Genomic DNA, 121,859 nt, shown 5'->3' with positions numbered 1-121,859 from the left:
CTACCCCAACAACCTGAGTTTTATCCCAGGACCCACAAAGTAGAAAAAGAACTGATTTTCCCAAGTTGTTTTCTTACCTCCACAAGCATGCTCTGTCCCACATGTGCCTAACACATCACATGCACACGCAGAAAGGAAAGAAAAGAGAGAGAGGGAGACAGAGAGGAAGGGAGGGAGGGAGGGAGGGAGGGAGGGAGGGGGAGAGAGAAGATTTTTAAAGCTTGGCATGACAACACATCAGCAATCTTACTGCTCAGGCTGCAGCGATGGGAGGACCCCTCAGGTTCACAGCCTATCTGGCTGAATTTGTGTGCTTCAGATGCAGTGAGAGACCTTATATCAAAAACAAAAGCAAGATAGCTGGACATGGAGATGCACGCCTTTAACCCCAGCACCCAGAAGGCAGAGACCGATCTCTGCATTCAAGGCTAACCTGGTCTACATAGCTCCAAGTAAGCCTTCTTGCTAGACCTTGTCAAAAGATAGGGAAACAAGCAGAAAGCCAGGCTTGGAGGCACCAACTTTTAATACCAGCGCTTGGCATGCAGAGAGAGGCAGATCCTTATGAGTTTGAAGCCAGTCAGAGCTACATAACTTGTCTCAAATACCCCCCCTGCTCCCCCCCCCCAAAAAATGAAAACAATAAAAATCCCAACAGTGGGTGGGCCAGTGAGATGATTCAATAGCACTGACTGCACAATGCTGAAGATCTGGGTTCAAGCCCTGGAACCCACAAAAGGTAGGAGAAAACCAATTCTATTGTTTCTTCCAACCTCTACACCAGTGTGTGGCACATGCAAGCCTACATGAACGTGTGTGTACATACATTGCAAACACACAGACCATACACAGAATAATAAATCACACTGTGTTGAGGCTACAATGCATACCAAAAGACAACAGAGGACCAACAAGATGCCACCCTAATACACAAAGGGCAGTGCTCAGGTTCAGGCACAGGGAGGCTCCTGGGCACAGGAGCAGGGGTGAGGGCGGGGCTTTCCCTCCACCTCCTGGTGATCCTAGTTTATTCAGAACACATTCTGCTTTCAAGGCTGGGGACTAGACAGCAAACAGATCCATAGGACTCATTTCCCACCAGCTCTGAGCTGCAGCACCTTACAGTTCACATAGTTCATAGATTGTGCCAGAGGGTGCAGCCTACCCAACACCTAGCTGTCCTTCCAAACCCTGTCATCCACTGTAACCACTGCACATGTCTTCCAGAGCCGACACTGAGCAATTGCTCTTCCTCTCGTTTCCTGACCCAGAGCCCCTAAAACCTTGAGACTCTCTGGAAGAACAGGATTGTCTTTTGCTATCTGCAGTGAACCTACTGCTTTGGTTTCATTTGACATGGACTCTCACTACATACAACAGACCAGCCTCCCAATGCTCCTCTTAGCCTCTCTAGTGTTGGGGTTGTGGGTGTGTACACTGCCCATTGGCAACACCCGAGTTTATGGTGTTGAAGGGCCTGATGGGGTGGGATGGGCCAGAAGCAAGGATAAGAGAGTGAGACCCAGCCTTTGGCAAGAGCAGAATTGGTGATTGGGTTCAATGAAAACAGCGATGTGTGTGCATAACACACACACCTACCCCTTTAAAGAGACTGTGTCTGGGAAGGCCCGGGACTCCTTGGTAAGGAAGCTGCCTGCTGGTGCTTCAAAGCCCCTATGATGCCTGGCTGGAGCCACTCCTGAAGAGAGGGGTTGTATTGTGTTTGAGAGGACTGTGCAAGCCAGAATGTGTAAGCAGTCCATAGAAAAGTCTCATGTCTCTTTCACCTGGATGTTTCTGGAAAAAGAAATAGGGTACCTGGAACACTACCCCAGCCTAACACTATAAAGCCAAACCCTGAAGGAAGAGCTGTGGGATTCAGGCAACAGGCTGCCGAGCAGGTGTGTCTGACTAATTGGCTTGGAGGTGAAGGCATTATTTTTTGAATAGCAAATGTTGCCCTGTTTATAGTGTAAAACACAAGCAGCTTTATGCTTTAGATCTTCCATGCCCACTAAAGGCCTATGGATTAAAGGTCTGGATCCCACGGTGGTGGCAGTTATTAGGAGGTGGTAAAACCTTTAGTAGGTGGAGCCTGGCAGGAGGGAGTTAGGTCACTGGGGTTGTGCCCTGGATGGAGGTTGTGTCAGTTTTCTTGTTATTGTGACAGAGTAGAGTACAAAAACAACTTCCAGTGGGAAGAAAATTTTCTTTAGCTCAGGGTTTAAGGGACAAAGTCCATCATGGTGCAGAGTCACAGTGGCAGGAAAGGGAGGTGGCTGGTCACATCGCACCAGGTCAGGAAGCCAAGAGGTAATGCTCAGCTCATTTTCAGTGCTGAGAACCCCAGCTCAAGGCGGGGCCCCCTCCTCACCTGATGAGGAGTGTCTTTTAGGTGATTCCAAATCTTGACCATGAAGGAACAGTCATGGGAGAGGAGAACCCCTCCTTTCATTTTTTTTAGCTTCTCTCTTCTACTCTCATGTTTTCTCCTCAGTTCTGTGAGGGGCGGAACCTCCTCTGCCACAGCTGTCCTGCCTAGTCACAGGCCTGAAGCCATGGGGCTAGTCCTGATGGAAGAAAACCTCAGAAACTGTGCCAAGTGGAACTTTTCTCCTTTTAAATAAGTTTTCTCAAATGCGTTGTCAACAACAACACAAAGCTACTTGTCGGTCCACCCTGACCCACCTGCAGTTACTAACCAGACGTGCAGAACATGAGCCTGTGACCCCTGAACCCTCTTACTGACAGAAGAAGACCCAGGCATGGGAGGGTGGATACAGCCTGTTACAAGCCCTTGCTGCTCTTCCAGAAGACCAGAGCCCAGTTCCCAGCACCCACCCCAGGCAGCTCACAAGCACTTTTAGTCTCCATAGACACACACAGACACACACACACAACCTACTCACATGAGAGCACATATGCACTTTAAGAAAGAAATCTTGGGGGCTGGAGGGATGGCTCAGAGATTGAGAGCCCTTACTGCTCTTCAAGAGGTCCTGAGTTCAATTCCCAGCAACTACACAGTGGTTCATAACCATCTATAATGAGATCTGGTGCCCTCTTCTGGTGTGCAAGCATGTGTGCGGGCAGATAGTATACATAATAAGTAAATAAATCTTTTAAGAAAGATATCTTTGTGTGTGTATGTGTCATATATGTTCCTGTGGGTGTAAGTGGTTGTGCATGTGTGTAGATCAGAGCGCCACTGTATGTCTCTCTCAGTCATTCTCCACCTTAGTTTTTGAGATGGGCTCTCACTGAGGCAAGCTCACTAAGTTGACCAGTCTCAGTGGGCAGCGAGCGAGCGAGCGAGCAAGCCTCAAGAAGAGCAGTTGAATCTCCTGTGAGGGTCCCACCTCCATTCTCTTACAGGAGAACACCACAGGCCCACCTTTTTTTTTTTTTAAGGTTTATCTATTTAGGGACTGGAGAGATGGCTCAGCAGTTAAGAGTACTTACTGTTCTTACAGAAAACCAGGGTTCAGTTCCCAGCACCCACATGGTGTCTCACAACCATCTGTAACTCTGGTTCCTGGAGAGCCAATGCCCTCTTCTGACCTCCACAGACACCAGCCTTGATTGTGGTGCACATAGATACACGGGAATAAATAGTCATACGTATAAGATAAAACTAAATCTAAAATGTTTAAAATACATTTACTTATGTGGGTAAATGTTTCGCCTGCATGTATGCATGTGCATCATGTACGTGCCTGGTGCCCACAGAGGCCAGAAGACAGGTGTCTGATCCCCTGGAACTAGAGTTTTAAGTAGTTCTGAGTCATCAGATGTGGGTGCTCACGACTAAACTCAAGGTCCCTGGAAGAGCAGCCTGTCTTAACTGCTGGACGATCTCTCCAGCTCCAGGCCCACCTTCACTGAGGGTTTCTACCTGGTAGTCAGAACTTCTCTGATTGAAATGGTTCTGGCCTCACTGGTTCAAGGACACTCCCTGCAGCACACTCCCCGGGGTAGAAAATAGCAGTAAGTCCTGCCTCCTGCAAAAAAGACAGACATACATATGATGGCTGTAATTCTTAACCTAAAATAATACCTCATTTTAAATTGTGTGTGTGTGTGTGTGTGTGTGTGTGTGTGTGTGTGTGTGTGTACCATGAGAGGTTCCTGATCTCCTGGAATTGTTTGCTGTCAGACATGGGTGCTGGGAGCCAAACTCAGGTTCTTGGAAAGAGCCACCTCTCCAGTCCCATGGCTGTTTTTACAAATCTTCCTTATATCAGAATTCCAGAGCCCCTCACACCCCTGGCCCTGCTTTCCCTGATGACTTTCTTTGGGCACAGAAGTGAATGAAACCAAATGAAGCCTGGTAGACCAGTGCTGTCTTCCCCGCCACCTGGCCCAGCACAGTGGCCAAGCGTGATGTCCCTTGCATAGGTGGTATAGTTGGGGCCCATGGAAAATGAAGTAGAATCATAGCTCAGGTTGAAGGAATGAAATTTGGCCTGTAAGCAGAGTGTGCATCCTTACATGAAGCCTGTAAGCAGAGTGTCCCCTCGTACGTGAAGACCTTGAATATAACTCAGCACGTAAAGGTACTTGCAACCCAAACTGTTGACTGACTTTGATTCCACATACCCGCATGGTGGAAGGAGACAACTGACACTTGGGAGTGGGCCTCTGACCTCCACGAGTGCATCATGCTATTTGCAAATAAAATCTAATAGTTTTCACAAACAAGGAGCTATGTAGCTCATTCCTGACAGATTCCTCAGAAGGTGAAGGAGGTGTATGGATGGGCCCACAGCTGTCTCTGGAAGCTGGTAAAAGCCAACAGAAGCCTGCAACCCCAGGTGGCCCTCCCAGGAAACTGTGCATTCAATACAGTCATAGACTGGATTCATTATTCATTTTTTGTTTGCTTATTTGCTATAATTGTTTAAAGATTTGTTTATTTATGTGTTTGAGCATTTGTTACCACATGTATGTCTGGTGTCTTTGGAGGTCAAAAGAGGGAGTCAGAGCCCCTGGAACTGGAGTTACAATGTGAACTGCCATGTGGGTGCTGGAAATCGAACCCTGGTACTCTTCCAGAACAAGCGCTCTTAACTGCTGAGCCATCTCTCCAGCTCCACGCTTGCTCTCTGTGAAATAGGATCTCATGTAGCCCTCTGGATCTAAACTCACTACATTAGCTGAGAATGGCCTTGAACTCCTGGTCTTCCTGCCTCCATGTCATATAAGCTCATCCCAGAGGAGAGAGCTAGGAAATCCCTTGGGATTTTTTCAGACACTGATAGGTATACAGATAAATGACAAATTTTTTGTTAATAAGTAGAAAGGTAGATAGACAATGGATAGATGGATAAATGGATAGATTGGTAGACAGATGATATACAGATATATGATGGATGGATGGATGGATGGATGGATGGATGGATGGATAGATGGATGGACGGATGGATGGATACATAGATAGAAGGGTGGAGAGGTAGGTGGATGACAGATAGATGATGAATAGGTAGATGGACAAACAGATGATTAGGTAGACAGATGATAAAAAAGTCAGTGATACCTAATAGATGGTGGAAAGAGAGGGTCAGCTGAGTGAGCAGGTAGTTGATAGGACTAGACATCTAGGTGATGGATGACAGAGTGGTTAAGAGACAATGGGTAGATGGGCAGATAGATTGTAGATATCAGTAGATGAGAGAGAGAGAGAGAGAGATAGATAGATAGATAGATAGATAGATAGATAGATAGATAGATAGACAGATAGACAATCATCACAGCAGATGCTGGATGTATGAGAGATAGCTCATAGGCAGCTAGATAAAGCCTGTATCTGAAGTAAAATCTGCTATCTTAAGCATTTGAAATCTTTCACAGAACCAAAGAGCATCCATTGTTCTGGAGGGTTGACCCAAGGTCATCAAGAAGCAGTGGCTACCTGACCATTTCTCCCTCTGTGCCACCCCAGGCCCAACACATCGAGTCCTGCTTTAGAGAGGATTGAGTCTCCAGGGCTCTGAGAGTGTTGTGGCTCCCAAGAATGCCTGAGTTGAACTTTAAAAATTCCCTTGTGCAGCTTGGACTGTGAGGTGCTTGACTAGAACACATGAAGCCCGGGTTCCATCTCCAATATTGCCTTAGCTCTCAGTGTGTGGTAGCTCACATCTGTCATCCCAGAATGTGAGAGGTGGGGACACAAGGATCAAGAGTTCAAGTTCATCTCAGCTGTACTGGGAGTTTGAAGGCATTGTGGGTGAGATGCTGCCTCAAATAACAAAGTGGTGTGTGTGTGTGTGTGTGTGTGTGTGTACATGTGTGTAAAGGCAACATTCACCTAGGTGGGTGTATGTAGAGACCAGAGGCTTATGTGGGAATTTCATCCTGGATCTAGTCTTCAATGAGCCTCTGAGATCCACCCATCTCTACCCCTCAGGGCTGGGGTCACAGGCACACACTGCCCTGCCCAGCTTTTTCTTGGGTGCAGGGGATCCAAATCCAGGTCCTTATGTTTGTACAGCGTCTGCTCTGCCCACTGAACTGTCTCCCCACACTCCCAATTTGTAAGTGAGTTTCATTATTATTCAAGCTGGCAGGGCTGTGACAAGATGATGAACAAGTTATTAGAGAATATCACAATCAGTGCCAGGGACAGGGATCAAGCAACAGGGAGATGACCCTTCTGAGGATGATGGCAAGCCAGGCAGTCCCCACTACTTAGTAGCAGACAGTAGGGGTGTTGATATCTGGAATGTGACAGGAGATGGGGAGAAATTCCCAGACAGAGGAAACAAGAAGCAGAAAGGTCCTGAGGCTGCAGAGTGGAAAGGGCTCAGTGTTCAAGGTCCTTCTGATGGTAAGGAGGAGGAGACACCTCAAACAAGAACTCCATGGGTTAGACTGTCCCTGTGGTCAGAACCAGCATGGGCTTGGATCTTAATGAGCTGACCAGTATCCAGCTGGTTTCTGTGTCTGGCTCCTGGGTGGAAGTCTCAGTCTTACATTCAACAAGATGCAGCTTGCAGAGCCCAGGAGCATATCAAACAGAGTCTAGAAGTTTCTAGTTCTTGCTGAAGCCAGCACAAAGAGGGCTCTCAGTAAACAGTAGTTGGAAGCCAAGCATGATGAGTGGGTCCTGTAATCTTAGCTCTAAGGAATCTGAGGCAGGAGGATTTGCATGAGTTCAAAACCATCCTGGGCTACACAGAGAAGTCTAACAAGCTTGGGATATGAAGAGAAGCCAAGCCAGCCTGGGCTACAAAGTGAGACCTTGTATCCAAAAAGCAAATAGAAGCTAGAGATAGATGGTGGTACACACCTTTAATCCCAGAGCTCAGGAGGCAAAAACAGGCAGAGTTCTGTGAGTTTGAGGCCAGCCTCTTCTGTACATACAAGCCAGCCATGGTCACATAGAAAAACCTTGCCTCAAAAAAAAAATGTTAAAAACCTCAAGACCTGTACTCAGGTGATAGTTCAGTGGATAAAGTACCTGCTGTATAAACATGAAGACTTCTGATCAGTTCCCTAGCACCTGCCAGTCACAGCAGCACATACTCCTAACCCCTGAGATATAGAGACAGGTAGATCCCTGGGGCTCACTGGCCAACCAGCCTAGCTTACAGCAAGTTCCAAGGGTCTTGAGAGACCCTCCCTGACAAAAGCAAAGTGAATAGCTCCTAAGTAGATAGTCTTCTTCCTCCACATGCACACAAACATGCATGTGCAGCTACTGCAACAAGATACCCACACATGTAAGCATGTACGCAGCTAACCTTGCTCCAGCTGGCCATGGTCGCCACAGATGCCTGTAAAGTTAGCACCTGGGAAACAGACACAAGAGGACAAGTTCATCATCGCTCCCCTAATAGGAAATGGCACTGAGGATCAGAGGCCAGACATGACTGCCACATATTGTGTGACTTCATTTCTATGAAGCCCATTCTATGAAATGTCCAGAATAGACGAGTTCACAGGGACAGAAAACAGACCAATGGTTGTCTGGGGCTGACAGAGGGCAGAGCTTGGGAGTGACTGCTGATGGTAGGAGTTTCCAGTGCAATAGTGACATGTTTCTGAAACAGATGAAGCTGATGGCTGCAGGGCTCTTTCAATATAGTCAACCCCAGCCGCAGATGCATGGGTTGTGTCAGGTGCTGGTCACAGTCAGTGAGGCCAGTTGCTTGTTTGTTTGGCTTGGTTTTGTTCATGCCTTATTCATTTTGTTTTGTGGGTCTTTTGAAACAGAGTTTCCCTATGAAGCTGTGGCTGGCCTCGAACTGGCTATGTGGGCCAGGCTGTCCTGGAACTTGCTGAAATCCTCCCACCTCTGCCTCCTGCCTTCTGGGATTACAAGCATGTAACACCAAAGCCCTACATTTGTTTTATTACTTCTCTTTGTTTGTGTGTTTGTGTGTCACAGCATGCCTGAGGGAGTCTGAGGACAACTTGCAGGAATTGGTTCTCTCTTTTGAAGACAGGGTTTCTTGCTGGCCAGGGGCTCACCAATGAGGCTAAGCTGGCTGGCCAGCAAGCCCAGGGATCTACCTCTTCTTCTCACCAGTGCTGGGCCTATTAGCACACATCACCACACCCACTTTTTAGCTGGGTTTTTGGGCTCTCACAGTGGCACAGCGTGTGCTTTACAGACAGAGCCATTGCCCTGGCCTCCTGACAGCAGACACTAATGGACAGACCTCATCCAGTCACTTGGAGGGACACATGGAACATGGACACTGACCTTTCTTCAGGTGAGAAGTGCCTCCTCTTGCCTAACTGCCTTGACCTTGGAGAATCACTGTCCTTGCCTTTGAACTCACACTGCAAAGTCTCCCTGCCTGGTTCTCAAGCCCGTCGGCCTTCAGAGGTGAATACACTGTCTGAAGCTGCAGAGGGCAGGTCCTGGGGGTTGGCAGCTCTGATGAGTCACAGGCACACACGAGCTGCACACCCATGTGAACCCACACACATGAATACATACCCATTTGCGAGCATGCACACATTGGCACACTTTATAGCCACATCTCTGTTTAGGCCAGCCTCTTCCGACAGCCTAATAAAGAAGACAGCTTGGTAGCAGGCACCAACACGGCTTTCTACACATGGCCTTGACCCAGCAATCAATTCTAATAGTACTCGGTACCCACTGGCCTGAGGTGGAGCAGCTGGCCTTTCCACAGTTATTCGGGGCCCTAGTATCTATAACAGGAAAAGCTTGAAGACCCCTCCTGTTTTGGGAGACAATTGTGGTAAAATAAAGCCATAGGAGGGGACATTTTTTAGCAACCAGTAAGTCAAGCGGGACATCAGGGAAGTTGCATTTGCTAAAGGGAAGTGGCTTGAAGATCTATAAATAAATATTACAAGCTAGTGGGAGCTGGCCATAGGATAAAAGAAATTCCAGTGTAATTCCAGTACTCCAGAGGCAGAGGCAGGCTAATCTCTGAGTTCAAGGCCAGCCTGTTCTACATAGAGAGTTCCAAGATTCTGCCTCAAAAAAATTAATTAATTGAAATGTAAAAGTTAGCCCTTCCGGTCTGGGCCCGAGCACTGAGCAGATCCCGGGTGGCTGCTCTGCACCCAATCTCACAAAACCCAGAGGAAGTGAGCCTCCCAGGAGCTCTAACCCGGGCAGCATCTTAGAATTGTATGTTGCAGAATACACAGCCTTGGTGTATCCACTCATCAAGCAAGCTGAGCAGACCTGCTCGAACCTCTGATGTCCTGGAATCTCAGCTGAATGCAGTGAAGACACAGATGTCAGAGGCTTATCAATTTACTCTTCCCCCCGCTCCTCTTCTAATATCTCAACACCCGTAATCAGCTTGAAGAAGTTTATGAAGAGTCGGCGCCCCTATTCCCTGGGCTTGGGGACTGAGGTGGTAAATATTGGACTGTCTTTCGAGGGAAAAGTAGTGGTTTTGTTGGAACAGGGAGGAATAGCTAGGATTTATTGCATAGCCATAACGTATTGGTAGAAATCTGTATAATTGTTATTAAGCTGAAGTTATAATTTCTTAAATGGTACAAAATTTACTTTGATTTCAAATTTAAGGTTTTCATTGGTACGAGTTTCTTATTGATATAGAAGTGAGATTAATATTGTTACTCTCATAGGCGTTGTGCCTATATAACACATTTAGGAATACAAGGCTTAGGCCCAGTCCTTCTTTAACTTTTTTAACTGATTTGAGATGGTTATCCTGTGAGTGAAAGGCCTATAGCAAATTCATGGCTCTGAGTTTATTGTTAGGGTGTTTTCTATATTTTATTTAGAAATAGCTGAGAGGAGTTAAGAGACAGCAGTCCAGATTGCCTTACATGGATAGTTGGTTTTCAAAACGTCAGAAGTCCACAGAATTGATGTTACAAACATTTCTGCATTAAGATTCATTTTGATTAGAGACCTGTCTGCTCCTGACAGCTTCCTGTCTTGGATTCTAAGAAGAAATTGAGCATCTTTGGAGTTACTACAGTTGTGGCGAGACAGCCACTAGGCAAGAATTGCCTCTTTTCATCTACAGACAAATTACTGTCCTGAAAAGGACACACTTGCAGAATAGTCGACTGATTGTATCTGCCAAGACAGAGTAATCAGCCCTTAATAATTCTGCATCACTAGGTCTGTCAGATGATCCTGGACCAGAAGGCTGAAGATCGGATGCTCCAATGTTTTGTAGTATAGGGACTGTCCAGGTGTTCAGCGGTGTCTATAAATTGGCTAAGTTTTAGAAGCTATGCTTTGTGCTTCCCATAATTTCAGTTAATTCAGTCATTCTGGATTTCTGATGGGTTTGAAGACTTATAGTCTCATAGCCAATCCCGGCTACATATATATATATATATATATATATATATATATATATATATATATATATGCTAACATTCATTCTAAAGCCAAGAAAAAAAGCCAGGTTCAGAACTAAATTTTTTAGTTAAGAGAAATGACAGAGATTCTGCTTAGTCAACAAAATGATGGACTGGGTATTAGGTCTATCTTGAACCTTACTGATACAAATTGGTATAGTTATGCTCTAATTGTATTTTGAGAGAAAAGTTTTATCTTAACAGGAAGAGTGATATGTAGGAGGAGCTATGGTGGGAGGAGTAAGGAGGAGAAGAGGAGGAATAAGGAGAGGAGATGGGGGAGGGGGGAGGGAGGAGGGGAACATGGAGACGGATGTTCGCCTGTCTCTGACAGTCAAAGATAGTTGGTATAGCTAGGTTGGGTATTGGGTTACACTTCTGATTGTATGAACATCTTGTCATTGATCATTACCAAACTTATAAAGCCTGTGATTAACATTTTAAAATAAAAATAAAAATTAAAAGAAAAAGAAATTTAAAGATAAGTAAATTTGTTTGTTTGTTTTTACAGTTCTGTTTTTACAGTTTGGGGATTTTCTCCCCCCACAATGAGTACCTATTTATTTTGCAATTTAAAATTACCATAAATAACTTGGTGACCCACAATTGTGATTCTAAAATTCGGGAGGCAAACTATGGATCAAGTTGAAGGCCAGCCTGTGCTACATATACAGCCAGACAATCTCTAACAAACAGTATAGCCTTGGGGCGGGGTGCAGGCACTGAGGATTACTGTTGCCAACACAGGGTGCAGACCCGATCCAGAGCGGAATCCTAGAGTGCAGCTGCCCTATAGGAAGCTCAACGCGCCTCGGGGTGGGGAACCTACTGCAGTCCCTAACCCACCGCGGGGTTCTGCACAGGGCTAGGGGCGCCTTCTCATTCTCCGCGAGGGGGGTGGAGGGATGCCCAGGTGGCTGGTTCCTCCTGCAGTCTGTCTGACCTTCATCCTAAAAGAATGGCCCATGTCCACCCACTCATCCCCTCAAACCCACCCCCACCCCCGTCCACGCCCCTCTCAGGCACGGACCCTAGATCCTGACCTGGCCACCTTGACTCCCCCTGCCCCAGCACAGGACATCTGGATTCCCCATCAGTAGTTTACAGGTTAAATACACAAGGCAAACGGGCATCTCTAACTTAACCTGGATGGAGTGCACACTCACTCTGACAGGCCACAGGGAACAGTCACTCCAGCTCCCATAGTGCTAGGTCTGGTCTTATATCCCAGGGGAAACAATTAGCTTATCTGGAGGTCAGCTCCCTCTTTTCCATTGCACGGGTTCTGTAAGGTTGGAAGGGGCCCAGGCCTCAGTGAAGTTTCAGATATGAAGTAGTACAGGAAGATGCTGCCAATCCCAAGGAAGGCGGCTCAGAAGCCAGAGACAGGGTTATCAGTCTGTCTGAGGGTCTGAGAGATGAACCAGGTGACCAGAAAGTTGGACCTTGGAGTCTGTTTACATCCCAGATGGGAAAGACTGCAGCAATCCAGTCACAGTTCAAAGTCCTAGTGAGAGGACCTCCTACCAACACACCCTACCTAGGCTGATTAGGAGCCACAGTCACCCCTCAACTGATGAATGGAGAAAATAAACGTGGTATGGCTATATAGATAGAGTATTACTCAGCCATAAATAGGAAATAAGGGCCGGGCAGTGGTGGCATATGCCTTTAATCTCACCACACAGGAGGCAAAGGCAGGACTCTGTCAATTCTAGGCCACCCTGGTCTATAGAGCTAGTTCCAGGGCAGCCAGTGCTATACAGTGAAATCTTGTCTCCAAACAAACAAACAAACAACAACAACAACAAGGGAAAAAGGAAGAGGAGGAAGAGGAAGAGGAGAAACAAAAGATATTTACCACAATATACCAGGTGAGCATTGAGAAGGACATGCTCAGTGAGAGACCAGACACAAATGATCATGTTATAGGGTCCTATTTATATGATATGTCTAAAATAGGCAAATTTTTATTTTTTAACTTGACAGAAAAACAAATTAGTGGCTGCCAGGGATTGGGAGCTGGGGGACAGTGGCTTTTTAGCATCCTGTGGGTACAGCCAAAGCTACCAGATTGTGTATCTCCAAGTAACCCAATATGATACATGAGTCATATCTTTGTAGACTTAAAAACTGAGATCTTCGGGCAGTGGTGGCGCATGCCTTTAGTCCTAGGACTTGGGAGGCAGAGACAGGCGGATTTCTGAGTTCGAGACCAGCCTGGTCTACAGAGTGAGTTCCAGGACAGCCAGGGATACACAGAGAAACCCTGTCTCGAAAAACAAAACAAAACAAAAACCCCCCCCAAAAAAACAAAAAAAAAACAAAACAAAACAAAAAAAAACTGAGATCTTGCTGGACATTGGTGGCCATTCCTTTAATCCCAGCACTTGGAAGGCAGAGGCAGGTGGATTTCTGAGTTCGAGGCCAGCCTAGTCTACAGAGTGAGTTCCAGGACAGCCAGGGCTACATAGAGAAACCCTATCTCGAAAAATCAAAAAAAAAAAAAAAAAGTCTGAAGCTAGCCTGGATCAGGGCAGGAACTGAAGCAGGAACCTGGAGGCAGGAACTGAAGCTGAGCATGGAGGGATGATGCTTACTGGCTTGTTCCTCCTGCTTGCTCAGCTGCCTGTCTCATACAGCCCAAGACCACCATTGGCTCATTGGTTAAGAGGTAGGAAGCATGGCAGTGTGTAAGGAGACATAGAGCTGAAGAAGGAGCGGAGAGTTCTCCGTCTTGATCCTCAGGCAGTAGAAGGATTCTGTGTGCCACACTGGGCATAGCTTGAGCATAGGAGACCTCAAAGCCCTCAGTAACACAGTTCCTCCAACAAGGCCACGCCTACTCCAATAGGCCACACCTCATAATAGTGCCACTTTCTATGGCTAAGCATCAACACATGAGTTTATTGGGGGCATTCCTATTTAAACCACAACAAAGACAAAATCTCTTTATGTAGCCCTGGCCAAAAATTCTGTTTTAAACCAGACTGGCCTCTAATTTATGAGACATGGATTAAAGGAGTGGATCACAACCTCCAATTTGCAAGAATTCCTTTGAGAATGTTTTAGTCTGTGTTCCTCAGAAATCACACATGTCATCCCAACATTCAGCCATTGGGAGACCAGAGGAGCAGGAGTTTAAGATCATCCTTGGTTAGTTACATAGCAATTTCGAGGCCAGCCTGGGCTACAAAAGACTCATTTTCTGCTCTTCTTCTTTTGTTTTGCTTTGCTTTTGAGGCAAGTTTTCTTTATGTATCCCTGTCTGGACTGGAACTCCCTATGTAGACTAGGCTGACCTCAAGCTTGAACTCTTAGAGAACAATCTGTTTCTACCTTTCCAGTGCTGGGATTAAAAGCATGTGCCACCACATGTGGGTCATAAGATTCATCTTCTTTCCTTCTTTCTTTCTTTCTTTTTTTTTTTTTGGTTTTTCGAGACAGGGTTTCTCTGTGTATCCCTGGCTAACCTGGAACTCACTCTGTAGACCAAAAATCCACCTGCTTCTGCCTCCCAAGTGCTGGGATTAAAGGCGTGCACCACCACCACCCGGCCATAAGATTCATTTTCAAAGAACCTCCTCCAAAATTTTTTCTTAAAAAACAATTAATCGTTGGGCTAGATAGTGAGATCCTATCTCAACAAAAACAAATAATTTAAAATGAGTCTAGTTTTTTTTAAGATTTAAAAAACTTTTTATATATGTGTTTATGTCTGTGTGATTATTTACCTGATGGGTGTACCTGGAGCTGAAGTTAGTGTGAGCACCTGACATAGGTGCTGGAAACTGAACCCTGATTCTCTGGAAGAACTGGAAATCTCTCCAGCCCCTGGTTTCTGGGTTTATTCCCCTATAGCCGATAAACAACAGAAGTTTTGACACCCCACTCACTTCCCTGGCAATGGGCAAAGAGTCACCTTGTTGATAGTGTTGTTCTTGTGTCAGTCAAAAGCAGAGCAGATGGCCTTTGTCTATCCTAGCTTGATTCCTGGCTTGGTCGCCAAAGCTCTCTAATGGCTATGGTTCATAAAAATCAAATCAAATCAAACCAAATCAAATCAAATCCAGGCATGACAGTATGGGAGGAGGGAGACAGAGACCTGTGGACTGCTAGGCCACCCATAGAGCTACCCTCCAGCACTTGGCACAAGCAGGCCATAGACACCCACTTGCTGCCATGCAGCACAGGTGTAAGACGTCACCCCGGAGATCACCAGCTTCGTGCTCAGCCTGCTGGAGCCACCACAGTGTGTGCGTGTATGGTGGGAAGGAAGAGAGAGAGAAGTGGGGCAGCCTGTGCATCATAAAGAGAGAGGGAACTGGAGACTCGAGGGTGGAGGGGAGTCACCTATTATGAGAGGCAAATCTTGACAGCTGGGAACATTGGTGAGGTTCCAGCCCAAGCTGCCACTGAGGGCCATGTCTGAGTTCATGGATATGCAGTGCAGTGGCAGGGGTCAGTGTTCACGTCCTTGGCTCACATTACCACTAGAGAACATGGGGAAGTCACTGGTTGGGGCAGCTGCCTGGGACCACATGGATGTCTGCAGGCTGTGTATAACTAACCCTGCCCCTCAGGGGAGGCAGAGTTCTGGAGAGATAGCCCCATCTCTCATCAGGCAGCAGCACTTAGGAGAACAGGCCCTAAACCTCACCCAGGCAGCATAGTGTAGCTGGCTCTGGAGGCCCGGGTGTTGGTAAACCAGCCCTGAAGGCATGAATGTGGGAGAACTGACCTCTCTACTCATCTGCCCTGGGGATAGCATGGATGCAGAGGTGATGTCCTTTCTCCCCTCTCTACTTCCAGCAGTGGGGAAAGCTCCTCACAGCGTCATGAGCTCAGGAGAGCTAACACAGTCCCTCGCCAGCTGCAGCCCTTGGGAGAACAGGCCCTACCCCTCACCTGGACAGCATAGCAAGCTGACCCTGGTTTCAGGGAGCTGGTGAGCAAACTCCCAGGGCACGAGCTTGGGAGCCTGGTCTCATCTCCCATGAGGTGGTATTTGTGTGGGGCTGATGCCTTCCCCCTCCTTGTCCCTCATCACCTATGGCAATCTGGAGAGCTGACTCTGCCCCCTCACTGGCTGTAGAACTTGGGAGAGCAGGCCTTGTACCTTAACTGGCTCTGGAGGCATGGGTGAGTGATCACTTAGGAGAGCAGGCCCTGTGCCTCACCTAGGCAGCAAGTGGAGCTGGCTCTGGTTGGCAGGGGGCTGTGGGTGAGAGCAGGAGAGCTGGCCCTGCCTCCTGCACATGATGGCATTGGGTCACCTAGCCTAAGCAGTGCTGGAGAGCTCACCCTGGTGGTGCAGTTAAAAGAGAGCCAGTGCACTGAGGAGCTCAGTTACTACCCAGATCCAGGGCTATGAATTGGCCCACCCCCAAATCCATATCATCTGCAAACAGCTGGGACATACGAAAGGGCCGTCCTGGTGTTTCAAAGCTGCAGGATCTCCAGGACACAGGGCAACAACAGGATAACTGGAAAGGGGGTGGGTGAGGGTATCTGTGAGGAGTCAATATTGATGATCACAGAACTCAGAGATCTCCAACCAGACCAATGATTCATTGCCATGGACATTTGCTAAGTGTCGATGTGTAGACAGAGAGATGTACTGTGGGACACTCTGGGACACGCTATGAGATTTTTTCCTATGCTTTGTTGTTGTTGTTGTTGTTGTTGTTTGTTTGTTTCTGTTTTATATTTTGGGGGGGAGGTTTCAAGGGTGAAGGACGGATGTGAAGTGACAAGGAATGAGTAGCACTGGGGTGCATGATGCAAAAATCACCAAGAATAGTTTTTTTAAAAGATAATTTTGATATTCTGTATTTGATATGACTTGTTCTGTGGCCTAGAATGTGATCTATTCTAGAGACAATTCTTTGGTCTAGACTCAAACTTGCAACAAGCTGTTTGGCCTAGCCTCCCAATTGTTAGCATTACAGGCTTTAATTCACTATGTGGCAAGACTGACCTTAAACTTCTGATCCTCCTACCTCCAACTCCTGAGTGCTAGGCTGACAAGCTCGCACAATCTTGCCTTGTTTGTATGGAGCTACAGAACAAACCGAGGGCCTTGTGAGTGCTGGACAAGCACTCTACCAACTCTTGCTTCTGAGGGACTACTCAGGGTAGGGACAGAACGCCAGTGTACTTGAGCTTCCTTGCTCCCGTGGGCTCAGGCTGCACAAGGTCATTTGTAAGGAAATAGAAAATATTCAAATGCATTTTAAAGTCTGAGGAGAATAGCATTTGCAAGTGGAATAGGATTAAGCACACTTATAAACACCAGACCTGCAACTCTTAGAACAGCAGCCAGGGCTACAGATAGATCCTATCTCAATAAATAAATAAATAAATAAATAAATAAATAAATAAATAAATAATCCTTTTTAAAAAAAGAATCCCAGCACCTGTTCTCAACACACAGAAGCCAGCTCAGCCCTGTCCACAGTGAGTCCTCTGGTGTCTGTGGAAAGATTCCTCCTGTCAGGAGAGTCTCAGTTCCTAAGTCATAATCATGAGTGTCTTCTTCCATCCTCGGGCCCTTGGTGGTCTGAGACCTTGCACCACCAGACTTCATCTCAAAACCATTTGCCTCTCTCAGGTATGATGACACGTGTCAGATGCGATTGACAGCAAGGCAAAGGTGTGATTCAAGTTTCAAGTGAGCACATGTCAAAGCAAGTCAAAGAAGACTCTGGAAGCTGAGTCCAGCTCTGAAGGACATGAGCTCGAGAAGTTGAAGAAGTAGATGGCTGTGTGGTTACAGCACCTGGCTGTGAAAGTTTGAGGACCCAAATTCTGATTTCCAGAAAAATCACGTAAAGACTGACCAGTGTAATTCCAGCCTTCGAAGGCAAGAGATAGGAGATGTCCAGAACAGACTGGCCAGCAGGACTAGGCATATTAGTGAGCTCTACATTTGAGTAGGAGAGTCTCCCTATCAATCAGTGAGCTCTGGATTTGACTGGGAGAGTCTGCCTCCGTGAATAGGGTGGAAGAGGCATGGAGGATGACTCTTACATCAACCTCAGGCCTCCCCATGCATGTGAACTCACATGTGCAAAAATGTGTGCGCGTGTAGATCAATTTTAACATTTAAAAAGGTTGAAGACTGTATTGAGAGCTGCAGCAAGGTAGCAGAGCAAGTGACAAAAGACTCCAGAGCCCGAGAAGAAAACATGCTGTAGTAGACCAATATCCACAGCAGTTAATACCAAGTAGGGCAGTAAAGCTTAACCTTGAGAAGGTTCTTCTTTGAGACAAAGTGTAGTTAATAAAGCTCAGGCTGGCCTTGAACCCATGACCCTCCAGCCTCAGCTTCCCAAGGACTGGGATTACACGTGCAACCTGCTGCAGCTCTCTTGCTTTGCCTTCCCCTCACTCTTCAGCACACTAAAATCTTATTTCTATCCTTACTATGTCTTCATTTTTTCTCTTTTTAAAAGAAAATTATTTTAAAATAAAAATATTTATGTCTAAAGATGTATTAATTTATTTTTATTTAAGCTATGTGGCAGTGGTTTGTGCTTGCTCTCTCTCTCCTTCCCCCTCTCCATCTATAGGGTCTATATGGGCTTGGTTGTCCTGAAACTCACAAAGATTTGCCTGCCTCTGCCTCTTGAGTTCAGGAATTAAAGAAACCATGCAGCATACCCAGTCTTTTTTTTATTTAATTTTATTTAATAATAATACTATTTATTACTGTATAGCAAGAATTTTGTTTTTTTTTTTTTTTAAAAAACAGTTATGTTATGTGCCTATGTTTTTGTTTGTTTGTCTAATCCCAGAAGTGGGATAAGAGGCTGCTTCACAGCAGGTGATTATGATTTGCCTTGGCACTAGCAGGACAGTGATTTTTGCCAGCTTACAGATATTTTAATTTTGGTGGCTCTGGAGAGGGTATAAATGGGAGATCTCGAAGAGGGCTGTGCACGCTGCTGCTCCTGGTCGCTGTTGTTGCAGTTTGTCAGTGGTCACAAGCAAAGAGGTGAGAAGTTGGAGATACCCTGACAGTGAAGACTGAACTTGCCCCAAGAAACTCAATGCCCCAGTCAGCAGGAAGGAGTCTAAAGAGGTCTACATCCCCTTCCCCCTGTAACCTTCTTTCCTTCCTACCTAATGTTGAAGGATTGGAAGGGATTGGATAGGTTAAGTGTTGGAAGGGTGGTAGATATAAGAACCCAATAAAATAGCTAAATAATTATGCTAACATTATTGTTGTTGTTTTTCTTTTAAAAAGCAATATCTATATATCTGTTTTGCCTGCATAATGTCTGTACACCACTTGTGTGCCTAGTGTCCTCAGAGGCCAGAAGAGAGTGTAAGGTCCCTCATAATTCAAGTTACAGAGGATTGTGAGCCACCACATGGTTTTGGAACAGAACTCAGGAGCTGGATCCTCAGTAAGAGCAGCCTTTGCCCATAACTGCTGAGCCACGTCTTCAGCCAAGAGGAAAGCCCCAGAGCAGCCACGCTGTCAACCTCAGCAGAGGACCAGAGTTCAGTTCCCAGGGCAGCTTGCAACCACCTGTAACTCCAGCTCCTGGGATCTAGTGACCTTTTCTGACCTGAGGGCACTTGCACCCCACAGATAAAAAGTTTAAAAAATATTTTAAGAATAAATAAATAGATATTTTTAAAACAAAACCTCAAATGACAGAGCTTCCTGCCTCACCTGTTTCCTCTATACCCAGAGGCTCTGTCACCTACTTAGGTATCAACTGGACACAGCCTAGACTTATCTGAGGACGTCACATTTGGGAAGTTGCCTCATTCAGTTGGCCTGTGCACATCTGTGGGAGTAGCTCTGTTGGCTGAGTACTCAACATCCCGGCCCTTGTCTCCAGCACCACACAGACTAGGCGTGATGGAACACATCCGCAATCCTAGCACAGAAAAGTAGTGGCAAGCATTCACTACCAGAGACTGTCTCAAAAAATGGTAGGGCAGAAGGGCAGGAGCACTCACTGGCCACTCCTGCAGAGGATCCAAGTTCAAGTATTCCTAGCATCCAGATGGTAGTTCATAATACATGGTACCTTATCTGTGTATGTCCCTGAGTGTGTGTGTGTGTGTGTGTGTGTGTGTGTGTGTATACCTTTTCCTGCTGAGCCATCTCTTTGGTCCTGTCCTTATTTCCTAAACTGAGGAAACAGGCTTACACAGGACAAGGAGGGGCTCACACTGACACTCCTAGCTCTGGTCTTGTGGCTTCGATTATTTCTTCTCTGGGACAGCAAACACTGCCAACCTACCCTTCACTGGGTGCTCAGGGAGGGAGGGCAAAGGAAAACAGTGGAGTATCCCCCAAAGGAGGACGGATAGGGTGTGTTTCACAGAACATTTGCACTCTCTGGTGGGAGCACCTGGTCACAGAAGAAGCTTCATGGACTCCGAGTTCCTTTCCCTACGCCCATTGGCAGCCGTGGATTTGTTATTCTTGTGACAACTCCACTGTCCTCATGGAACCTGGTGACGCTGGCTGAACAAATACTACCTCCGCTATTGACTCAAAACGTGTACTCAAGGGGCTCAAAGTTCAAGTTCAGGGGGACCTGAGGCCTGGAGGAGGAGGGGAAAGCACCGCCTTCTGGGATTACAACATTCTTTATTATGGGGTAGAGTTCCCTCAAAACTAGGTCCCATAGCCAAGTTCCCAAAAGTCTTAAGCACTTTGGATGGATATCTATTGGGTGGTGCCAACAGGAAAGAAGGCTAGAGAGAACCAGTGGAGCAGCCATACTCTTGGCAAAACAGTGGGGGCTTTGAGAATTCCCTGTCATGGATATTAGGTGGGATGGTTAGGGTTGGGATGTGCTTGGAACCAAACTGTGGTCTACGGCAAGAATAGTATTGGTACTTAGTTACTGGGTCACTTCCTCCAGCTCTGTCTTTTTGTTTGTTTGTGTTGTTTTGTTTGGTGACAGACTCATGCTGTAACCCAGGCTGGTCTCCAACTCATATATGATCCTCTTGCCTCGGTCTCCCAAGTAATGAGGTTCCAGATGTAAGCCACTACACAGGGCAAACGTAGCCATCGTGGGCAGCTGGCACAGTCTATGGGATTAAGACCGAGAAAGAATGTGAAAAATAAACAGAAGAGCTTGAGAAAGGTTAGTCTAGCTTTGGTGCCAGTTCCAGGGATATTTTCTGCTCCCAGGGAGTTTAGGTTAATGCCCCAAGTTTCCCCATCCCCACCCCGAGGGGCGAATGGGGGGGGGGAGTTAAGCTCTTTATTAATAGCTGCCACGGCAGCTACAGTCCCTGGGAGCAGGGCCATGGTGAGGGCAGAGGAAGGAAAATGAGGTCTAAACAGCATAAAACCAAGCGCAGGAGGTTCTGGCTCTTTTTGGTACCTCCCCAAGGCACACGAGGGAGGCTCGAGGCGCCTGAGTGCTTCTTCTGATGAAATCTCCGCCCCTGCTCCTGTCCCACTTGGCCTGCAGGTGGCACCAAGGCGGGCGGCTGGGAGGGCCCGAGGTCAAGGCCACGGAGCCTCCGGGACAGACAGGGCACAGGGCCAATCCAGAGGGACGCAAAGCAGGACGCCAAGAAAAGAGGAAGTGTCCTTGGGGAGGGGACCGGTTAGGGCTGGAGTTCTAGGGAGAGGAGGAAGGGCATTTAAGGTGAGCGTAACAGTCCACGACGTAAAAGGAGTCTTAAGTGGCGAGAGGCAAGAGGTGACGGTAGAGCCATCAAAGCCGATGAGGCCGGGTGGACAGCAGAAAGTGTTTCCAGATAGCACCTCTGCAGTGCCAGCCACTTGTCACACTTGTCTCTCTGTTTCCACGCTCAGGAACAGGTGCTCAAACAAGGATGCTTAAGAAGGCCAAAGGCGTTTGGATGTGAGTTAGAACCATGCAGCCAAGTGAGAGATCCCGATTATCTGTGAGTCCCTTCACATAAACTAGGTAAAACAAAACAAAACAAAACAAAACAAAACAAAACAAAACAAAACCCGGCAAAGTTACACCTAACAATCGCCTGGCCTTTTAGACAGTAGAAGTATAGGGGGTGGTGAGAGACAGCAACAGTTAACTACGGTTGGGGGCGGGATCAAGGGGAACTTTCATTTTCTCTCCGAACCCTTCCGCGTTAATACAGGGAAAGATGGAGGCAAACAGAACTCTTCCATGACCAGGCGTGCTTGAGCTCAGAGTGGTGGCTCTTCCTTCTTCAGCGCATTTGTGGAGAGGTTGCTACACCCGGGGCCTGGAGCTGCAGCCTGGGAGGGCGCCCCATCTGGCGGGTAGAGTGCCTGGCCAGGTTTGGCCGGGCTTCTCTGCACTCTATTCACAACTCACCCTGCAACCTTCGTTGCCCGTGTGCTGCCAGTGATCCCTCTCTAGAGGCCACACTGTACCAAGTTCCAATCACTCCCCTACTGGCACCTATTCTCAGCCTCCAGAGTACTTCTGTTCCGTTGCTTTTTGGCGCTGAGACTTGAATCCAAAATCTTACGCAGGGCAGGAATGCATGGCATTATGAGCCACACCCCCACCCTAATTGCTCCGCAGAAGAGTTTTTTTTTTTTTATTGTTGTTGTTTGGTGGTTTTTGCTTTTTGTTCCCCCCCCCCCGGCGATTTTATCCCAGGGAGACTATGACTATGACTGTGTTGGCCTCTGGAGCCAACCTGCCCCAGGATGACAAACATCTGTTACTCAGGCTTGGGACTTCGGCTTACTTCTTCATTCTATGATGTTAGGCAAGCCGTTCGTTTTCCCGCTAAGCGTCCCCGCCCCTCCCTTAAAAATAATCAACCAAATAACCAAACCAAGTCTGGAGCAGAAACAGCATAACCCCGCAGGATTGCCGAGAAGTTTATGTGCCGGTGAGTGTAAACCGCGAGTGTAAACCAGGCATGGTGCAAAGAGCGTTTATGGGCATGGCTTTAACGAGTTGGCCCCTTTTGTGTATGAAGAAGCTGAGGCTCGCAAGGTTAGGAATGTTGTCCTAGGTCTGCTGTTGGCAAACTCAGGGTCCTAGCCTCAGCCTCAGTTTCCTTACTGAACTCCTCCCCGCAGCCCCGCCCCCTCCAGGCCCCGCCCCGGCCTTCCCCGCGCCGCAGCCCGTCTGAGCTCAGCCAATCACCCGCGGCGCGCGTCGGTGCGCCTGGCCTCGCCCGCCCCGGCCCGGACTCCGCTCGCTCATTCCGCCGCCGCCGTCCGCAGACTCGGTAAGGCACCGCGAGGGCAGCGCTGCGGTACCGCCCTGGGCTGGGCGCGCGGGTGTCACCCTTGGGAGCGCAGAGGGAGACCCAGACTGTGCCCGTGGGGTACGCGTGAGCCGCTCTTTGGAGAAGCAGAGGGCACCCCCTCCCCCGCGCAGTGACGGATCTGGGGATCCCGGGACGGGAGGAAAGATGCCTGGTCCCCAGACTGGGCAAGATGCCTCGACTCGGGACGCGTGGGACCTAGGCTCTTGCTGTCCCACCCCACGGTGTATTCTCTCACTGCGTGGGTTTGGGGTCCTCATTGCCCCGTGAAGGATGCTCAGGATTAGGCATGACTCCTTGGTCCCTGACCAGTAGGGGCGTCGACTCCCTTTCCGACCGCATCTCACTCCCCACTCCGCGGGTGGCTTGCAGCCAGTGTGGACGCCGAGCCCTTTCCCAGGCCATTTCCTCTCTCCACTCTGCAGGTGGATTGGTTCTCGGGGTCCGTGAGGGTCGGGCTCGGCAGTAGGAAGGATGCTCCGCCAGGGGACTTGGCAGGTGGCTGGTGCCTTCTCCCCGTGCGGGTTCCTGCAGTACAGCCTTCGGGACACACCCTTGGCGCAGAGACTTAAGTGTTGCGCACCCCTCACCCTCTGTTTGTCTGGAGTTCAAGGGCAGGTGGGTGTCCAGAGACTGACTGCCCAAGGTCGCGCCGGGACCAGAGCCCGGGAGGGTGGGGGCGTCACGTGACCTGGCCTGAGCGAACTTAGCCTGGGACAGCTCGACAGCGCGCGGTCTGCGCAGCCCCGCTGTGCTCTAACAGCCGGTACCCTTCGTTTTTCTTCATCTTCTTATTGTGAATCGGGTTTGGCTTTCGTTGATGTCACAGAACACAGATGAATGCTCACGTTTTTAAGGAGTTAAAAGGTTCCTAGTGTGAACCAGGCCAGATACAATTAAGCTCAGTATTCTCAACTCCTGGCCGAGTCTCGCTCTCGGCTCCTTTCTGTTCTGTGCATTCAAATAGTTGTCCAAGGACAGATTTTAGTCGGAAACTGCTAACTTAGGAAGTTAGCAAATAAAATGAAAGTGAGTTTAGAAGCCTTTTGGAACGCGTATTTAGTTACAGCATTTTGTCGCACAGGCGTCTGGTTTCTGGTCATTCCTGATATTCAAGCGTGTTTATCTCTGTCAAACCCACAAGCCAAATGACTAAAACACAGCTTTGGCCTTTCATTTGTGCCAGCGAGCATACATCACCACCACCCCCTTCCTAGTCGGTCGACTCAGGGCTCAGTGAGGACGTAAACAGAAGACTGTGGTACGCGGAGAACAGTGCTTGCCCCGGGACAGTGCAGAGCGGTAGGCAGTTCTGGGCAGTGTCCGCATTCAGAGTCTATGGCTGGACTACTTTTGCTGCAGCACCACGAGCTCTTTTGTCATGTAAATTATTGTTTTTTTTAACTATGATGCCTCGGCAGACTTAACCTTACACTTGAATTCTCTCTTTTATCTATTTATTTACTTTATAAAGTTTAGATAGGGTCTCATGTAACAAAGGCTGGCCTCCAGCCTGCTATATACTCAAGGTTGGCTTTGAACCCCTGGTCTTCCTGCAACCCCCCCCCCCAAGTGCGGTGATTATGGGAGTGCACCACCACGCCCGGCTTTGAACTCCTTAACCGTCTCTGGAATCAAGCCCGGATCTGGTTTTGTATCAAAAGTGACCGAAGCGGCTTCCTCCACAAGACAAAACCTTTCGAGTTTGAGCTAGAAAGCCACCTGACTGCAGATGAGGGATGGAACGCCTCCCTTCCGCCGCCGCTGCGCTTGGCCCTGACCCAGTGGTCACGGAACGGGCAGGCCTGATTCTCTCGGGAGTTTGGGGCGCTGGCCGGAGCTTACCCAACCCTGATTCCTCTTGCCCATTTTGCCCATTCATAAAAACGCTGTAATTTTTACTTTTTTTCCCTCCTTGGGTTTCGCAGAGAAACCCTTTGAGGCACGGTGCCGGCTGGTGGTTTTGTTGCATGCAACATCTGTCCTTGGACAAAGCGGGTCGGTGGCTCCGGGGCGGCGCACTGGGATGGCAGCGGCGACGCGTCGCTCCGGAAGGCCTGCGTGGGCTCGGCCGGTGGAACAGGATCCCAGCTCCCCGGACGCGCCAGCACGGGGGCGGGGCTCCCGTAACCTTTCCCCTACTTTTCTCAGCCGTCACGTGACCCCGGCCGGGTTTGGGGGGGGAAGGGGCGGGGCGGGAAGCCGCGGTTGCTAGTGCCCTTCCCTTCTCCAGCTCCTGGAACTTGCAGTCTTAATCTGCAGATGGCTAGAGCCGCGGAACTCTCCTGTACTTTGACCGTTTGAAGGTTTTTTTTTTTTGGTTAGAAAATATGTTTAGTCACTCTACATAGATATTTACGGATAGGCCGGAGTTTTACGACCAGTGGAAGTCTGCGTTTGAATTAGTTTAAAATAAAATGGTAGTCCAAGGTGAATAGTTTTAAAGTGTGTTTAGCAGATGTCCAGTCTCCTGAAGAAGGGAGAGTCGCTCGAATCTGGGAGTTAAGGGACAGCCTGGGAACAGGCAAAGATACATCCTCAGCTCAGGAAAGAAAAAAAGGGGGGGGGGTGTTAAGCTGGTGGCACGCCTAGTAGGCTTAAAAAAAGGATTACTGCACATTTGAATTAATGCCAATTTAAGCTATTATTGCAAGAATTTTTGTTGTCAAAATAAGTCTGCTGCCAAGCCTGACGACCTGAGTTCGATCCCTGAACCCAGTGAGTGAACATTATCCCGACTTCCGCACACGTGCTATAGCGTGTACTCAACCCCCAACGTTAATAATAAGATACGTGGTTTTGTTTTAAGTAAAAAGCAATACCAGAATATTGTGCAAAGTTAAAGAAGCGAAAATGAGGTGCCATGCGGTCACCTCCTTACTCGGTAGTTACTGCAGAGGCCACCACTGTGAGCAGTTCATTCAGGACTGTGATGCTGTATACCTGTACCATCTAGCCCTTGGGAAATGGGTAGAGGAAAGGGGGATTAAGACCAGCTACTACTATCAGTGAGCTAGAGTCCTGTGTGGGATACACTGCAACTTGTCTCTAAGCCAAACCTAGACTGCAAAGGTTTTTTTTAATGTCTTACCTAACACAAGGAGTAAGTTTTACTTGTTGATTTCAAATATTTGTTGCCTTTTGTACCCTTCACCTTGAATCCCATGCAAATAGTGAGGTGGACATTGGGTCCCTGCTGGCCCTGACTAAGGACACTTTGCCCTGTTTAGGTAACGTGGTAGCTTGGTTCTGAGAAGTGCCCACCCTTTGCCCTTTTTGTTCTGACCTTCAGAAAAGTTAGTAACAGTGGGCATGCTGCCCACTGAGGGCCCGACACCTGGGTAACTGCCACTTCCAAGGCTGGGAAACAGGGTGGTTGCTGGCACCTTGCCCCTAAGAGTGTCAACCTGTGTTGCACACAGACCCATTTAGGTAAAATGAAAGGAAGCTTAGTGTAGTACAAAACACCTATAATACTAGATTTTGGGGGATGGTGCTGAGGCAGGAGGATTCTGTGGCTCCATAGCAAGACCTTGTCTCAAAAATTAAAATTAAACAAAACAAACCAAAACCAACAAAGCCAGGCTTAGGCTTGGTTGTCCATGCAGGGCTCTTAGTGGTGGCCACCCACCCCCATATATGCAGACCTAGACTGATGGCAAGATGTGGGCATGTCTGCGTGTGAGGAGGTCAGAGGACAGTTTGTGGGACTTGGTTCTCTCCCTCTCCTGTGTGGGTCTCTTGAGGACTGAACTCATGTTGACTTGGCAGCAAGAGCCATCTCCTGCTGAACCATCTTGCTGGTGCCCTTTATTAGTTAGTTAGTTAGTTAGTTAGTTAGTTTGTTTTTTGAGACAAAGCCTTATTTATGCATGCTGAGCTTAAACTCACTATGTAGTTGAGGACAGTCTTGAACTTCTGATCCTCCTGCCTCTACCTCTTAAGTACTGGGATTACAGGTCTGTGCCACCAAGCCTGCTTTCATGGTGTTGGAGATGCAGGATCTTTAGGACTTCCTGCATGCTAGGCAAGCACTCTTGTCAACTAAGCCACATCCCCAGTCCTGGTTATTTCCTTTAGAAGTGTATCCTTTGGTGGTTTCCCCTAAATCTATTTTGCCAAAGTCACATTTCTCTGATTGCCAGTTCATAATGATGTGGTACAGTATACAGCCTAAAGTGGACTTTGCTTTACTTTGAACTCTTACTAAGTAGCTCTGGCTGGCTTGGAACTGGAGATATAGACCAGGCTGGCCCCAAATGTACAGATGTCCTTCTGCCTCTGCCTCCTGGGATTATAGCTGAGCACCACCACACCCAGCTTTTATTTAATTATTATTGTTGTTATTTTAAATGGAGACAGGGTCTCATGGTAGCCTAGGCTGGCTTTGTAGCCACAGCTGCCTTTGAATTTATGATCCTGTTGCCTTCAGCTCCCAAGTTCATGTCCAGCTTGAGTTTTTGCAGTGTGTGGTAGGTGGGAGCTCTGTTGTTATTTTGGGGGGATGTAGACTGAATTGAAAATAGATTGAAATTTTATTTTTACTGTCCAAATACTAACCAGGCCCAACCCTGCTTAGCTTCTTTTAAAACCAGACTGTTTAAAATGGTATGGCCATAGACCAGAATTTGTTTTTTAACCTGATCAGAACTATTGTGTCCAGCCAAACAACACAAATGGCTTATGGTGATGTGCCACACTGTGGGAAAGTTACCTATGGCTGAATTACATAATGCAAATGGAGACTGTTCAGGTATGAGTTCCAGGTACAGCCTTTCACAGTGAGTTCCTGTGAACCCTCCATATATACTAAGTTAACAACAACAACAACAAGCTGTTGAAATCTGGTAGCCAGCATGACAGTTTCCAAGGTGGAGTCATTCAAGCAGGTGGTCTAGTGTCTTGGTCTGGATTAGTTCATGGATTGGATTAGTTCTCATAGGCACAGTGCCTTGGGCCTGCTTCCTCTCCTTCACACACCCACTTCCACTCTTGTCCAGGATCCCACCAGCCTAATGCCTTCTCCCATGCAAGGACATAGCATAAGGCCCTCACCTAGGAGGAGTGATCCTGAACTCTCCAGTCTCTGGAACTATCAGGCACATAAATCTCTTTATAAAGTACCCACCCTCAGCTACTCTGTTATAGCAACTGAAAATGTACCAAGACGTTCCTTCACCTTCCATGTACCTCGAGTCCACGGAAGGCACAAGGTGCAAGTGTCTCATTTCCATCTGGATTTAGCAGTCATACTCAGGTTTTTAAGTCTCTTTTTAATTTTTGATATATATGTGCATTTCACGTGTGTATGTAGTCTGGAGGCCACAGCCAATGTCATCTTCAATTACTCTTTAGCTTTTTTTTTCTTTGAGACAGGTGTGTGTGTGTGTGTAATGGTGTGTGTAATGGTGTGTGTGTGTAATGGCCCTGGCTGACCTGGACCAGAGATCTACCTGCCTCTGGCTCTCGAATGCTAAGACTAAAGGTATGTGCCACCATGCCCAGCCTTTCTAAGTTGGAGCCATTTCTGTTTAGCAGAGCAGGACACTCCCAGAAGTTAGACCCCACCAGCAGCATCTCTGGGGTCTATCCAGGGCCAGGGCCCAAGGTTCATCAGCCTGGTGCTGTCCCTAGTGAGAGATGCTTGCCGCTTGTTCCTGGATGTACTGCCTGGAATTCTGTTAAGGTGCCATTTCCTGTGGGTAACCCTTTCTCTAAGGGTTCTCAGAGGTTGTTTACTGCTAGTCAAGATGGACAGCTGTTGAGGGATTGAAGCTGTCGGCAAGGCCTGCTTCTGCCTGGCAGTGAATTATGCAATTCCGGTGGGCTCCTCGGTCATACTGATAAAGACTTATTAGCCTTGGTCCGCGTTAGTAGTAATCGAGTTTTCCTGCTGGCTGCCATCTATCATTTTGGCTACAGCAGTGACGTAAGCCTATGTGTGTTGCAACTGCAGGAATCTTTTGCTGGCCTTTGCTGTCACACTGAAAGGTGCTACTGCACACTGAAAGGTAAGGACATGCCCGTTAAAGCTTAGCCTGGACCAGACTCCTAGTTGGCTGGCTGTCACCTTACGCAAGCGTTTGACATCTAAGTCTTGTTTTCCTCATGAGTGAATGGGGACAGCCGTGGGTTCATTAATTAGAGGTGTAGTTAGAATTTAATGAGCTGATGGATGTAAAACAAATTAATAATAATAAAAAACATACAGCAGGTGGCTTATGCTTTTAATCTCACTTGGTAAGCAGAAGGATCCATGTGAGTTTTAGGCCAGGCAGGGCCTCCCTGTAAAAAAAAAGGAAAGAAAAAGGCTTGGGCTGAGGAGATGCCACAGTCAGCGAAGTGCTTGCTGAGCAGGCTTGAGGATCTGAGTACAAATCCCAGCACTCACATTTAAAGCCGAGAGCAGTAGTGCCTATCTGTAATCCCAGCACTGGGATTAGAGACAGGAGGATCCCTGGGGCTCGCTGGCTAGCCAGCCTCACCACAACAGTGGTCTCTGGGCTCCCGAGAGAGACCCTTTCTCAAACAATAAGGTAAAGAATGATGGACACCAATTTGGACACATGCATCCATGCACAAAATAGGGAGGGGATTGTTTGGTGTGTGCCAAGCAGTTATTAGGCAAATGCCACATTTTCTTTGCCATGAAAATGAGCCTGTTTGCCATCCATGCTAGTATGTGGTGAATCACCTCCCTGCCTGGTGTCTTGTCTGCCGACCTATCTGGCTCCCCATCTATGGGCTGCAGGGCTGTGTTGCAATACTCCCTGGGGCACAGAACCCATTTGCATAATTCAGTTACTCAGAAGCCTGTCTGTCATCCCTGGGTAGTCTTACTGTTTGATTTATATGGTGGACATGGTTTCCTCATTGCAGTTTCCCTGGCATGTGCCAGTTTCTGGCGGTGTGCTGGGCCTCCCTTGAACTTTCACCTCCTTTTCTAGCTGGCTGCCTGTCTCAACTCTGCAGCCCTAGGGAGCTACAGGAAGAGCAGGGAGGCAGAGAGGGCCTGGTCTGGGAAGGGAAGAGGGTCTTTTCACAGGTTGGCAGCTTGGTGACATGGGTGATGTTAGGGCTCACAGGCTGACCTCAGGGGTGAAATGGTTTTGATGCAGAAGGGTTAACTGTGGAGAAAGCAAGCCCAGTGGGCAAGTCCCATCAGCCAAGCTCAGAGGACTGGCGCTTGACACCAAGCCATGTTATTAAAATGAAGACAGTCTCAAGTCAGCAAGAAGCCTCAGTAGGTAAAGTGCTTTCTGGGCAAGCCTGGTGTCCTGAGATCACCCCTCCCTGCCCCCCCCCATCCCACACACATGTAAGAGAGAAGTGACTCCATAAAGGTGTCCACTGACCTCTGCACATGCTCAGTAGCGTGTCCCCAGTCATGCACACACACTCCCATAATACTAAAGACAAATTTAAAAATGAAGATAGTCTTGACAGAGGCAGTCGAGCCGCAGCCTGCAGGGTTCTCGTGATTTGATCAAGACCACTAAGCTTTGGTGACTTTGAAAAGCTTTCAGCTTATCGGGGAATGATTAGACACAGCCTGGAAGGGGGAGTCCTCTGTTAGAAAGCAGCGCTGAGTGGCTGAGTATGTCTTGCAGCGTCTCTGTGCTTTGGGAATGGGAAGTCAGTAGCTGGCCAAAATCGGCCCGAGGGAGCTAACTGTGATGAAGGGTGAGAACAGGTATGACCCAAGCGGGGCTAAGGAGATGGGTCGGGCAGAAACGTGCTTGCCTTGCAAGCATGAGGACCCAAGAAAGGTTAGGTGTGGCAGTGCACACTTGTAATCCCAGCTCTGGAGAGGTGATCACAGGAGCGTCTCTGAGGCTTGATGCCAGCCAAGCTAGTCTAGCTGAAGTAGCCAGTGAGAGAAGCCTGGCCCCTGGGAACAACACCCAGGATTGATCTCTGTTACACACACACACACCCTAAGAGTCTAGTGCAGGTGGAGGTACAAATTGCAAACAGGTGGCAGTTAACCACCAAACCTAACGTGAGCTTGGTTTTTGGTGCAGGTCTCTTATTCTGCATTGCCAGCCCTCCTTGGGAGTTCCTCCTTGGCAGTGGGGTGTGAAGTTGGTATATAGGCAGGATTGGGCCTGGAAGTGTGGGGGCACCTGCATGTCCCCCGGACAAGGAAGTTGGCAGGTCGGATTTGGGAGTGGGCAGTCACCCACCACACTAACACTGCCACTTGGGGCAGGGCCCTGGTCTCCTTACTTGCTTCTCAGAAATACTTTTGTCTTCTCTCTGACATTAGATACCACAACCTAGTCACACACCTAACAGAAAATTTAACTTTAGGCATTGTGGATGTATCCCTGAATGTCTTCCTGGTACCCGGGATGAGGGCGGACGCTCCTGCCACAGAAACCACCTGCAGTTTTGCCCTGAGCCATTGTGAGGACACAGGCCAAGCAACTTGTTAGGAACCATCCCAGAGGGGCCTTTCCTGTGTACCTGGCCAGACTTGCTTCTGGGGGGGTGAAGTAGTCGATGTGTTTACCCTAGAGGGTGTGTCCTATGTAACCCTTTCCCTCTAGTTTTGATTTCTAGTCCAAAGGCTAAAGCTAGGTGTGTCGTTGTATATACACTACAATCCCAGTATGAGGGCAGCCACCAGGTCAAGGCCAGTCTGGTGTAGACACTGAGTTGCCCTTCCTGAACAGCTTGGGAGGAACAGTGAGTGGCAAAGGGGAGGTCAAAGCCCTTCTCCCTCTATCCATGTGTTTCTTATCACGCTTCTTTCCAGTGTGTGTTCTTGTGGCCCTCTTTGAACTTGGGGCCCAGGTGCATGCCCTGCAGGGCTGTTACTTCCCTGAGGTCCTGGTGTAGACCTGCTGTCTAGGGACTCTTAACTCTTCATCTAGTGACGTGATAGCTCAATCCCTGAGGGAATGAATATACCAAGCAGGGCCTCATAGGGCACCTGGGACATCTCTGTGAGGAGCAGTAGAGGCTGGGGCATCAGGAGGGGCACTGAAAAGCCAGGTCTATGCCCAGGCAAGGAAGGGTGCAGGTTGAGGAGGTGCTGGTGGGCTAACATGCCTCCTGCCTGGGTGAATGAAGCAGAGGTAGGGGAATTAGTTAAGGTAGGTGTGGTTCCTGTGTGCCCCACTGAGGCAAGCCAAGTAGGAGAGGGGTCAGGTAGAGAGGGTGCAGCTTGAGAGATGGGCTGATGTCCAGTCTCTGTAGTTTAGGCCTTGGAAGGTGGGTTTGTAACATCTGGTCACATGCACAGGTTGTAGAGGTCTGATTAGGGACAGGGGAGCCTGGCTAGCTCCCAGGGTACAGAGAGCCAAAGAGGCTCCTATCAGTGCAGACAGAGATCAGGGGCTGGAAGTCATAGCAGACAATGTGGTAGGCCAGGCCTGTGGCACTAGTGAGGCGAGAAGGAGGAGGGCCTGGAAATGAGGACTGGCTCTGGAGAAGCAGTGTTTTTGTGCACCCTGCATGGAGACATGGTGGGGTCTCCTCCAGCCACCATGGAGGTCTGCCATGCCCGCCTTGCAACAGCCTTTGGAAGGGAGGAGTCAGCTGCCCAGTGTCAGTGGCCTGTATCCAGGAACAGCTGACCTGCCAGACCGAATGGCTGGGCCGGTTGGCCCTGAGGGCCTTTCTTTTAGTACGTCAGGTTCCCAGCTTCGTAGACACAAGGACTCAGACTTGTGCCCAGGCTGGGCAGGGTGTGATGACAGGAAGGGCTCTTGGGAAGGGGGAGCTGGAATCAGAGCAGTGAGAGTTCTTACCATCCAGCCTCAGGTGCCAGCTGGGGAATGAGTTGGCTTTCTATTGGCAAAGGAGACACCAAAGAAGAATGGGGAGGGACCTGTGGGTGGGTCAGGCAGGGATAGGTCTGTCCCCAGGCCTTGCTGCTTCTGAGACAGGAATACATTTCTAGAGAAAGGAGAGGAAGGGCTCCTGGTGGGCACACAGCTTGAGCACACTTCCTTGGGTGTCCAAGGAGAGGTGAGTGGGGAGCATCCAGACTCCCGGGGGAACTGAATTGGGGATACAAGGATCCATATGGCAAGATTTGTGGACCAAGTTGCATACACATTCTTGCATGTATAAATATGTACACTCACACGTGGCTGCTAAGACAGGAATGTGAAAGAAGCCCAGGGTTCCAGGGAAGAGGTGTCTGAGTGTCCGCGTGTGCGTCACATGCATGCAGTGGCCTTGGAGCCTGGACGAGGACATCGGATGCCCTGGAGTCAGAGTTCAGGCAGATGCTGAGCCACACAGTGCTGGTGCTGGGAACTGAACTTGGGTCCTCTTCAAGAACAGTATGCTGTATTCTTTTTTTTTTAAGTGTTTATTTTTATTATTTTAAATTAAATGGCTATCTGTGACTGTGTGCATGTGAGTAAAGGTGTTCCTGTGTCCAGAGATGTCGCTGTCCCTGCAGACAGAGTTACAGACAGTTCAAAGTCCTCTGTGTGAGCAGTGTGTCCTTAGCCACCGAGCCACCTCTCCAGCCCGAGGCTGTATTCTCATTCATTCATTCATTCATTCATTCATTCATTCATGTTTTAGTCTGTTGTTGCCCTGTGTCATGGAGATCTGCAGCTTTAGATCAGCAGGACCAGCTCTTCCACGCAGCCCAGCGTCTTGCAGATGATATAGATTTTGGAGTGGGCCAATTCAGAGCTCTGGATCTGGGCCTGGGGGGCTAGCTGAGCTGGACAGCACACCAGCTCTTCCTTCTCAGCACCACTAGGGTGAGGTTTCCAGCATTGTTTCAGCTAGGCCATCCATTGCCACCATCAGCAAGAGGCAGAGTTATGTGCTCAGCCTGGCTCACCCACACCCACGCCTCCAGAGCCAGCTCCACTGTACTGCCCAGTCAAGGCACAGGGCCCACTCTCCTCAGTGCTGCAGCCTGTGATGAGCCAAGGCCAGCTCTCCTGCTCTCACACTTTGGGAGCTGGCTAACCCGTGTCTTTGCAGTCAGGGCCAGCTCTACTGAGTTGCCCATGCAAGGTGCAGGGTCCACTCTTCCGAGTGCTATAGTCAGTGAGGGGGCAGGGCTAGGTCTCCCGCTTTCGTGCCCTAGGGGCCAACCAACTCTCCTGACTCTCATCTGACTACTCATCAGATGGCAAGGGAAAGGGGGGAGGGCATTACCCTTGCACCCCTACCACCTCACAGCAGACAAGTGGCAGAGCCTGCTCTCCCTGGCTCTTGCCCTCAGGGTTGGAGCACCCACAGCCCTACTGTGCTGTCCAGGCGAGGGGCAGGGCCACCTCCTCTGCTCTCACAACCCTGTGGCCAGCTCTCCTGACTGCCACAGGTGGCAAGAGGGGACCCTCAGGGGATCAGCTCACCTCTGCCCCCACCACCAGGGTCAGCTCGCTATGCTGTCCAGGTGAGGGGTAGGGCCTGCTCTCCCAAGGCCTGGAGTTGGTGAGGGGCAGGGCTAGCTTTCCTGAACTCACAACACTGTGGGGAGCTTTCTGAACTGCCAGAGTCAGCTCTCCTCACCCTCACACCACGAGGGCCAGCTCTCCAGAGCGCTGCAGCCAAAGAGGAGCAGTGCGAGTTCTGCACAGCCCTTGGACATCCATGTGGTCCCTAATGGCTGCCCCGTCTAGGGACTTCCCCATGTTCTCTAGTAGTAATATGAGCCAAGGACATCTACACCGACCCCTGCCACTGGGTAGCCATTGACTCAGACTTGGCCCCAGGTGGTGGTGCTGGCCACTCACAACAGGCGACTTCTCTCCACCCTCGAGTCTCCCTTTCCATCTCTTCATAATGCTTACGCGGCTCCACTTTTCCTCTTCCTCCGTCTGACCACCCACTCCTGCACACTGTGGTGCCTCCTGCTGCAGGCTGGTCATGCAGCTGGCGGGCCCCTGGGTGACATCCTCAGTCTATGCTCTGTGAAGTGGCAGCAAGTGGGTGTCTACCCACCTGTGCTGTGTGCCAGAGGGCAGGTCTGTGGGTGGCATCATTGTCTACAGGTCTCTGTCTTCCTCCTCCCTCGTTACACTATGTGGTGATAGGCAGGGCTCTGTATGCCTATGGCCTGCCTGTGCCACAGAGGGCAGGTCTGCGGCCATTTTCCCTGCCGGCACTGCATGACATAGCAGGACATAGGTCTCTGTCGTCCACCTCCTTTGCTGTGCTGCCTGGATTTGATTTGATTTGGTTTGGTTTTTATGTGTCCTGGGCATAAGCAGCTTTGGCCACCAAGCCAGGCATCAAGCTAGGGTGAACAAAGGACTGCCAACTGCTCTAACCTTGACTGACAAAAGAGCAGCAAGGTGTCTCTTTGCCTTTTGCCGGGGGTATGGGGAGGAGATGCTGTATTATTAATTGAAGAGGGCCAGCTAGCCATAAGTCTGTGTCACCAACCGGTCATTGCTGGAACAGGTACATAGGTGAAGTTCTGTACTGACCTGTATGTGTTGTGTTGTATGACAGCACTTGAGGAAGTGTTCGGTTATGGACAAGTTCATGGAGGCTTTGGGGCAACTCTTCCAAGGTCCTTGGATTTATGGATGTTTTGCTTCCCTCCATGGGACTCTCTATGCCGCAGCCCCTTTCCTCAAGCATCCAGCTGGCTCTGCCAGGTGCACCAGGCCCCCCAATCCCACAGACTGGCCCCCAGCAGCCACTGTTGAGGGTGAACTTGCTTTTGGTGCTTTAAGGAGCATTTTACTCTACCACAGTGGCTTCAAATGGTAGGTGAGGAAGAACACAGGGTGTCTGACCCACAGCCAGTGGGGCACATGTGGCTAAGGCTATGAAAACAGTCCAGCATAAATCATAAAATTGCCCACGCTCCATAGCACGCAAGTAGAGGTTAGAAGACAGCTTTCAGGAGTTGGTTCTCTCATTCTACCATATGGATCCTGGGAATTGACAATGAGTGGACAGGCTTGGCAGCACGCACCTTTCCCACTTAGCAATCCTGCTGGCCCAGAATGTTTTTTTCTTTTTTCTTTTCTTTTTCTTAACTTGATATTTGTAGATAGTAATGTCCAGTCAAGAATCAAAACGTGAGACACCCTGCCTACGGTTACTTTCCCTCTGAGAAGAAAGGCCCTATTTCGAGGGGCTCTGGGAATACTGGCTGAGTCAGGGATGAAAAGGACCTTCCCCACTCAGGTCTGGGATTAGATTGACTAAGCAGAATCATGGTGACTGGGTTGGGACTCTCTGTGACTACTATTTCTGGGGTGACAAAGCCTCCCAGGGACATCTGTGTCCACCTGAAAAATAGGGAGCTGCAGGTGGCAGTTTCTACCAGGTGTGCGGTGTGTCTCCTGGGCAGGAAAAGAATGGCAGGGCTAGTGTGGAGCCCGACCAGCAGGTGGAGTTGGTTCTGGCCAGATATCTCAGAGTGGTGTGTGCACATACATGAACTCTGTCTAGATCAGACTCCCACAACAGACTACCAAAGCCCAACTAGGGAAACAATTATTTCTGTGGGGAGGCGGTTATTTACAGGAATATAGGGGAGGGGTTCCTTACAGGAGCAGGAATGATTCAAAGACAGCTGGCTTCCCAAGGCCCACCCCCACCGTGAGTGACAGTCGCAAAGCTGGGAACTTACAGCACTCTGCACAGCCTGCAGGCAGCTCCACAGGTTGGAGAGTGTCCCTTCCAGGTGTCTCGGTTGGTGGTTGGCTGGTTTCTGCTTCTTTCTTTAAGAAGTCAGGAGACTTGTTTGAAGCTTGCCTTGTCTGAGTCTTACTAGCAGCTCTCTATGTTGGACTAGTTTCAGAGGGACTCAGCTTTGATTGCTTTCTCTGACAGAGAGGCACCTAGTGGATCCAGTCAGTTTCAGGGACTTCTGGAGGTGTGTGTGTACCTTTCTGCTTCAGGAGCCTCCCTACAGGATGGAATGTTTTGGAGAAAACTGTTACACAAGAAGTGGGCATGGGATGGGGGTCGGGCCTTGGGGCTTGGGTTGCTGCAGCTGCCGTCCCCTTCCTCCTGTCTCTATTTGCCGTCTTCATCTCCTGCAGGAGTCTACTGTGCCGTATGTGGTGGACCAAGTTCTTTTTATCTCAGGAAGCATAGGCACCCAGAACTACTTAGCATCCATCTGCTCTGGCTTGTTGAGGAGACAGCTGTGTGGGTACATTCAGAGCTGTGGGGAGATCTCAGACGTGTACAGGAAAGAGCCCAGAGGATGGAGCCTTGTGTGAGGATGGAGCGTTGTGTGGTCACTGCCCACCTTTCCTGGCTCTCACAGAAACTTTGCTTACTCTTCCCCACCCAAGGCCTAGGTGCCATGAAGTCTGCAAGTGGTGTGTGTGTGTGTGTGTGGTATGTGTGCCTCTGTACGTATTTGTAGTGTTTGTGTGTGTGTGTGTGTGGGGGTGTTCATGTAGGTCAGAGGTCAACCTTGGTTGTCATTCCTTGCACAAGCCACCTTATGTTTTTGAGGCAGGGTTGGCCTGGGCAGATCCCTTGGTGAGGCAGGCTGGCCGGTGAGCCCAAGGGATCCTCCTGTGTTTGCCTCCCCACTGCTGGGATTACATATGTGCCCCACCATGCCTGGCATTTTCTTTGTACATCGAGCTCAGATCTTCATTCTGTACAACAAGGGAAGCACCTTTCTGTCTGAGCTGTCTGCAGATGCTTTGGTATCTGTCCTAACACGATAGGGGATCCCTGAAAAATTACTGAGTTCTGGAGGGTGATATTTGTTCTGAATGAAGCCTTGGTGGGAACAGTGATGGGGTAGGCTGCTGGAACCATCTCATTCCACACTGATGGCCCCAGCTGTGTGTTTGACCAGAGAAAGATTCCATGCTTAAGTGTTAAGAAGACAACATTTGCATTTTTTGAGAGGACGTTTTCTTTTCTTTCTTTCTCCACAGATTTTTCCTTTGTGAATGTGTGTGTATATTCATATGTATGCATGTGTGTATACCTGCATATGGGTGCATGTGTATATGGAGGTCAAAGGTCAACTGTCGTAGCAGTGGTTCGTTTTCTTTCCACTTAAAAATCTTAGTTTATTATTACTGTATGTACATGATGTGTGTGTGCATGGGGACCGAGGGGACAGCTTTTGGAATCAGTCTTGTCCTTTCACCTTTTTTTTCCCTTTTCTCTCTCTCTTTTTTTTTTTTTTGAGACAGGGTTTCTCTGTGTAGCCCTGGCTGTCCTGGAACTCACTCTGTAGACCAGGCTGGCCTCAAACTCAGAAATCCACCTGCCTCTCCCTCCCAAGTGCTGGGATTAAAGGCAGGCGCCACCACTGTCCGGCCACCTTTTTTTTCTTTAATTAAAAGAAAGTTGTGTGTGTGTGTGTGTGTGTGTGCCCCTGCACGTGTACATGTGTGCACATTTGTGTGAGTGTCCTCAGAGAGCAGAGGCATTGGATCCATCTGGAGCTGGAGTTTAGGCCTATGTGAGCCAGTGATGTGGGTGCTGAGCATGGAACTCTTTGTGAAAGCATGTGTACTCTTAGTCTGGGAGTCCCGGCTGTGGGCCACACCTTGCCTTGGAACCCACACCTTGGTTTTGAGGCAGGGTCTCTCGCTCTGTGGCTGGACTGTAGATTCCACACCAGCTGTGCCTGTGAGGTTAAGGCCAGTTCTGTTTCTGCCCCGCTTCTTGCTGAAGGAATGCTAGATTACAGATGTGTACCACCACATCTTCATTTTTACTGAGCTCTGGGCACTGAGGTGAGGTCATTAGGTGTCCAAGGTATTCTGTATGTACATGATGTGTGTGTGTGTGTGTGTGCTGTGAATAAATAAAAAACCACCAAAACACAGACTTTAGATGGGTGAATTACTTATGAGAATTATCCACTGTCTTAGGATTCTACTGCTTCAATGAAACACGTGACCAAAACAGGCTGGGGAGGAAAAGGTTTATTTGGCACAAGCGTCACAGTTCATCATCACCTTTATGCACTAAGTCCTCTCTGTGGTCCTCACCTTGGATTTTGAGGTAGGGTCTGTTCTAGCCACCAGTCTCTGGCTCCCTAGCACCAAGATTACAAGTGTACTCCACCACCTAGATTTTTATTTGGGGTCGGGACCCAACTTGGACATCTTGTGCAAGCTTCACCAACGGAACCACCTTCCTATTCTGTTTTTTGTTTTGTTTGAGACAGATTCTTACTTCTGTAGGTCTCACAGCAAGCCTCCTGCCTCAACCACTCAGGAATTACAGATGTGAACTACCATGCCCAGTTGAGACAGGATGGATTTTTTTCCAAGTGATATGTTTTAGCAGGACATGGTGGTGCCCACATTTTTAATACCAGTACTGGAGAGAAAGAGGCAGGGGAATCTCTGGGAGGTCAAGACCATTCTGGTTTACAGAGTGAGTTCCAGAATAGCTGGGGTTACATACAAAGACCATGACTCAAAATACAAGACAAAATAAAAAAAGATAAATTTGTGTATCAATTTTAAAAATTTATTTACTTTTATGTGTTTGGATATTTTGTCTGTATGTCTGTGTACCATATGAGTGTCTGGTGGCCAGAGAGACCAGAGGAAGGTATCACATTCCCTGGAACTGGGATCACAGATGGTTGTGAGCTGCCATGTGGGTGCTGGGAATCTGACTGGCTTATTTAGAAGAGCAGCCAGTGGCTGCTGAGCCATCTAGGAAGAGAAACTCAATTTAAATTTTTATTTATTTATTTGTGTATGTAACTCTGTGTGTGTGTGTGTGACAGAGAGAAAGAGAGAGAGAGTGTGTGTGTGTGAGAGAGAGAGAGGGAGAGAGAGAGAGAGAGTGTGTGTGTGTGTGTGTGTGTGCACCACGTAAGTGCAGTGCCCACAGAAGCCAGAAGAGGGCATCAAATATCCTGGAACCATAATTACAGGTGGTTGTGAGCCTCTTAATGTGGGTTCTGGGAACTAAACTAGGATCTTCTGGAAGAGCAGCAAGCACTCTTGATGACTGAGCCATTTCTCTAGCCTCTGAGACAGTTTTTTTTTGTTTTTTGTTTTTTGTTTTTGTTTTTTCAAGACAGGGTTTCTCTGTGTAGCCCTGGCTGTCCTGGAACTCACTCTGTAGACCAGGCTGGCCTCAAACTCAGAAATCCTCCTGCCTCTGTCTCCCAAGTGCTGGGATTAAAGGTGTGCGCCACCACCGCCCGGCTTGACAGTATTTTTAAATAACAGCCTCAATGAGGTATGCCTAAGCTAGTTTTATATGAACTTGACACAGTCTACAGTCAGTCATCTGGGAGGGAGGAGGGAACCTCAATTGCGAAAATACCTCCATAAGATTGGGCTGTGAGGGATTTTCTTAATTAGTGATTGATGGGGGAGGGCCCAGCCCTGGCCTATTGTGGATGGTGCCATCCCTGGGCTGATGGTCCTGGGTTCTAAAGGAAAGCAGGCTGAGCAAGCCAAGCAGAGCAAGCCAGTAAGCAACAAACACTATGTCCTCTGCATCAGCTCCTGCCTCTAGGTTCCGCCCTATTTGGAATTCCTGTCCTGACTTCCTTTGATGATGAACTGTGACGCTTGTGTCAAATAAACCTTTTCCTCCCCAGCTTGTTTTGGTCACGTGTTTCATTGAAGCAGTAGAATCCTAAGACAGTGGATAATTCTCATAAGTAATTCACCCATCTAAAGTCTGTGTTTTGGTGGTTTTTGATTTATTCACAGCAACGTGCCACTGTGTAGCATTCTAATCAGTTTGGGAACATTTTTTTCAACCCCCCAAATACTCCTTCTTAGCCCTCATCCAACCTCCCCCGGCCCATCCCCTGGCCTCTCTGATCTTTCCTTCTCTGTAGGTTTGTTCTGTTCTGGACACGTCATGTAAATGGAGTGACACTTGGCTTCCTTGGCTTCCTGCCATGCTGATTTGACTTGGTTTTATGAGACAGGATCTCCTGTAGCTCAGGCTAGCTTCTAGCTTATGCTCTAGCCAAGGATGATTTGAACTTCTGATCCTTCCGCCTCCTCTCTCAAGTGCTGCGACCTCAGGAGAGTGCCACCATGCCTGGTTTGTGTGACCTCAGGAGAGTGCCACCATGTCTGGTTTGTGTGGTGCTGGGATGGAACCCTGGGCCGTGTGTGTGTAAGGTGAACCCTCTGCCCACTCAGCCATGTCCCCAGACCCTGGTGTCATGCTTTCTTCTGGGTCTCTGTGTGTGTTGGTGCTGCTTTCCTTCTCAGGGTCAAGTCATGTTCCTGGTGTGTGACTGTGTCAGTTTACCCACGCTCCTCCTCCTATGGAAGGGCCTGGCTGTAGTTTCCTCTCCTGCTGTGGAAGGACACCTGGCTGTGCCTGTAGTTTTGTCTGTCATGTCCATGGCTGCTGTGAACACCTGTGTATAGGTTTTCATGTGAACTTGTGTGGGTTATCTTAGCCAAGGAGAAGGTGCTGGATTCCATGGGGTTTAGGTTTGGTTTTTTTTGTTTTGTTTTTTTGTTTTGTCATCATTGAGATTTGGTCTTTTAGTGTAGCCCAGGCTAGCCTGGAACTCACTGCCTAGAATAGCTTACTGCTTAGCCTTTCAGGAAAGGACAGGCTGTTTTCCAGAATGACCCGAACCCTGTCACAGTTCTTTGACAGTGGCAGGTGAAACTCCCTGATTTCTCAGTGTCCTTGGCAGCACCTGTCACTCATTATTTGCATTCTAGCCGTTCCTGTACTGTGATTAAGTTTTGTACTTCTTGGTGACTTCCAGAAGCAGTCTGAGAATTTGAAGTAGTCTGTGAAGCCAACATGGAGGCTGGGACTGCTTCATTAGATCTGCAGGCCTGAGTTTCTCAGGCTGGTGTTTTCCGGCACCAGTGCCTGCTTGAAGCAGGGAGGCTGGGTGAGGGTAGAGTGCATTGCTCATGCACGCCCACAAAGCAGCAGGACTGCCTTGTGAACAAGACCTTTATTAAGTTTAGGCAGGTTTTTTTTAGCCTGTTGGTGATGGGGCTTTGTGTAGACCAGGCTGGTGTTGAATTCACTGTGTAGCCAAGGATAACCTTGAAGAGCCTCTTGCTTCTACATCCCTAGTGCTGGGTTTATAGGCTTGTGTAGTCACACCTGGTAGGTTCAGGTGGTTCTGAACATTAAACTCAGGTCATGTGACAGGGCTATTTCACCCTGGAAAGGACACCATAAATGTCCCCAGGCCCCATGATTGTCCTAGGACTAGGTTTGTTTTCTGGGGAAACATGTGGCTTGTGACTTTGGATAGAATTAATTGCAACACTGTTTAATCCATGGCTGTTAACAACCCCCTTGTGGGCTGGGAAGATGACTCAGTGGGTAAAGTGCTTGCTGGGCAAGCTTGAGGACCTGAGTGTGAGCCTCAGTATCCACGTAAAATGCTGAGAACAGCAGCGCAGGCCAGTAATTCCAGAGCTGGGGTAGGTGGTGGGAACGGGAGGTTACTCACTGATCACTCAGCTGGTCAGTGTGATCCAGGTTCTGTGAGAGGCCTTGCCTCCCAACAGTAAGGTTGTAAGCCACAGAGGAAGCCATCTAGTGTTGAACTGAGGCCTCCAGGTATGCACACCCACGTACGCACGTACGTACACATACACACAACAGAAAAGTTTACATCAAAATAGTTTCCTGGTGTTTTAAAAATTCATTAATGTATTTATCAAGTTCACTTTTGTTTTTGTTGTTGTTACAAGATCTGTCTGTAGCCCAGCCTGGAATTCACTGTTGAGCTCACAGGCTGGCTTTGAACTTGAAACAATACTCCTGCCTCTGCCTTACAACTAGTGCAATTACAGAGAATATGCCACTGTGCCTGGCTCACTATTGAGGTCATAGAAAAGACTGGCCAGGTGGCCAGCCACAGAGCCCTATTTGTCAAGATAGAGCCCTGTTTGCCTGGGAGGGTTGGGGAAGGTTTCTTGTCTGTCTACCAGCCCCACGATTGATGCATATGTAGGAATCCTGCCTAGCATGCCCTGACTTCCATCCCTGGCAGTGCATAAATCAAGAACGGTGGCTCATATCTGTAATCCAGCACTTGGGAGGTAGATGAAGAAAGATCAGAAGTTCCAGGGATTGCTGATGTGAACCTCCTCACCGGCCCAGAGCCATGCTCTGTGCCTTGAGCTGTCTTGCTGGCTTTAAGTTGAGCGTGTACATTGACTACCGCCAGGCCCTGTTGCCCTCTTCCTGCCTGCCACAGGATGTAGATACACTGGGACTTCCCTTGGCCTCTAAATTATCTTCAGTACCAGGCTGTTCCCCCCTCAACCTTTTTGAGGTCAGAACAGTGCTCAAAGGCCAGTTTGCAGGTGTGTTGCCTGCGAGCGTTGTCCTCTTCCTCCCACATCCTCCTGTCCCTAGCTGCTCCACCTAGGTGTCCTCGGTGACACTGACATTTTCAACACAGCAGGTCCACAGGTGAATTGTCTGCTGTCGGCTCCTCCCACCCCAGGAGTGGCTTCGTAAAGCACATAGTTCAAGGCTGGAGGGTCTCTTTTATCAGCTCGTCCAGCCCACAGGTCTCAGACCTGTTCCGTAGGTTGTCATCTTCTTCACTGGCACCACACTGGGCCAGGGCTGTCTGCTCTTCTTTCCAGAATGGCCGCTGAGCTCTGTGGTGCCCTGCCTGGCCCTCTTTCTCCCACATCCGAACTGCTTTGTAGGCATTGCTTACTCTTTGCCTCTCATCTATGCCACAAGAGGGCAGAAGGGGCATTTCTATGAGGGTCTAGATCCTCACCTCACTGGTACATGGGAGGCAGCCAGCAAATATTTGTTGAATGAACAAGTGATTGACAGTTGACACCATCTCATTCTGCAGGTTAGGCTGATAGGTCAATCAAGCTGGCCTCAAACTTGTGGCAATCCTTCCGCCTCATCCTCCTGAGATGCGTGCCACCACACACAGCTAGCGTTGGTCGATATCTTATCTTTGAGTTATATATATTATATATTATACATTATACATTATATATTAATATAATATTATATATTATATATATTAATTTCTTTTGCAGGGCTGGGATAGAACCCAGGCCTCATATACATTAGCAAATGATCTGTGACTGAGCTACATCCCCAATTCTGCTTGTTGATGTCATGTAGCCCAGGTTGCCCTCTATCTTTTAGTATAGCCAAGGATAACTCTGAACTCCTGACCTTGCCTCCATCTCCTGAGTGCTGGAATTACAGGCATGTGCCACCACACACAATACTGGGCATCATGCCCAGGGCTTGTGTAAGCTAAACAGGCATTTTTCCACCTGAGGTACAGCCTACAATCCTGACTGCCTATATTCTAAAAAGGCACATATTTAAGGATTTTTTAAAAATCTGAGTGTTTTGCCTACATGCATATATATGCATGTATATATAGTGCCTACGGAAGGACAGAAGATGGCATGGGATCCACTGACAGCTGTTAGTCACCATTGAAATGCTGGGAACCAAACACAGGTCCTCTGTAAGATTAATAAGTGCTTTTAACAGCTAAGCCATCTCTCTGGTCCTGATACCTGTTGGTTTTGATAGGTATCTCAGACCCTCCATCCAGTCTCGGTAGCAAAGTTACTATCTGATGAGAACACACCCATAAATTAGATTTTATTATTGTTCTGCATAGCTTTTTACCTTGTATCTTATCATATATATATATATATATGTGTATATGTGTGTGTGTGTGTGTGTGTGTGTGTGCGCGCGCGCGCGCAAATACATATATGTATACACATATATACATATATGCATATATATATTTATACATACACTTTGTAACAAACAGCTTTGGAAAATGGGTTGTACACCTTCAGAAGAGGGAATGCCTCAGGCAGTGCTGGAGAGTGAGGGAAGCTAGGAAGAGAAGAGGCGAGACACTTCTCTGTGCTGCGTGTGGAGGGGGTTGGAAGCTGTTGATTCCGACAGACAACCGGAGTAAGTGAAAATGAGAGGAAAAGAGTATGTTGTCCATCTCTCTCGTTCTATTATTTACATGTACTAGTCTACACTGTGTTTATGTGCATGTGAGTGCAGTACCCACAGAGGCCAAAAGAGGACATCAGATCTCATGGAACTGGAGCTACAGGTGGCAGCGAGCTGCTTGACTTGGGTGCTGGGAATTGAATTCAGGTCCTCTGCAAGAGCAGGAAACACTGTTTCCAGCCAAGCTGTCTCTCCAGCTCCACATCCTCTTATTTTGGGGTCTGGGGATCTAACCTGGGCTTCACACATGCTAGATACTGAGACAGCACCTGTAGATTTCTATGATTACCTGTATTGAATTGGACAAGTTTTCGCAGAAGAGACCTTGTTTTTTTTTTGTGCAGGGATGATGAAGGCCCCATACATGGGTGCTTAAGATCAGTTTGACTTTAGGACTGGCCTCAAAGGACCAGGACCAGTGAGGGTCTGTGCAGTATGTAGGATGCTAGTGGAGGTTTTTTGTTTGTTTTTGAGTTGGGGTTTTTCTATGTAGCCCTGGCTGTCCTGGAACTTCTGCTGTACACAGGCTGGCCTCAAACTCAGAAATCTGCCTGCTTCTGCCTCCTAAATGCTGAGATTAACGGCATGCACCACCATAGCCAGTGTAAAAAGCACTTTTATTTATTCCATGTGGTGGGCAGGGCATGCACACCACAGTGTTGTTGTGAAGGTCAAAGGACAACTTTGTGGAATTGGCCCTCTCCGTCCACCTTTCCTGGGTTCTGAAATGGAACTTACATTGTCAGTCTTTGGAAGAACAAGCTTGTCCAGTTGAACTATCTCACCAACACACATGGAGTCTTTATAACACTGTCCAAAGCTGGAGACGCAATGGTCCTCTCTGGATGTCAGGGTTCAGGGCCGCTGGGGCTTGTTTGTGGCTACTCCATGTGTGTGTGCACAACACTTGAAGGGGATGGGCTGCAAGAAGATTCATCTCTGCAGTTCAGGTCAATGCATGGCCACCAGTGTCCTTTGCCATGCTGTCTGAGGATGCCATTGGAGGTGTGGCTCTATGGGATAGGCAGAGGGGGTTGGTGGTAGCATGAGCCCACACCGTCACCCCAGGCCTTTAAATAGAGCAGGTCTGATGGGGCCAGTGTGAATCTGTTCAGCCACAGGGTTCACTTTGAGAAGGCCTTCCCCTGCTGGTTCCTGGTGCCTGGCTTCTCAAAGCCATCTCTCACCCCTTCTCCAGGTCACCATTCAAGATGGCAGAGGCTCATCAAGCTGTGGCCTTCCAGTTCACTGTCACCCCTGATGGCATCGACCTCCGCCTGAGCCATGAAGCCCTCAAACAGATCTGCCTGTCGGGGCTGCACTCCTGGAAGAAGAAGTTTATCCGATTCAAGGTTGGTTGCATGATCGTCACTGCAGTACTTGCTCAGGGTGTCTAGTGCACCTCCCTGGGCCCTGCTGAGGAAGGAATGTGTCTTAGGTTAGTCTCTGAGACAGCAGTAGTCCCCACGCTGGCCAAGGCTTGTGGAAGACACAGATGTATAGAATGGCCTCCTAGCTCCTCCTTATTGTTCCTTCTTACTGTTGGGTTTTGGGTTTTTTGTTTGTTTGTTTCCGATTTTCAAGACACAGTCTCTCTGCATCCCTCACTCTCCTGGAACTCACTCTGTAAACCAGACTGGCCTTGAACTCACAGAGTGCTGGGATGACAAGCCTATGTTACCATGCCCTGGAGCGCTGGTGGGACTCACCAGATCAGTGTAAAACAGGCCAAGCAGCTGAAGCCAGAGCCAGGAGCCCATTTATGGGAGACATCGTCAAGATAGGAACACAGTTCTGCCCTCTGCCCCTCAGCCATGTCCCTGGCACCTTACTGAAAAGGGTTATTTTCAAACTTCAGTGAATTTGTATCTTATTTAAAGAAAAAGTTTCATGTAGCTCAGGCTGACCTGTAAGTCTCCATGTAGCTGAGGATGACCTTGAATGCCTGGTTCTTCTTCCTCTGTCCTCCCTGCTGCTGAGCCACAGGCATGCTTTTGTGGGGGTTTATTAAGTTTCTTAGGGATTGGTTGGCTTCAGGGATGGAGATCAGGGGTTTGCTCAGGCTGGGCAGTCAAACCACCTCTTGAGCCACATCCCCAGTCTGGTGGGTTTGTTGTTGTTGGTTTTTTGTGTGTGTGTATGTGTGTGTTTGTTGTTTTTCAAGACAAGCTTTCTCTGTGTAGCCCTGGCTGTCCTGTAGACAAGTCCTATAGACTCTGTATACCAGGTTAGCCTCAAACTTACAGAGATCCACCTGCTTCTGCCTCCCAAGCACTGTGGTTAACGGTGTGTGCCACTATGGCTGGTGTATTTACATATTTTTAATTTTAATAAGTTTATTTACTGATTTATGCTTCTATTTTTGAGATAGGGTCTCATTCTAGTCCAAGCTAGACAATCATCCTGCCTCAGCCTCCAAAGTGCTGGGAACATCACACTGGCCTCTGAGAAGAACCTTTTGTTTTTGTGACATATGTAACTAAGGCTAGCCACAAACGGACAGTATAGTGAGGGATTCCTTGTAGAGTTCCTGATCTTCCTGCCTCTACCTCCTGAGTGCTGAGATCACAGGTGTGGGGCTTTAGTTCTCTTTAAAAAATTGTTTTACTTTTAATTATGTATATCCCTGTGTGTCTGTGTATGGGTAGGTGTATCTGAGTTGCAGGTGCCTGCAGAGGCCAGAGGCATTGGATTCCCTGAAGCTGAAGTTACAGGTGGTTGCCAGATACCTGATGTGGGTGTTAGGAACTGAACTCGGGTCTTCTTCAAGAGCAAGTGCTCTGAATTATTGAACCTTCTCTAGCCCCAAGAATGTGTTTAATGAAAGGTTTTTCTTTTTGGTCTTGTTTGCCTATGTGTACAGGGGTGGGGGAGAGAGAGAAAGAGCATGCATGAGTGTGTGTGTGTGTGTGTGTGTGTGTGTGTGTGTGTGCGCGCGCACGCGCATGGAGGCCTGACCTTTACAGTGGATATCTTCCTCTATAGCTTCATTTATAGAGGTGAGTCTCTCACTGAACCTGAGATCACTGATTCTGGCTAGTCAAGAGTCTGGCTAGTCTAGTTAGCCCACTTTCCTTTGGAGCACTGGGGTTACATACAGGTGGATGCCGTTCCTGCCCGGCGTTTACATTGATTCTAGAGATCCAAATGCCAGGCCTTCCTCCTGCTTGTGTGGTAAGTGCTTTACCCACTCAGCCATCTCCTAGCCTTGTTTTACTCTTTTGAGACAATGTCTGGCTCTAGCCAGGCTGCTCTGTAACTAAAGGCAGTTCCGTCTTAGCCTCTTAAGTGCAGGGAAGATGTATGAGCCCCCACACCATGCTTGGAGGGCTGTTATTGTTAATATCAATATTATTGAGTTAGTGTCACTCTGTATTCATGGCTGACCTGGTACCCACTATGGAGATCAGGCTGGCCTCAAACTCACAGAGCTCTGTCTGCCTCTGCCTCCCAAGTGCTGGGATGAAATGTGTATATCCATTAAGACTTTATTATGCTAGGCATGGTGGCACACTTCTCTAATCCCAGCACTCAAAACAAAACAAAACAAAAAATAACAAAATAGAATTAATCTTTTGTAAGACTCAAACATCCAACAAAGCAGAGAAAGCCAGCTCTTCCCACCACCCTCCTCCTGGTTCCCAGAGCTGGTGGAGTCTGACCAGCTCTGAGTCATTCGAGCCTTCTCTCCCCTAGCCCCTCTTTTTTATACCAGTTTTTTAATTGGGTGGGCAAGATTGGAGCTCAGCTAATGACCTGCATTTGACCCAAAGTTCCATAAGAGAGCAGAGACCTGACCTCTGACTTCCACCATTGCACTTTATGGTCTTTGCATCCACCTCTGCACAATAAATGAATGTAACAAAAATTATTTTAATTTAAACTTTATTTTACTGGGTTGTTTTGTAGTAATGGTATGGGGACTCCTGTAAACGCATCTTGACTCAGGAATGGGGCAAGGGGAGTTTGGGAGTTGGGGTTCCTGACTGCCAGATAGTGGCAGACTGGGAATGGGACCTCACAGTGCCAGAGTTGTCAGTCACCGTATGGAGACCTGTGTGGTAAGTCAGGCCTGGCTGTTCTACTGACTCAAAATCCTTCATGGGGAATCTCCCAGGATGCATTTGGGCTCAGAAGTCAGGGGAGAGAATAGATTGTGTGAAGGTGAGGCAGTTGTGACTCCAAGAAGAGACACAATTACTGGGCCTTGGTCTTTGGTGGCCTGTACACGGCACCTTCTCCCTGCTGCCTGATGTCTCAGCTGCCTATTGCCACAGGGCTGCTGACAGACAGTGATGGTGGCCTCAGGGAGGGTGCTGCTCACAGCCGACTTGTCTTTCCAGAATGGCATCATCACTGGTGTGTTCCCTGCGAGTCCCTCCAGCTGGCTTATCGTGGTGGTGGGTGTGATATCATCCATGCATACCAAAGTGGACCCCTCCCTGGGCATGATTGCGAAGATCAGTCGGACCCTGGACACCACGTGAGTAGCCCGCCCCCACCCTCTGCATCTTGAAGAAGATGATGACTGTCCTCGATCTGGACTGTCTCTGTACAACGCTATTGCTGTTCTTCCATATGCATCCTCTTTGCTTTCTTGACCTGCTATTGAAAGTCTGCAGACACTGCCACCCTTCCTCTGGAGACCAGGCTAAGAATGGCAGAGGCATGGGGACCTGCCTTCCAGGTGTCTGTCTTCCTGAGGTCAAACTGTGGCAGTAGATGGAGCCAGTGGTGACCTCAGAGGACATCTCTGCCCCAGAAAATGGCTCCCAGTGTGGTTGTTGCCCTGGGGTTAGTCCGTCCAGTGATCTGGTCCTCTGAGCTTACTGCCACTCATTGCTCAGGGACACTTCAGCCCTTGGCCCCTCCACAGTGGCTTAAATGACCTGCAGGGAGGAGGGAGATCCATTACTCCTTAGCTTTGGGTTTTAGTTTATTCTGGGAACTTAAAAGTCGTCGTCATCCTGTTTAGGGACAGGGCCTGGCCAGCTTTGGCTCTCTCTCTCTCTCTCTCTCTCTCTCTCTCTCTCTCTCTCTCTCTCTCTGTCTCTCTCTCTCCCCCCCTCCCCCCCCCCCCCCCCCCCCCCCTCCCTCCCCCCCCCCTTTTTTTTTTTTTTTTTTAAGACAGGGTCTCCCTGTATAGCTCCAGCTGGTCTGGCACTGTAGACCAGTCTGGTCTAGAACTCAGAGATCTACCTGCCTTTGCCTCCAGAGTGTTGGGATTAAAAGTGTGTCCCACAATACCTAGCTTTTTAAAAAAGATTTATCTATTCATTTTCATGTATATGAGTGTTTTGCCTGCATGTTTGTGTGTATGTATGTGCACCACATGTGTGCCTGGTGCCCTCACAGGCCAGAGGAGGCTTTTATATTTCCTGAAATTGATGTTAGAAGCATTCGGTAACTACCTGGTGTAGGTGCTGGGAACCAAACTTGGGTCATCTGCAAGAGCAACAGGTGTTCTTAACCACTTCAGCCCTGTAAGACTTCTCTTGAGTCCTTTGGACCTAAGGCCTCCTGTTGGATGCTGGACCTGATCTAGAAGGTAGATAGGGAACATTCCACACATTTCTCTGTGTTGGAGCCTTGGAGCTCCTGCATGCTAGGCTAGCTCTTACCACTGAACCACACAGCCTTAGATCACCCCTGGTAACAGTTATGCCATGCAGGGCCCTGTTACCATCTAGGATGGAGGCTGTTAGATCCTCTCAGTGTGGAGTGGCTGGGCACAGAACATAGGCACCTCAGTTACCTTGTGCATTTGGACACATTTTCTTCTTTTGTTTTTCTGAGACAGAGTCTCAAGTATCCCAGGCTAGTCTCAAGCTGCTGTGTAAGGTAGGGTGACCTTGAACTCTTGATGAGGTTAACCTCAACTCTCTGTGTACCACATGGACTGCAGGCATGTACTACCACTCCGGGCTCAAACATGCTGTCTCAGAATTGGCCCTAGCTGTCCTGTGTCACGTGAGTCCTTCAAGGCAAACAGTGGTTTTATAACTGAGCACTGACTGAAAGCTCCTTGCTTTGCACTTGGCCTTGCTTCCTGGCCAGAAGTTGGGGAGGGGTCCTGGGTGAGGAGTCTTGTTGAGGGTTAACCTCAGCTAGGAGTGTGAGAACCAGCCTTAAACTCAGGACCTCTGGAAGAGCAGCAAATTCTCTTAACCACTGAGCCATCTCTCCAGCTCAGCTCTAGGCTGTTCCAGTTTCTCTGTCCTGGTTGTTCAGCTGTAGATACTGTACACTAGGAAGGATTGCACAAGCAAACAGATGAGAGACTGGCCCCAGGGGACGCTCACAGCTGGAAGAATTGGTTTCTGCTGACTTAGGTCGACTAGCAGATTTAACCCAGCAGTGTGGTATGGTTTAAGACAGCTTAGAGTAGGTGCTCGGGAATCCTGGAGGTCCTTCTTTAATGGCTCTCCATGCCCTGTCCCCTCTCTGATTGAGACACCCAGGAGTGACTGAGAAGCCAGCCAGCTCCTCAGCCTCTACCCCTCCAGGCAGCATTGGTCATTCCTTTGTAAGCAACCGCAGGAAACAAGATAAAAATGCTTGTCCAGGCGTCCTGCCAAGGATCCTGTCTGCCTGGGGCCTGGAACATCCAGCTTCGATTAGGTTCTCAGAAGCAGCTGGCAGATCTGGTCACTAAAGACTGGAGCTGTGCTGTCCTGAGAGGTGAGGGAAGTCCTGTGGACACTCACCTTACAGCCCTGTGTGTTGAGCTGCCTGCCTGGCCCGAGGCAGCTGTGAGGTCAACAGCCACACTTTGCTCTTAACATGAGCTGTGTGTGTCTCAAAGCCGGATTGCACACAGCTATGCTAGCTACTAAAACCTGTTTAATCTTGGTCTTTATAAGATTTGTTACTTCGTCCCTTGGACTCTATTTTCGTAAACTAGGTCATCTCTGGCCCAAATTTAGAAAGGCCAGGTGAAGGCTCAGAGTCTTGTAGCCTGGAGGGCTGTTCTAGAACTATCTTCCCAGTGTGGATGAAGCTCCTGTGTTGTGTCCCTAGGCTGCTTCAGTTCTGTCTGATTAGATCTGAAAGGAAGATCATAGCGGTTATCAACACAGCTAATTGTTGGATTACTTTTGTTGTTGTTGTTGTTGTGGTTGTGTTTTTGTTCTTGGTTGTTTTGTTTGTTTATGTTTTTTAGTTTGTATTTTTGAGACAGGGTCTCTCTATGTAGCCCTGGCTGTCCTGGAACTTGCTGTGTTGACCGAGCTCACCTCAGGAACTCATAGAGATCTGTTTGCCTCTGCATGTGACACCATGCCTAGCTTGGATTTTTTAAAAAATTTTATTCTATGTGTATGTGTAGCCTACATGTATGTCTGTGTATCATGTGCGTACTTTCGGCGGTCAGAAGAGGGCATCAGATCCCCTGAGACCAGAGTTTCAGATGATTGTGAGCCACTTTGTATCTGTTCCCAGCAGCTGCAGGAGGAAGCATCTTCTGATGACAGTTGTGCTAGGCACGGATCCTGTTCTTGGAGGTGAGGTCTCCAGAGCATAGGTCTTTTACCAAGGAAGAAACTTGTCTCTTACGTGATGTTAATGTTTTCCTATATTAGAACCCTGAAGGTTAGATATGCTACTACTCTGATCATTTGGGACCTCTTAGTTTTGTTTTTTTAGATTTGTTTATTTATTATGTATTATTTACCTATTATGCATATAGTATGTATGTATGTATGTATGTATGTATGTATGTATGTATGTATTTGTATGTACGCTTGCAGGCCAGAAGAGGGCATCAGATCTCATTATACATGGTCATGAGCCACCATGTGGTTGCTGAGAGTTGAATTCAGAATCTCTGGAAGAGCAGCCAGTGCTTTTAACCTCTGAACCAGGCCTGACCTCTTGGTTTTTAATAGAACATCTTTTATTTGTTCCTTGATAATTCCATACATGTCAACAGGGTATCTTGATCAAATCCGTCCAACTCTTAACTAGAACCTTGTTTTTTAACCCTCTGAGTTTATTTAGCGCCCCCTGCTGGAGTGTCACTGGTCGGGCCTGCTGGCCAGGTCCACTGCTCAGTGAGTCTTGTCTGCTGGTGCACCCTTTACACCCCTTCTTCCTTGATGTAACCTGAGCCATGAAGAGGAGAGGCTAGTTTTTATTTTTGTCACTATTTTTCCATTTCTAAAATAACTAAAATAACCCCACAAAACAGCTGTGCTTTGTCTTCATTTTTCTTTCATAGTCTGTGACTTTGATTTTTAACTACTTTAAAATTTTTTAAGTTTTTTAAAAGATTTATTTATTATTATTTATGTGGGTTTTTTTGGTTTTATTTTGTTCTGTTTTTGTTTTTGAGACAAGGTCTTCTTATGTATACCATGCTGGTCTTGAACTCACAGAGGCCTACCTGCCTCTGTCTCCAGTGTGCTGGGACGTTTGAGTTTCTTATGAATAAAAACAGCATCATATTTGAGGGCTGGGGATATAACTCAGGGGTTGAGCCCCTGCCTAGCAAGCATAAAGCCCTGTGTTTACCCCTGGGCACAGCAAAACCCTGCAAATACAAACAAGGTATGTTTGAGAGAGTGGCAAAGCATTATAATCTGAAAACAGGCCAGGATCCCTGTGTGCAGCAGTTGGCAGTCCCCACCCACTGGAAGCAATTGCCATTGTGAGCAGCTCTCTGCCCCACAGGAGCCTCTCCATCATTCCTCCAGAGACCCAGAAAATTGTGTGTTGTTCAAGATTGCTCAGGTTGCCGGCTGGCCTCTTGCTTTGTCCTTGGGGCTAGAAGGCTCACTGTGTTGCCCAGGCTGGTCTCTGGTCTGACACCAGAGTGCCAGGACCACTCCAGAGACAGGCCAGTCTGCTGCACCCAGCCAGGGCTGGCTCATTTTGAGAGAGGTAGAGACTGCCAGAGTACTATGAGAGTTGGGGTCCCTCAGGTTTCCTCTGCTTCAGGGTATTGCAACCTGCTTTTTCTTGTCCCTGGGAGGGTGCTTGGTTAGCCTGCTTTCTGGTAGCTGCTATTGCCACCTTCCATGCCAATGCCTTAGCTACTTGTCTGGTCCATCCCCACAGTGGCCGCATGTCAGGCCAGACGAAGAACATCGTGAGTGGCATCCTCTTTGGAACCGGGCTCTGGGTGGCCATCATCATGACTATGCGCTACTCACTGAAGGTGCTGCTCTCCTACCACGGCTGGATGTTTGCAGAGCACGGCAAAATGAGCCGAAGCACCAGGATCTGGATGGTAACCACCCGCCGCCTGCTAGGGGACCCGCTGTGGCGGACCCATCCAGTCAGAGCAGGACCCTTGCCTTCTTAGACCTCTCCTCCTTTGTCCCTTGGTGTGTGACCTGTCCCCAGCCTCTGGCTATGGGAGAGCTATGGCTCACCTTGACACTTGCATGGATGGAGCCAGAGCTGCTTTTGCTAATGGTTTCTGGGAGTTCTGCCATCTCTCCCTCCGTTCACCTCTGTGTGGCCTGTAGTTCAGGTTGGATATTGAGCCTAAGTACCACCCACGAGGTCTTTGTAGCCTTGGGGGCCACTTTGCAGGCAGACACCAGACGGTTTCCTGAGCTGGTCAGATCACATGATTTACCCTAACCAGGCAGTTTTCTCCATTTCTCCATGACCTTTAGCCCAAGGCACCCTGTTTAAGGGAGAGGGTTATGTCATATGCATGGGTGCTTGTCAAATTATAACTAGTTGTGGAGACTTTTGTTGTTGTTTAGTTTTGGTTTTTGAGGTGAGGGCTCATGTCATGATGGCTGGCCATACATTGACTGTGTAGCGAAGGATGACCTTGAGTCTCTGGTTCTCCTGCCTCCAGCTCAGACATGCACTGCCATGCCTGGTTTTTTATGAGATGCCAGTGGTCAAACCTGGAGCTTCATGCTTGGCTTACCCAGTTGAGCTGTCTACCCACTGAAGTACATCCGAAGCCCCAGCGAGCTGCTTTTATAGGTTTAGTTCTCTGGAGTGTGGGGGTTTGGGAGTGGAGGATGGTGGATCACTCCCAAGACCTCCCTCTGTGGCACTCAGATCCCAACCTCTCCTTCCCATACACACACCATTGTGTGTCTGTCACATGTTCCCCCACCCACATATTGTCACCAATCTTGGCTTCTGATTTTTATAAAGAAATAATAATTTTCTGCACCCAAGGTTTGTACAGGATTTTAATGAATCTGGTCCTGGTGACATTGTCTTTCAAATTACTTCTCAGTGGGTTCCTTCTTTGTGCTTGGGAGGAGTCATCTTAGCCTTGACCTTGATCTACAGGCCAGTGTGCCCCCCCATCACCCGCACTTGTGAACTTCTTCCAGGTTCCCTTGCTACCCAGCACACACTCCTGGCCTCCACTCTTTCCCAAACCAGTTTCCACCTTATATATGAGTTTTATAATGTCCAGAGTAGCAAAACTTAACCCACAGGCTTAAACAGTGTCCTCTAGGATGGCCCTTGTGGCTGATGTTGGACTGAATCCCAGCACTCCTGAGCATCGGGAATCCTCACCTACTATACCTTGAACCCTTAGAGATGCCCTAGCTTCTGCCAGCAGGAGACAGCTGCCTTCCATAGCTGGCCTGCACGATCTTTGTACAGGCTGTGGGAGGAGCTCACTCTCTAGGTTGCTTGACCTGATGGGCAGGAGGGACACACTGCTGCCCCTGGGAGTGGCTTGAGGGATCAGGCACCTCAGCTGACCGTACTCCGTATATGCAGAGCCAGCACCAGCTTCAAACCAAGGACCTTCCAGGAGGCAGACAGCCCACCTGCAGAATCACTGTCAGATCCTGGGTTCTTAGGAAAGACAGTAGGCAGCCACACCAGAAGACATTTTTTTGTTTTTTGGGTTTTTTTTTCAGCTGAGCTTTTAGTGGGACCTGTATTGTTTGACTGGAGCCCGACGGTGTAGAACAGGGAATGGCTCTGTCATAAACACTCAACAAGTCATATGCAATTGAACCCTGGCTTTGGCTCCTTAACACAGTCTCATCTTTGAAAATGTAACTTGTATCTTCAGGCTATGGTCAAGGTCTTCTCAGGTCGAAAGCCCATGTTGTACAGCTTCCAGACGTCTCTGCCGCGCCTGCCTGTCCCAGCTGTCAAAGATACTGTGAGCAGGGTAGGTATGATTCACACTCATGACGAGATGCCTGCGTCCTTGGGGTCAATGTTTCTGTCTAATTGTGACCATAAATTGCAGTCCTTAATCTTTGTCATTTCTCTGCAGTCTCTTCTGTACAGTTATTATAATAATGTCCCCCAACTCCCAGCCACAGAGTCCTTTTGCATGCTAGACAAGTGCTCTGCCAGTGAGCTACATCCACAGTCCTTTGATACATATTTTTTGGTACATATTTTGATACAAGGTCTTTCTAGTTAACTCACGCTGGCCTTGGACTCTTTTTGTGTACTTGTTTGGTTGGGGTTTTTGTTTTGTTTTGGTTTTCTTTCTTTCTTTCTTCCTTTCTTTCTTCCTTCCTTCCTTTCTTTCTTTCTTTCTTTCTTTCTTTCTTTCTTTCTTTCTTTCTTTCTTTCTTTAAGATTTATTTATTTTATGTTTATGAGTACACTGTAGCTGACCTCAGACACACTAGAAGAGAGCATCAGATCCCATTACAGATGGTTGTGATCCACCATGTGGTCGCTGGGAATTGAACTCAGGACCTCTGGAAGAGCAGTCAGTGCTCTTAACCTCTGTGCCATCTCTCCAGCCCCATGACCTTGAACTCTTGATCCTCTTGCCTTAGCCTCCTGATGATAGACGAGTTTCACTATCCATGGCTTGACCCTGTTTTCTCTAGAGCATTTTTGCATCTGCAGTGTTTAAGGGTGCTATGTCCCACCTATTGGGGTATATTTACTTTTTAGTGGTTTTATTGAGATCCAGTTTAAGACCATATGGTTCCCTTGTTTAATGTGGAAAGTTCAGTGATTTGAGTGTAACCATTACTTTAAACTGTGGCAAAGACAACATTTATTATTATTTTTTAAAAGGCTGGGCATGAAGGCACATGTTTTTTAATCCTTGTACCCAAGAGGCAGAGGTAGGCAGTTCTCTTGTGAGTTCAGAACAGCCAGGGCTACACAGTGAAACACTATAAAAAAAAACCCAACCAACCAACCAAACAAAAATGGAAGAAAGAAAATGGTTAAGGAGATGGCTCAGTCAGTAAAATGCTTGCCTGACAAGCATGAGGTCCTGAATTTGATTTGTCAGAACCCATACATAATAATGACAGATTTGTGGCACACACTGTAATCCCAGTACTGGGGACTGGAGGCAGGAGGATCCCTAGCCCAGTGAGCCTAGCCTGATTGGTAAACTTCAGGCTGCTTCCAAGGGGTTGGATAGCATGTGTCAGGATGACCCCTTCTGCCTCTGTCTTTCAAATGCCACCATACAAGGATGTGTCTGTGCACTCCAACTCTCGGCGTGTGCACACACAGAGAGAATCGTTTCAACTGTTTTCTCGTGTAAGCTCAGCAGGGCTAATTATATCTAGGGCATCTTGCAGTTGTGACTACCCCAGATTGCTGGGCTTTTTTATGGCCTCGGGCAGAAGCCGTAGTGATTAGGCAATAACTCCCACGCTCCCTGCCCCAGGCCTGCCAACTTCTGTTCCACTTTCTGTTTCTAGTTCTGCCTATTCAGGGAATATGACATGAATGGGATTGTGTAATATGTGACTTTTGTGGGGTTCCACCCCCCACTAGTGTTTATTTTGCTTTGAAGCAGGATCTTAACCCAGGCTAGCTTCAGACTTTTTTTTTTTTTTTTTTGAGACAGGGTTTCTCTGTGTAGTCCTGACTGTCCTGGAACTCACTCTGTAGACCAGGCTGGCCTCGAACTCAGAAATCCGCCTGCCTCTGCCTCCCAAGTGCTGGGATTAAAGGCGTGCGCCACCACTGCCCGGCTAGCTTCAGACTTTCAATCCTCCTGTCTCAGCTTCCCAAAGCAGGATGATTTCAAGGTTCATCCCTGTCCTAACAGGGCTTCTTCCCCTTTTGTGGCTGATAACGCTCTCCTGTGGGTAGACCAGTTATCTGTCCATCTGATGGAGTGAGTGTGGGCTGTGTTGCAAGCAGGGAAGCTGGGAATATCTATGCATGGTTTTATCTGGGTGCCTGCCACCTCTTGTTGATGGCAGTGTCCACGGGTGGGATGTCACATCACAGAGTAGCAGAGGGTGATCCCAATCTGCCGTAAAATGGCAGCACCTTAGTGTATTCCAGCTTCCAATGCTGGGGGGGGGCACCCATATTGTTGATACTTCTGCCTTCTTTTCAGAACTGTAAATCAAAAACATCTTGGCTTCAGGAGTTGGGTCCCAGCTTAGTGATTTAGTCCTTATTGCCCTTGGCAGGTTCCTTTCCATCTCTCTTCCAGATCGAGGAAGGACCAAAGATGAGACTCCCAGTCTCAGCTTGGTGGTGCAGCCACCTGCCTGCCCCACTCCTCTTCCTGAGACAGGATCTCACGTTGCCCAGACTGGTCTTGAACTTCCTAGATTTCCCTATGTAGCTGAGAATGACCTAGATTCTCTGGTTCTTCTGCATCTGCCCCCTGAGTCCTGGGGTAGAAGGCCAGCCCTATTACACTTGGTTTTATGCAGTGCCAGGGATAGAATCCAGGGCCTTGTGTGTGCTAGACGAGTGATCACCAGCTTGGCCCTGGAGTGTGCAGCCTTGGTCTCATCAGTACACATGTTGCACTGGAGTTAGCCAGACAATAGCAGCTGGCCCTGCTGAAGAAAGGCCCCACTCTTCATTGTGCAAAGCCAGCCCTAAGTAGCCTTGGTTGGCCTGAAATTTTCTATGTAGACCAGGCTGGAGTTGAACACTCATCGATTCCCGCTACCTCGCCTCCTGAGTGCTGGGATTGTCCATCACACTCTGCTCAAACCTGGTTTTGTTTCCTGACCAATCAGGTTTGGTGGCAGTTCTGTTTCCTGGAACTCACTCAGGTACAGGTGAGAGCTTTCAGGATTCTCAGAAAGAGTCCTGCTTTCCTGATGCACATGCCTGTCATCCCAGCACTTCGGGGATAAAGATAGGAGGAGGGTCAGGAGTTCAAGACCAGCCTCAGTTGTATAGTGAGAGTTGGCTCAGCAGTTGAGAGCACTGGCTGCTCTTTCAGAGGTTCTGAGTTCAATTTTCAGGAACTACATGGTGGCTCACAACCATCTGTAATGGGATCCAGTGTCCTCTTTTGGCACCCAGGTGATAGAGCACTCATACATAAATCTTTCGGAAAAGAGAAGATTGTGAGTGAGATGTTCCTGTATGTTTTACCCCCAAACCTGTTCAATGTGCGCACCTGTCAGTCTGTCTAAACTGAAGATTTAGACCCTAGACATGGCCTGTACCATGACCGCCTTGTCCAGCACCTTCCTGACCTCACGGGTTGTCAGGGTTGTCCCACCCATCTCACCACACCCACCCAGGTCATCATTGAAGCAATGGCCAGGTATTTGGTACCTCCATCAGGAAGCAGTGGCCTTAATTATCATCCACCTGCAGCCCTGCTCAGCCCTGTAGGGGACTGTCTAATCCAGCCTGTATAGAAGCAGAGGACAAACTAACCTAAGGAAGTTTTTCCAACCTTTTCTACACGGTCTTACTTTTCTGAGGCATGTGAAGTGATCCACGGCTTGGAGGAGGGTGTTTAACTCCGCCCATGCTTTCTCTCTCCAGTATCTAGAATCAGTGAGGCCGCTGATGAAGGAAGGAGACTTCCAGCGCATGACAGCGTTGGCCCAGGATTTTGCTGTCAACCTCGGACCCAAATTGCAGTGGTATTTGAAGCTAAAATCCTGGTGGGCCACAAATTATGTAAGTAATTCTGCAGGTAGATCTTTTCTCAGTGAGGTGTTTCAGTATGAAAGTTCCCCATTTAAGTACCAGGGTCACAGAGTTCTAGCTGTGGTTTGGTTCCCAGCACCCACAAGGTGGCTCACAGCCATCTATAGTTCCAAAGTGCAGGGGATCCAACATCTTTTTCTGACTTCCACCAAGCACACACATGGTGCACATACCTATATGGAGGCAAAACACACACATGAAAAAAAATCTTAGTGCATACCTTCAGTCCCAGCACTTGGAAAGGCAGAGGCAGGTGGATCTCTGAGTTCAAGACCAGTCTAGTTTACAGCTCCAGGACAGCCAGGGATACACAGAGAAACCCTGACCCCTGACCCTCCAAAAAAGAAAAATTATTTTAAAAACACAAATAATAAATAGACAAAAATGAACAGAAATATAGACAAAAAGAAATAGAAAGAAGGATCCAGCAGAACCAGCAGATGGTGCCAGACCCAGGCCCTATGACTGGGAGGGCAGGAAGCCACAGGACCCTCAGCCATCAGGTTCTGGGTCTAATCCTAGGCAGCTGGCCTGCTGTGCATTTAGACTCTCATGCAAACCTTTCCTCAGGTGTGTGGCCCAGCAAAGTGCTCAAATCAGCATGGGTTGTAAATCAGCAGCTTCTGGGTAGCTAGGGCAGCTTGCTGGGCACCATTACTACAGTTACTCTGGAGAATCGAGACAACACATCCTGGCCTCAGGCTTAGTGCTGTGGCTGAGATGTACCCAGGCATCAGGAAGAGGAAGATGGATCTCTGGGGAGATCTGTGGTTTTTGTTTTTTGTTTTTCTGCAGTGCAGGGTATGAGACCCAAGGCCTGGTGAATATCAGGCAACCGTTCAGCACAGCACCCACTTTCAGCCAGGACACTTTGGCAGTTACAGGTTTTTGGAGACAGACTGATGTGACCCCCAGGGTAGCCTCAAATTTGCTATGTAGCAGTCTGGAACTTGCTATGACCTTGAACTCCTGATCCCCCTGCCCGTGTGTGCCCGTGTGTGCCCATGTGTGCCCGTGTGTGCACTGCTGAATAGCTCTGTGTCCCATTTTATGCATTCTAACAGTTGAGCTAAAACCCAGCCCCGACTTGTGCAGTATGAAATGATGGGTGGTCTATTATCTAGCCAGGTCTCCCTTCTCCCTTTAATACTCTTTTTGTTTGTTTGTTTGTTTGTTTGTTTGTTTGTTTGTTTTTCGAGACAGGGTTTCTCTGTGTAGCCCTGGCTGTCCTGGAACTCATTCTGTAGACCAGGCTGGCCTCGAACTCAGAAATCCACCTGCCTCTGCCTCCCAAGTGCTAGGATTAAAGGTGTGCGCCACCACCGCCGGCACCAGTATGTCTCTTAACTCCTGTGGCCTGTCTGCTTAAGACAGCTTTGCTTTGGACCCTGTCATATGCCGGAACCTTCCGGAAAGTTTTGTATACATCTGGGCATGGCTGCTCAGCACTCTGACTTGTGTTTGTACCGTAGGTGAGTGACTGGTGGGAGGAATACATCTACCTGCGAGGCCGAGGGCCACTCATGGTCAACAGCAACTACTACGCCATGGTGAGTTGCTCTTCCATTCCCACTGCAGCCAAGACGCCTTTGTTCTGCCAGGTGGCCCCATGGCTGCTGGGAAAGCTCGAAATGGACTCCTCCTCTTGCTTCTGCTTCTGTTGTCCAAGTCTTCATGGTGCTGTGAAGAGCCCACCTGGGGCCCATGCGTTAGACCCTCCTGTGTCTAAGGGGTCCCTGGCCCCACCCAACAGTACAAATATCTTTGCATTGCAAAACATGTTCACGGCAAACAGCACTTGCTAAATAAATGCAGGCTGGCCTTGAACCTGTGGTGGAACAGATGGAAGCTGGCGTTGCAATAACAAAATGAGAGCTTGTGGTGGCTCATGCCTGCCAGGCATGAGGGAGGTGCAGACAGGAGGATCCTTGGCTACATATGTAGTTCAAGGTCCACCTAAGTTATATGAGATACTCTCTCAAAAAAGTAAGTTTGGGGCTAGAAGGATGGTTTAGCGGTTTAAGAGAACTTGCTGCTCTTCCAGAGGACCCGAGTTCGGTTCCCAGCACACATGTCAGGTGGTTCAGAACCATCTGTAACTCCAGTTGCAGGAGGCTGGATTCCTCTTTTGGCCTCTCTGGGTACATGCACACATGTGTACACTTAACCCCACACAATCACATGCATACACATAAAGAAAAAACCTCCAATCTGCCAGAAAAACAAATAGACCTAAAGCAGTAATAAAACTGTCCAAAGTTGTAAAGTCAGGCATAATGACACACATCTGTAATCCTAGCACTCAGGAACCTGGGGTAGGAGGATCACCTAAAAGCTACATAACCTGGTCTCAAAAAAATAACAAAAACCAAAAGCCCACCTAAAACAAATACAAAGGCAGTTGTAACTGAGCAGAGCTGTCAGGGAGGGCCCCCCAGCCCTCCCAACCCTCCCCAGCCTCCCCCCACAGTGTTTACAGACCACCGTGTCATCCCGATGAGCCCTCTCTGCTGTCTCGTCCTCACAGGAGATGCTCTACATCACCCCCACCCATATTCAGGCGGCGAGAGCTGGGAACACCATCCACGCCATACTGCTGTATCGTCGCATGGTTGACCGTGAGGAACTCAAACCGGTATGTAAACTTGCCTTTTAAAAAAAAATCTCTTGGGCCGGGCAGTGGTGTTGCAGGCCTTTAATCCCAGCACTTGAGAGGCAGAGGCAGGCGGTTTTCTGAGTTCGAGACCAGCCTGGTCTACAGAGTGAGTTCCAGGACAGCCAGGGCTACACAGAGAAACCCTGTCTCGAAAAACCAAAAATAAATAAATAAATAAATAAATAATCAATCTTTTGGGGGCTGGAGAGATGGCACAGTGGTTAAGAGCACTGACTGCTCTTCCAGAGGTCCTGAGATCAATTCCCAGCAACCACATGGTGGCTCACAACCATCTGTAATGGGATCCGATACCCTCTTCTGGTATGTCTAAAGACAGCTACAGTGTACTCATATACATAAATCTTTTAAAAAATTTTTTCTTGGGAGACTAGAGAGACGGCTCAGTTGATAAAGTGCTCGCTTTGAGACTTGTGTTTAGACATGACCCAGTGGTGCCCAGCCACATGACCAGTGCACGGTTGTAACCCTAGCACTGGGGAGCCAGAGTCAGACAAAGCTGGGGCTCCTAACAGGCCTACTCAGTGAGGTCCAGGTACAGTTAGGGACTTTGTGAGGCCTGAGTCCATGGGTTCATGGATTCTGGGGATCATGATGGTAAGAGAGAACCAGCTCCTACAAACTGTCCTCTGACCTCCACATGGATTGATATACTGGTGAACTCCTCAGGAGAACTGCTTCTTCATAACCTTGGGTGGCTTAGGTGTTTATCTGGAAGGAACTTCAGTACCCTGGCACAGCTCAGCGAGTCCCCCAGTTGCTACCCCAGGGGACGCTGAATGATGTAGTCAGACTGGGCAGTGAGCACAGGAAACAGGCCGAATTTTAATCAGCTCATTGCAAAGCTTTCCTGTGGGAGTTTTGCCTGTTGGTTTAAAATACATTTTTATTACAGATTCGTCTTCTGGGATCCACAATTCCACTCTGCTCTGCCCAGTGGGAGAGACTCTTCAATACTTCCCGCATCCCTGGGGAGGAGACAGGTGGGTAGTGCTCACCAGGGTCTCCCCTGGGACCCAGCATTTGCCATTCTGCTGCTCAGAACCGGGAATTGTTGGGGAACATGAGGGGAAAATGGTCTATGGGGTCTGTCCCAAGAGTGTCTGTTTCTGAATGTTTCTCCTCTTGGAATCCCTTTGTCTTTTGTCATTGGTAGTGGTTTGGGAACAGAATCTCATGTGTTCTAGACTGACCTAAAACAATGCACCCCTGAGGATGGCCCTCTTGCCTCCCACTGGGATTATAGGCGTGTGTCATCATGCCCAGAGTATTTGTTGCTTCGATTGGAACTCTTGGCTTCATATATATTAGACAACCGAACCCCAGCTCTGGCCTGAATTTACTTTGTCCACTAGGCCTGGACAATGGGCCGGTTTCCAGATTTTAGTATTTCTTCAGTTGAGAGTTTCTTTTATTGGGCATTTCCCCCAGACCTCCTGGAATTCCGACAAGACTCCTTGGGCATCTTACTCTGGCCCACATGCAGGGTTTGCTGTAAAATACCCTTGAGAACCAACACGCCCGAGGAGCTGGATTGTGGCCCAGCCGCTTGCTGTTGGCAGCCTAGCCTGGGCTGGGCGATCTTCTAATCTGCTTCTATCTAGGACATCCTTGGAAAAGACAGGGAGGGAGAATGGATGCCAGGTGGTGCCATGCAGTCTTGCTGAGGTCACTTTTAAACATGGTGACAAATACCTGAGCAAAACTACTTAGGGAGGAAAGATTTATTCCACTTCCTGGAGCCAGAGCCTGTAGTCCACTGTTTCTGGCCTATAGAAGGGCAAAGCATCATGGGTACAGGGGCATGTGAGGGAACAGAGTTACCTCTGACAGGCAGGACACAGCTCTAGAACAGGAACTAGAGTCAAGAAGGGTTGGCGAAGTGGCTCAGCACCTGCATGTGCCTGTCTGCAAGCCTGGTGCTTGTGCTTGATCCTAGGAACCCCTGTGGTAGGAGAAAACAGACTCCCACAAGCTGTCCTCTGCCATCTACACATGTACAGGACATGCTTGTCCTCACACATGTCTGAGCACTCACACAAGATAAATAAATAGAATTTTACTGAGGGAACTGGTTCTCTTCTTCCACCGTGTGGATCCAGGCGAGGCACAAGTCCCTTTCCCAGCTGAGCCGTCTCGCTGGCTCCATCATGGTCTGTAATAGTAGTGATCATAAATATTAAAATCTGGGTAACGCTGGGTATGGTGGCACATGCCTTTAATCCTAGTATTCAGGAGGCTGAGATAGGTAGATTTCTGTGAGTGTGAGCCCAGTCTGGTCTATACTATGTCTACATAGTGAGTTACAGGCCAGCTAAAGCTTCTTAATGAAACCCTGTTGAAAGACAACAAATTATAATTTATGGAAATGCTGTGTGCTCGGTGAGGTCATACAATACTGAGATCCCATTCAATACTACATGTGCCAACCTTGTTTCATAGATAGGAAACTGAGGCTTAGATTAGAAGGGCTGGGTAATCCAAAGGGAGCAGGTGACTCAGCATGGAGTCAAGGACCACGAAACTCTGTTAGAACTCAGGGGATGGAGGCAGGAGGATCAGGAGTTCAAGGTCATCCTTGGCTACACAGGGAGTTTAAGCCCAGCCTGGGCTACATGAGATCCTCACAAAGCACAGTGTGATCTGATGCTCCCAAGGCTTTCTGACGTCTTGTCACTCCTTCGTGTCTTCACCACTGCAGACACCATCCAACACATCAAGGACAGCCGGCACATTGTCGTGTACCACAGAGGCCGCTACTTCAAGGTCTGGCTCTACCATGATGGGAGACTGCTGAGGCCCCGAGAGCTGGAGCAGCAGATACAGCAGATCCTGGATGACCCCTCAGAGCCGCAGCCCGGGGAGGCCAAGCTGGCTGCCCTCACTGCCGCAGACAGGTGCGTGCGAGGCCTTGCACACCCTTCCTAGTGCTCTGCGGAGCTCTTCCTCACAGGGTAGTCCCAGAGCAGCCAGAGACCATTGTTCAGTGTTGCTTTACGGTGTCAGACTGCTCCTGGATGGTGGATCACAAGGGCAGCTGAATTCAGTACAGGACAGCGGGTGTATGTGGAACAGCACATGAGGGCACACATAAACATGAGGTGTGGTAATTTTCATCGGGCTATGGACATATTTGTTAATGGCTCAACTTCCTGTGTGTTTGAGGGCCTCAAACCAATACCTTGATCTTGGGGTCCTCCCTTCCCCCACCTCCTGTAAGCTTGGATTAAAGTCCTGTACCACCACATCCAGCTAACTTTCTTTTTTTCCTGAGGTAAGTGCTCCACCACTCAGCTTGGCCCCAGCCAGGGAGACTTGCTTTGTATGTGTGAGCATAGTGTATGTGCCTGTATGTCAATGCTGGGTGTCTCCATCTGTACCTCTCCATCTTATATTATGAAGACAAGGTCGCTCCCAGAACCTGGAGCTCACTGATTGGCTAGTCTGCCAGACCTCGGAGCTCTAGGGATCTTCTTGTACCTGCCATCTCAGTACTAGGATAATAGGTCAATGGCACAGATCCTCACGCTTGTGCTTTACCCTCCGCTCCAGCTCCCCCCACACCCCAACACACACCAGGCAAACTTATCTTTAAGGCCAGCTCCATTGTGGGATTGGATTGTGGGAGAGAGGAACTGTCTTGTGCCCTGCTTTGAACAGAGTAAGAAGCAGGTGGAATGAGATGGTGAAGAGGGGATTTTGCTCTCTGGGGCCAAAAGTATACCAGTGTTTCACAAGACCATCTTTCACAGAGCCCCTGAGCTGCGGTGAAGCTGCTGCTGGTGCCAAAGTCAAGGGGCAAACACTTTAATAAAGAATTGCTCCAGGCACTCAGGAGACAACAAGGCTGTCTGTTGTGTGGAGCATGGGACCGAGGAGGAAAACCAGAAAGTGAAGAGGGCCGCAGTCCATGCCTTATCTCCTGCCTTGAGGGCTGGGGTGCACTAGGGACCTGTGACATTTGTGTTGACATAAAAACTTGCGAGAGAGGTGGGCAATGGAGGGTGGGCAGCACAGAGGGCCTGGAGGCTGAGGACTGTGTGGGGGACCCAGGAGCAATGGGAGGAAGCTATTGCAAGCCAGCTTTGAAGGGAGACCAATGTCAGCAGCGTGGTGGGCACAGGGTGGTCATTGTGGGAGTATCATGTGATCAGTCTTGGTCTGGGTTCAGGGGCCAGATGGTATCGCTCCTTCCCTGCCCCAAAGTAGTTGTGGCTTGATCTCTGTGCCTCAGGTTTCCTCAACTGAAAGATGGGTCTATGGTACTGAAGACATCAGTGGACTCATGCCTGAGGGAGTCTCAGGTCAGAGCCTGGCTTCAGGGCCAGGTCCTTCAGCATTTGTGATAGCTTCTGCAGAGGGATGTCTGGGGCAGAGAAGGGTGCTTCTCCCTGACTGCTGCAGAGACAGGCTGGATTTTATTCTTAGCAGTGTGTGTGTGTCTGTGTCTGTATGTGTCCGTGTGAACGTGTTGTTCCTCAGGCACTAGCCGTCCACATTGAGTTTGGAGACAGGGTCCCTCACTAGCCTGGAGCATTCCCATTAGGTGACCTGGATGGCTAACAAGCCCTGAGGATCCTGAGTTTGTCTCCCAGGCCTGAAATTAGGAGCACCAATCCCCACACCTGGCTCCTTTACATGGGCTTCTTTACGTGGTTATGAAATTCAAGTTCTCATGCTGACAGGCAAGCACTATTGCCTACTGAGACATCTCCCCATCATGGGCAACTGATTTTAGACATGTTTACTCCCTGCTACAGAGTGCCCTGGGCAAAGTGTCGGCAGACCTACTTTGCACGAGGGAAAAATAAGCAATCCCTGGATGCGGTAGAAAAGGCAGCATTCTTTGTGACATTGGACGAATCGGAACAGGGATACAGAAAGGAGGACCCTGAGGCATCTATTGACAGCTACGCCAAATCTCTGCTGCATGGTCGATGTTTTGACAGGTAACTCCCTTTTTTAATCTCCAAGGTTGATGGGAGATTGTGGGAGACATTCCTGGGTGTGTTTGGGAGCAGCCTCCCCAAATCTGACTCCTTGCTGAGGGGTTGTACTAGGAAGGAATGAGCATCCAAACGTAACACTCTGCTTTCTTCCCTCCACACAAACTCACAGGCACAGCCTAGGCCAGTTGGCTTCACGATCCCTTCCTTTTGCTCACCCCACCGCCCTTCTTAACTATGGGCTACCTGGCTCCCAGCAGAAGGTGGCACATACGACAGAGCGGGGTCAGTCCTAGGACCCATCATTGGCCTTGGCTGTGGTGGTGCAGCTGCTGTGGCCCTGCTCTCCTGGATCCCCTTTCTGTGGGTGTAAAGTGAGGAGGTGCCTCACAGGCATGGCAGGAGAGGGCATGGGCCCGGCCTCTGGGTTACAGTAGTCTGCGTTCCTCTAGTCCCAGGGCTCACACACATTGCTGTATTATATCTCTGATACAAGAAAATATGAATGACTCTGTGTTCTGTGTGTCCCTTTTAGTTACCTTCCTGGGGTGGAGAAACCTGGAGAACTGTCAGGGATGGGGAGAAGCCATTGGTCTCTGCAGAAAGAAACACTCATGTCGCTTTTGGGTTCCCGTGTCGATGTAACCCCGGAAGCCCATGATCATGTTGTCTCCCTATAGGTGGTTTGACAAGTCCATCACCTTCGTTGTCTTCAAAAACAGCAAGATAGGTATAAACGCAGAGCACTCCTGGGCGGACGCGCCCATCGTGGGCCATCTGTGGGAGGTGAGCCACACCACTGTTAACCTGTCTGAATGTGGAAGGCACTTTGGGAAACCCAACCCAGGCCTACCTGAACTCTGAAGTATTTGTCTAATCCTCTGTATCCATTACATTTCCCTCTCCAGGGTCAAATACCTAGGAGAGATTTCCTTCAGTTTAGGCTTTGAGAGGGCATGGCCCACTGTGGGGACTACTTGCTCACTTCTCAGTGCACCTAGGAGCAGAGGCCAGACAGGAAGCAGGGCCCTGGCTGTAAACCTCAAGGTCTGCTCCCAGTAACTCACTCCTCCAAGAGTCTGTAACATCCAAGATAGCACCACCAGGGCTGGAGAGATGGCTCAGCGGTTAAGAGCACTGACTGCTCTTCCAAAGGTCCTGAGTTCAGTTCTTAGCAACCACATGGTGGCTCACAACCATCTGTAATGGGATCTCGTGCCCTCTTCTGGTGTGTCTGAAGACAGGGACAAGTGTACTCATATATATAAAATAAATCTTAAAAAAAAAAAAAAGCACCACTACCTGGGGACCAAGTGTTAAAATGTGTATGCCCATAACCTGGGCAGTAGTGGCACAGGTCGTGGCTCACACCTTTAATCGAAGCACTCAGGAGGCAGAGGCAAGTGGATCTCTGTGAGTTCAAGGCCAGCCTGATTTACAGAGCAAGTTCCAGGATAGCTAGGACAACACAGAGACACCCTGTCTTGAAAACCAAAAATAAACGAACTAAAAAGAGCTGGTAGGAGGCTGCTAACATTTAAACCACAGCACCAAGTTTCCCATCGGTGTTGGTACCACTCAGGAAGTTAAAGACATTGAGTCTTGGTTTCCTGTAACTTGTGTTCCTTGAGTACTGGCAGATGTGGTATTTATTTATGCAACTGAAGTCACACGGTGGCTCTCAGCTCACATGGCTTCCTTAGTTCTGAAGTGATTAGCTTACTGCCAGACTTCCTGGTATTCCCACTACTCACCCTAGTTTGAGGGCAAATAGAGAAAAAAAAATTAAAATCTGAATGTGTGAGTGCGAGGTGCCCAGGATCGAACCCAGGGCCTCACATGTGCCATTCAGGTGCTCCACGCCAAGGCTATATAAACTCAGCCATTATTTTGGAGACAAGGTCTCACTAAATTAAACATGCTAGACTTGAACTCACTCTGTTGGCCAGACTGGCCTCAGACCTGGAATCCTCCTGCCTCAATGTGTTGAGTATCAGAGATTACAGGTATGTACCACCAGGTCTGGGTTAGAATCTTGGCTTATAAAATGGCAGTGTCCTGGAGCCAGAGAGATGCTAGTGGGGCAAAGCCTTGCCATTTAAGTCCCATGATCTGAGTTCAACCCCTGACACCCACATAAAGTTAGAGGGGGAACACCCCATGCCTACACCCACACACATCACAACAGTTAAATCAAAACATTTAAGGCGATGTATCTTATTGAAAATATTTCAGTTACTAAAATGATCAGGTTACTTAAAGACCACCAGATCTCTGTCCCCCTTTCTCCTAACCCAACTTTCAAAAACACAAAGTTGGGTGTGGTGACACATGACTGTCACCCTAGTACTTTAAGGCAGGAGGATCAGGAACTTGAAGCCAGCTTGGGCTACAAAACCAAACCCTTTCAAAACAGAGAGAGGCAAAGAGAAAGAAAGGGAGAACATACTCGGGGCCAGACTGCAAACCTGGTGTCTTTGTGGACTTCTCAGTCAAATAGCTGTATTCCAGAAATTTGAAATTTATTAAATATTGGTGTAACTCTCAACAAAGTTTAAATGTTTGGAGGATTTTGGATTTCAGGCTAGGGATGCTCTCCTCTCTCTTCCTTCCTCTCTCCAGTGGGTCTTACCATTTGGCCCACACCAAACTCCAGTTCATGGCAATGCTCTTGCTTCAGCCTCCAGAGTGCTGTTGGTTTAGGGTCATGCTCTGCCACACCAGCTAAGACTTTGCATCTTGGTTTCTCCTTGCTGTGCTGTGCCAGTGATTTTTTTCCCTGTGGTACAAAATCAACTGCAGAGTGCAGATTGTATCTGCTTGCTTGTGTGCAAGCTCTGCCCTCTTTGGGGGGTGGGGTGGGGAGATGTCTCCTTCAGGTCTCAGCTGACTCCACTCCTTCCCTCATTTCTCCAAAGCATACCCCCTCCCATGAGGTTAGCAGCACCTTGACTCACCTTCTCTCATCCCTCCAGTGCTCTGACCTCTGCTTGAGATCTTGGCAAGATCCTACCTGCTGCTGCTTCATCCAGGGAAGGTTTCCTACATGAGAAAGCCTGGAAAAGAAGAACCAGGCAGTCTGGGTATAAGACAACAGTGGGTTCAGCTGAAACACCAATTCCAATGGCAAAGTGCAAGGGCTTATTATTCCTGCCAGACCCTGAACTGATGCCAGCAGCAGTGTAGACTCTCAGCCCAGATGCACAGATACCTCACCTCCATTAGCCCCCTGACCCTGCCGCTCATACACAGATCTCTGGGAAGCTCTGCAAAGCCCAACAGTATAGGCCCATCAGAATATCCCAGGGACTTTTCAGATAACACATGCACAGTTGCCGTTGGGTAACGGGAGTCTCAGGGGGCCAGGCAACTTGCAGCATACACAGCACAGTTCTCAAGTTCTTAAGAGGACACATAGTGGCACATGCCCAAAATTCCAGCACTTGAGAGGCTGAGATAGGAAGATTCCTGAAAAGCTTGAGGACAATCAGGGCCACATAATAAAAAAAAACAAAACAAAAAGTTGAAAAGAGAGATGAAGAAAGAGAGATGAACATTAAGGTTTATTGTGTTTATATATACACTGTGCACATGAATGCAGTACATGCAGCAACCAAAAGGGGGCGGTAGATCCCTTGGAGCTGGAGCTGGAGGCGGTTGTAAGCTGGGACCCAAGCCCCAAACTTCTGCTAGAGCAGCAGGCACTTTTAACTGCTGCGTTGGCTCTCCAGCCCTCAGGCTAATATTTTAAAGTAACTTATCAAGATAAGGCTAAGGAGACACAGCCTGAGGCCAAGCCACAAGTATTTAGTTTCCTGATGGGATGAGGAGGGCTCTTGAGTGGAGCCCAGGTGTCCAGGCGAGTGCTGGGGACCTGGCTCTCGTCTTGGAAGCACAGTACCACAGTGCCACTGGGTTGATTCTGAGATGTGAAACCTGGTGGAGACAAACACAGCTTAGGTAGCATCCTTCATGCTATGGGTGCAGTGACCTGAGAACTCTGGATGTACCCTCAGCCCTAATTCAAGGTTCCCTTGATTACCTTCTCTAGACAGATTAGTCTGCTGGAGCAGCTCTGGCTCAGGGCTTCTCTCTTATTACAAAGGACACAGAAGGCTGTGGCAGGTGGGCTCCATGGACACAGAGGTTCAGAGCCACAGTTTTACCCTCCCAGGGCCTGGTTTCTAGAAACCATACATCAGTTACCTCTCTGGGAGCTTCCTACTCTCTGCCCTCTGGTGTGTGTGTGTGTGTGTAACTGAATTTGCTCACCCACCACCTAGCTGGTGTGCACTGGGGAAGGTGCATGGAGTGCGGAGACCCTGCCCTTACTCCCAGGAGTGTTCTGTGCTGAGCATGGCAGGAGACACTGTGCTCTCTCACGGTTTCTATTCAGTCTCTGCTTCTTTTTCTCAGTATGTCATGGCCACCGACGTCTTCCAGCTGGGCTACTCAGAGGATGGACATTGTAAAGGAGACACCAACCCTAGCATCCCTAAACCCACCAGGCTACAGTGGGACATCCCAGGAGAGGTAAGTCTGGTGCTCCAGAGACCATCACTCACCTGGGTGGCAAGCTTGTTCCTGAGCTCTGTTGACAAGCAAGCTCTCTACCAAACAGACAGAAAGCTGTTTGCCCAGAGTTGGGGAAGAGGCCTGGGCTGTCAAGAGAAATGAGGCTTCAATTTGCAGCTCTCTGTTGAGGTTTCAGCTGAAAAGTAGCTGGGCTTCTGTGAATTCTCTGCAAATAAGGATAAAAACTTAAATCATAGTCAGGCGAGGTGGTACACTCCTATAATCCCAGCACTCAGGAGGCAAAAGCAGCCAGATCTCTGAGTTCAAGGCCAGCCTGGTCTACAAAGCTAGTTCCAGGACAATGAGGGCTACACAGAAAAACCTTGTCTTAGATTTTGGGGCTGTCTAAAGATGGCCCATTTCTGTCATTCCCAACCCCTGTGGCTGAGGCTGGAGAATTGCTGTGACCTTGTCTTAAAAACCAACAAGAGAAGATTCTGAGATGCAGACCACTCAAGTAGGAGCCCTGGGGAGAAGGGGTGTTAAGGTTGAAACCATCACTCTAGCCTATCTGACCCAAGTGGGAGTTTCTGGGGCCTGAGAAGTACTTTCTTGTGTGGTAAAGTCCAGTGCTCTGAGGTCCCAGGGCAGTGTGGAATCCATAGAGAAACAATATCTTTGTGGAGAGCCTGACCTTGGGGTCGGGGCTGACTGAGCCACCAGGATTCACTGGCTCTCTTCAACACACCTGTAATAGAGCCATGCTGGGTTCATGACAGACATTTGAGGAAGATGCAGGTATTTCCTGGATACACACAGCCTGCCTGCTCAGCATCCCCACCACAGTGGTCTGTCTGTCAGGCCTTCTGGCACATCCCAGGTTTACACAGGGTTGCCTGGATGGGATCAGTTGTGTAGTGTCACGTGACTACTGCCACAGAATCAGGCAGCAGTGTCATTGCTGTAAACTCCTGTGGCTTCCCCCTGCTCATCCAGCTCCTTCCTGACCCCTGGCAACCAGTGATCCCTGTGTTTGTCCTTTAAAAAATAGTATTCTTGCCAGACAGTGGTGGCACACGCCTTTAATCCCAGCACTTGGGAGGCAGAGGCAGGCAGATTTCTGAGTTCAAGGCCAGCCTGGTCTACAGAGTGAGTTCTAGGACAGCCAGAACTATACAGAGAAACCCTGTCTCGAAAAACCAAAAAAAAAAAAAAGAAGAAGAAGTATTCTTTTATTTGTGCATCTAGAATTTAACACATGTGTTTTGATTATACCTATTATCCCTTTCCTCCTCCCTCCAACTCCTCTAGGGCCCTCTCTGAAGCATCTCCCTCCCAACTACATGATCTGTTTGTTTCAAGACAGGGTTTCTTTGTGTAGCATCAGCTGTCCTGGAATTTACTCTGTAGACCAGGCTGATCTCACACTCACAGAAATCCATCTGCCTCAGCTTGGATGATGGCTTCCCCATAGCGCCATACATGGTACCCTCCCACCTACCTAGTTTAGTATCTTCCAAGGTGACAAAGCCACTTATGGTTGGAGCTTTGAGAAATGTGAGGGCGGTATGTCTATGGCATTTGTCCCCTAAGGGTTCCCCCACTGCTCCTGGAGTGAGGTAGAGGGACTGTGCTGTGGTCCTCCAGGTAGCCTTTGTAGAAAATCCCGGAGACTGTGAAGTGCACACTTGCAGACTTTGTTCTGCCCCGCTCCCTTCTGCTGCTTCCCCACTAAGCGGAGCTACCTTCTTCCCCTGCAGTGCCAGGAGGTCATAGAGACATCCCTGAGCAGTGCCAGTCTTTTGGCAAATGATGTGGACCTGCATTCCTTCCCATTTGACAACTTTGGCAAAGGCTTGATCAAGAAGTGCCGGACGAGTCCCGACGCCTTCATCCAGCTGGCGCTGCAGCTCGCACATTACAAGGTCAGAAGGGATCTGGGCTCACCTCGGGCACTTTGGAGCCCCACACAGACATCTGGACTATTTCCCTAGTGGGCAGAGGCAATATAAAGCCCAGTATGGTGGGCATCTGACACCAAACACCAGCCCTGTGGGTCCCTAAGGTACTAAGGTGTGAAATGTCACACTGCAGAGCAGAGCACCCTTGGTTTTGTGACATCCCTCTCAGGCTTCTATCACAGACAAGCAAGTTTAGGACATAAGCAGGTGAACAATTAAACTGTGTAATCGGGGCTGGAGAGATGGCTTGGCGGTTAAGGCCACTTGCTGCCTCTGCAGAGGACCTCATTCAGGTCTCAGCACCCTCACATGGTGGCTTACAGCAGTCCCAGGGGATCTGATGCCTTCCGTGAACTCCTACACTAACATAGTTACATATATACACAGAGGCAAACACACACATAAAATGTAAAAATGTAAATCTCGTAAAACAGGCCCATAATAAGCTCTGAGTCCTACAGTATTATCAGGAAATACTTAGAACAAATTGTTTAATGTTTCTGACCTTTGACATCCCTTTGCTTAAAGCAGAAGCTGTGAGCTCTTCATTGTTCTCTGCTGAATCAGATTTCTGTATCTACCCAGGACTGTGTGGCATTTCTGTCTTTTTTTTCTCTGAGCACTGCTAAAGGGTGGCAGAAGCAGTCTGCCTGTGTGAGAATGTGGAAGGGACTTTGGTTCTTGGGAGGGGACAGCCTACCCGAGACAGAGGCATTCAGTTGCTGGCCATGCAGAAGTCATTGTAGCACTGGGTCTATATGTACTGCACAGTGGGAAGGTGGACACCAGCTCCCCTGGGCTGTTAGTGTCCCTCCCACTGTCCTCTGTGATATCCCAAGGGCTCAGCTTCAGGTGCCACCAGCTGTGTCCACCCCAGTTGCCTCCCCAGGAGCTCTCCCCGCCCCACCTTGTCCTCTCTGGCACAGCTCCCAAGGCCTCTGTAATCACCCCTAACCTCAGCTTCCTCTGCTCTCTCCCTAGTCACAGTCACAGCCTCCTGAGCACTCCTCCACTGTTCTGTTTTCCCAGCCTTAGCCACACTCTCCTCCAGCCCTTTACCTCTCCCTGAAGCTCATCACCAGCTTCTCTCCTGCTTCCAGAGAGGCAGCCCTACCTGCAGACCTCTTTGCTTCAAGCTAAGGAGCGCTGGCTGCCATAGCCTTCCTCACACCTATGGTACCTCCCATCCTGCCTTCCACAGGTGACCCTTCTGTCCCATCCAGACAGTAGGCTTTTCCTTTGGGGACTCCTGTCTGCATCTGCCAGCTCCTCCTGGCTACTGTCTTGTCCATGACCGTACTGACTGAACTCCTCCTCATTCTGCGGCCCTGCCCTCTTGCCCCTGACCCTCCTGTGCCTCTCACACCTTCTCGTGGCCATGACCTTGCTGTATGCCTTGTCCTTTCTCCTAAGCAAATTCACGTGAGTTGGAGGACTTTCTGGAGGACATTATGGTCTTAGTCATGGCTTGGACCAGAAACCATGTAAAGACAGACTCCAGGGGGCTGAAGAGATGGCTCAGCAGTTAAGAGAGTTGCCTGTACTTCAGAGGATTTGGGCTCCAGCTTCTAACACTCACTTGGCAGCTCCCAGTCATCTGTAACTTGTCCTCAGGGATTCAGTGCCCTCTTCTGGCCTCTGGACACCAGGCTTGTCCTTGTTAGGCAAAACACACACACAGAGTGGGGGAGGCAGAGTGCCACCTCCTCTCAGAACCATTCCAGGTCACTTCTCCCTTAAACTTAGACAGCTACTCCCACCTGTTAGCCCTAAGCTAGTTTTCCTTCCTTCCCAGGACATGGGCAAGTTTTGCCTCACGTATGAGGCCTCCATGACTCGGCTCTTCCGAGAGGGGAGGACAGAGACTGTACGCTCCTGCACTACGGAGTCCTGCAACTTTGTGCTGGCCATGATGGACCCCAAAACAACGGTAAGACCACAGTGGCAGAACACAGCATGGTTACATGCTTTCCTGAAAGTCCCTAGAACAGTGGTTCTCAACCTGTGGGTCGTGACCCATGGGGGGGTCACATATCAGATATCCTGCACATCACATATGTTGTGATTCATAAAGTAGCAAAATTACAGTTATGAAGTAGCAATGAAATAATTGTTATGAGAAACTGTGTTAAAGCACACAGTACTAGGACAGGACTAGGAAGGTTGAGAGTCACTTCCCTAGAAGCTGACCATGAAGCTCTCCAGCCCCTCCAGCCTACCCTCCCTCTACCCCTCCGTTCATTTCCTCCCCCTACTCCTCTACCCCCACCCTGCTTCTGCATCCCCTCCCCCAGCTCCTTATGCCTGTCCCTTTGCAAAGGAACAGAAAGCATTTAAGAGGTTCTGTTGGGACATATACAAAGAGAATATTGTTTGCTGAGTTTTGGGAATGAGATTATATGTATGGAGAACTTTCACATGCGGCTGGACGTGACACAGGAACAGGAAGCAGGACAGCCATCATTGGGGTCCTTGGACTCTGGTCCTGGGGTCTGCAGAGCCTGTTGCACCAGTCTACCAGACAAAGCTGGGACTTGCTGACTCTGCCTCTTAGGAGCCCAGCAGTGGCCTTGTGAAAGTAAACTCAGATGAATCTAATGCATTGCTGGTCCCAGGTGGCACATGGCCACATTCAGCTGTGCCCAGGTCCCCAAGCCCTGAGACACATGCTTACCACCAGCAGACAACAGACTGCATTTTTTTTTACTCTAGAGGAAAACAAATTAAAAAATAAAAAGGCAAGCAGCTACATCTGTCACTAGAACTTTCAGGAGGCTCCTACAAGGCTGGGTCTGTCATAGGAGGGTCAGTGCCTTGACACAACTCCATGTAAAGGGCACATTTCTCAGATGGTGGTGTAATGTCCAGAAGATCCCAAAGCAGCCTGTGTGTTTGTGGTATGGGTGAACACGTGTGTATGTATGTGTGTGCACGATATATGCATGTATGTACATCACACATGTGTGTATATGAGTGTGATGGAGGCATGCTGTTGTCTTCCTCCATTATTCTCCACCTTATATTTTGAGACAGGGTCTGTCACTGAATCTAGAGCTTGCTACTTAGGCTAAACCAGCAGGTCAGCAAGCCCTGAGAAGCCTGATGCTTTTGTGCAGTGAGCATGTCTTCAGTCCCCTGAAGTCTCCCACTTGGGTCATATTGAAGCCCTCACAATACCATTTTAGGAGAGTAGTCAAGGAGGGTTAGCATTCATTCCTGTAACAAAATAAACTTAGGGTCGGAGCTGGGGTAGAGCTCTAGGTTTGACAAGAACTCTAACAGCTTAAAAGGTCCATGTTTGGCTATCTCACTGTATACACAGCACACACACCCACACAGGGTCCCTCTCCATCAACCTCCCCCCTCCCTGGGCAGCCCTTCTGAGGCAAGAATCTGGAAAGGGATAGTGGGCCAGTGGGGCTCTGTAAAATATCTTGGTCACAGCACCCTGCCTTTTGCAGACCACTGAAGAGAAAGTAGCCCGGCGCACAACCTGAACCGTGCAAAGCATGTCCTTGTCCTGTTGACCCTTAGGCAGAGCAGAGGCTCAAGCTGTTCAAGATAGCTTGTGAGAAGCACCAGCACCTGTACCGCCTCGCCATGACGGGCGCCGGCATCGACCGCCATCTCTTCTGCCTCTATGTGGTGTCCAAGTATCTTGCGGTCGACTCACCTTTCCTGAAGGAGGTAAGAGCTAGGACTGTGTTCAGCCTGGCTTTTCTGTGTTGTAGAGACAGGATCTCACTCTTCAGTCTAGACTACCTTAAATAGAAATCCTCCTGCTTCAGCCTCCTGAATGCTGGGATTGTAGGCCTGTTATCAATGTACTGGCTTTTAACAATGACTGCATATAATGAGCTTGAAAAACCCGTGAGAATCTAGAGATGGGTTTATAGAGGCTATCCTAGACCCCACAGACTGTCCTCTGCCTTCCCTGTGAGAGGTGGTTTGGCCAAGGGGTGGGGCTCACGCACTTTAACCTTAGGGGCTTGGGGAAGTAGTCTTCCCCACGAAGGTCTTTCCTTGCCTCCCTGTTAGGGGGTCCCCAGGCAAAGAGGAGGGTGTTCTATATTGCTTTCTGCTGCCGTATAAAACACTCTGACCACTCGCCCCTTCCAGCTCACGGTTCATAACTGTGGAAGACAGGGCATGAACTTAAGCAGGAACAGTCGGAAACTACGGAGGAAGGCTTCCTGCCGGCTTGTGCACAGGCTCACATTTGGTTAACTTTCTTTAAAAGTATATTTTTAATATGTGCTTTGCCTTCATGTATAGGTATGTGTATGGTGTGTGTGTGGCAGTGCCTAGAGGGATGTCTAGGAACTGGAGTTATAGTTCCACCATGTGGGTAATAGCAGTCAAATCTGGGTCCTCTGCAAGAGCAGCAAGTGCTCTTAACCACTGAGCCATCTCTCTAGCCCTGTCCAGCTAGGGGAGACACCTGTCCGGGGAATGGAACCACCTACACTGAGCTGGACCTTCCTGCATCAAGACCATTTCCCACAGACATGTCTGTCTTAATGAGAGTTTCTATTGCTGCGAGCTGGGGGGCGGGAAGTGTTTATTTGGCTCACGTGTCCATATCATATCCATCACTGGAGGAAGTCAGGATAGGAACCCAAGCAGAGCTGGAGCTGGGACCTGATGCAGAGGCCATGGAAAAATGCTGCTTACTGGCCTGCTTCCCCTGGCTCGCTCAGCCTGCTTCCTTATAGACCTCAGGACTACCAGCCCAGGGATGGCACCACCCACAATGGGCTGGGCCTCAGCCCCATTGACTGATAATTGAGAAAATGCCTTACATCTATCTGGGTCTCATGGAGGCATTTCTTCAACTGAAGCTCCTTCCTCTGTGATGACTCTAGCTTGTGCCAAGTTGACACACAAAACCAGCCAGTGCAGTGTCCACAAACCAGTGCAATGCCTGATCACTCAGTTGAGAACGTCTTAGGGTTCCCCCCCAACTCCCAGGTGGTTGTCAGCTGTGTCAGGTTGACAGTCAGTGCTCACTAGGAGAAGCAGGTGGGAAAGTGTCAAAGGACATTCTCTGCTTTGTCACAGGTATTGTCTGAGCCATGGAGGTTGTCTACAAGCCAGACTCCTCAGCAGCAAGTGGAGCTGTTTGACTTTGAGAAACACCCTGACTATGTGTCCTGTGGAGGGGGCTTTGGGCCGGTAAGTACAGCCAGGCCCACCCACTAACTTCAAGCCCATCCCATTATCCTCAGGCTGGCCTCAAACCCACTCACTGTAAAGTCCAGGCCGCCCATCACCGTCCTGCTTCAGCCTCTTTGGTGCCCAGGCTCACACTGAGAACAGGATCCCCATCCTCGTGATCGCATGCCTAGTGATAAAATTGCCCTTTTTCTCTCTGCAGGTTGCTGATGATGGCTATGGTGTTTCCTACATTATCGTGGGAGAGAATTTCATCCACTTCCATATTTCTTCCAAGTTCTCTAGCCCTGAGACGGTGAGTATATTGGGCACCACTTTTTCTAGACATGAGGTGAATTTCCTTTTGGAGGGAGCATATCTTTGACAGAAACATTCAATTCAGGTGTCACCTTTATTTAGCTTAGTTTCACGTAGATGAGTTTCACTCATTTGAAAGGCATTTATTTATTTCATTTACCTGCCTTTGATGGTAGCAGTGATCTTAAGTCTTGATGTGTCTGTGTGCGTCTCTGTCATTCTCTCTATTCTAAACAGCTCCGTGAGCAAATTCTGGCCTTACTTTGGAGCTGTCTGAGGGAACCTCCTAGGAACCGTGTTTTTGTTTGGTTTTGTTTTCTTTTTTTCTTTTTTCTTTTTAAAGATTTGTTTATTTTATGAATGTGAGTACACTGTCTTCAGACACACCAGAAGAGGGCATCAGATCCCATTACAGATGGTTGTGAGCCACCACGGGTTGCTGGGAATTGAACTCAGGGCCTCTGGAAGAGCAGTCAGTGCTCTTAACCGCTGAGCCATTGCTCCAGCCCCCTGGGAACCTTTTTGATGATGGCCTTCACCATATCAGCCCAGCTGATGCTACAAAAACTTCCTGGCTGCCAGCCCCACCCACAGACCCTGAGTCCTCCAGAATGTGATTCAGGAAGCCAGACACGAGGCACACACCTCTAATCCTAGCATCACTTAGGAAGCTGAGGCAGGAACTGAGAGTTCAAGGATAGCCTGGAGTGTAGAACAGAGTGACAGGGAGGCCTCAGATCTAACCCTTCCATGCACATAGTGAGTTACCTATGGCTGTCCCCCTTCTGAATACTCAGGGTGCTTTTATTGCCCCTTCAATAATACCCTCAGAGCTTAGAGTATGGGAATACAGGAGGCTGGCCTAACCCAGGGACAGATGATAATGGACTGGTTCCAAATGTGAGACTTTCTGCATGCCAGTGCTTTCTCTTCTCTCTCTCTTTCCTTCCCTTTCCCTCCCCTTCCTTTCCCTCCCTCTCTCTCCCGTCACCCTCTGTGTGTGTGTGTGTGGGGGGGGACATGGGCACTGAGTATCCCTTCCCATCAATCTCTTTCTTCCCTGGAGACAAGGTCTCTCTGACCCTGGAGTTCACTGTTTGGGCCTCTGCTGTCTGATTAGTAGGTTTCCAGCTGTCTCACCTTCTCTGTCCCCAGCACTGGGTTCCAGGTGGGAAGGGCATGCTTGCTTTTCACATGGGAGCTGAGGATTGAAACTCAGGCTTGCACGAGCATTTTGTCCACTGAACCATCTCCCCAACTCCTTTCATTTGGCTCTTGAAGACAGAGTCTTGCTAGCCCAGGCTGGGTTTGCTATAGTTGATGCCCCTGACTCAGCTTTGCAGGTGCTAGGGTTTGCCCAGCTGCTGATGTGCCGTTTGGCTTTTTTCTTTCAGGATTCACACCGCTTTGGGAAGCATGTTAGACAAGCCATGATGGACATTATCAGCTTGTTTGGCCGCACCATCAATTCAAAAAAGTAACCCTTTGAGCCACATGGAAGGAAAACAGACTTTTGTGATACAAACCAAATGAATAGGTGTTGCTCCTGATCATAGGACAGGCAGAAAATTGTTCTTATAAAACCCAGTTTTCCTTCCAGAAGGTTTACCGTGGGTCTCCCTAGAACAACAGTAGGCTCCACCGTGTGAATTGTGACCCTACTACACCCACAGAGGCCCTGACTTCAGGAATATTGGGCATAGTCCCCTGAAGTCTTTTGAATCGGCTCCTACTGGAAAAGGGGACTTAAATGCTGGTGAATTCCTGGATTTTGGGGGTTGTCTCTTCACACATGTTGGAGGTGACAGACTTCCTCAGTGGTGACCCTGTGAATACTTGGGACTTGAGGGTATCTGACTGCACCCTGGCAGTGCGAGTGTCACCTTATGGAAAGAGAAAGCATCTTCAGAGCCAGCGGAGGTAACAGTTGTAGCTAACACACCTATAACATACTAATGGAATGGTTAGGCCTGGGAATTAAGGTTCTGCTATGAGTGACAGCCATCCTCCCTTTGGGAGTCCACATTTGACTCTCCACATTCCCAGGAAGCAGAATACCACCTCCCCAGTGCCACCTTCCTCACGAGTCTTCAAAACCCAGTGCCTTAAAGATGGGACCCCATTGGCAAGTGGGGCCATAGAGAAGACTTAGCATCTGTGAAGCCTTTGGATGGATATGTGAGGATGCTGCTTCCCCTCAGGGGTTCCTGCATAGAGATGTCTCTAAGCACTTCCCCCGCCCCTAGAAGATGAGGTCCCCAGTGAAGGCAGGGATCCCGGAGTCTCATTGCCTGCCAGTTCCATTAGGCAACAAAACAGCAGACGTGTTCACAGAGGGACTTGAGGGGCTTGGTAGTCAAAGGCTGCATAGCTAGAGATCAGCTGGAGAGTGTGGCTTGCTATATTTGGTAGCTGTTGGCAAGGAGAGTGAGACCCTGGTCACTGAGTCAGGCATACTGACACAGGCAGCCAGCACTTCGTGGCAGCCAGGAGATGCAGGTCCTGGCATGTGTTCTGGCAGATACACCAATGGGCTTATCTTCTAATCCCACCCAGTCAGATTCCAACCAGAGCAAGTTCCATAGAAGGATAGGTCATTTTGGCGACAGACTCAGGGGTCTCAAGTAATGGATGCTTTATACCCAAATGCCATCCCTCAGTGGGAGTGCCTTTCTTGAAAGCACCCATCGGACTGTAAAGCAACTTGGCACCAAGTCCTTTTGGTATTTAATGTAAACACAGCATAATGGAGTGGCCTCCTCTGCCTGCTACCATCCTGTCCTGACAAGATTAGCTATTTGTGTTTTAAATCATGTATTTATGTCCCAGTGGCCCACTGACCTTGCTTGATTCCTGCCCCTATGCTAGCAGTAGCACAGAGGTGAGGGGTGGGGTGACCAGAAGTGCAGAGAGGTGCTTGCTGAACAGCTCATATGTGTCTTATGAGTATACATGTATAAATTTTGTAATCCTAAAAGAAAAAAAAAAGAATCACACCTAAAAGGGCCAAAGTTTTTTTCCTACTAAAACCAAGAAAGCAAAAGACAACATAAATACATAAGCAGAAGCGAACTGTAAGTCAGAGCCGCCTGGCCCTCGATGTTAGGACCACTCGCCAACCTGTGTTACTCAGAGTAGCCCTGGGTGCCCAAGGTGTGACATTCCTCTCTCAGGTTTCCAGTGTCCTTGCTACTCCAGAGCATTCCCAATGCAATCCCGTATTCCTTACAAGGCAGAAGAGTAGGCTTTCACTGTAAGTGTTCAAAGGAGGAGGTAAGACTATCATGTATTTAATTTAATGTGGAACAAAACATAGTCTTACCACAGCCAAGGTTTAAAATTGGTATTCTAATCTGTCCATTGCATGTAAATACCATATGCTGCTTGGATATAAAGCTTAGAAATGCATGTGTGAATGAAGGTAGCTGACCATTAATAAAACAGTAATCCTGTCTACTACAGCATCTGTCCCTGTCTACTTTGTCATACTAATCGGGGTTTTACGACAAGTACCAGCCCTGAGCCTGCAGTGTGGGGGACTTGACTGAGGAGCAGCATGCAGTGGAGCTCGCCCACTGCCACTTCTATCCTCCATTCCTTTGTGGGTGCCTGGCACCATAGAGGTGCTTTAGTGCATGTTCAGTGAATGATAACATTTCTTTTTAGGAATGTGTAGTGTGTGTGCCTGTGCAGCATGTGCACATAGGTGTACAGCTGTGCAGGTCCATGCAGAGGCCAGAGGGGTCCTCTGTCATTCTCCACCCCCTTTCTTTGAGACAGGGTCTGTATCTGAACCTGGAGCTTGCATTTTTTTGGCTATGCCAGCAGCCAGCAAGCCCTAGCAGCCCTGATTCTGCCCCGCTTCAGTGATGGATTCTAGGCATGTATGCAAGCACACCTAGCATTTTTAGGGATGCTGGTATCTAAACTCTGGTCCTCATGTTGTCTGTGTCTTTACTGAGTTTCTTCATCAGGCTCTTCTGAGCATCTGCTCTCGGCAATGAGAAGGCAGGCCTGACCCCCTACCTCTACTTCCAGGTGTTAGCTCCAGTTGCCAGACAGCTACCTGAAGGCTCTTAAGTACTGCAACTTGAGTGAGGCCTGGGCATGATGCATAGACCTTGAATCCCAGAACTAGGGAGGAAGATCATGGATATGAAGCCAACCTTGGCTACATAGTGAGTTCCAGACTAGCCTCATCTATATACTGAAACCTTGTCTCATAAAATGAAACAACATGAAACTGGACATGGACCAGCAGTTAAGAACACTTGCTGCTCCTGCAGAGGACCTGGGGTCAATGCCCAGCACTCATATGGTGACTTACAAGCCCCTGAAACTCCAGTTCAGAGCAGCTGACACCCTCTTCTGACCTCCAACACAGGCATGCACATGGTGCACAAATAGATAAAACACCCATGCACATAAAATTAAGTCTTGCTGGGCAGTGGTGGCGCATGCCTTTAATCCCAGCACTTGGGAGGCAGAGGCAGGCAGATTTCTGAGTTCGAGAGTTCGAGGCCAGCCTGGTCTACAGAGTGAGTTCCAGGACAGCCAGGGCTACACAGAGAAACCTTGTCTCAAAAAAAAAAAATAAGTCTTAATTTTTTAAAAAAAAATAAACAAGAGTCCCAGGAGCCAGACGTGGGAAGTGGAAGCTGGCACAAGGAAGTGCCCAACTAGGCATGGGTTAGAGCTGAGACCAACAAGAATAACAAGACAGAGCGTGCTTTGGCCAACCTACTACAGACAGCAGCAGTCATGGAGTTACCAGGCTTCATTCATTCAGCTTGGTGACACACCAGCGTCTGATTATCTTGTGGGTAGGTGTCTGAGACTCCTTACCATGATTTCCTGGCAGTGTTTTTGCACTAGGATTCCCAGGCCTGCCCCTTGATGCAGTGTAATTATTCCAGCTGTGGAACATGTGTACACAGACACCAGGAGAGCATTGGAGATGACAGGGCAGTCTGGTGCATGAGAGGATGCCAGCCTCATTTTCCATTTTTGTTTTTTTTGTTGTTGTTTTTTTTCAAGACAGGGTTTCTCTATGTAGCCCTGGCTGTCCTGGAACTCTCTCTGTAGACCAGGCTAGCCTCGAACTCTCGAACTCAGAAATCTGCCTGCCTCTGCCTCCCAAGTGCTGGGATTAAAGGCGTGTGCCACCACCGCCCGGCTTCTTTTTTTTTTTTTTTTCTCATTTTCCATTTAAACATTTGGTGGGAGGCTTTCATAGTATGTAACTGAGTGGGGGCTCTCCTAATTTTAACTGGAAGAAGTCAGAGCATTGTGTAGAATCCTTCCCAAGGATATGGGAATGGTGAGGTGCAAAGAAATTCTTGCTGCCAACCTGGGGATGTGGATCAGCCTACAGAGTGCTTGCCTAGCATGCAAGAAACCCTGGGTTTAATTCCCATAGTAAATAAACTGATTATAGTGGTGCACACCTATAATCCTAGCACTTAGTAGGCAGAGGCAGGAAAATGAGAAGTTCAAGATTGCCCTTGATTACATAGTAAGTTCAAGGAAGCCTGGGCCACATGAAACCTTACCTTTAAAAGATAGAAATAAAAAATCGGTTGGAAGTCAACCTGGACTAAATCGTGATCACCTGACCAACTAGAGCCACGAGACAAGACCCTGTATCAAACAAACTAACAAAAAACTAAAAGGGCTGATGAGATAGCCTAGTGGGTAAAGGTGTGTGCTGCCAAACCTGACAAACCTGAGTCTGATCCCAGAACCCACAAAATGGAAGGAAAGACTCAATTCTCCACTCTGGGAAGTTTTCCTTTCCTTCAGACTGATGTCATGGTATGTCCACACATGTCCATACACATACACAATAAGTGTAAATAAACAAAAACAAACCCTGAAAGCAAAACCTGATATCACAGGACTTTAATTGCAACTACTGGAGAGGCTGAGACAAGGTAACAAATTCAAAGGCAGAGTGCTTGCCCAGCAAGTAGTAGGCCCGAGATTCAATCTTCCCTACTGCATGAGTAATAAGTAGATAAATAGGCTGGAAGATGTCTCAGTGGTTAACAGCACTTGCTGTTTTTCCTGAGGACCCAAACTCACTTCCCAGTACCCATTAACTCAGTTTTGCCACACCCCTTGAGAGGTTGGACTGACCATTAGGGACCGTTAGAGAAAGGGGCGGGACCTTGTGAACAGGCGGGGCCTGGGTAGGGGTGGGTGTGGCCTCAGCTTGCTGAAAATAGTCTTGGACAGATGTCAAGCTGGGAGGCCCGCCTAGCACTGCTTCAAATTTCCTGGGATGTCAGTCATGCTTTTAACTCCAATTTTTGGGAGGCAGAGACAGGCAGAGTATCAGGCCAGCCTGGTCTACGTAAAGAGTTCTAGGCCAGCCAAGGCTACCTACTGAGATTCTGACTTAAAAACAAAAACAGGTGAAAGGGAGGGGTGAAGACGATGTAAGTACAGTACTCACTTATGAAATTCTCAAAGTTGAAAAACCAGCACCTTGGGAGCCTCAGTTTCCCCCACTGAGGGTAGGAGAGGTTGGCTGATACCCAGTCCCTCGAGCCTCCATCCAAGCATACAGAAAGGCTGCACTACAGGCCTTGCCCACCAACCACAGCCCAGCCCTCGTCCATCATGCTCAAGCCCCGCCCACCAAGAGCTAGAGCCCAACCTCCACGCCAAGGCCCCGCCCACCATAGGCTCCCACCTACCACAACCCAGACTCCTGTCATCTTGGCCGAGGCCACACCTACCACGGCCCAGGCCCCGCCCCGTTCAGTCAGAGACGGGCCCCGCCCCCTTCGCTAACGGTCAACGGTCGATCCAACCTCTCAGGAGCATAGCAAGCTGGGCGGCCGCGTCGTGTCGCTGTTCTCGGGTCCCTGTGGCCATGGAAGACGCGCTTCTCGGTGCCATGACTGGCCCCGAAGACGAGCTGGGCGCCGAGCTGTTCGGGTCAGAGCGTGCGTTCGCGGACGGGCTGGCGCTGAGCCCCGCGGGCGGTGCGGCCGATCGGAATGAGCTGCCCGTACTGGCGGACGCCTACCTGGGCGCCACCGAGCCGGGGGAGCCGCTGCTGCGTGCGCTCAGCCCCCCGCCGGGCGCTGAGGTACCGGCCACCCTGCTCGGCGACTTCCCAGGGCTGCCTGAGCTCCGCAGCTCAGACGACGCCGCTCCACCTCCCGCCTACAGCGTGCACGTGCTGTCGTCGTTACTTCCAGGCGCTCGTGGGCCCGCGCTGTTGCCGCTAAGCGCAGGAGTGCGCGTGATCCCAGTAAGCGCCGGCAGGGGGCGCCGTCGCGCCGCATCTCCACGTGCATACCCTGTGGGTTACTCCCAGGCCGCATGCTCTCAGGGGAGTTAGGGCGTCTCCGGGTGGCACAGGCACCACAAGGGTTACCTCTTGGGCACCCCACTTCCTTTCTGCCCAGCCTTTTCCCCTGCAGATGACAGTACCACGCTAGAAGTGTTTGTAACTATTGCCATCACAATAGGTGTTTGTATTGGACGTCTGTTTTGCATCATTACTGGCCTGTTGGACTTGTGTCTCCACTCTTCCCCACACTCCCCAGCAGGACTAGGGATGGAACCCAGGGCCTTTTTCATGTTCCACAGATAATCTTCAGCCTGGTAGTTTGGGGTTGAGGTGGGGGGTTGTTTTTTAGATACATGCTTGTTCACACCATTCATTATTGAGGATTTTATCAATTGATGATTTTCCCCACTCTGTAAAACAAGGGACGATTCTTTAAACCTGTGTACTAGAGTCTTGATGAAGCTTACTTCTCAGCCAGCTACTGTTCCTTGAAATTGCTATATATAGCTTAGAATGACCTTGAACCTCTGATTCTCCTGCCTCTACCTCCTAAGTGCTAGGATTACATGTGAGCCCTATCACACCTGTAAGCCCCACCACACCTGGTTCATACCAGGTGGGGATCAAACCCAGGGCCTACCTTCTGCTAGTCAAGCATTCTTCCAACTGAGCCACATCCCCAACTCCTCTACTCTCTTGCCAAAAGGAAGGAATCAACCTTTTAAAGGAAACTCAGCACATAGGTCAGCCCCCAGAACTCTGCTTGAGAAACAGGGTTCCTCATCCAGTCAAATGTGTCAGGTCTAGAGTAAGCCTTCATAGATTTTATTTTTTAAATCTTTGTGGAGATGACAGGAGCCTGGCTTTATACAGCAATAAGTCACTGCTAGTGGAGTTCAGGACCCAAAAAATCCTGTTCCCTGCTCAATTTACAGGGAAGGTGGGGCTCTAGCCTTCCCCTCAGGAACCTTCTAGCTCAGCCTCATCCCAAGGAAGAGGCCTCCTCCTGATTTCCAATATTCCAAATGCCAGCAATTCCATTTACCTTAAACAGGAGCTGGCCCAGCACCTTTTGCCGGGCCTAGCTCTCCTCTCCCCTCAAAGAGTGGAATAGGGAAGGGAATAAGCCAGTGTGGAAGACAAGTTCTCTTCTAATGTAATCCAGATTTAATTATTGGGTGACAAAACATTCTGTTTTTTAAATTTTTTTAAAGATTTTTTTATGTGTGAATTTATTTACATGTAGGTGCACTATGAGCACGCAGTGCTCAAGGAGGCCAGAAGAGGGTGCCAGATCCCCTGAAACAAATCACCCATCAGTTGTGAGCCACCACGTGGGTGCTGGGAACTGAACCCAGGTCCTCTGCAAGAGCAATAAGTGCTCTTAATCGATGAGCTGTCTTTGCAGTTACTCTTTGAACTTTTAGATTATTTCTTAATTCATCAATCCAAAAATAGATAAAGCATGGGTATATTTGTTGCTTAAACAATAGAATTGTTCTGTTTCTAGTCTAGTAACTCTTCAGAGTGAATTACTAGCACCCTTTTGTAGACCTTTGTTTTTGTTTTTTTGAGGCAGAGTCTCATGTAGCCAAGGCTGGTCCTAAACTCCGTGTACCAGCACATGCTCTTCACTCCTCCTCCTTTCCAACAAAGGCTAGGACCCCAGGCTCAGGCCAGCACTCCGGCTCTCTCTGCGGGAACCCTGCCCACACGTCTTCCTGTGGTTAGGACCAGTCTGGAGAAGTACTACTGCTGTAGTATAAACAGTTCTGATAGTTGCTGCTGCTGAAGAGGTCGGCAATTGTGTGTGGGTAGGGGAAGTCATTTCAGTGAGACTCCAGGAACTACTAGGAGGTTCCCAAGGCAGCAAGCAGGAAAAGTGTAAGTTTCCTGCATTTCCATAAAGTTTGAAATGTCCAAGTAAGGCTATCATTCAAAATCTAGCTGCACTTTCTTTTCTTCTAAGGTTTGGACCACTCAGGTCTGATGTAAGTTTTGTAACCTTTGGGACTTTTCAGCTTTTAAATCTCATTGCTTCTTAGTAAATGTAATTTTTGTCTCATTTATTTATTTTATAATTCAGTTTACTTATTTGTGTGTGGGTACATGCTCCACAGTGTACATGTAGAGGTTAGAGGACAATTTACAACAGTTGACTTTCTCTGTCATGTGTGTCCTGGAGTTCGAACTCAGTGCTCTTACCTACTGAACTGTCTTGCTAGTCTTATTTATTTCTTTTTGATGCAGGCTCTCAGTATATTTCTAACTCTTGTCCTCTTCACACCCTGGAACTGATGGCTGTCCTCAGAGGCCTCCATCCTGAGGCTGCTCAGATGGCTAATTCCCTTTATTTCTCAATGGAGAAAATGGTTCCAAGGGCTGAGGGCCAGAGCAGTCCTTGCTCTGCTGCTGACCCCGAGCTCAGACTTCAGTGTTCCATGTGCTGTCTATCGATCCAGCGCATGTCTCTGTATCCTCTAACATGACCACTGCTTTTCCAGGTGGAAATCAAAGAAGCAGGTGCCAGTGTGCCAGGGAGCAGCCCTGAAGATGCAGCAGCTTTCCAGGCCTCTCTGGCTCAGGAATCCTGCTGCAAGTTCCCATCATCCCAGGAGACAGAGGAGGCCTCCAGCTGCCCTCGGAAGAAAGACTCCAGCCCCATGGTAACTATTAGAAAAAAAAAAGCATCACTCAGCCAGTCAAGGATCCCTGCCTGCCGCTATTGCTCGGTTCCTAAATCCGCACTCTTTGTCTGTCTACAAAGCGGGAGAGTATACTTGAGCCTACCCCCCCAAGATTCTCATCCCTGTCCCTCAGAAAATCAAATGAGGATTGGGACACTGCTGCACCCCATGGGGGAGCCACCATAAGTATGCTGTCTGCTGTCTGTGTAGAGGGTTAGGAATTGAGGTGGGGACACTCCAGAAACAGCCCTAGGATTTGGAGTGGTGGTTTCTCCAAGGCTGTGTTTCTACAGCTTCAGGGCGTAGGCCCAACCTTTCTGGGGACTGTACCTGTGTGATATCATTTCCTTATCTTAGCCCTGCAGGCACTCCTTCATAGCCTGTCCTAGATAACAGATGCCTCACGGTTGTCTCAGCCCTAGGCGTGTGGTGTGTTGCTCTTCTGGAACTGCTCTGGAGACAGAATCACCAGCACTTCAGCCCAGCTGGGGCTACACAAGCAGCACAGCCTTAGAGCCTTCAGCTGCTCCAGATAAGGCTTCCCCAGAAACACCTGAAATAATGTCCTTCTGAAATCTGTCTTGGGGTGCAAACACCCATCTGTGCCCAATCCTTATTTAGACCCCCAGGTTCTTCTGGCAGAGCTTTCCCAGGGCGTTCAAGAAACCAGAGGACAAAGGATTCTGACTCTTTCCACACCGTAGGGTGACAGACACCTCCCATCTCTTCCTGGGCTGTGGAGCCCAGAGCTTGGCATCACTTTAGGCTGTTCACAGTTTGGTGCATGCCTCTAGGTGGCTACATAGTCCTCTGAATGTAGCTATGCAGGCCACTGGCCTCTTCCAGTGTCAGAATGACTTGAGCGTTTTTCCCTGGAACCTGCATTTCTTCTACTAGCAGGTTCATGGTGTTGTTCAGATGACTTCTGTCCTTTGTATCTATTTCAGTTCTCCTGACACAGTCTCCACACCACACACCCTGGACTCCATCAGTGCCTGGAGTGCTGGCTCTGATGGGCAGATATACCTGGCTTGCTGAGGATGAGTGCTCAAACCCACGTGGGTCTGACAGAGTTAGTCAGGCCCCATAAGCTCAACATGGTTTCTTAGGAGTTTCTAGTCACTAACTTCATCTTAACTGTATTTATAGGAAATTAAAGAACAGGCATAAAAAATCCACAAAATCACCTGTTAAATAATAGCCTGGCTTTGCAGCTGGGAAGAACACATAGCAAATTACAGTTAATTCTACAGATGTGCTTAGCCCCCAGGGGTCTCAGAGGTGGGAAATTGAGGTTCAGAGGATAGGCAGATCCCTGTCCACTAGGTTGTGGACGTGAGGAAGAAATCTCAGTCCATACCCAAGTCCTTCAGAGGATGCAGTAGCAACCTATGAGTATGTGGAAATGTCCCAGGAATACCTGGGGTTGGGGAGCAGCAGTTAGTGTGGAGGAAGGCATGGAGGGCACACCCACCTTCTTCCCCCAATTTAAGCCCTAGAGAAAGTCTTCTCAGATTTCATTCTGTTCCTGCTCTGAACTGGAGTCATCTGCCCTCTTCATGTCATTTCAGGTGATTTGTCAGCTGAAAGGAGGTGCGCAGATGCTCTGCATAGACAACTGTGGCACGAGGGAGCTCAAAGCACTCCATTTGCTTCCTCAGTACGATGACCAGAGCAGCTTCCCACAGTCAGGTACCACAGGGCAAAAGCTGCTCTGGGTCACTCCCATTGGAGGTGGTGAGGAATGGGGCAGCAAATGAGCCTGTTAGGCTCCTGTCCAAGAGTATGAGGAGAGAGGAGGAAGCTCTGTCAGTAGCTGGCTAGCCAGCCCAGGCTACTTGGTGAGTTCAGACCAGTGAGAGACCCTGCCTAAAAAAAGAAAGAAAAGATAGATGTCTACTGAAGAACGTCACAAAAGGTTGTTCTACACAACACACACACACACACACACACAGGCCAATGGTGTATTAAATGAGTGCTTAAGCAAACCTGGGCAATAGCAGTCAGAGTAGAATGAAACAGCCAACCACAGCCTAATATTTCCACATAATGTTAAGCAACTCTCTTGTCTGGCTTCCTCTACTGCCTTGCCTTCTAGTGACAGTTCTCATCAGTCTGGCTCTGCTTTGTCCCTCTAGGCAGGGGCAGATGTGGCTTGCCTGAAACATTATTAGCCTATCCAATGGCTCAAGGCCTGGCTGTTCAAATGTGCTCTAAATTAATTGGCATTTTAATATGAACAGTTTGTGTGATCAATAAGAGTGGTCCCTCTGTTTTACCCTCAGGAGTTCCAAGCTGGCTCTCCAGTGACCTGTTTGACAGTCACTTAGCCAGCTCCTCACACTGACATGAAAATTGACAAATGACCCCAAAGGGCCTGATCTACACTTCAAAGCTGATGAGTGCTTAGTGAAAGAGTAAATGATGTCTTGGGCCTGTCTAACCAAGTCCCTGCCTTGGCCTTTGCAGTGAGCCTCTCTGTGTAAACCATAGGGGCTCATGCTGCTGTGATGGGAGGTAACCTTCCAACAGTGTCAGGCTAATGTCAAGGTCAACCAGATTGGAGCTGAGGACAAAAAAGAAGAGTAACACTCTGTCTCCATCCTCCCTCCTTGATGTCTTTATGCAGGGGCTGGACCTAACCTCTAGGGTTCCTCTAGTGCTGATCATCCTGGGATCCTCATATCTATCTCCCCACGTCCAAGCTGCACCTACGATGCTTAGTGGACAGGGAGGTGTATTTTCTCATGCCTAAGTCCTGATCCCTAGAGAGCCACAGAAGGTCCTTCAGTTCAGTGTCCCTGTGGAGGAATTGAGGCTCTTTCTCAGTTGTTACTTCCTGCTACTTGTAGCACATCTATGGTCCCCAGTCTTTTTCTTACTGAAAGGATCCAGAGGCCCAGAGCAGGAAGTAGGTGTATACTGGAGGGCTCCAGGGAGGAAGAGGAGGATACACCAGGTCTCCAGGGATGTTACCTGTTGGAGCCTTTGGACCAAGTACAAGTGGCTTCATCTAGAGAGTTTAGAAAGCATTGATAGCCTAAAAAGTTGGGGCAATGCAAGAAAAGCAGATGCAGAGATTGAAAGTCCTGGATGTGATATCCAACAGTTGTTGCTAGGCTTTCATTGAAAATGGAATATGCTTTAAGGTGTTCAGGGAATTTGCTAGGTCGTGTAAGGGTACCTTACACAGTTTTAGAAGCTGAGTGCTAGCAGCTTTCAGTATAGTAGACCTCTATGATGCTCAGACCAAGCAGCTTTATGATGAAAAACAGAGCAAAAAATAAAAGTTTAAAAAGTACACTGACCCAAAAGGGACTATAGAAAACTCACAAAACCCAGAAAGGGTGGCACCTCCCTGTGCCACCAAGGACTACATGCACAGTGAAGTGAGCTCCCAACTTTATAAGACCCTGCCTAAAACAAGGAGCTAGAGAAATGGCTTAGTAGTCAAGAGCGTTTGCTGTTCATCTGGAGGCCCCAGCTCCCAACATGCACTTCACATGGCTCACAAACTGCCTGGAACCCCTGATCCAAGGGAGGGAACACCTTCTGCCTCTGTGGGTATCTCCACACACATGACATATACCTAACCACACGTGTGCATGTGCACATAAAGAAAATTAAAAACAAAAGGACTAAGGTCAGGGTAAGTTTAAATAGCCTCGCCCGTGGTAGACCTATACCTTTTAGTGTCTGCTGTCAGCTAATGTCAGGTGTTTTCCTACAGAACTCCCTAAGCCAATGACAACTTTAGTGGGAAGACTTCTGCCAGTACCAGCAAAGTTAAACCTCATCACACAGGTGAGCCATTAGTACAGAAGCAGACTTTCCATCGCCTCCTGGCATGCCCATCGCTGCACTTGTCTCCTCAGGTTATGTAGTTAACGGTGAGAGGCAGGCCTCATGACCTGTATCTGTAATCTCAACAGCTGGGAAGTGAGGGTGGGAGGCTCAGGAGTTCACGGTCATCCTCATCTGTATAACAAGTTCAAGATCAGCCTGAGTCACATAGAGCCCTTCTTAACACTATCAAAATCAGTAGTGAAGCGTTTACTGAGTATCTGTCCTTTCACACCTGTGTCAGACCTTGGATGGAAGACTAGAAATAGGGACATGAGGCTGTGGGAAAGACAAGAGTCACAGCATTAGCCAGAAATCCCTTATGTCCCCATTGCTGGCCCTCTGCCTGAACAAATGCTAAGTCAGAGAGATGTGCTAGCAATGATGCGGAAAGGGAATAGAGGACAGCCTCCTGAGTGTTGCAGCAGTGATTTTTCTGGGAGGGGGTCAGGGTAGACAAGGTGTGGATAGAGGAGTTCAGATGCCAAGTCTGAAAAAGAAACAAGTGTTTGCCAGTGAGACTTAGATGTCCAAGTCTCTTTTGAGAACATAATAGTTTAGGAATGCTTCCAGTTTGTGGACATTTGTAACTGATTGTATTTTCAACTGCTGGTTTGGAGACACAAAGTGTTTCATGATAGTGTCTCCCTAAGTGACAGCTGTATGCAGTGCTCCCTAGCTTGTCCCTGGCCTTAGACCCTTCTCCACCCTGACTGTTCTCTCCATCCCCATGATCAGTGAGACTTTGTACCCTTGGGGCCCTGGGCATGAGAATAACCTACACGATGGTCTCAGCCTGTGGGCTCAGTCTCAGTGGACTGCCGAGGTCATAAGGCCTGGCCATGCGATTGTGACACTCTAAAGAGACCGCTCTTGCCTTTGCCTCCATCAGGTTGATAATGGAGCTCTCCCATCGGCTGTCAATGGGGCTGCATTTCCCTCCGGACCTGCTCTGCAAGGGCCACCCAAAATAGCTCTGGCTGGGTAAGGATTAAAATCGGAGGCCACTACCTTTGATGCAAACATCTAAGATGCTGCTGTGTAAGCTTTACTTCCTGCTGCACTGTAAAATTAACTGAAACATCAGTAGCCATCCTGCCCCACCGCCGGAGCAGGGCCGCTGGCCTTCCTATGTGCACGTTAGTAGTAGGCCCTGGCTTTCCCTCCACTCCTTGCTGCCCCTTGTGTGCTCCATGATCCCCTGGCTATAGCTCTTTCTTGGTGTGCACTTGGGTGGGTAGTGCCACACTGGCTCCTCTTGGCTGTTATCAGTGCAGGTCACATAGTGGCAGCTGCTTATGTGGACAGTCAGGGGTTGCAGCGCTGCCGCTATGTCCCTGGCACACTCTCTGTGGCAGATGTCCCACAATCTCAGGTAGGCATGAGGGACACTTAGCCAGGTCCATTTCGTCCATTTTAATGCTGTGTGTAAGCTGCAACTGGTTAAACTGAGCACTCTGGTAGGAACTCTTGGGTCACCATGTATTGGCTATGCTCTCTGAGCCTGTGCTGTTATTGGCAAGCCTGCGACAAGGGGCTGGAGACAGGCAGGAGAGAAGTCCGATGGTCTCTGGATACAGACAGTGTTCCATCCTCGTGTTAGGCTCAAGTTGGTGGAAACTGAAGCTTTGGTTGTAGCACATTTGGAGCAATGCCATACATAGTTGTTGGCTGATGATTTTCCTTAAATGTTCTAGAATGAGGCAGGATGGGTTCTTGCTTTCCTCTGTGAGTATAGTATACCTGGACTGGTGGCATTCTCGTTGATGATCCTGTGGTGGCTGTTTATACTGGAGGAAGAAACAAGATGACTTCCGCAGCTTGTAGCTGCTGCTGATAGCATCAAGGCTGTGCAGGGGATCTGGGGGTATCACAGGCCATGTGAAAGGCTCACCACACCTTTGTTGTGACACCACCCCATGCACTGTCATGTCCAGAACCTAGTAGCAGATGCTGGCTCACAGTCATAGCACTGCGTGGGTATAGTTTCCAAAGGAGCAATATCTCTGCAGCAGTTTCTCCTTTTCTCCTGATTACCGCTCTGTATTAGCCTTTCTTTCACATGCTGTCTTAATTTTTTTTTAAATAAAATTCTGCAGGACCCCAAAACTTTCCTTCTCATAGAGAATGCACCAGGAAACACCTGAGCTTTGAGCTTATTGTTCTGCTGTGGAAATGACCCAACCCGGAGTCACTCCACTGAGCCAACCCTGCAGGTATCCTGACTGGAGTCTGGGTATGGTGTGAAGACCTGGGCCTGGTAGCTTCAATATGGAAATTCCCAATCTGAATCAACCCACCATCCCCTCCTCTTCACATGCTCCTCAGCCCTCTTAATAACGTCATAGTTAACCAGATCTGAGAGATCAGATGGAAACTGTCACTCATAATTGTCCCTGATAAAGGACAGAGAAGCAGTTCACTGGAGCCTGGAGGGTAAATGTGTGGCTTGGCCAGTCCCAGAGCCTGGTGCTGACTGGCTAACTTATCTACCTTTTGTTAACTGTATTCTAGAACTCCTTGAGATAACTCTTGTTGATTGGCTTTAGCTCTCAGATCACCTGTCAGGTAATGGATGTGAATCCTGCCCCATGGGTATTGCTGTCGTTGTTATGATGAGATTAGCTGGTAGTTGGCATCTCCAGAGGTGTGTTTCATTTGTGGTACCCTGCAGAGGTGAGATTATCCAGATCTTGGCAGGCCGTTTGGCCTCACTAGGACAGTAGTTAGACACTGTCAGAGCCACAGAATCCTTTCCCAGTAATTTCAAGCCCAGGGGATGGTTTGCTTCTCCTATGCTCCATTTATTCCCAAGGGCCTGTCTCTGCTCACAGTGTGCATCAAGACATCCTTTCAGCCATAGGAAACCCCTGCCAGGGCTGGGGAGAAGGCTGTGGTCAGTCTTGTGCAAGCATAAAGATGTGATGTGAGTTCCATTCCTGAACCCCACATAACACGCCAGGGCATGGTTGTGTTTTCTGAGGGTGAGAATAGTAGTATCTCTGGGTCTTTCTGGCCAGACTGGCAAGCTCTAGAGCAATAGGAGACCCTGTCCAAAAAAAGGGGGGGGGCTGGAGAAATGGCTCAGTGGTTAAGAACACTTGCAGTTCTTGCATGTGGGTTCTATTCCCAGGACCCACACCAGGCAGATCACAACTGCCTGTAACTCTAGTTCCAGAGGATGTGATGCTGTCTTCTGGCTCCCACAGGTACCGCATGCACATGATACACATAATCTACACTTAGTACACACACATACACATCAAATGCTTAAAAAAATAATGTGGAGCACAGTAAAGGAAGACACACAGACTAGCTGGTCAGTGAGGTCAGTGAGGCCAGGGATTCACTCGTCCCCACCTCCCCTGTGCCAGGATAATAGGCATATGGCAGCATACCCAGCTTTTTGTGTGGGATCTGGGATTGAAACTCAGGTCCACATGCTTGGATGACAAGCACTTCCCCTACTGAGCCATCTCCAGCCCTGTCTGTGGCTCTTTGATGCTTACTTTGTAGTGTTCAGATTTGGTGGGAAATCCCATTTAGAGGAACAGAGGCCTAAGCAGGTCAGAGGTGGAGCCTTGGGAAGACTGCAAAGTAGTAGGCGGCTGTGGGAACCACCCCCGCTGGACCTGACCCCGATGTGTTTAGAGCACGTATCAGTGGCTGCTGCCTGTCAGCTTCTAGAGCTCATTCTCTTTGTATTGTATTTTTATTGTATTTATGTATTTCATTTTATTTTATTTTTAGCTTTGTTTTAGCTTTGTTTGGCTTTGTTGTGGCATTTTCATACACATAACACTGTTGTTACTCTTTGCCACTGCTCTCCTCTGTCCCCCACTTCCCTCTTGGTGGTCCCCTTCTGCTTTCATGCATCTTTCCTCTCTCACGATCACCATCTACTATGTATGCATATAAACACACAGGAGTCTTTTTCCAGACCAACCATTCGCAGACATTTTCCTTTTTAATCCTTGTAGAGTAACTCTGAGCTCATGGGACACAAAGTCTAAAGAGCCATGTAACTGCACCAAATCACTGATCTGAAATTAAATGCTTTCCTTCCAAGATAAGGGTCCTGGTTTGTTTGGTGTCCTCTGCCTCTTCTGTGATGTGGCATTCTCAACACCCTGTCTCTAAAGGCCTGATGATTGACATGATCCATATTGAAATTTTCTCTAAATAATTCTGTCCCCAGGATGCAGAGCCTCCTTCCCAGAAGTCTCAGGCCAGGGAAAGGGGTGGGGAATCAAGGCAAGCTGTACAGTGAACATGGGCTGACACTGATGGCTGCACCTCCATGATCGTTTTACTGCAGATCTCCTGCTGAGGGAAGTCCACCATGGGACAAGGACAGGAGTGGTTTCTACACTTTTACCCAGAGCAAAACTGAAAGCACTGCTGGAGGCTGGGTATGGGGCTTGCAGGCAGAGCCCAGTACTTGGGAGATTGAGACAGGGTTGTCACAATTTTGAGGATAGCTTGGGTTACAGAGTTGGTTTGAGGCCAGCACAGGTTATAAGTGAGGTGCTTCTTTTACAAAATAATACTGAAAGTTGGTGTTGACTGCAAACATTGGAGTGAGTCTGGCTTGATGTGGAGCTCTCAAGGCTGGAACCTTAAAAGTGAAGGTGAGGGTGAGGACAGAAGGTTGGTGAGCACAGCTACAGATAGGATGTGAGGTGAGGTCAAGGAGTGGACTGTAAGGGAGGCCTGAGTTCCTTATAAATATGCTATCGCAGTGCTTTGTTTCATAATGTTCTTAGGGCTGCCTCCTCGTGTGAGGCTCGCTTCTGTGGCAGCAGTTTTGATGAGCAGTCATGCCAACCCCAATAATCTTTCTCCCATCATTTCACAGAGCAAGGAGGGGCCTCTCACTGGGCCAAGGGCATTTTCCTTGATGGGACACACTCTGAAATTGGAGCCAGTTTGTACAACAACAGTAAATAGTTTGCAGAGCAGGTTTTTTGGTTTGGTTTGGTTTGGTTTGGTTTGGTTTGGTTTGGTTTGGTTTGGTTTGGTTTGGTTTGGTTTGGTTTGGCTTGGTTTTGGAAAATTTGAAACAGGGTCTCTCTGTAGCCATGTCTGTTCTGGAACTCACCACATAGATCATGCTGGCCTAGAACCCAGAGATCCACCTGCCTCTGCCTCAAAGTACTGGGAGTGTCACACCTAGCAGTGTTTTGAGACAGTCGCATGCAGCTCAAGCAGGCCTTGAACTCCTAATCATCCTGCCTTGCTCTCCGGAGAGTTGGGGTGACAGGCCTGTACTCCCTCTTCTTTCCCATGTTAGAAGACTGGGTCATTTAGAGTCTGGAGCTCACAGCACTGGCATCCAAGGCTTGTCTGTCTGAATTGGTCTGAATCACTGTTGCTTTCTTGAGTTTCTGCTCACCTGGTCACCTTGTGTCCTGTGGCTGCATTTTCCTGTGGCGTTTATCAGTGAAGACTTTAGGTGAAGGAATTATTTGTGGTTTGGCATGAGGATGAACTTCCTCTAGGGTGTGTCTTCACTTCCCCTGGGGCTGTAGTTCCCAAGTTGGACAATAAAAAGTTTCAACCAGTAAGGTTTGCTGCCTCTGGAGGAAACGTGGCACAGGGCATCCCAGGTATGTCCTTGAATATTATTTTTACGTCTCCATAATAACCAGAGCAAGATGACCAGGAAACATTGCCATCAGCCACCCTGGAGCAATGTAGACCTAGAGGTGGCAGCTGTCATGCACCATTCAGTCAAGCAAGTTTCATGCACCATTCGGTGTTCACTGATACTTCACTGACAAAAAGGAACACAGCATTCAAGTGGTAGTGGCTGTCCATGAAGCTTCCCAGGCAACAATGGTTGCAGATTGATGGCAGAGGTTGCCTATACCTTGTACCATAATCCCTAAATGATCATGGTGCAGGAGCCTGAGACACTGAGAGTGCCATGCTCAGTCCCCTGCTGCCACTGATGTTGCTGTGCCAACTTGACTTGATGGGTCAGGGCTGTTTGGCAGAGGGGAGCAGAGCTGTCCAGAAGAAGCTGTGGTGACAGCTTGGTAGAAATAGCTGTGTCTACTCCCTGCTCTGCCAGGGAGAATGAGGAGAGCAGAGAGCTGAGGAGCAATGATGGGCATGTCTTCCAGGAAATGGTGTTGCTTCAAACTGCCTGTGAAAGCCAGTGGCTTTACTTGTTTGTCTCTCTTCTGTGTTAGTAGTTAGAAAACGTTACCCCTGCTTCAAATCCTGATTTTCATATAAAAAGTCCAAAGGGGACCCCTAAACTAAGTCACTGTCGTTATCTGCATGCTCTCACCTCAGGCTGCCTGTGCATGTCTCTGCGCTCTCCCTCACAGGTACTGTGACTGCTTCTCCAGCGGGGACTTCTGCAACAGCTGCAGCTGCAACAACCTGCGCCATGAGCTCAAGCGCTTCAAAGCCATTAAGGTAATGCACTGGGCAGGGCTTTACAATGTCGTCTGTGAATGGTCTCCAGAGTCCAATTCAAGCCGAAGCATAGACAGGCACAGTGACCAGGGCAGTAGTGAGACCCAGCAGTCTGGGCCACTTCAGAGTCTGGGAAGCTCTGACTCGAGCATAACTTCTCTCTACTCTAGATTCATAACTATGGTAGCACTGTGCCCTGTCGGCAGGGACACTGTATCACCTGAGGATGGGAAGCTCTTGGTTAGGCCTCACAGACTTTAAACTTTCATTCCTTTAGTTTTAGGTGCAAGGATATCTAAGCTTTCTCCAGTCAGCGGCAGGCTGATTGCAGAAGACTGCTGCATCTATGCCTTCCTGTGGGTCCAAGGACCAGGACGTGGGAGGGGTAGCTAGGCTGGGCCTGGCAACTTCTCCAGGGAGACACTTCCAAGGCCCTCAAGAGCCATCAGCTAAGGCTGGAGGGTACCCTGTTCATGGAACAGAAAAGACCCTGAGCCTCGGTCAGTCTGTCTTTTATCCCCGCCTTAGAACTATTTCCCCCTCTTGAGTTGTAGTATATCACTTGGAAGTGTCTTATCAATTCAGACATGGCTAGACCCGGAGGACAAAAGAGCCTGGCCATGGCCCTGAGCTTCACAGCAGTTGATTGTTCTTTTTATGTAGCAGTGAGTGCGATCTGTTAGTGTGAGATTAGGACTCTCATGTGCCAGGGATGGGAACATGGCTTGATAAAGCTGATACTCTGAGAAATGATTAGCAGATTCTCTGACAGCTAAATCTTTGCCTAGATGTCACCAACATGCATCTCCCTAACACATAGCCAGTGGAAGCTGGAGGAAATCCAAGCAAGTTTCTAGCAGCTTCGTTCACAATAAACAAAACCTGCCATAAGCCAACAGCCCATCAGTGATGCGATGGAGCATCTGCCAGCTAGGTGAATACAGAATGCCACACACCATAGGGAAAGACTAGTGATCCCTTCCAGTGGAAAGAGTTACGTTGGCCTCACCCTTGTTCTGGGCCATGTACACACTGTCTACCCGACACCCCTACAGTTTTAAGCTCCCAAGTTTGCCAACAGGATGAAATGAAAGACAGTATGCATCAGAGAGAAAGACGGCTGGGTGCTGGTGTGACCTATTATGCCATGACCTCACCTGCCTCAGGCAAAGGTGCAAGGCATACTGGGAGGGCACCCTGGCTTTCTGTACATGCTCTATTCTCTACAGTACATATCTTGGGCTTTCAAATGCAGAGAAAGGGCTCAATGCTTCTAGAACCCAGCCACTATCACAGTTTTGTGTGAGGTGAGGCATATTTGCACAGAAGCCTCGAGGCCTCTGGCATGTCTGAGGCCTAGCCCCCTCAGTGGTTCCCCTGCATGGCCTTCCCTTGCACAGAGCAGAGCCTTGCTTCTGACTCCCATGCATCTCTTGATGGTTCTCATGTTCTCTCTTAGGCGTGTCTTGATAGAAACCCTGAAGCTTTCCAACCAAAAATGGGGAAAGGCCGGCTGGGAGCTGCTAAGCTTCGACACAGCAAAGGGTGCAACTGTAAGCGCTCAGGCTGCCTGAAGAACTACTGTGAGTGCTATGAGGCAAGTGACAGCTTCCTGGAACAAGCAGACACATCCAAGTAGCTTTGTTGTTAGAAGACATTTGCTGTAGTGTAAAAAGGGGTGCGCAATACCTGTCCATCCTTCCCCATGTGATAATAGGTGCTGTCAACTTGGCAGGGTCTAGAGCCACTGGGAAACAGGCTTCTAAGGGATGCCATGGTCAGACTTAACTGTCATCTCGGCAGGGTCTAGAGTCACCTAGGAAACAGGCCTCTGGCCATGCTCTGGCGATTGTCTTGAGGTAGAAGGAAAGCCTGCCCACTAGGGACAGCACCATTCCTAGCTTCATTCCTGGACTGCAAGCAGAGAGACAGCAGCATTCACCACTCTCTGCTTCCTGATTGTGGATCCCAGCTGCTTCAAGCTCCTGTCTTCTTGACTTCCTCTCCATGCTGGATTGTAGCCTTGATCTGTGTGCTGAGGTGAACCACTTCTCCTCTGAGTTGCTTTTGTTCAGGGTATTTTATCAGAGCATCAGGAAACAAAACTAACTAAGACACTATTTTGTTTTTATAGGCAGGTCTCATGTGGTTCAGGCTGGCCTGGAACATCCCTAGCCAAGGATGCTGACCTTGAATCTATGATTCTCCTGCCTCCACCTCTAGAGCACTTGGATTAGGGCCATTCACTAATGCTGCCATTTCTGCTCCCTTCCCTAGTGAACAGCCTCTAGTGTTAATCTGAACTAATCTGACCAAGCAGATATGAGTGCAGGGTAGCTTGTCGGGGGAACTCTGATTTCATCAAGGCATTTTTTTTTTATCATCAGGCCAAAATCATGTGTTCTTCCATTTGCAAATGCATTGCTTGCAAAAACTATGAAGAAAGTCCAGAGCGAAAAATGCTGATGAGCACACCCCACTACATGGAGCCTGGGGACTTTGAGAGCAGCCACCATCTGTCCCCAGCCAAGTTCTCAGGACCTCCAAAACTGAGAAAAAATAGGTAGGTTCTCTGAACAGTTAGGTGGAGTGATCCTGAGGGAGGCTTAGAAACCACATGTGCACCAGCTGGACCTGTAGGGCTACAGGGGACAAGGGGGGGGGACAGGAAGATGAAAGCCCAGTGTGCAAGGTGGCTACTGTGGTTAAGGTGTAGCCCACTCTATAATCATGAGGGCCTGAGTTCAAATCCTAGCTCCCATATAAAAAGTCAGACTTGATGCCCTATGCCAGTGATCCCAGTACTAGGGATGGAAACAGGATCCCTGGGGCTCACTGGGCTAGCCAGGTAAGCCAATTGAAGAGTTCCAGGTCAATGAATCCTTAAAAATATGGTGGACCATCTGGGGAAAACACTCAATGGTATAGCCTTGCTTTGCAAGCCTGAGAGAGAAGCATGGGTGAGTGGGCAGGAGCTCGTAATCCCAATGCATGGGGTGCAAAGGCTCAATTATATATATTCATCTCAAAATATTAGGTAGAAGAGCAATCAAGGAGACACTCAGTGTCAACCTCTAGCCTTCACACACTTGCATGCAATTACACACAGCCATACACAGGCATCATACACCACGCATGTGCACACAAGCACACACACACCCAAAACTTAACAACCAAAGGAAGAACACTTCTTTAAGTGTCATGCAGTTAGTCATTCAGATGTCACAAATGAACCAACTTCATTCTGAAAAGCCAAACCCAGGCTTATTCAGTTAGAGATGTGAGAAGTGCTCCCACCAAGCCTGCGTCCTCCGTGATGCCTTCCCCATCCTGGGGCCAGCCTTCTCTGAGGTCGTTTGAGTGTGAGCCCTGCTCATAGCTGGCTGGGTAAGCATCCTTGTTCCAGAGCTCAGAGAGGAAATGCCAAGTCCTAAAAAGTCCAGGCCAGACTTTTTTGGGGTTCTCAGGGTGAGATGTCCTCATGTTATGCCCACAGGTGTAACAAGAGAGTCTCAGAGCCACATGGTACTTTGCAGTTCCTGATGTCCTGCAAATAGGACAAGCAGACCCTCACCCTGGCTGTAACACCACCAGTTCTCATCTGCTGACTTATGCAGGGTGCTAAAGGCATCTGTACAGTGAGAGTCCTACATTGCCAAGCCTTGTGGGACCTGTGGGTTTGCTACCGAAGCACATGAACCTCTGGGTCTGCCAATGGCCTTACACTGAGACAGTTAGACTCTGAAGGTGATGAAGGGGTCCCTGTGCTGCTCCCCGGAGCCCAGCCTCATGCTTTCTTCTATTTAGTTATTTACTTCTAGTGTGCTAAGATGGCATCTCTCCCTCTAGCCCAAACTGGGTCACAGGCATGGGCCAGTGGGCTCTGCTCAAATAAAACCCGTTTTATTAGCAGAAAGGGACATACATAGCTTCTTTTCCTCCCCCAGCATTTTCACATGTGTATAAAATGTGTTGTGATCATAGTTCCCCCTCTTGCTCACTCTTCCCTGACTCTACCCCTCTGATCCCTCTTCCAAACTAGCTGTCCTCCTCCTCTCTGTTTTTTTTTCTTTTTCCTCCTTTTTGTGTTTGTGTGTATGTGCACATGTGACATTTTATGTTTAATTAGGGCCTCTCATCTGTGCACGGGGTAGTTATTTACTGGGGCATGGCATGAGCAGTTTACCAGTGGCTACACCCCTGAAGAAAATGTTCCTTTACCCCAGCAGCCATTAGCTACAAATCATCCCTCAGAGAGGGCTGAGGCTTTGTGAGCCTCTCCCCCATCCATTCTGGGCTGTGGAAAGATCCAGTCCTGCAGAGATCTTCTGAGAAGTTTCCTGGGCCTTGAGGGGGAGGTGATATAGGTGACCTCTCTACAGGCCATTGACTCTTGAACTAGAGTGGTTAGGTGCCGCTCTGCTGAATGAAGAAGGTGCTGAGTGGCTGTGTCTCTTCCCCAGGCAGGCCTTCTCCTGTATCTCCTGGGAAGTAGTGGAGGCCACATGTGCCTGCCTGCTGGCCCAGGGGGAGGAGGCAGAGCAGGAGCGCTGCTCCCCAAGCTTGGCTGAGCAGATGGTCCTGGAGGAGTTTGGAAGGTGCCTGTCGCAGATTCTCCACATCGAGTTCAAGTCCAAGGGGCTGAAAATTGAGTAGAGTGCAAGCTGGTAAAGGGGAATGCCTGTGGCAAGCCTCAGCCCTGGGGAGTCTGCACCGAGGAAGCTGGTGCGGAGGGAGGAGCAGGAGGCCCCGCATCATGGCCAGGTCAGCTGTGAGGTCTGAGTGATCTGCGTGGTATTGGCCAGCCTATTCAAGGCATCCTAAAGTGCAAGCAAGCAGAGCTGCCCTGGGGATGGACACTGGCCCTCTTGTCCCTGGGGAGGCCTTCTAGGGACCCCCTATCCTGCATAAGAAGAGGGTGGCTTTCTGCTTGTTGTTATATGCTTGCTTTTCAAATCGCTTAGTACCTCCATTCAAGTTGTTATGAGCCGGCTGTTATGAGCCGGCTTCAAGAGAGCTAGTCTCCACAGGTGGACTCTGCCCAAGTCACATACAGGTCAGGTGGCCAGCAGGGGTCTACCAGGCCAGGCCTATGACAGGAGATGTGGGAGGGGGGTCAGGTTGGAGCTGGGTTTGTTTGGGTTTTTGTTTTTCTGTATTTCTGCTTGAAGTGGGAAAACTTGTCTCCTGTCCAAATCCTCTTCTCCATAATTACTGCTGCACTGTCGCCTGCAGACCAGTCACAGTGACCTCAGACATCAGCAGGTGAGGTGGGACATTATGCCCACACTTTGTGTTTTGTTATGAGAGTAAGCCTTTCCAGAGTCCCAGTTGGAACTAGGTTAGTAGCTGAAAATATATTTGTCTTAATACCCACTCTGGACTCCATGGAGACCATCCTTTCTGGAGTCTATGGGAAACGTTCATGAGTCCAGTGGCACTGCCACCTCATCACCTGGAGAGGGTTAGGAAACCTGGACACTGACAGGACTGTGTTGGAGGCTGTGAGAAGTCAGGAGCTCACTGAGAAGGAAAGGACTGGAGATGGCTCCGCAGTAAAGTGCCTGTAGCACAAGCCTGAGGACCAGAGTGTAACCCAGAGTCTGTGTTACAGATGACACCCTACCCTCGCCCCCATAGCCCAAACAAACAACAGAAAAACAAAGGAACAGACACAGACTTGTGATCCCAGTGCTGGTGAAGTAGAGGCGATCCCCGGGACTCACTGGCATAGCCTTATTGGCAAATTGAGGTGGAAGAAAGCCTAGCTCAAGAGACAAGGTGGACAGCTCCTGTATACATGTGCCTGTGCACTGACACACATGAACAAACACACCAGGAAGCAAAGATCTAGACAAGTTGGAAGTTGGTAAGGGGTGACTGGACAGCTGTGCACTGCTGATCCAGAGGCTGGGTTGCCATGGCAGTGGCTGCAGGAACTCCTGGAGCCCTGGTGTCAATGGCCTTGCTGAAGTCTAGAGATTAGGAGGCTCTGATGAGCTGGTTAGCTCCCTAGAACTAGAGTGACAGCTTTCTATTAGGGTTCCCCCACCACTGAAGCCAGGGAGAAGGAAGGCTGCCACTTAACAAGGTAGCCCTGACAGATCCCTGGACTGTGTGCCAGACGTTGGGAGGGACAGGTTGGAGGGCTGAGTTGAGATAAGGCTGGCCTAGTTGCTAGCCTAGAGAATTGGGGATGGAAAAACATGATGCTTATGCCCTAGACAAGAGGGAGCAAGGCTAGAAGGGTGCCACATAGGGTAGGCTTCTGGCTGGGGGGCTGACTGGAACAGCCAAGGTGCCATCCTTCTGGGGACTCTTTTTGAAGCACAGTATGGCCTCCAGATCTGCCTTGACACTCAGCAGGGCCCAGTAATCTGTATTCTGTAAACCTCGGGGTCCAGATGCCTGCTCAAGTCATAGTTAAGAAGTGTGGAAGGAAGAGTAAGGGGACCTGGAGAAATGACTCAGTGGATAAGAACCCTTGCTTCTCTTCCAGAGGGCATGAGGGTGTTTCCTAGCACCCATGTTGGGTAACTCCTGACCACCTGTAGATCCAGCTCCAGGATTCCTGAAGCCTGCACACACATGCACACACATGCACACACATGCACACGGCTCCCTCCTTTAGGGACTTTAAAGAAGAGTAAAGAGTAGGAAGGGGGCCGAGTGGTTTAGTTCAGCAGACAGTCTTCGTGAGTGTAGCACCTCACCTGGGAGTAGGAACTGGGTCTGACTCACAAGAGTATATGAGAGGGATTGGCTGAGCCTGGGGACACCATGCTGGCATCAGCCAGTGTCCCTTGAAGGGACAGGGAAGTAGGGTTGCATTTGCTATGAGGTTGGATTCACCCTTGGTGTGGAGCCTCCATGGACTTCCTTTAGTCTCCCCTGTTCTGCAAAGGACCCACATAGGCAGCCAGATGAGCCATTGCTGGCAGCCTGTCCTCCAGCCAGGGAGACTCAGGAGATAAGGCTCAGTTCTGTCTATCATGTGGGTACCTGGCTCTCCTGTCACCTGGTTTCTTCTCTGATTGGGTATTATTTGTTTTCTGCTCGGCACCAGTTCTTCCTGTCTCCATAGCCACTGCTGCAGGTGGGCTTGTACCCATTCGTGCCTTTGTTCGCCTCAGCAGCACACCAGACAGCTGCATCACACTGAGCTGAGCATCAGACTACTGTTCCTGGGCACAGCAAGAGCTGACAGGTGCCCTGCAGTCCTTGTGGAATTCGGGCTTAAACCTTACCTAATGCATGGGTGGATGGCTACCATTACCTTTTAAAACACACTATGGGGAGCCAGAGAGATGGCTCAGTAGGTAAAGGCAGTAGGTCTGTGGATCTGAGTTCAGTACACAAGGTGCATACATGCATGTGCATACACAAAATACAATAAGCAACCACACTGGAGGTGGCAGTGATAGACTGCAGCAAAGAAGAACCAAACAGTCCCAGATACTTGCTAGTTTTTATTATATCACATAATATAATTACACCAATCAAAACATCTTAATTATAATAACACAGCATCAAAGCAGAAAACAGACGGTTGGCTTGAGGAGTTGGCAGAAGATTCTTCTTAGCCTAGAATGACTTTAAATTATAGCACAGGACACACATGCACAGAAGGCGTGGTCTCAGGACTGCTCTAGGTCTTCTGAGGAGGTGGCCAAGGGGATGCCAGGCAGGCTGTCGAGGGCCCCGGCCTCTAAATAAGAATAGCCGTCAGGTAGTTAGTGTGAGAGAGAATCAAATCGCAATACCTTTGGAGAGGGGTGAGTTCTCACTGTGGCGACTCTAATTTGGGAACAGCATCTGAAGGACTGTCTACTCTTCAAAGAAGGCAGGCCATTAGAGGTGTGAGGCTGGTACCCAAGAACACTTTCTCATGAGATCAAAACTAAATGGAAGCTCAGAACCCCAGCCCTTTGTAAGAGCAGCCATGCAGAGATTTCTGGAAAGGCCTAGAAGCTCTCTAGAGGCCTGGGACCTGGAGCTGAAGGCTCTAACACCATCAGTTCTTGCAGTCTCCCTGTCCTGAGGGATGCTTTCCCCTTTGTAAAGACTTTATTTCATTTATATGTTGTGGTGTGTATGTTGTGGGATGTGTGTGTATGATGTGTGTAGGTGTGTATGTTGTGGGATGTGTGTGTATGATTGTGTGTGTGTGTATGTTGTGGGATGTGTGTGTGTGGGGGGGGGAGTCTCCATGTCCTCAAAGCAGATCTGCTGAAGCTGAAGCTGAAGTTACAGGAGGTTGCAAGCCACCTGACCTGGGTACTGGGGACTGAGCTTGGGTCCTTTGGAAGAGCAGCAGATGCTCTCAAGTACTGGGCCATCCCCTCCATCCTGCACCCCTCATCCCCCATCCCCATTTTTAATCTACTGCCCTTCAGCTCCCTCTTAGAAGGGCAGAAAATTGAGGAAATGCTTCCTTCTAGAGCTGACCTGCCAGGCACTGTGCTAACACAATATGGCTTCTCGTGGCCTCACAGGACTGGGCATGAGGCATACTATACCCTAAAAACCACTGTGCCAGAAATAGGGTCCAGGAGAGTGACATGTCCAACTTCACTTTCTCCCCACATCAGCCTGGTAACACTCAGCCCCAGCACAGGATGTTTGAGTGTGATGAGCCTCAGTCCTAACACAGGACATAGGGTAACAGATACTTCCCTTCTCACTTTTGTCCTGCCAGTACTAGGGATAGGTGTAGCCCAGGACGCCATTTTAGATGGAAAACACTCCCATACCTTTAAGGTGCAAGAAACTGAGAAACTCCATTATAGTGCGGACGATGTTGCGCTCAGGCAGGGGCACATCAGCACTTCCTAGACAGTGGAAAAGAACCATGATCACGGCGTGCTTCCTTACCACCCTCTTCAAAGGCCAGGGAGGCTGTCTGAGAGCTGGGGACATCCTAAGCCATCCAGGGCCTTTCTAGAGAAGTGGAGGGGTCCTGGGCCAGCTCTTCCAGGGGCCTCTGTGGCCAGGTCCCTTGTTGTAGCTGCATGCTCCAAGACTTTGCTCCCCAGTCCTGGCAGTTGAGAGGTGTGTGAGGCTGCAGGCTCTTAGGCCTGGCTAGGGCACCCTTAGGCTATGACTGGAGGAGGAGGGTGGTGGGTGTCACCACCATATGCCCTCATGCACCTGGAAGTCCTAGGAATTATGGCATGTACATTTGGGACCCAAGCCTTACCTAGTCTTCCTTCCTCCGCTTCCAGTTGTAACTCCCTCTTGCCTGTGAGGCCATGCTTGTCGCTAAATGATCTGTGGTTGTCAATGGCATCTGTTTGCAGACCAGAGAGGGAGGATCTGTCACTGTGGTGCATCCCATTTCCAACCCCAGGAGAAGACCCACACACAGCTGGACCACCAGCATAAAGCCAAGTGTGGGAGCTCCAGCAGAGGATAGCAGTGTCTCCAGGGGGCACTGCCCAGGGCTCCAGGCAGGCTTTGCTTCTCAAAGGACGACCACACATCTGCAGCATGAATGCACGGCTTCAAGCAGACTCTAGGGCTGAGAAGCACAGGCCCCTCTCCACTGTCCCCTCCATGCTGGTGGACTGGAAATAGGAGCTAGGTGGATGTATATTTTGGCTCCACTCATGTGTCAGGGGACAGTGAGTGAGTACTTATGGCAGACAGGAATCTCAGATCCAGCTGTGCATGTAAATTTAAAGGTGGAAACTAACTAGGCAGCTCTTAGGAGGGAGCCACTGTCTTCCAGCCCAGTCTCCTCCTTTGGAACAGTTTATATCTGAAGACATTAATGCAAGTCACAAACATCCAGGACACCAACTAGGGGCCAGGGCAGGGAGAGAGTGTATGTGGTGGTGGTGGTGGTGGTGGTGGTGGTGGTGGTGGTAGTGGTGGTAGTGGGAGCACCAGACACTTCTGTCTTTGAGCACCACCTTTCCTCTCTGGCTGCCTCTTGCTGCAGAGCTGTACACCCTGCCCCCCAGATGATTCCATATCCCCAAGCAAAATCCTTGTCTCTGTGGTCACATGTGAGAAAGCATTCTCACTACACAGAAACAACATCAAACTCAAAAGGCAATCACTAGTCTTCTGCATCGTGACAGCATTGGGATGCAGAGGGATGAACCATGGACACACTGGGTGCTCTGCCCCACCCCACTCCTTGAGCATCTGTGAGCTGGCAAAGTCCGCAGATTCTAACCCTCCCCAGCTCTGGATGGAAAGAACTGGAGTAACAGAGGTCAGAGCAGGACCTATGCCGCAGGACAAGACTAGTGTTAGTGTAAGATGCTGGTCTGACAGTGGGGCTGAGACTGGGGAGCAGGTCTGAACAAGAAAGAAACCAGCTCAAGTGGGTCTCAAGGTGGGGTATCTGGCTATCTTCAGTTTGTAACAGTTTCCTACCAGAGCTCAGAGGACTGCTTCAGGATACTGTGAAGTGGGAGAGGGTGTTTAGGGAGACCTGGGGACTCAGCCCAAACAGAATTCCAAGGAGACCTGAAAGACTCCTCCAGAAAATTTGAATAAAGCCCCACAGAGGGGTGAGGTGGGGAAGTCAGTAAAAGAAACTTCTAGAAGGAGCAGGTGCTAAGGTTAAAGGTGCAGATCAGTGATGGAAGGTGCCTGGTGAGCCTGGGGGATGTCTGATGCAGAGTGTCAGGGCAGGTTTCACAAGTGGAAGGGAAAGGAGGTTCAGGCCAGAGGAGGCTCTCAGAGGCTCCACCTAGACAGCAGGACGATAGGCACTGGGGTTCCCAGGAGGCTGGTGTGGATGATGTCAGGAGACCCCAGGAATGAGCTCATTTGCTATGAATAAGAGTGGAGGCCTGGAGGAATCAGGCCTTTCAGGGAATGAGAAAGCCCCCCTCCTCCACCCCTGCCTTCCCCACAATGCAGCAGGTGTTTTAAGTCTGCATCACAGCCAGTTAGGCTAATGGAAACCCACAGTCCCCAAAGCCACATGGGAATGCCCCCTGCTTCTTTGCATCTGAGAGTAAATAGGCTATGAGAACAGTGCCTGGCTCCCATGGTCACATCAGGACACACAATCCAGCCTCAGCAAGCCAGCCCTGCATCACTCACGTGGGCCCAGAAGGTAGCCAGCGCTGTTCAGGGTCCAGCCTCTCTTCTCCTTTGCCTAAATCAGGATGACAGGGGGAGGTGTCAGACAGCCCAGGTCCCTGGGCTGAGGGGCAGAGTAGCCTGTGCTTGGCTCCCCAACACAACACAGAGCAGAAATCTGGGCATCCACGCTGCCTGGAATGACTGTATTTGACCTGAACACACTACTGTGTACACTAGTTCTAGGTCCACTAATGCTCAAGCCAGACCAGGGCTCAGTGGCTGATAACCCCAGTGTTGTCTTCAGAGCCAGGTGACAGGCTTACTTCCAAGCAACCCCAGGGCTGAGGTCTGTGCCACCAGCACCCTCAGGCTTCAGGAGAGGTTAGTCTATCACAGGCATTGGCCCACAAATGGGAGCCTTTCCCTTGCTGTTCTGTTGAGACAGCACTTTATATAGCCCACACTGGCCTAAAAATATATGGAGGGGAGGTCGGCCTTGAACTTTTGGTTTTCCTGCCTCTACCTCCCTTCTGAGTACTAGGATTGCAAACCTGGCCATGAATGGAACCCTTTTGAACCTGGGCCCAGATGGTCTTCAGCCCTTCTCCTGGGCCTCTCCCCACCCTCCAGCAGCTTCAGGGACATGCCCACTACTCCCACCCCTGCTATGGGGACAATCAGATCTGACACCTTTAGTCCTCTTTACAGGTCGACTGTCCCAAGAACTTACTGGCATCCCAAGCCCCAGAGTGGCTGACAGGGTCGCAACCAACAGGAGCCAGGCTAGCAGGATAACGCTGCCCCTGGCCATCTGGAAGGAAAGAAGTGGATGAGTTGACACCACCTGAGCAGCCCTGCACACACACACACACACAAACACACACACACACGTTAGGGGGCACTTGGGCTGCGAACTGCGATGGCATCGGCGTGGGAGTGGCGGGATGATGGGGACAGAGCTGTGAGGGGTACAGGGGCAGCGATGAGGCAGCCAACCGCAGGAGGACTAGGACCTGGCAAGCCTCGGTGGGACGCAGGTACCTTGAGCAGCGATGGGAACTGGGCGTGGCTGGTCAGTGCAGGTCCAAGTGTCTCGCTCAGTTCAGGCGTGGCGTAGAGGGGAGGCCGGGAGGGTCGCTTACTGCATGGCGCAGCTCAGCGGCGTGGGGAAGCGCACGAGGATCCCTCGACGTGTCCGCGGCAGGAGCTGGCGCTGCTGCCGCTATTTATGCCCGGTGGGAGCTGCCGCGTCACCCGCTCAGCGCCGCCTCCTGCGAGTCCCAAGGGCCGCTGTGACCAGAACCTGCTCCCGCTCCCCTCCCGGGGCTCAGGAGAGGACCACCCACAGTCCCAAACCATCACCCAGCCAATCCTGCATCACAGAGTCACTCCCCACTGCTCCGCCCCATGCTCACACAGAGTGAGTCTCCACACTCCCATCCTGAGGCCGGCGGGAAGTCTTGCTCTCCTTCCCAGGGATGGGGCTGGAATGGACCACTTCAAAGCCCAAGCAAGGCCAGTCACAGACACCTGAGAGATCAAATTCCCAGGTCCTGCTTTGCACCTGGATGTGACTGTAGCTTCCCTACCCTGGTCCAGGGTCTTACGCTCCTGTTTTGCTGTGTGGGTGGGGAGTGGGAGCGTAGCCATTCAGGGCTGAGGGCAGGGTAGAGGGTGGCTGGCCGCTGTGCAACGTCCCTCCAGCTCCCCAACCATCCGTTTTCTCTTGGAGCCCCCTCCTGAGTGGGCTCTGTCATAGCTGTAGTTGAGTCCTGCAGAGTCCCAGGCCAGATTCTTCCCAAGGGGCAGAGCTGTCTGCACCCTGGGAATTTGGCCACTTGTGCAGGACAGCACACAGACACACAGACACACAGACACACACACACACACACACACACACACACACACACACCCTGAGATCACACCTCAGGACAGACACAGGGCTAGAAACTCCGGACTCCCAAAGTGTGAGATATTTCAACCAGGTACAGCTCTCTGACGAACGCCTCAGCCTTTGAGACTCATGGAGAGCACTCTGTCACCTGGCTCAGAAGTGGACCCCACTAGTATTGTCAGCCAGGTCCTGAGAAGTCTGTACTCACAAAGGAAGAGAGTTCTGCTCCTGGCTTACCATGGCTCCATTGCTGGAACAAGCAGCAACATCACATGAGATGGTCACTCAGGCTAACCTCAATGTCTTGACCTTGTGCACAGGAGTTCCCCTCTTCCCCTGAGACCCATCTGGGACCCCAAGGTGAGCAGAATACAAGGCAAATGATGAATGCTAATTTAACATTCTAAGTGTCCCCACACTAGACTTAGGAGGCTGTGCAGACTTAGGCTATTCCTGGAGACCCACAGGGACAGGAAGGCCACAGAGTGCTAGAAGACTCTGGGGCATCAAGCCTGAGTGTGTGTGTGTCATGGCTCACATGTGGAAGCCAAGAGACAACTTTGTAAAGTTCTCTCCTTTCATATTTATGTGGATCTGGGAATTTGAACTTGGGTCTCCAGGTTTGTACTGAGTGTGTTTACCCACTAAGCTGTCTTGCTGGCCCTCCTTCTAACAAAATGATACTTTGCCTCTGAGTCAACCCTTTTCTTGAAAATGTTCAAAACCAATAGGTGGACAATACTCTACTGCCCACATCTCCCAATTTCTCCAGGAAAATCCAACCTCAGGCAGGTGAGGGTCTCAAGCCCCGCTGGAGTCTCAGCAAGGGGAGATGGATGTGCCTGTCACACTGGCCACTGGCTGAGATCTCTGCCAGCTGACCAGAAGGCAGAGCCCCAGAGTGACCCCCCTGCTCAGAAGCAGCCAGGGAGGAGGGCTGAGTAGAACGAGCAAGTCTGCCCATAGCCAATGAGAACATCTTGAAAGACTGGAAGCTAGACACAGCAGCAAGGGCCTGCAGCTCAGCTGCCCCAGCTAAGGCAGGGTGGAGTCGAGCCTAGAACTTCAAGGCCAGCCTGGGCAATGTGGCCAGACACCATCTCAAAAAGTAAATAAAATAGTTTTTTTTTTTTTAAAGAGGAGCCAGACCAAGGCTGGCCACGGCTCCCACATGCCTCACAGGGAAACCAGACATGTCCATAAGCATATACTTGAGTGTGGTGAATTCGTTTAAAGAGGACAGCAAGCTAGGCGTGGTGGTCTGCACTGTAATCTCAGCACCTGGAAGGCAGAGTAGCAGGAGTTGTAAGTTTACTCTTGGCTCTACAGCTCCAGGCTAGCTTGGAATAAATGAGGCTCTGTTAAAGCAGGGAGGGGTTATGGGGGGGGGGGGTTCAGGCCAGACTCAAAGCTCACCCTTCAATGCCACTCCATCCAGGGTATTTCCACCACATTCGGTGGCCACTGATGTCACTGCTCCCCACTTTGGTTGGATGAGGGGACTCCTCTCTAACTCTGAGAGTGTGACTGGCTCCTCCTGGGGAAACAATGGGAGGAGGGAAGACAGGAACAGGAGGGGCTGTGACTCCCCATATCACTGACAGACTCACTCCTACAAATGAGGACAGGGTGCAGGATCACAGGCCTCTGCCTCCTGGTACACACTGTGCTGGAACCCACGGCCTGCTTCTAATGGGCTCCTCACTCAGCAATGACCCAGTGGAGTCACCGTCAACTTGTCATCTTCAAGGCAGCCCAGTGTGGAGCTAGCAAAATGGGTCACCATTAGACTAATGGACACGGCACACGAAGCACCGTTTCCTACCTGTAAGTCCAGACTTCCTCAGAAGCCCTGCTGGCTGATGCCTGCTGCCGAGAAAAAAACACCCAAATCTGAATACCAAAGAGAGCTAGGGGCTGATGGACAGAGCCCCATGTGGGAGTGTGTCTCAGCAGTGCTGAGATATTGTAACTGTGGGCCTGAAATCAACAAGGGACTTGCCCCCATGGGGATTCCAGTCTGGTGCAGACCTAAGTCCACAACAATTCTCTGAATAACTACTCGGTTATCACCAGAAGGGCTGTAGATTCAGGGAGCCAGACCTAACAGGCAGGTACATCTGTCTGGGTGAGCCAGGGCTCCACACTCTTCAAGTGGAGGGCAGCTCGTGGGTATATGAATATGCCTCTTCTCAGTTTTCCTTCTTCCTTCTGCCTGGAATTTGAAGGTGGGGGCTCGAGAGGAGCAACCGTCTTGGAGCCCAAGGTGATGACAGCCAGACTAATGGAGCAATGCTTGTGGGTACCTGAAACTCAGTCCTGCGCTGCCAGCCTCTAGGCTTGTTTCAGAACAGAGGGAATGTCTCCTTTTTTGTTCAAGGCCTTGCTATTTTGGAGTTTTACTTGGAGTTACTATGATCAGCATCTTCCATGAAGCACTCACCCAGTGTCTGATGGATAAATGACCACATATAAGCAAATGGAAGAACAAGTCATCCATCGTCAATGGTGCTGATGCTGGGAAGATGGACTCGATCAGGGAGGGAGAGGCTGGGGAGAGCTGCCAGACAGATAAGCACCTCTGCACCTCGCCGTGACCTCATTGTGACTGGAAAAGCAACGAAAGGAATGGTGAGGTGATCTAAAACTGGCTGATCTTCACCCCGGAGATGCCTGTGCCCTTAACTCTCTCTTCCTACGGTTTCTAGCTGGTTCCTTCCATCTGACCCCAGTGTCACAGAGGCCATTGGGGAAAAGTCTCCAGGCTTAGTTCTCTCTGGAGAAAACAGTAGCTGGGGCTGGGGTCTGTGGTACAGGAATAGCACAGGAATAGACCACATGATTAGAATCCCCCACCGAGGGGCTGGGGGTGTGGCTCAGTGGTACAATCCTGTCAGGCACCCACAAGCTATATAAATAAAACATTACAATGAAACAAAATATCACCTTGGGAAAATGTTAACTAAAGCCAGATGTCAGCAGATAGAACTGAGCCATCCTGTGAATGTTTGAGTACCTGTACTCAGTTGTCCAGCAAAACTCTGTTCCACAGCTTCAAAACACACATAAAAGCTGGCCCATGTTCCTTCATATAAATAGCGGGTGTTTTCCTTGCAGGTTGTGGTGGTGGCCTTGAGGGGTGGTGTGCAATCTGAGGAGGAAAGCCTCAGGCCATTTGCTAATGTTCAGTTAAAGAAGTTTTTATTTTTTTAAAAGTCTTTACATTTGTATTTATATTTTTATGTGCATAGGGATTTTGCCTGAGTGTTTATGTATGCCAAGTGCATGCAGTACCTTCGGGGACCACATGGTGGAGTCAGTTCCCCCAAATGGGAGTGACGGGATTGTGAGCAGCCACAGGGATGCTGGGAGTCGAACCTGGGTTCTCTGGAAGAACAGCTGTTTCTCTTAACTGGTTAACATCTCTCCAGCCCCGTGCTGGTTTCTATGTTAATTCTGGGGTGTCTGTTTAATGTATGGTTCATGGGGGGGGGGGTGTTTATGTGTATAGGCGAGTCCAGGTGAGTGTGCATGTGGAGGCCTGTGGTTCCTCCAGGACCTGCCCACCTTGCTTTATTTTGTTTTGTCTTGAGACTTGTTCTCTCAGTGGGATCTGGAGCTTGCAAATTAGGCTCTACTGATTAGACCCTGAGCCCTGAGGCTCTGCCTCCTGTCTCCCAGCAGTGGGATTACAAGTGTGCACCATTTATGCCCAGGGTTCTTATAGCTGTCAGGGATAGAATGCAGTCCCTTGATTACGCAGCAACCAGTTTATTGACCGATCTCTCCCTAGCCCCTATTAACATACATTAATTATGTATAAATGACGGGCTTCATTATGACATGTCTGTACATGTATATAATGTATTTTGGTTATATTTGCCTCCCATTAGAAAATTCTGTCCTTAAGAAGCTTCTGGAAGATGGTTCTTCACTTCTACCCAATTTTAAAGGCCTGGGGGCATTCAGCTGTGGCAGGGCTTTGTGGTGAGGTCCTTTGTGTGGCCCTGGATAGGTACCATGGCTCCGAGGCTGGAAGGAGAGAGACATGCGACATGGAAGGACCTGGTAACCACTGTGATCTGCTTTAGGTGGGGCTTTAAGGCAATATGTTTCCTGGGCCAGGGCAACACCCCTTCTTGTGAAACCCCTCCCAGAACAGTTGCCTTGCCCACAGCAACTCTGCCCACTGGCCTTCCCACCAGAAAGGAGCTTTGAGGGCTGAGTCTTCCCTAGGAACTATAGAGATGATCAGGTACACACCCCCTCCTGGTAGTCTGGGATTCCACCGGCACCCTGGGGTGACTCACCAGCTCAGCCTGGAGCAGAGAGCTGCTGCCGAGCAGGTCACTGCCCACGGTGGAGGCTGAGGTAATGGTGACTCAGCTCCAGTCCTGGCCAGCTGCACCTGTTTCCTGGCCCTGAGTCAGACAGATCCATAGCGTTGTCCAGGCCACATGGGGCCCATCTGGCTTTCTGGATGTAAAGTCTCTGGAGGGCCAATAGGCTGAGGAAGACACTCCACCTCTGCCTGAGCTGTGCAGCAGAATCATCCACAGCCTTGTCTCTGTCTCCTTCTGAGGGACCCAACACACTTCAGGAGATTTTACCTCTGTGTCACTAGGCCTCATTCAGAGTGTAACATCCATTCTTTTAAGTACCAATGTCCCTTCTGCCACTACCCCTCAGAGGGGCCAACTATCGGACTTCAAGGGCAGCTTTTGGGCCTTCCCAGGGGCTTTTTTTCTTCTTGACACCTACTTCACTTTCTCCTGATGGCTTCTTGGGTTTACACTGTGTATCTTCATGTCCCTGAATGTTCAGAACCTCAAGGGATGAGCCGAAACTTCCCTCAGGAACAACACCATTGACCCGCCTCTTCCCAGCTGAGCTTCGTGAGCAGACATTTCCACTGTGGGTCTGTGTGACTGGGCTGAGAAGCCCTACCAGGTACATTGAAGCAGCCCCCAAGTTCATCTACCCGCTCCTCCTCAGGGTACCCCACCTGCTCACACAGACACCCTCCTAGCTCTAGGCTTTTCCTGATCATCACAACTAGAACCCTCCCTGCTGTGTATGCAACCATACCAGTTTCCTAGGGTGGAGGGACATGGAGTTTCCAATGTCAAATCCAAGGCAAGCTGGGACACCGGTGGGTTGCCCTTCTACCCCCTTGTTTGCATAGGCTGCTCCTCACCCCACCTTAGGAAACCTGCTTTGCCAAAGTCTCCTCTCCCATAGGGTGCTCCTGTGTCCTCACCCTCTCCTCTCCACCCCACCGATCCCAACCTGAGCACCCCAAGACACCCTTTCTCTGAGTCTTCCCTGTAACACAGCAACCTGTTCACCCTCACCTCTCCCTCCCCAAATGGCTCAGGCACGCTTAGGTGCATACAAACAGAAAACATGAGCTACACTGGAAATGCGGATAGACAATTTTAATTTTTTTCTTGTTTTTTTTTTTTTTTTTTTTTGGTTTTTTTCGAGACAGGGTTTCTCTGTGTAGCCCTGGCTGTCCTGGAACTCACTCTGTAGACCAGGCTAGCCTCGAACTCTCGAACTCAGAAATCCGCCTGCCTCTGCCTCCCAAGTGCTGGGATTAAAGGCGTGCGCCACCACCGCCCGGCTTTTTCTTGTATTTTTAAAAGATGTATTTACATTTTATGTGCCAGTGTTCTGTGCGTGTGTGTGTGTGTGTGTACATCATGCTTGCAGTGTCCTTGCAGGCCAGAAAAGGGAATAGAGTCAGAAGCAATTGTGAACCACCGTCCTCTGTAAGAGTCCAGGGCTTCTGGAGGAGGAGAAGCAGCTATCTCTCCAGCCCCTAAAAACCTCCTTACTCTTATGTATGTTCATAAAACATTCCTGAGAAGGACAGAGGACAGTTCTCAAGAGTCAGTTCTTTCCTACCCAGAAATTGAACTCAGGTCACCAGGCTTGGCAGCAAGTGCCTTTTCCCACTGAGCCATCTCGCCAGCCCAACAAATGAGTATTTTTGAATCTATCCTTCATGCCATAGTCGGAACATATAATCCAAAGGATTGCATATCTGGGCCATCACACACATCTGGCTTGAGGGCCTTTTGTTTTTAATTAATAAACTAATTTATTTGTTTACATGTATAGGGTTAAGTCTGCCCCTATATCTGTTCCCTACGTGCTCACAGTGGTGACAGAAGCCAGAAAAGACTTCTGATGATCTGAAGTTTAAATGTACCTGGATGCTCTGTGCCTGTCCCCAGGTGCTAGATCAGGTGGAAGATAGAAGCCTAGTCTTCAAAAGCTGAATTTTAGGGCTGGAGAGATGGCTCAGTGGTTAAGAGCACTGGCTGCTCTTACAGAAGACCCAGGTTCAATTCCCAGCACCTACATGGGTACTAATAACTTCATGTAATCCCAGATACAATGGATTTCATGCTCTCTTCTGGCCTCTGTGACCCCTGCATGCGCATGGTGCACAGATGTACCTGCAGACAAGACACCTATACATATAAACAAATGAATTAGTTTATTAGTTAAAAAAATAATAAACCTGAGCTCTCAAGCCAGTTGTGATGTCCCAGGCATGGTGGCACATACCTTTGATGCTTTAACAGAGGCAGAAGTAGGCAGAACACTGTGAGTTCAAGGCCAGTCTGATCTACATAGCAAGTTTGAACCTTGCCTAGGGTACTTAATGACATTCTCAGAAAAAGCACACTGACCAACTTATGCACATCACCACTGGCCAGTGGAGCTGCAGAATATGACGAAATTACAAGTTCTGATGGGGTCTGTGGTGGTTTGAATACGCTTGGGCTATAGGGGGTGGTACTGTTAGGAGGTGTGGCCTTAGTGGAAGAAGTGTGTCATTTTGGGACTGGGCTTTGAGGTCTCATATATGTTCAAGTCTGGCCAGAGTCAGTTTTCTCCTGATTGGCTTTGGGTCAAGATATAGAACTCTCAGCTCCTTCTCCTGCACCGTGTCCGCCTAGATGCTGCCATGCTTCCTGTCATGATGGTAACAGACTGAACCTCTGATCCTGTAAGCGAGCCCCAATGAAATGTTTTCCCTTTTAGGAGTTGACTTGGTTATGGTGTCTCTTCACAGCAATGGAAACCCTAACTAAAACAGGTCTTTCTTTCTTTCTTTCTTTCTTTTTTCTTTCTTTCTTTCTTTCTCTGTCTTTCTTTCTCTTTTTTAACATAAATCTGCTAGAAAAAAAATGGACATAAGAATTAATTAAGAGGAAATCCAGTTAACGGGCCCTTAGTGCCTACGGACATCTTCTCCCACTTTGGCACACAATAACATCATGCACTGTGACCTAGGTGGGGGGAATTAAATTCCCAAACCCTGTTATTCTATTTCAAGAGTTGTGCTGAACCCAACAAGGAAAGGACATGGCCAATTACTGTCTCCAGAGACAGCTTTTTCCGGGGAGTGCAGCTGTCCTGCAAGCTGCCCTGCAAGCTGCCCGGATGGCAGCCCCTGCCTGACAGCTGGCCTTGGCCAGCCATGGCCAGGGAAACTCACTCTGGATGTGAGCACGAGTGTGTGGAGGAGGTTTCAGGAATTTTCTCAGGAAATGACACTCGGGAACAGCTGTCAGACCTGCCCTGACTCCCTGCCACTGACCTGCTCTCTGCTCTGGCCCCATGAAGGAACCAGGCAAAGCTCTCCTTCCCAGACATCGACTGCTCAGTGTAACTCATTTCTCCAAAATGGTGTGGCAAGTGCTAAGAGAGCCCATTTCTCCCACCCAAGGCAGCATCATGATGGATCCCTTTAGCTTTAGACTCAAATAGTCTATGTGAATTGGTTCTGGCTGAAGGCCTGGAGTACCCCAGGGGACAGCAGTGGCATCTCCAGGGCCAGGTCTTTTATTTCCCTCCTTGTGGTCACTTTGGCTTCCTCACAGTATGGCAGTTAAGTGTCAAATGAGAGGAAGCAAGAGATGGCCTGCCTTCCTCCGGCCAGGCCTGATTACCATATCACTTCTCTTATGTCTTATCCAGCAAAGCAGCCCCAGGTCAACCTGAGAGTATAGGGTGTGTGACAGTGAGGAATATCCCCTCTCTCAGCAACACTCCAGGTCCCCTTTAAGCTTCTGAAACACAAATCTGACCGCACCTCTACTTTGCCTGGAGATTGGGAACTGTCATTCCCATTGATCAAGTTCAAATGTTCTTCTGGCACTGCAGGCTCTCTGGGTCTGACTTGAGCCCGTCTTCCCACTGTCTTCATTCTCATTCCTCACCTGGAGTCTCCCGTGATATTCTTGCTCTTGTTCTAGAAATGCCTGTCTGTCTGACTGTCACTGGGAATGGAAATAACGACATCATACTGACTTGAATCACTTTTCTTTCAACCAGTCTCATGGCCATAGAGATGGTAGATACTGACCGGCTAGGCCCAGCACTGGGGTGGCGTCAGCCCCACCTACACCACAGTGGGATGCTTCCAGGGAGATGCTGCTTGCCCCAGCCTATGGGTGTCTAGGAGGAAGTGGAGGTGAGTGGAGAAATGGGCTAGGGGACCAGAGCTCCCTGTTCTGTGTGTCCATGGACAGCAAGAGAGACCCAAGGATGTGGTGGTGCATACCTGGGTCCCTGGTGGCCTTCAGAGATAGGATGGCTGGTGCCTCAAGGGACAGAGTCCTGCATTACCAGTGCCCAGCACATACATGAAAGGAAAGCAACATCCAGTCTGGCTCAGAGAACTGGGATAGATGTCAGGGCCTGGCAGCCAGAGCAGGGCAGGCAAGGGCCTCAGTGATGTCCTGAGCCCTAATGAGGTGTTTCTGCAAAGATGAAAGGCCAGCCTGGGCTGTCCAGCATGCCAGACTACAGTAGAGCATCTTTTATGTCTCGTCCTCTTTAATCTAGGGAGCCGCTCACGATGGGTTTAAGTGGCAGGGCTGACTCTGTCTCTACCAGGCTCAGTCCACAGAGCCCTGGCAGTCTCTGGCTGTCCTGCATGGCCTCTGTCCCTTCTGAACCCCTTCTGAAGTGTTTGCAGGTGTTTCCCACTCCTCCCTGGGTGACTGGAACACGTTTCCTTGCCACTTGCTTCCTGGTACTTTGGACCCTTCAAGATCAGGCCACCACCCTTCCCTGGCCTCAGGAGGAAAGATCCTGCAGTCAATCAGACACTCCCCTATATCTCACTATAGGGGCCACCCAACCTGCCCTTCTCCTCACCCTAACTTCAGACCAGGGAGGTACCAGCTATCTCAAAGTCACACCCCAAACAGAGAAAAGGCTTGGCCTTACTGGGGGAAGGGTCAACTTGAGATCCA

The 121,859-nt window shown here is 49.1% G+C and overlaps 3 protein-coding genes across 4 annotated transcripts; 2 read left to right on the top strand and 1 right to left on the bottom strand.

The window, feature by feature from the left end:
• Positions 1-22,954: 22,954 nt before the first annotated feature.
• Cpt1a (carnitine palmitoyltransferase 1A) lies at positions 22,955-82,834 on the top strand. The gene is made up of 19 exons (XM_028770992.1): positions 22,955-23,022; positions 46,148-46,301; positions 49,293-49,432; positions 54,007-54,178; positions 55,961-56,062; positions 59,638-59,775; positions 61,278-61,355; positions 62,333-62,440; positions 63,375-63,462; positions 65,181-65,376; positions 67,240-67,428; positions 68,106-68,211; positions 71,842-71,958; positions 73,701-73,865; positions 75,697-75,831; positions 77,436-77,588; positions 78,963-79,076; positions 79,279-79,371; positions 80,768-82,834. Exons 2-19 carry the CDS (start codon positions 46,161-46,163, stop codon positions 80,852-80,854), a joined length of 2,322 nt encoding a protein of 773 aa, XP_028626825.1. The 5' UTR covers positions 22,955-23,022; positions 46,148-46,160; the 3' UTR covers positions 80,855-82,834.
• A 3,331-nt stretch (positions 82,835-86,165) lies between these two features.
• Tesmin (testis expressed metallothionein like protein) lies at positions 86,166-105,013 on the top strand. Of its 2 annotated transcripts, none has more exons than XM_028771214.1 (9): positions 86,166-86,637; positions 89,184-89,345; positions 90,938-91,058; positions 93,097-93,170; positions 94,102-94,193; positions 99,548-99,638; positions 101,098-101,235; positions 102,026-102,201; positions 104,102-105,013. In XM_028771214.1, the coding sequence occupies exons 1-9, from the start codon at positions 86,254-86,256 to the stop codon at positions 104,292-104,294; spliced, it is 1,431 nt and encodes a 476-aa protein (XP_028627047.1). In that variant the 5' UTR covers positions 86,166-86,253; the 3' UTR covers positions 104,295-105,013. The 2 variants fall into 2 exon arrangements, with proteins under 2 accessions (XP_028627047.1, XP_028627048.1); XM_028771215.1 differs by lacking the exon at positions 86,166-86,637 and adding an exon at positions 88,497-88,563.
• Positions 105,014-107,092: 2,079 nt separating this feature from the next.
• Positions 107,093-111,956, bottom strand: Gal (galanin and GMAP prepropeptide). Its single transcript, XM_028771292.1, has 6 exons — positions 111,726-111,956; positions 111,415-111,495; positions 110,703-110,757; positions 108,838-108,927; positions 108,392-108,469; positions 107,093-107,346 (listed from the first exon to the last, which is right to left on the bottom strand). The coding sequence occupies exons 2-6, from the start codon at positions 111,493-111,495 to the stop codon at positions 107,276-107,278; spliced, it is 375 nt and encodes a 124-aa protein (XP_028627125.1). The 5' UTR covers positions 111,726-111,956; the 3' UTR covers positions 107,093-107,275.
• Positions 111,957-121,859: the final 9,903 nt, after the last annotated feature.

The sequence above is a fragment of the Grammomys surdaster genome, unplaced genomic scaffold (genome assembly GCF_004785775.1).
Source record: "Grammomys surdaster isolate TR1022 unplaced genomic scaffold, NIH_TR_1.0 205, whole genome shotgun sequence".
Lineage (NCBI taxonomy): Eukaryota > Metazoa > Chordata > Mammalia > Rodentia > Muridae > Grammomys > Grammomys surdaster.
This window is presented reverse-complemented; position numbering and strand designations above follow the sequence as displayed.

Bases quoted from the DNA above. Each gene is read 5' to 3' on its own strand.
- Cpt1a (XM_028770992.1), top strand. From the start codon at position 46,161: ATGGCAGAGGCTCATCAAGCTGTGGCCTTCCAGTTCACTGTCACCCCT. The intron at 65,377-67,239 runs GTGCGTGCGAGG...TCCCTGCTACAG, and splicing joins GCCCTCACTGCCGCAGACAG to AGTGCCCTGGGCAAAGTGTC. The intron at 77,589-78,962 runs GTAAGAGCTAGG...GCTTTGTCACAG, and splicing joins ACTCACCTTTCCTGAAGGAG to GTATTGTCTGAGCCATGGAG.
- Tesmin (XM_028771214.1), top strand. From the start codon at position 86,254: ATGGAAGACGCGCTTCTCGGTGCCATGACTGGCCCCGAAGACGAGCTG. The intron at 86,638-89,183 runs GTAAGCGCCGGC...CTGCTTTTCCAG, and splicing joins CAGGAGTGCGCGTGATCCCA to GTGGAAATCAAAGAAGCAGG. The intron at 101,236-102,025 runs GCAAGTGACAGC...TTTTATCATCAG, and splicing joins ACTACTGTGAGTGCTATGAG to GCCAAAATCATGTGTTCTTC.
- Gal (XM_028771292.1), bottom strand. From the start codon at position 111,495: ATGGCCAGGGGCAGCGTTATCCTGCTAGCCTGGCTCCTGTTGGTTGCG. The intron at 110,758-111,414 runs GTAAGTTCTTGG...ATCCTGATTTAG, and splicing joins CTCTGGGGCTTGGGATGCCA to GCAAAGGAGAAGAGAGGCTG. The intron at 108,470-108,837 runs GTAAGGCTTGGG...TCCACTGTCTAG, and splicing joins AGCGGAGGAAGGAAGACTAG to GAAGTGCTGATGTGCCCCTG.